General features: G+C 41.0%; 2 protein-coding genes across 2 annotated transcripts; one reads left to right on the top strand and one right to left on the bottom strand.

Moving 5' to 3' along the window:
- The first annotated feature begins 75,351 nt into the window (after positions 1-75,351).
- LOC119746279 (calcitonin gene-related peptide type 1 receptor-like) lies at positions 75,352-91,692 on the top strand. Its single transcript, XM_038223124.1, has 13 exons — positions 75,352-75,424; positions 78,506-78,641; positions 79,111-79,224; positions 80,031-80,134; positions 81,168-81,256; positions 83,553-83,679; positions 84,780-84,933; positions 85,789-85,849; positions 86,132-86,195; positions 86,533-86,621; positions 87,379-87,514; positions 88,473-88,514; positions 90,284-91,692. The coding sequence occupies exons 2-13, from the start codon at positions 78,548-78,550 to the stop codon at positions 90,707-90,709; spliced, it is 1,500 nt and encodes a 499-aa protein (XP_038079052.1). The 5' UTR covers positions 75,352-75,424; positions 78,506-78,547; the 3' UTR covers positions 90,710-91,692.
- Positions 91,693-96,717: 5,025 nt separating this feature from the next.
- On the bottom strand, positions 96,718-141,684 carry LOC119745239 (corticotropin-releasing factor receptor 2-like). The gene is made up of 12 exons (XM_038221463.1): positions 141,679-141,684; positions 118,155-118,521; positions 112,753-112,854; positions 112,049-112,137; positions 111,631-111,743; positions 105,667-105,847; positions 102,968-103,124; positions 101,387-101,517; positions 100,516-100,601; positions 99,399-99,537; positions 99,095-99,136; positions 96,718-98,125 (listed from the first exon to the last, which is right to left on the bottom strand). The coding sequence occupies exons 1-12, from the start codon at positions 141,682-141,684 to the stop codon at positions 97,925-97,927; spliced, it is 1,614 nt and encodes a 537-aa protein (XP_038077391.1). The 3' UTR covers positions 96,718-97,924.
- Between the last annotated feature and the right edge of the window lie 2,495 nt (positions 141,685-144,179).

The following is a 144,179-nucleotide window of genomic DNA, read 5'->3' as shown; positions in this document are numbered from 1 at the left end:
CGTATATATCTGACAGTCCTCGATTTCATGTCAGCGAGCGGGAGGGGTGATCTTTATAGGCCGACCGATTTAAGCTTTTTACGGCGACCCGATTCCGTCCAACTACCACTACACCGGTGATTGGCGTGGGTAAGTGTCCCAACGTCAGTGAACCCATCACGGCAAAAAATGTTTACCGAAGTCTTGAGGGAGAGTCCTTGAGAGATCCCGATAGCTTTTCCCTCGCAAATATCGGCGAACCTCGTTTCCAAGTGGCGAACAAAGAGAGGAATCCCGCAACGACAACAAGTTGTGTTTTGATTCGGAATGCCGGAGTTTGCGGAGTTGTTTGGGGTTCAGAAAGGCGGGCAGACGTGATGTCTGGACCGATCCGCGGTCCACAAGTTTACCTCCTTCTGTTGGACTTTCAACTGAACAACTCTTGGCCGATTCTTGTTCTTTCAAACACAACCCGGCACTCCGACGCCTTTTAACATATGACGCTGTGTCTTACGTGAAAACAGATCGATTCGAAGTTCAAGTGCGTACAAACGTACCAGTTTAAGATATCAATTCAAGTTTTGATTTCAAACCTACTTTGTGTTTCAGTAGTCTGGGACTTATAACTTAGAATTAGCCCATACTTATCTGATTCTATACGATCATTAAAAAGTTTAAAATTATATCTGAGACAAGGGTCATGTATGGGATTAGGCAGGGTAAAAATTAAGTCCAGCCGTCGGCCTTTTCCGGACGGCTTCGGAGAGTATTTCTAAGCCAACAGAAACCTTTACTTACTATGCACTTTTGTCTGACAAAATCCGTGCGGCCTTTTTGTTACATTGATATAAATTGGACTACAAACATACATAGTGTCTACAACGATAACAACAAACATTCGTTCATTATTTTTACAGAAGGAGAAGAATTGAAGCGCAAAGCACATAGTACTTTGACATTGTGGAAAGGCTTAATTCTATGCAAAACCATATTCCATGAGCGTGGGCGTAAACAGTAAGAGTAAATCAATGTGCGTGTTTTTAACAAAGACATATGGCGCCGTTGACATAAAGTGCGGTTAACGACAAATGAATAATGCGTATGCATAATTATTTATGCGCAGAATAAACAGCGCGGCTCTTTACAAAAGGACTCGTATTTGAGCGAAGTTTCGCCAGCTGATGTAGCCTAAGTAACATAATTCCTGATTGAACATTCATTAATGCGCATAACTACAAACATTTGCAATAAATGACGGAATTAATTATGGTTAATGCTTCATTGTTTGTTAAAGAATAGGCGAGGTTAATTAAACTCCTGTCGAAAAAGTGCATTTAAAGGTAATTTACACTGGCAAATTTCGATGTATCAACTTTTGAATTTTCTAGCTTCATTGTCATGCAGTGTGATGTCACCCTTGGTGACTGTCACTTGTCACTCTCGGATGTCACATGTGAATGGCGACACCAATCTGGGACCGTGACATAATTTGAATGGAAGTTTGCCACGCGTCATTTTGTATAAACTGTAACATTAAACCTGGGCGATTTGTCACTTAAAATCAGTGACAATTGTAGAGACAATTCATACGGCTGTGACAAACAACCAATTATGTCACCCGTATGGGCTGCAACAATCCGTCTCGAATTGGGACAACACTTGATGATAATGATGTGACTCAAGAACTGTTGAATTATCAGTGTCACGGTAGCATACCTAATTCGCTGTAGCTCAGACACGTAGCTGTTCTTTGCGACTCACGTTCGAATGTAGTGTCATTCAAACTACAAATTATACGATAATTACGTGCACTCGATGGCTACATGCTTTCGATGATGGCGAAAAGCCAGCTCGAGCACGAACACGCGCCCGCGCAGAATTGGGGAGCAAATTTCCTGGTCACGATTTGGCAGGTTGTTTTCTACTCGACTCACTTTGCCGTAAGTACCTAGCTTCATAGTCAGCAGATCAGGCAGAAAACGACAATTTTCTATCACTTTTCATCTCGTATGTTCCAAATTCAGAGAAGGATCGCTTTTACAAACGTGCAGTCGAGAATTCAGGAGACATACAAACAATGTTAAAGGGAAAATACAACATTTGCAAACATCAAAAAATAAAAGTACCAAATCATTTTGAAATACCTTGCTAGACTGTTAGTGAATGACAGTGTAAAGCATCCTGTAAAATCATGGCACCTGGTATACTGTCATTTTCAAGAAAAGTGGTATTTTTGTATTAATTTCCAACGCTGATCGGCCGATCAGCGTTGGAAAAAACTGGCTTTTTTCAAATACTGGCCCCAATTGACCATCGCACTTGTTTCAATCGATTACAAACCTATGAACGGGTACGAGCCAGCTAGACTGGTTTCCTGACCTTACAATTCCCCAATGTATGTAAACTGCTCTGTTTCTTCTTATATGGAGTCAGGGAACCAGACTACAGGAAAATGATTGTTTTTCTTGGTTTTTATAGCATTTTCGAACCCAAAACCTCAAAAAAGTCAGTGTAACTATATTTGCTATATATTTCCAACCCCCCAATTCCATCCATTTCTGAAAATTACAACAAAAGCAAATGATGTGTATTCCCTTTAAAGAGACGACAGATTACTAATTAGTCATTTGATGCGAGTAACATGATCTACTCGTTCTGTCGGCATTAGATGGATCCTGTGCAGTGGCTTTAAGCGAGCGTGTGGCAGCAGACGCAGTCCCGTGTTGAAAGGTCATGGAATGCGTAAATCCCGATGTAATTGTTTTGGGGAGAGAGTAGTTGGATCCGGCTTAGCTGGCCAATCAGGTGTAATTGGCGTCCAAGGTCAAATGAAACGACCCTTACAAAAGATGAAGTTAAGTGGAAAGAAGAAAGATTGGGAAAAGAAAGATACGCTGCTACTCAACTGGACGTAACAATTTCATCATGAGAAATCCGTCTCATGAAGCCGGAGGGTGACTGAATATTATCAAGGATATCAACACCAATTTTATGAATACAAGACGCTGAGGGAGATGATGTTTTATATTGTATTACCGATTGATGTTTGATAGGCCTTGGGTGACAGTGATAAGACCAAGTCCCTCTGAAAACTAGGACTAGGTCACGATGTCACGAGGCCAAGTGCAAGCCTGTTTCTATCAGATAAACTCTCAAAGAGTTTCTGCTAAGCATAAACAATGCTTAGAAAATGTGCTTAGCATGAATCATGCGAGAACCAGTCACAAACAGTAATCATATTGCATGACAGCGTGGCTGGTAACCCGTTTTTGCTTAGCAGATAATTGTTTGTGCTTAACACATTTCAGCGCATGCCACAGAAATTGACATCAGCTACTGACCTTTGCTTGGTTAACTGGGTCACCCTTGGGGCCAAATAGTGCAGTGAATCATTACAGTGAAACGCGAGGAAACAGGTGAAGTTCACAGCTCTAATTCCCCCTTGGGGGGTGACAGTGACCGAGCCAGACCGGTGGGGAAATGACGGAGGTGACGGTAACTGGCCCCGTGGCTGATGACTGGTGATCCCTACTCATACGTTTGGATCGATTGTATCGAGCTGCTATGATAGTGCAGACATTTTGTTAAGCAAAGAAAATATTTGCTTCGTGTAAACGGGTTACCATGCGGCAAAAAGATATGCATGTATATTGCTTGTGTGTGGTTCTTAGCTAATTTGTGCCTATGTAGTACATTAACATGCTTCGTAAGAGTTTCCCCTGCAATGGGATACAGCTATAATGTTGATGCCCATTTAGGGGCGGAGCCAGGTTCGGATCAAGAGGGAGGGGGAACTGCCAAGGGGGGGGGGGGGGTAGCAGGCTTTTGCCGTGTTTCTCTGCATGATTTTCTTATTTGTTTTGCGGCCGAAGATGTTTTTTAACCCCGTATCCCCTCCCCCTCCCCCATAAAACACACTCATGGTGGAGGGACAATAAGTGATTGTAAGTAAAGTAAGTAAAGCTAAGTAAACTTAGCTTGCCCAAGGAGTTTGAGTTAACATCAGAAAGGTTCGACCATAATTCGCAATACTACATTATCAGCTAAAAACTTTTTTGTTTAATATACTTTTTATCTCTTGATTTTCATCTTGCATGAGATCTATCATCCCGGAATTTAATTTGACTTCCATTTCTTGTGTTTCCATAGCTTTTCCCGTGTGTCTCACCATTTTTAATTTTAAACCCTTTGGGCAAACTCCAAACCCTCAGAAAAGATTTCCTTGAGTTGTTTCTAAACTACAAACATGACTCTCAAAAAACCTGAAATTTATTGGAAGAAATTGGGCTGATACTAATACAAACTGCACAATGGCACGACTGTTCCCAAAACGTGCTTATCCGGTAAAAAATGACCCTAAATATGCGTGAATCCGATACGAGAAAACAGGCACTTAATTATACCAAACTTATCATGCAGGCAGGACAAAGAACGCATTGCTTAGGACCTAAACGGAGGTTATCAGATTCTCATTTCAACAATAAAGGTTTTCGCAGGAAATATCGACCACAAAAGAAATAATTATCTCAAAAAGTAGGTTTTTTTACTGGTCAAAAGAGTATATCACAAGTCCTCACAATGTCCAACAATAGAAGGGATATCGAACTACATGTACTCCGTACCGGTTTATATTAAATTTTCTCAAGTTCGTGTTTTTTTTTCTTTTGATGGGGTTTCGCTTGCCGACGTGTGCTTGTTAAAAGGGTTGTAATTTGTTTTATAATTAGCTGTTTTTCTCAAAGGAGAACAGAGGCGTACAAGACTTCTAACTTTATTTTGGAGTATAAGATAGTTTAATGTCTCCCTTCTTAAATCACGCTATTTGGCGCCGACCGTTCGAGTTCGTGTTCGTGGGATGGCGAGGCAGGGCGCTCACATACTTCCAACCCATTCATCATGGCGATACGCCATAAAAGAAACCTTTTATGATTCATTTTTTGATAAATATCATTTTCATTAACGAGATGAGAGCTTTTGTTGAGTGCTGTGGGTAGGCCTTGTTTGATTACCGATGACAAATGCTCCATCAACACTGCTGGTTACCCCCCCCCCTCCTTTTTTTTTTAAATCATTGAGTGTGATATACAACGGAGTGCGGACCGAACTCCAACATTAAATTTGCTATACCTATCTTGTATACGTTCTACACTATTTGCTCTTCTTAAGAGGAAGGATAAAACGCATCCGTTATTCTGATGAACTTTTTTCCATGGAAAGATTAAGTCGTGGCTATTTATAGTTACTGATGTTAAATTTAAAATGTTATTTATAGTAAGGTTTCATTTATTATTCATGCTCATTTGTCACGTGTCGATGGGAAGCCAAATAGGCTTCGTTTTACACAGAAGTGTTTGTTGTTTGCGGCCAAGCAAAGACGATTTATTGCAATATTTTCCATTTTGAAACGTATGTCATTATGTCTCCGTAAGCCATTTGTCAAAGACAACTTCTGACATTAAAAAGGCGCAGACATATTCGTTTAAAGTCGGGAAATTGTTCTTGGCCTCATGTTGACTTTGTATTGTCAAACGTCTGGCATAAGCCCAGAAGACTCAAAACATTCAAATGCCGCTCCACAAAAAAAAATACAGTTATGAAAAGAATTTCCAAGCGTTTATAACGGCGAATAAGTGCTGGCGGGAATTTATAATGCTGAGCTAAAAATGATCACAATCGAAAATGGATTTCTATAGGAAGTCGGTCAGTTCCTCTCCACATACATTTCGCCCGCGGGTGTTTCTCTTTCAAATTCTGTCGCATTCTTTCCCTTTCTGACTTTTACAGAAGTTGGCTTTCCTCGGACAAATAATAAATTATAATGTAAACACACGGCAGGGCCAGGCAATGCATGCAAACCACGCGGACTGGTTTTCCACTTGAACTATGACCTTGAGGCGCATAAGGCGAAATAATAAAAACTAAAGTGGGCACGCGCAGTACCGGTACTGAACTTGAACTAGCATAGTTGGGCTCCGTTGGACTGTAATTAATTGGTGAATGGGAGATTCCACATGAGTGACTGTGGGTTTTTGTACTGGCTACATTTGACGTCCCTGCCGGTGCTTTTGCATGTTTGCTGCATCGAACCATTACGGAGAAGAATCTCTCATAAAAAGGATTTCTTTTTTCACCAACCTACAGATAGTGACGAGCAGTGTAGCGAGTGCCGTTTGTGTATCGGTACCGCGTGCAACACATTCGATACTGGACACTGCTGGGACTATTTGGCTGATCGGCTAGTTCGCTGCGGGTGAAATTGCAGATCGCACTACCGCGTGTCTGCAGGGTCGCGAGCGGCTGAAATACTTGGTGGATCAACTGAGTGAGTTCCCATCTGCGGACTAGAAGTTCAGAATCCATACCCAACCGGCTCCGGGATTTGAAAGATATCTTCGCGTATCAAGGTAGGTGTAATAGATGAATCCATCTTGGTAATGTGTCCTGTCACCGCATACGTCGATATAAATATGCAATACTTTGAGAACGTACTATTTTACAATTTTACTAAAACATACTTCAGAAAGAAATCGTATATACTCAACATTACTTCGGTGAGAAAACAATGTCTACGTGTTACCTTTTTTCCCGAGATGGATGTGGGAGTGATGTACGCTGTTTTTAATACACACTGCCATTTGAATAAGTTGAGTTCTATAAACAAGTAGGGGGACAACATTTTGTTATTAAACATCCATTCCTTTTCATCCTGTCATCGATCATGGTGCAAAGTTTGCAGGTGCTATCAGATGTGTTTACAATAACTCTATAGTATTTCTATAATCATATTACTATCCCTACAGCATATTGTTCATGCAGTTTATGCCATGCAAGCTGCTTTGAGGTTTATGAGATTTTTATTATAACACAAGTACTTAGGAATTAACTTGAAACGGCAAATCCGTTTTGAAGGACGCGATTCTGCCGTTAATTGTGTCACGCGATAGCGGGTAGTTTTAATTCAATATTTCAGTTTTAATTTGTTATTTCATTAATTTGGTGTAACAGCCCCTTTGTTGACGTGTTTTACTCTGTTTCAATTACATTACTCCCTAAAATAAAATTGTTTACAAACGCTCTCATGCACGAATACTGACGCAAAACAAAAATTTATGCTCCAGTAACACATTACATGATGACTGTACATCATTGTAATCCGTTCTGTTGCAAAAATGTCTAACTAAAATAATCTCGCTAAAATCTCATAACTTATTTCCTTAAAGCAACGAATCATAGAGTGTGGATCCCTTCCCAGCCTAATGTTAATCAATGTGGACTCAACCTGATGTGGGACGCACCCCCTTAATGTGGTCCCAACTTCCCCATTTTGTCCGCAAAAAACCAAAACCCCTCAACGAACGGCCGGTCGTTCGCACTCATTTTTTTTTTTATACGTTTAGAGTAAATCGTTCATCACCGATTTAGGTGCCGATATAGGCATTTAAAATCGGGCAGTTTATAAAAAAACTGAAGTGAAATGCAGTCATACGTGTGATTTTTTTAAAAGCAGAAATAGATATCAAACTTCGATCTCTTCAGTTGAGATATATATCAAGATTACAAAGTCAACCCTGGGAACTTGTGTAATGTTGTTACGTGTAGGTCTTGGCCTGACGCGCGCGTGCACAAAATAGTCTGGAAAACACATTGAGAGGAATTCCACAGCAACGCTAGAAATGCGCCAATGCAGCATCCCTCATTCCTCTAACATACCTGAGGAAATGTCATGATTTGGGGACGGACATTCCACCAAGAAGGTGATGCAACTAAAAGATTCTTTCCAGGTGCGCAGATAGTTTTAAGTTAACTTCGTGGAAAGTTCCATAGGCCGGGGTGTTCGTCAGAGGATAAGCTAATGTGACATGTAAATAAGCTGATGATACATCCCCACCGTTCGCCCAGACGCACATCCATCTTATGAATAGCGATAATACATCGTTGAAAAAATAGATGTGTATTTTGCTGCAGATTATTCGAGTGGAATAACATGTGTATCACGCAAAAACATCTCCTGTTTTCCCTGTACAGGGCGAGTCAAAAAATAAAGGAAACCCAAATACCCAACTAGCAGGACCATGTTTGTAATGAAGTTCTGCATGTAGCACTTTCAAAATCTAGGATATAAAGCCCAATTAATAAGCTTTCTTTTAGTACAAGATCATTGAAATCACTCATGTACTTTTCAAGTTAAGAGATTTTAAACACAAACACCGTTTTAAAGTTCTGTCCACGGATTGCAAAAAAGGTCAGTGTTTTTTTAGCAAGACGAAAACAATTCACGTACATCCCTATGTCAATTGTTCTCGTTTGGCTGAAAAAAAAACAACTTAACTTTTTTGTGATCCGTGGACAGAACTTTAAAACAATTGTATTGCATTCTCTTTGTTTTAATGCATTCTCATTGTTTGCAGAGAACACATGTCGTGCTTGAAAACAGGAAACCTGGTATTACAGAACTCTCATAACAGCGGATCTGTTGAAACTGAATAGGAAAATGAAACAATGTCTTTGCTTCCACAAAAAACTCCGACTTTTGTGATTTCTGCGTAGTTAATAACAGATAAATTATTTATATCGTGGCTTGGAAACACTAAACCAAAATTGTTTGTTGAAATATAATTTAGACATATAGTTCATGGATGCAGGTATACAAGAACAAATACGTATCGACGTTTCACACCATCTACACGTCCAGGTTGACAAATAACTCCCTAGTCTCATGGGAGGAATGCATGGATAAAAATCCTCATCCACATCAACAGAATGATAACGAAAAACGCGGAAGGATTTCCCCCTTAAATCGCTTGAAAGTCCTGCCCAAGGGAAACCATGCATGTCAATAAACTGGGAAACATTTCCAAATGAACTCCCGAGTCGAACAACAGCCTGAATCCGAATCGCCAAGAAAGAAAAAAAGACGGGCGATTGAAAACTGATCCCTTAGCTCAGAACGGATAGAGTGAAGGGAGAAAAAAAATGAAGACGATGTTCTGGTGATACCCTGCGGGATGTGATCGTGCAGAGCAACGCGTACATTGTATACTGTAAATACAAAAATCATTAAGACTCCTCTACATTGTTTGGCTACTTCGCATCCCATGTGACACCTGGAGATTGCGCTAAGTTCATATTTCTAGAGGAGTAAATATCAATATCCTTGTACCAAGAACGAGTTCTGCACATGAGGTTCACTTGTCATTGGGTTGGGTGCACTTTTAGAGGTCGAGTATTGGGTAGAGTTTTGCCGAGACTTCCGAAAGCGACAACCAGCAATCTTCTCGCCTTCGCCCAACTCGGTACTTCACATTTTTCGTGTTTGCAGAAAACACCTAAGAATGTTTTGATAACTCACTTCCTGTGCAGTATAGGCTTTATGCGCGAGTCGGCCATGTCAAATTGAAAGCGACGTGAAATCTTAATTTTTGGAACTTACGAATAGAAATGAAAGCATTGAAATAAACTTAACTACAACTTCATACCAGTATGCTCTGATGATGAATAATTTGAAATTTGTGATTAAACATACCGCAATGTTTTAAGCCACATTTAAAAAAAAATGAAGTGAGGCTTGGAACGCATAAATAGTCTGGCACCATCCAGTTCAGCAGTTTACAGTTTATAAAATACATTCAGGGAACACGATCAAAAATGACGTCCTCGTGAGTAAGGCCTATTACTCAGTAGGCATTTTAACCCGATTTGAAGAAAAAAACTTTGCTAACTTATCAAAACCTGGTTTGAAGAGATAAGGGAGATGTTTTCAATACATCTCAATTTAGTAACATGTTCTTCAATGGACTTATCTAATCGATACGACTGTACACGTTTTGTAAGCTTTTGATTGTTTTGTGTAACTTGGATTTAATGAAAAGTCTAACAAAAGACATGAAGTGCAAACAAGAATGACAAATTGAAAATCAATGCTTAATTGACAGAGTGGAACGTTACATAGATCCCCGTGTTGAGTCCATTACCGTGACACTGGTATGCCTACACGTCAAACCACTCAAAATACTTCAGCTATTTTGTTTTACTTTTTGCTGAACTCGGAAACATTAAAGAGAGTTCCCTTCCTGAAAGCACCAACCCGAGCGTGCGTTAAAGGAAGCCATTAGTTACGAGCGAGTTATAGAGACCGGAAGCGACCTTAATAGCGCAATTTGCGAAATGTTTTTAGTCTGCTCCATAAGTGGATCAAAACAAAAACAACTGTTACTTAAAGTTATACTGTCCGTGCTTTAGGGAGCGGCTCTTTAAAACCACTTCAAATGGAATTGCATTTCTGGAATTACCTCAATTGATTCCTTCAATCAGAAAAGTAAACAAAATTGGCCTATATACGGTTTGTAATGGGTAAAGTTTCAAATTATGAATCAAAAGCGTTCAACTCCTAAATTGTAAAATTAAATACATTTCAAAATTCGCGCGTTTTTATAATAAGGAACAACTCTCAACAACCATACCTTCTTGGAGGGTCGAGTAGAGTGCAAGACCGTATAGTTAGTATTTTGTTTTCACAGAACTTTTTGTGTGTTTTATTTGATAACACAAAACGTCAACCGTTCGTTTAACACTTAATTGCCGCATCGGAATGCAAGGGAAAACATTTCTTTTGAGAGTTGCTCGAGCAAAAGGTAATTGCCAAACCTTTGTCGTCCAAAACAAAATACAGGAAAATACCCAAACGGCAACATGAAACGAACTTTTTTCTGTGAATTTGCTTGTAAGAATAACAGTTGTGTTTATTCTTGGTCGCCAAATTGTAATACTTGGGGCACGTGACGCCATAATGTCGTCATTTTCTGGAGACGTGCTGGGGAAAGGGTTCGAAAAAGAAGCGGACAACCTTGCCCTTTGGTGGTATGACGTTTGATTGACGGAAACTTATTTGTTTTTATTTCTTCTGGTAGAGAAATCAAGGGTTCTTTGGAAGCCTGAAGAAATCTAGATATGTAGAAGACGGTGAAGACATTTTTGGTTTTAGAAGTTGGAGGAAAATCTTGGAATATAATATATTAAATACGGAATTTAACTATTAAATTAACGGAATCAGCCAGACTCGAAGTGAATTCCGCATGTCGGTCAAGAGGGAATCGAACCCGGGACACGTAGGGCGTATTCGAAACCCCGTCTCGTGTTAAATGAACACGTGACGGGGTGTCTAATGATGCAAAACCAACACGCGAATGCTGTTTGCGAACATGATGTTCTCTCCCCACTTATTGGGGAGTAGATGAAGAATGTCACGAACAAATATGGCGGACTCAGGCCTCTTACCACAACTTGCGCTAATCTTGTGGATAAAGTTGAAAGCAATCAACCACTGCAGGTTTGAATGACACGAAAATATAAGTTGTACGTTATCATAGAGTGGCTTAATCTTGGCCAATTTGTATAGCTGTTTCGGGATTAAAATTATTTTGCTTTACTGAATTCGGAGTTTTATACGGCGGCTGCCGCTTGATGTTTGGCTCAGCTGAGCTGCACACGCACTTGGGTGTTCTGGGCAACTAGAGGACAGTGTTCACGCGTCACTCGAGAGCAGGGTTTGGAATACACTGTGTGTACACCCATATGTGTTGGTTGAGGAACTTAATACCACTACGCCAACCTGACTCTTCATCAATTTGCACTCTGTAATAATCATTAAAATAGTAGTTTGCATGGCCCCAAACAACACTGACCGAACTGCATTCAATGACCTTTCCAGACATATTCCACGTATAGCATTTAGTGCGTCATGCAAACAGTATAGCCCCGACCAAACTCACCATGCGTTCACCGATATTTCCTTCGTTTTTGGTAGTTTGCCAAGACGATCCTTCTTTAATTATAGAACTAACGAAACTTCTATAAACTGAGTGAATCGCTCTTTTGAGTTGGTTTTTGTATATTACCACTGGAGGGTAAGAATCAATCAAAACAACAAAAAAGTGACTTCTATGCCCAAAGTGCAAGCTTTTATATTGTTACCGGTTCACGCTTTCATTTCCAAAAGCCAGTCCGTCCATCCTATATTTTTGTTACCCATTTCAATAGGTAGTTTGGTATTTTCACGACAGTGTAACAATGGGAAACAACCAAATAGAAATAAATTATGACTTTCATCCAATTTTGAGGTCCCAATTGGCAAGCTTTTTTTGTCCTGCAGACAAGTTTGCCCCGTCATTCTTCAAAATGCCAGTCTGCCAGTGCTGCATTTGCCGGGGGAAAACAAATGGTTGACTCAACGTTGTTGCTCCGAGCTAGAAGGTCAATCCCCGTTTGGAAAGCTCAAATCGGAAGGAACAAAACTGTTTCTAAAAAAAAAAGCCTCTCCTCCTAAAACCCCCTCAGCGGGTGAAATTGGGTCAAAGTCAACAATGCTGGCTGGGAATATGTGGACACGTCCCACCGCTAGAACTAAAAATAGGTTGCCCAAGAAAGAAAATGAAGTTTCCTCTTCCTCTAGTCTGTAAGGCTTCTGTAGTCGCTACAGGTGCAGTGCAAGGATCGGAACTTTGATTAGGGGCTGCTGAAAGATCTGTTTTGTATAAGTATAAGGAGAAAACAATATTTTTGGGGGGTGTGACATGAGTAGATATGAAACGAACGAAATTATTTTTGAGGCTTCGCAAGGGTGTCGCAACGTGCGACCCGCAAATATTAATCATCTTCTTCTTACAAATTGACCGAGATAATCTGTGAATATGCTAGTCGAATTGCCTGTTGCCCTGAGAATCCCACTAATTGTTGAAATTATTATTTAGTTCAATCAATCTTTTACCACGGCCGAGTATAGACATAGATGTTATGTAACACTTGCAGATAGACTATTTAACGAAATATTGCATCTTTAGGTAATTCACTGACTGATACAATGACAGTTGAACTTCCCTTATTTTGTTCTTTCAAATGCTACGGGCTATATCTGTAAAAGCGAACTCTTCCGGCTTCCAAATGTTGCAATGACTTTTCGACTGCCTGACAGATCTTGTTAAGCTTGGCCAATCTGCCCATTCTGTGTTTTAAAGTGAATCACGAAATGATGTCACATCTGCCTAGAACAAAACCGCCACAGAGCTCAACAAGATATGACAAGGCTAGGCGCACATTACATACCAAGGAGCAAACAGTCATCATGCATTTGCAGGAAAATAACGGTTATAAAAAAAATTCGAACTGGCAGATCTATTTCCATACTTGCAGGGGTAAACAAGTGAGGTTAGTGACTCCGCAACATATGGGGAAAAAAACACTGTGATGTAGGCGCAAGTTAACATTAATATTGCAGACATGAATAGGGAGACATGAATACTTCTACGAGAGTAGGTGCTTGTTGATGATTTTTTGACGTCTCAGTTCTTGACGATCCCAGAGGATCAGCGTTGTGTCCTCTCTGAACCTAACTCTGACTGACTGACACACTGACTGACTTTAAAGGGTCCATGCAATGTAATTTTTATGCAATCCTTGAAAATGCACCTTTGTGTCCCATTCAACCTTATTTTCAATATTCGTTTTGCCAATTTTAAGGGTATTTTGGTGCTTTTTTTGGTTTTCATGCTTATGCAAATTTCCATATTCTTGAGCACAAGTGTAATATCATTTCAGGCAGAAACCTCTATGTTACAGCTTTTTCAGCTCAGTTAAATACCAGAATTTCCAGATTTTTTGCTGTTGTAAATTTTCTTTTCTTTGATAATTCGTTGTTTTATCAGTATATGGCAGTGTGTGCATACCTATGTTCCCCAATACCTATGTTCCCCAACCCTATCCCTAACCCTAACCCTAACCCTAACCCTAACCCTAACCCTAACACTAAGGATTTTGGGGAACATAGGTATTGGGGAACATCGGGTAGACCCCCATGGCAGTAAGCCAATGAGCAAACTTTTATCACAAATGTTTTCAATGAGCAGATTTTTGGGTTCACATTATTTTGAACAGAAAACCCCTAAACTGAACAGCGTCTTCCTGAAATGACATCACAGCAACAGCGCCCTCAGCTGCCGGAAAAACATGGGAAATTTTTAATGTTTGAAAGTAGTGCACTTTTGAATATAATTAACCAAAAAGGGATTTCAAAAACTTTTCATACATTTAAGAGGAGTAGACAATTGCACAAACTGTTTTCCTAGGAAAATGCCTATGAATAGGCTGAATCCGGCCCATTGTGAACATAAGGTGCATGAAAAGACTTCCAGCGAATAGACATTCTGAATTGAATATAATTTTGTGCACTCGGACTCAGGCTGAACCGCGACAAGCTTTTCACTAAGCTTGCCATGTCTTGTTTTTACAATGTACAACAGGACAGTTGGATAATGTCATTACATAGTGGTATAACAATGTAAGTTATGTGCAAATGCTGTGCACATGTGGCCACAGGCGCACATATCAGCTGTAGAATTATAACTGTGAGCCGATTCCACCGAATGTTTTGCATAATTGAGCCCGCGTTAATGTGCTGTCGGCTTGTACGATTCACGAGCGGTGCGAATCGGTGAGATCGGGGGACGAGGCGGTATGTTCGACCCCCGTCGGCGGCTCCTGCAGGCTCGGTGGAGACACGGAAAGGGGTTGTTATTCCGTAATTCCTCCGGCGACTGCTTGCCTCCTCCCGGCGAGGCATGAGTTCTAATGTTTCATCGTCATCATCATCATCATCGTCATCATTTCTAGTCAACACGATCTGATCCTGCCTGGAACTGCAGAAGCGGAGATGCAATTATCGATAAAATATCGATAAGTGGGACATCAAAGACGCAGATGCAATCCGAGCGAAAATCGATCCGTATTCAATTACGTCAAAAGAACTCCAGTTGGTGCCATTTTTTCGTCTCTTTCTCTAGCTCTCTCTTCATTTGCGAGTTTCCGGTGACAAGATTCTCAACTGCAGGTCGATCGAGAGTGCATATTATGCATTACTGATAGCTTGGATTCAGTAAGAGACAGTGTGTTTTCGGGATCTTTTTCCACGGTAATTACGGTTTAGGAAAATCTGAAAATCAGGCGTTGTAAATGTGCGAATTTTTTGAATGATGATCAAGAGATCATAACGAGTTAAGGAGATGAAATATTTAACATCAGTGGCGGATATCTACGGCGAAGTTTAGGGGTCTAAATCCCCCTCTTGGGACCCAAAAATAGCGGGAAAATAGTGCAGAAAACACAGCAAATGCCTGCTAAACTCCCTCTTGGTAGTTAAACCCCTCTTGGCCAAACCTATAGATCCGCCCCGAACGCAATAGTTCCAAGATGGCTTAAGAATGAGAACATTCTCAATGATGCATTCCAGGAATGTAGCATTCATAGAATAACATGACTTGTACCACTAACACAGTTCCCGAGTTTTCATATTGAACGAGTGGTCCATTCATTATCACAGAAACCATACGGTAGTAATCGACTGCTGTAATTTCTGTAGTTTGGTAGCTGCTGCGACAGTGTACGGTTCCACTGTTTCAGTAACGGATAGCATAATGCTACATCATAAAGCTAGATTTTTGAAGATAAAAGGGATGATAAACTTTTGGATTTAACCTGGACATTTTATATTTTGGAGGCGGCTGTTTTGTGGTTATACGGAACTTATTATTTTTTTTACAAGGCACATTTTCCCAAGTCCAGCTCTTATTTCTCCCAATCTGCACAACGGATAAACAACGGGTAACGATAAACTCGTTATCGGCACTAATCCAGTGCGTTAGAAAGGTAAGTAATACGCTCAAAACGAAATATCTACCCACTAAAATCGACACTTCGGTATCGAGTATATAGCAAGAATCGATACACAAGACAGGACATTATTTAGATCGCGTATACCTGTACCAGCGCAAGACAATCGTGCATGCTCGCAGGGTAATTGCATGTTTGTCTGATACATTGGTGTATTACCCTTCAGCTTCAGATTTATGAGTTATGTTCCCGGCGGTCCAATTACCTTCCCGAGCAAGATACGGTAACATGCGTCTACATAAGCCACCATGTTATTTATATCTACTATGACGAGCGCGATGTGGCCTGTTTATCAGGCTTTATTAGGGATAATGCGAAATCCCTACCCATGCCGTAAAATGAGGTTTCATTTTATTGCTTCCATGGGCATTGGCGTGTACTCTTTATAATGACGAGACAGGAGGAGAAAAACAAATGTATATTTCTCCCATTATGTAGAGGACGTGCTGTCACGTGATTGCCAATTGATTTCGAAAGGAAAATGCTCAGTGCGCACTTGTGTTGCTGTTAATGTTGCTGCGGATTATTCAAGTGGTCCAGTGACGTCATCTGCACCTCATCTATAGATGTTATCATTAAGGAGGGGAACAATGAAATCACTTTAATTGAAAAGTTCGAATTAACGGCTTTATTTACACATTTTGTGCGCGGTAAGCCTGAATCTAGTTCATAAGATGTGAAAATAAAGGTACCACCGTGCCATTGTGCTTACCACATTTAATTATCTTAAGAGTATTTTGCTCATGAGATTTAGTATTATTTCAAATTCGTAATGCTTCTTCCAAGATCGCAAACTTTCCATCTCGGAATGAGCCCTTCGGTTTAAAAGCGAGGGTCACGGCGTACCTTTGCTCATTTGAATGATTCCTTGTACCTAATAGCGTAGCCCCCAATAGTAACGACGCCAAAAGAGGCTTGATTTTTGAAGCACATTCATTCGCCAGCCTGCAACCAATATGGAAGAATGGACGTTACGAAAGTCAAGGCAGTGCGCCAAATTGCTCTCAGCCGTCATCCTTTATGAGGCGGGAATATATAAGTTGAATCAAGCGAGGAGGGAAACCAGACTATACTGTCTGCGGCTTCGATTGCTCCGTATGGCATGTCTGCATGAGCTGGATGGATCCTCATATTGGTTTCATTTCACGAAGGTTTAAGCCGGGCATAATCAGGCCAAATCCGACATCGATGAATGACCATATTATAGCTGAAGCTTGTGTAACAAATATATAGGCTGACCTGGTAGGATTTTATTTCTGGGGACTATTTCTTGACCTATTTACATGGAATCTCCGAAAAGAAACAAAGTTCAGGCCGCCATGGCAGTACAAACTACTCGTTTTATATTATATCGCCCTCTGCAGCACCAAAGGGGTAGATTGAAAGGTGACACAGAATACGAGTCTACTTAGATTCACAAGTAATTAAGATTCGATACGATACCAAAAAGTCAAAAGCCTAGTTGATAAAATGGCATCAACTGTTATAACCGAAGAAATTACCGGCAAGATTTGGTATCTACCTATCTCGGTTTGCGTTGCCCAGCGCGTTGGTGTTTTCATTGGACCGTTCCGCTGGCAGCCACTGTATTGGAATACACGCACGTGCTGGTGATGATTTATCAGCGGAGTTTGACGTTCCGAAGCCGTTTTTATGATGGATGTCTTTGGTCATTGTTTAGTTAGAACGTTGTTAAACCAGGCTCGAACAACAAACAATAACAAGACGGTTCGAGTGGAAGGCCAGCGATATCGGGGCGATTGAAAAATGCCACTGCGGACAGGGGCGTCCTGAAAAGGATGGCGCGCAAAACGGGAAAATAAATGACAAGGTTAATTGTGACTTACAAGATAAAGTGTGTGAAGGGTTCTGACACTTAACGCTCTATGGGGAGGGATGAATTTGTGATAAATCGATAGCAGAGCCTGGGACGTGTGGGGAGAAAAATCAACAGGACTTGTAATAGCTCGTTAAACTGTTTGCAGACCATGCATCATGGCGGGTTTGCGCGGGCTTGGATGTGCGCATGCGTAATAGCCGTCCAGGAAAAGATCGTACAGAGTTCATGCTTTGCGCACCCTTACGTCAAGTAGCCCGACCGCGACGAACATCAACTCGTCCAGTGTGCTGAAACGGATTATTAACCAGCTGGATTTGAAATTTTCGCCGTATTTTCATTACATCATAGGCGCGGCCACGTGTTAAAATCTGCAGGCGGGCCTGAACTTGTTAAATGCAATAATACATTTGCTTTTAAACCATTCAACCAGCTTTAAAAGTTAATAGAACAGATTTAGGTATTGGCTCTGTGCGCCAACAAGAGAGGGCGCTAATTTGCCACCTTCGAGAGCATGGATCATAGACATATAATAATGGAAAGGATAAGATGCGGTCGCGTACTGGTTCGCGCGCGTGTTGCACAAAGCAGGCCTACGCACGGACAGTGGGATACTTTTGAGACGTTGGTGGCAGCCATGTGTTTACGTCATGTTTAAGCTAAAGCGTGCCATGCTCAATATGACGCAAACGATTGAAAAAGGACGGATGTGTTTGCTGCCACCAACGTATCAAAAGTCCCCCATTCTTTTCTGAATGTGCACAAAGCAATAGCGTCTTCGCGTGAGCGTCATGAGTCGTCGGCCAATGCGTTTAAATGTCTCTCCCATGTGGTCTCGCCAACTCTCCAATTCGTACCAATGAGGGGGTACTTGTGCACGAAGCCAATAATATTTGACTGGTTCTTAGCAACTTTGCTTTCTGCTTAGCAGCGTCACGAGACCCCCGAAATCCCTCAGAAGCGCAAACGAGGTGCTTACCAAAACGATGAGGATGAGGTTGAGCTTATTCTTGTAATCGAAAGAAGAAAAAAAAACGTGCCCTTCGCTTTGATACTGTTGTAGTCTAGCGGTCAGTGATCTGTTTTGGCTGCAATTATGAATGGGTCTTGATAAGACAAAATCCTTGCTTTAAAGACTACTCAAGGTCTCATTCCGATAACCTCTCGCCACGATTGATGTTCCCGCTACGCCGAAAAGAAGCCCACCTGTCTAGACAATTATGTAGATGAGTCAAATTGAGGGCTCTCCTTAAAAAGAAAAAGAGTAATACGGCGCGTTTGTCACTGTTCACGAGCGCAAGGCCATAGCGCGGTAAGCAAAAGTTTGTTCTGCAACCAACTATGGTCATTTAGCGTTATACGCATGCGTTAATCACGTGATCAAAATAACTTGATTTATTTCTTCTTCTTTTGTTTCACAAAACAGGAATTATTTCAGTTCTGTAATCTTGTTTTGTCAAGTCTTACTTTTCATTGCAATAATTATATTCATGTCTTTTGAGGATTTTTGGAAAGAGGAAAGTGTGAAGACCTTTCCGTTTAACAACTGACGCATGCGCATTGTGGTCACTGACTATACTGGGTTGTAGGAAAAAAGTAACAGCGCGCGGGAAAACATCAGAGGCCAGGCGAGTGGGGAATTATTGGCAGAGCACGTGTCGTAAGGATCCTTGAGGTCGCCGATTGCATGGAAGTGGGGGATAATGAGTTCGAGCCGATCGATGCTTGGGTGACGCCGAATGTGTTAAGGCCAAGGAATGGAGTCCCAATGGCTGCGATCTCTAGCTCTCAACTCTAGATTGGACGGTGCGGGCACAGACAGTGGCTTTATCGAGGTACCAAGTTATAGCACTTTGATTTTTAACACCACCGTAAGATCAGCCATGTGAATCCGTTAATGCTTCTCTAAAAAGCTTTTATTTCATTTTATGGACCGAAACAGGTGCAAACGAACAAGCAATCCTCCAAGTATGGTTTATTTAAATTGCTTCAGACATCTGAAATTGAAAAAAAAAACTATCGTCGCACATCATCATTTATTAATTTAAAGGGTGGATTGTAATTGAATCTTTTGAAACTGGGGAGAAAGAAAACGGTTCGATAGTCAGAATCTGCCTATCACAAGTCTTCAAAACCTTGAAAAAAATTGCTTGAAAAATATATTCAATAATAACAAAATCGAAGTTGATTTGGAAATAAAAATGGAATGGGCAATTTTCGTCCGTGACTCTGCCGTGTATAGTGTTACCTCGGATCGATAGACGGTGCGGTGTGGCATTGTCTTTGACGTTTGTATGCGCGGGTTGAAGTGCCGCCGACGCCTTGGCATGATCTCATAGTAGACGGTTTTGGCCACGATGCCGATATTTTCACCGATATACGCACAGTTTTTGCATCTTCGTGACGGAAATCGTACGAACAGCACCATTTTTGCTGATCCAAGAGGGCCTAGTGTACCTCAATGACTCGCGGACTGACTGTAGCTTTCTTAGCCGGGCAGTGCTATTGTATAGGTTTACCCGTTACGCCCATGAATGGGTTGAATCCTGCCCATTGTGTAGACCAGACGCATGAAATGACTATACCATTGAATAGCCATTCCGAATCGATTGGGGAAAAAAATGGTACACTACCAGCTCAACTTGCCTTGCATGTTTCAACTAGTCATCTTCTATCACTCTACCTACAGAGAGATACATCATTTTATTTCGCCACATGGATACAATTTTGTAAATCAGCAGGAGTATAGACGATCCTAATCTTGCTGACAGCAGGATGTCTCAAAAAGGGAAAATTGCCAAAATGGTTACTGTATCAAAACATCCGTCGCAAACATCTGGTTTCGCATTTCTTGGGTAAGCTTTGACAATAGTAATGAAAGGGTAGGAATGTTAGCGATGTTGCCACACACAAAGTGAAAATACTTTTAAAGCCAGTACTGCAGTGATACATTGAGTATAGAGTATAATTCTCTACCAGGAGAACATATGAAGTATTAGTGTTTATGTACTTTGTAGTCTATATGGAAAAATAGTCGGGCCCCAAACTTTCTAGCTGTGTTAGATTGTATGTCGTGTGGTTAGGATGCCTGACATTAGCAACCTATAATGGCCATTTCTCAAACTTGTCCTTTGTCTCCGGTATTGCCAGAATCAGTGATAAGCCTTTGGTTTTCGAAGCAAATGGGAATACCTTGGTTTCATGATATGATGATCCCTTTGAAGGAGATGGCACAAATTGAGTCACTATATACTTAATGGGGAGAATGAATTTAGCCTTGCATTTAGCGAGGACATAGAATAGATTTATACCAATAGGCCCTATAGGAAGATACATCTTGAAACGCCATTATCATAGCAAGAGAAGATATGTAAACACACGTACTCGTATTATAACTAGCAATACCAGATTAATATAAAGTTCAATGGTTTAATATTTGTGTACTTAAAAAGTCATCATCGCTTTGGCATTTTGATTACAGATGATCACTCTGGAATCAACGGACCAGCTTGTAAACTAATATACCCGACCCAATGTGACCTATGGTGATCTTTGGGTACACTATTAAGTTGCACTTATCTGAGTTGCTTGTTCCTAATCGAATTGAGGTATACCGGTATGATATTAGAAAAAGTTAAGTTATGGATTAGTTTTTTGGGGGGCAACTCTTTTGTGCTGAAATAGTTGCAAAACTGAGGTTTCTGCCCGGAATGACATCAAAGTTTTGCTCATGAATATGGAAATTCGCATTAGCATAAACACAAAAAAGCACCAAAATACCCTTGAAAATTGCAAAACGAAAATTGAAAATAAGCCTAAATGGGACACAAAGGTGCATTTGAAAGAATTACATAAACAAATTACGTTACATGGCCCTTTAACGTACGGCAGCCAACTTCCATAATCGATGTACGAGAAGCACTCATTCATATTACCAGATTTTTAGCGCGGACGTATTAGACCGAATGCATGTACCCGCGGCATGACTCGCCTTGGAATTCGAACTATCCCGATGTCCCTGGGCCTCAAAACAGTAATCTCTGCAACGATTATGACGTCGGGGGTTTATGCTCGCTTCATTCGCGCGCTATTTTTGAGCGCGCCACGCGCGCGCCCAGGGACCCCACGCGGCGTAGACGGGTTTTCATAAATGGTGAAGCGGCGGGGTGTGGGGCCTTCGGAAAACAACTGCCGGTAAAGAAAATGTGATTGATGAAGAGGTAGAAAGTTGAAACTGATGGTGGGTGGGTTATTGAATCGGTTTGCGGTTGAAGAAATTAGATACTTGCTTCGTCCTTGTCGTGTACTCCAACCGCGCTTGTTCGTTAACATTAAGTTTTTACTGTTCTGGCGCCTGCCTGGAGTTGCCTTCCCGGATAATGACACTTATGCTAATTCAGAAAACGGATTCTGATCTGTGAACGTTTAGTTAGTATGGAAATTGTTTCCATGTCCCTGTGGTGAATAGCCTATTATACATCAGCAAACTACTATATTGGATAACATCTCATGGGAACATGAAATGTCCAGAATTACCAATTTTGGTTTCAATTGTTTATTTATGGGACATACCCAGCGAGATGCAGATAATTATATCAGTATCTGAAATCAATATTGTTTAGTTATGCAATAAAAACACTATATCACTATTAGCTTTACAAACAGTATTAGCCACATGATGCTTGACGTGTTGTGACAGCCATTATCTGTGTTTTCTTCCAGCTTGCATCTGGAAAACGTATTAAGATTGAAAGTTAATTTTGAAGTCGCGAGAGTTCACTGACTTCCTCGAACTCCTGCAAAAATGTCCAACTTTGGTTTGTTTACTTCGGGTTGGCGGAGAGCTGTTGTTTTATTTAGACTCGAACTCCCGCTGCCGTTACGCGCTACATTCTTGGCGTTGGATCGCTTTTGGCGCGCATTTTTTTTTTGCTTTGGCGCGCATTTTTTTTTTGCCCGCGCTCCTGTTGGCCAGATGCCGCAGAGTGAGTGATGCGCTTGGCCGCCAGTGTCAGGTTCTCGCGAGAAAGGTGTCAAACCGCAAGTGAAGTCTCACGGGATTTCGCCAGACTGACCATCTGCCTAGAGATATATACGATTCCTCCTAATCGTTTTTGAGTTTGGCTGTTTTCAAACGGCACTGCCGAATGTCACACCAATAGTGATGCTATACTTAATGATCTACTAAGATTTCTTGTTTGTTGACAGAAACTAAAAATCAGGAATTCTACGGGTCGCTCAAGTGGAATTATGTGAAGAGAATCCAAGCCATGATATTGATGACATTCCGGCTGTGAAAGATACTGTGATAGGTATTCTTAGGCGCCCAAAATACGAGCATTTGGTAAGATGTTCTGATGCGACAGTAATGTGTAACAGCTTGTTTGCAGAGAGCTCGTTTCTGCCTGATGAACGCGCGCTTTGCGTACGTGACATTTCGTCGGTAGACCGTCAACACTCAGGCAAAGATGCAAGTTTCCTATCATTCAGAAGAAAAAAAATGAGACACAAATGATACCTAAAATGTTGATAATGTGTACTTATTCAATATTTTGTTCGTTACTTGTTTGTTTGCTACAGTGCCTTTTGACAGAATTGTTTTCTAGCTTGCAGTTTAGTGTTTCATTGGTCATTCGCAACGGAATGGTGACAGAGCATTAAATGAATTTTTTGATTTGATTTTCATGTCTCCCTAATGTCACAGCCCCCCTTTAGAGGCATAATGTTGTTTCGCAATTAAGTTAAATGTGTTGCTTGTGGTCTAATTAGTAAACTTACCGATATTCGTGGACAAAGGACAAGGGAATACTGGGTTAGGGCACATTTAAGTTTGAAACAATTTGTGCACAAGTCTATGGGGATGTCTCCCAAATGTCCAATCCAGGGTATTTACTTGAGCAAAATACTTGACTATTTTATCTTCATAATATTTTAGGAATTTTGAATGTCGAAATTTTGTTAGTTTAACTTATAATTTACGTCTAATTCTCCAAAAGATGCGCGCATAGGATAAGCACGATATTGAGTATCTAGATACTTGAGGGGTGTCGCGTTACGCGAATACACTGTGTCAGGGATATTCGATATCCAATAATCATGCGATGGGCCTTTCTCGGGGTAACTCTATCCGGTTCAGTGGATTCCGAATATGGTCAAAAAAAGCTGGAAATGGCCGAATAATGAATGTGGATTTTAGGTGGTGTATATCGGGTATCGACACCTTTTCTCGCGTTAAAGGTTTCAGCTGCAAACACTTCAAATTCGTGAACTTTAATAACTAAATGAAACTGATATTTTTTTACAGTTTTATGAGCCTTCATTTTTTAATGTTTCCATCGACCATCAAATACAAATATAAACGGAGAATTTTAGATTTTCGAAGGGGTATCCAGTTTGGTACCCAGACGTGTGCATTCGACACTCGGAGTATCAGGGCAAAGCACCTGTCCGTGATAAATAGTTGACAGATCTCGTGAACTTAAATCCAATTTGCATGCGCACCAAAAAGTTGAAGTCGACGAAAAGGGTAAACAATTGTTTTGTTTCACATATTTATACTTTAACGGGAGATTTGCCCCTCACGTGAGTAGGGGGGGGGGGTGTCGTGCCCATTAAATGCCTTCCTCGTAATAACAGTCATTTTCCGAATGTTTGTTTATCGCCTATCCTCAATAATGATCCCCGTGATAATTTTTATTTGGTAATTTTTTTTTACATAAACAAGTAATGAAAGACAGTACCTTATTCCCTGGACGTTTCTTGTAAATTTCTTTGCTGATTACCGCTATTGAGATATCACTGTTTCGTACATTTGGTATAATTGTTATGGCCAATTTACCTGCACATCCAATGACATAAAGTTAATTTGTGCCCCATCAGTGACATCTTGTGTTGCTTGTAAAATCTATAAGCAGCACTATCTCAAGTTCGTAGTAATTTACATTCGATCGATATACTGTTCAGTTTACATGTTGATTGCCGGTAGTTAACTGTACCAATGTACTTTTGCATGCTTGAAATACGTCAATAGCTCATTAACCTGAATGTTGCCAAGCATAAAACGCGTCTTACGATCCCCTGAATATTCTACCAGACGTATGCACAGGTAACATTTACTTCAAGTCGGGAGACGTTTCAAGGTGTTGAAAGCCGACGGGAAAGATGTGTTTGTCGTTAGGCATACCTACTGCTGCCAGTTTGGTATAAACATCGTCGATCATTGTGGATCATCTGGAGGGAGATCAACAGAACAGCTTACTGTCCTAAAACGGATGCATTAGAAGGTGATTACGGGATTGGTCGGATGTGGCTATAAGTCCCGCCCACCTTTAGTTACTGTACATATTCTCAAAGTGCTTGTAATCGGGTTTGATATGATATGCGCTACCGTGGTCACCTGACCAAAGGTCGTGATCTTATTGGTCAATGCGCACTGTTTAATTGATTGACAGGCAGGAAGAGTCCAATGACTTCTGCTGATTCTGGATAATGCAGTTTCATTTGGCTGCAGTTAAAAAGGAAAAACTCAAATCTTTTACTCTTAAAAAAATTTAACGACATTAGAGTATTTTTTTAAATGAGATAAGAAAATAGATGCTGGATGTAGTGGAACATTTTCTTCACTAAAGATTCATCAAATGCTGGTGACAGTATTTAAACAGTCGGAATATCATTTTGGTATCTACATATACAATCAGATATATGTAAAGGTTTCCCGATTTTAACATTAAAAAGCACTTTAAAATTTGGCCAAGAAGGGAAATTTCCCGAAATATCACTTCATCAACTAAGTCCAGCTATATTATCGCGATAACCGATGTCCATCACCACGCCAGTTGAACACATGCATCAAAAGCCCTTAAGGTAAGCCTGTCTACACATAGCTACCTGCTATCAATTCCTTTTTAAGAAATGAAATCCCTCTTCGATCTCGGATTCTATTTTTAATATTTTACTGACGCAGCTCGGTGTTTTTAAGTTTCCTTCAGATGCTGGAAACACCAGTTAGAACGCATGCCTTACAGGGCGAACCTGATCCGTAGAACGTATATAGGCTCGATGTTGACCCTGCGGCCATCGTGCGTGAGATCTCCCCCTGGAAGATTTGTTTTAAAGAGGGGAGTCTGGCGTTTAACCAGACCTTCTGTTATGGCATGGGTTGTGGATTCATATATTACGTTACCGTCTTTTCAGTTTACTCTTAAGTAAAGCGATACATTCACCGTGTTTGATAAGCAAACTTATGCTTTTATAAAAAATCTGTCGGTTTCGGGTCCGTGTGATATAAATGGAGTGTGGTGTATCTTGGCTTTGTAGATTTCATGATGTGCAAGTCCTCAAAAGGATACAGTGAATTTCAGCATGCTATAATATAATGTTATAATATTTTCAAGCCTTGAAGGGTTAAAATAATGCGGACGTGAAAGAGATAAATAGTCGAGTAACAGCAAAAAAAAAAGTTAATTTAGCTTTAGTTTGAGCGTGCTCTAAGATTGACGCCTGTGCAAAGTGACGCAGATCATTCCAAACAATGTGTGGAATGAATACCAATCATATCAAAAATGGAAGATTCAAGACTGTTAATGTTGAGTAAATTAAATTATGTTGTTTTTTACTGGTTTTTCTTGAACTTGTGTTAAACGTATACCCCTCACACTGTGAAAGTTGTAACTTGCAATGTCCTAGTCTGACGTGTCTTATTAACGTCACAGTTCACTGCACGGGTCTAAGCATTCCACCAGACGTGAGTCCTAATTTTTTTCTTTATGAAGAAAAAAAATCATAAATGTCAAGGTGTTGTTATTGATGTTCTCTTGCTGTCCCCGATTGACCAAACGATATTCAATAACCGTAGAATTCCAATCTCGCCTCGCCAGTTGCCGTGCTCCAAGGAGTTGACGGCCATTCAATGAACAATCCCAAACACAATCCAAAACACAAGACGGTGAAGGAACTTCAATTTCAATCGCAATTTGCTTCACATCACAAGCAAGTTTCATTTCACAATTGTGCTTTACAAAATAGTTACAAGACAACGAAATTCTCAAGAAAACGCTTTTGAAAACACTGAAAGACACGTGCATTTTCTGTTTTGTTTGACAAAGAAATATTGCAACATTCAGTACTCAAGTTGCCTCTTTAATAGATATACATCTCGAAAAACAGTTCAGGACTGAGCTCCTTGGAGTTAGAACCATACATGAAACAGCCGTCACAATGTGATCCTCCTCACCAAGCCTACGTTCCACTCATCCCTAGCCGGTATCCCGCTCAAACACCACAGCTCGTCCCGAATCGAGGTCCGTAAATTTATGACGAGCGACAGTTGGCGGGTCGCGGGACGCAAAAGCGAAAAGCTCTCCCTGCTTCGTGGCAATCCGGCACGATCCACTTTTACCCCCTTGTACATCTTTTGTGGACGACACCAAATCGCATATCCAGCGGCCAAACCAACACTGCATGTACGCGGCATCACATGTCACAGTGCTCGGCTAGAGCAAAAGTGATTTATGAGCGATATGTATGTTTAAGCTTGGCAGTTTGATGGGCGTAGGGACCTAAGCGACTTCTTATATTGGGAAGGAGGGCAACATTGTTTCGGTCGATGATGATGAGGCGAGATACTCAGGATAGCGATCGGTATAGCAATCGAGATAGCTTGGCGTGCGGTGCGGGACTGAGCCTGGCGAAACATATTGTTATCTAGTTTGGTGAGTAATTTGTGCATGCAAATCTTGATACCCAAAGTTTGGTTCGATGTCAGATAATTTGTTAATGTTAATTGGAATTTGAGGTTTCCAGTGTCGCTAGAAGACTTTGGTTTGGCTGTGATTGACAATTATCTATTTGATGTTTTAGGTTTTTTTTCCTGCTCTTCGTGTGGAAAGAGTGCATTTTCACCAGGCAATTTACTGGCTTTTCACCAAGTGGAAATATTGTTCTTAAGTCAGACAGAACCAAAATGAATGCCAACCTCTTTGAACTTGACGAACCGAGAGGAGTTCGTGATACCACTAAAGACATGCTTCGATTGATCTTGACAAGTTTGGCATCAAGAAAAAATTTCAACCATATTGCGAAGAAGCATCCTTGTCCCTGAAAACAGGTCTACCATAAGGGCCAAGGAATGTCGGACGTAAAGGTCAAGGTTCGCAGTTTCACCGTCGCGGTTAACTTGTCTTGTAATACCGTAACCATACTGCAATAAAGCTACCAAAGACAGGGTTTTCTTTGCGTAAAAACTGTGATCGTATTTATTTTTGCACTCTTCGTCAAATAATTTGCAGATCGATTCAAAACACAGGAGGTGGTTTATATAGGGCGTGCGATCTCCGAGGTCGCGGGTTCCAATCCCGTTCTTCTGAAGTTTCTTTGTTCTCTTTCAAAATCAATAAATAAATGTATAGTTTACCTTCTGGTTTACTTGATCGACTTAATTCAGTAGATGTTTTGTCTAAAATACATGTCTGCAAGTAAATAGTCAAGCTGCAGAGGGAAACATAAAATATAGGTATCCTGTAATGCCAGAGCAAGCACGGACCGTTCATAGACAGACCAAAGCATGTGGATACAGCACACTGTGTATAAACAAAATGGTATAACAAATGATCAGAAAAGAAAATGTGACAACCATCAAAGAATACCAGGGGTAAACAGACCAGGGACCGAACGACAGTAATAAAGATGATAATGAACTTGGAAGACGAGACATTTCAGAGTAACGAGAATGACAAGTGCGGTTGGCCTGAGAACGTTATGCTACATGTGTGTTGACAGGCACGGCATATCGCGTGTCGTCCGCGAGGATATAAGAGATGAAATATCGGCCAAGTTGAAACATCCAGCGAGTCAAGGTCTTGCTCCCAAACCCCGCATCACCAGTCGTCTTCGATTTAGCTTTGTTGGCCTACTTCCACGTGCACGTAATGTAATCTCCATTAGCCCAACTCGGCAGCTGCTCGCATCTTCGTTTAATAAGGCTCAGGTGTTATCCCTAAATATCGTCCACGGAGCCTGCGCAGTGAGGACAACATGGCCTTTAACTTCACAACGCGCGTGCGCAGTAGTGCGGTTGGGGTCAGTGCGCATGCGCGGTTGTGCGCGCCCAGGTTGACACCAATTTGCTTCGGTGCATTGTCCTAGGGGTCCAATGCATCCTGCGTCCTTTGGAATGTTTGACCCACGCCCCCTCTCCGGATGGGTCGGATGCACGTATTTATAAGAAGGTCATTGGAGGAACTCAGAATGAAATAGGGACGGATACAGGAAATTCTGGAGTGTTTTTTTCCAGTATCAAGCTAGTCCTAATGACAAACTGGGGTAAAGGGAAGCTGGAGCAGATTGCACCGTAGAGGGCGCTTCAGTGAGTGCCACTGTCGAAAGAGTGGGGAACAATTGTCATAACATTCAAAATCGTCCACAACATTAGTCTATTAAGATTACTGTCTATATCTAGTGTCCATAGACCATCTGTACTATCATAGGGACTTCAATCTATGAGAACCATAGGGACAATGGTCTATTTTGACTGGGAAATTATACAGTCCAATTTAGCGACTATATATAGTACTTAGGGACTAGGCACCAATCCAAGTACTACAGCACATAAGTACTGCAGGGACTATAGGGTCTAAAGGGACTACAGCCTTTAAGGACCCATAAACTTAATAGGGACTATAGCATGAGCAGGCAAATTATCCTCATATCAGAAGGCCGAAGCTCATTTCACCTCGTATCGAATCCAATCTAGGAAGACAATAAACGCCACGTGCGATACAGGTGCGGCACCTCCTGCTGGTCGATGGGAAAAACGGAAGTAATTTGGAGAAGGCACTGCTACGGCCGCGAAGCACCTGCACCCAGAGAAAAAAAATGTCATGAATTTCAAAAATCATGAATCGATTTTATCTTTCATTTCCTTGAAGACAACATACTCGTGGTACAGTGTTTTAACCGCTGCAGCAAGACATGTTTGGAATGATTTTGAAAGAGTCATTTTTAAAAAACTAATTTCAAAGCGTGGTAGTTCTACCGGAAATTCTACCGGACCTCTCTTTAATAGTTTTAATATGGGCATGATTGTTTTCTTTTGAATAGTCATTGAGCAACCTCAGCATAAATTTAGACCAAAAGGTCAATCTCGTGTGGACAAGCATTAATGTCTAGCATTAATGTCAACATTAACGACCAGAAAACTACCATTTTTGTTTTTAATGTCGGGTTGGCTTAGTGGTACGTTCCTCGTCTCTCCATCTCTGTGACCCAGGTTTGACTCCCGCCCAAGTCCACATGCAACTTTGGTTTTTATTTCCCTGTTCCAATCATCTCTGGGGTTTTTTCTTGAAGATATTTCGGGGAGTTCCTCCCACCTCTTAAACTGGTTAGTCCTTCGTCGTTTTCCATCCCTCTATAAATTTTTCAGGCTTCCGAGCTTACAGAGTTCGTGCACTTTTAGCCATCCCTTAATTTCCTGAGTAGATGAAAGCAGAACACGTTTATTAGAAAAGAATCGCGTCTGACTCGGGTAGCTCTATAGCTCAATGGTTTTAACACTCAGACCACCAACTGCACTCTGGTAAAAGTCTATAACGAGAACACAGCCTCGTTAATCCGATAACACCAGACTGATCAGGCTGTGCACGCGCCCCAAAATCCTCCGGGCTGCTGTTTTAACTGAAGTCACACTGAAACCACATCGGTAACCAAACAACATACCGTGCCTGCGACCACGAAACACATTCTGCATTTCGAACATACCTCGCCATTATAACTCATGCTTGAGATGTGTGTACATATTTCATAGTTTATTTCCCGCCAATAGCATTAGGGCCGCGCGTATGCGTCAAGCGACGGACTCGGTTTTTTTTTTGCCCTCTGGCCAGATTAAGTGTCTTTAGTGGTCTTTATTTACCGAGCGCGGCCCCGGGGCCAGACTAATGATCTGAATATGAAATCGTCGGAGTGATACGGTGAATCGTATATATTGGCGTTAGACCTCGTGTATATACGTCAATGTGGCGAGGCGCTTTCTTGATTAAAAAGAATTAATCTGATTACATTTGGTCTCCCGCGTGAGATACCTGTGTACAGATACGAAATAGGGCAAGCGACCGTAAACTAGATGCGGGGCAAAGATTTGTTACTTAGTCAAACATACATTCATTCGTGTGTAATTTCCCCCCAGAATTTATTGTCATAGTGTCAACACATTTATATGGATACATCAAAACAGCAGAATGAATTGAATTAATTAATATCAAACAAAATGTTTGTATAGATATCTGGCAACATATTTCGGTCCTTGCAGATGACAAGTAAGGATCTCTAATTTTTGCAGACTTATTTTTTTTTAATTCCACAACTGGAATGCACCACTTAATCTCGAAGGGGAACATTAAAAACTGTGAACGTTTACATTTATAGTTCACATTAATAGCAATAGAAGAAAAGGTTTGCGAAGAACATTAGACATCATGAGTTGCCTTTAACTTTAATCGATTAGGCTTACATTCGTTCTTATACACACGCAACGTCAAGCAATAATGTAAACGTAAGCCTGAACATTAGCAAGAACGTAGAACATAAAAGTGCAAGATGATTATGCGTGTCTTGCACTTTTCTCTGGAATGTTTTGGTAACCCAAAACAGAAATACTGATGTCTTCAGACGGTAATATTACTCTTCCGCTCGTGTGTCTGTTTCCGACGAATAATTGCCTACGTTGCTAAGTTCCAGCCCTAAACAGCAAATGACACTGAAACGGACACTGTATTTGAACAGTTGGATTTGGCAGGAATCCGGTCGTACACACAATTTGCACAGGAAAACCAGATTTCTTGCGCCGCGACCGGCTAAAACTGCGAAATTCAATCCGTCTGCAAATAGACAAAATGTCACCCCAACACCCAAGCCCATCAGATGGACCGGGTGTGGGCGCGGGTCCGCCGGGGGACTTCTCTCCGTGGAGTGTTTAACCAGGAAACGCACCTTTTGCTGCTTGTGAGAAATAAGCTCGTTATTTTTGTGGGGTAGTATTGGCGGGAGATCGACGCTCAAAATTAAATGTCAACATATTCGCGGTTTGGGCGCGAATTAAGTGGAATTAGCTTCCGCGCGCGGTGTGGCGTTCGTTGGTTCCCCAGGCTCCAGTTGTGAAGTGCACAGTTAGTGCGAGTACCAAGTAAAGTTTGTGTAGACAAGTACAGGGATTTTTTTGAAAGCTTTGAATTTTGAATAATTATTTAAAATGAACGAATTCGTCAGACGTATTGCATGAAATTGAAACCACTCAAGCAAATAGTAGAGGTATATTTTTGCAATTGACCGAACGGGTTGGCCTTAGGTAAACATGATACAGCCGCTTCCAAATGTGGCTAGTACTAACGGCTTTTGTTTTTTGACATGGAAAATCTATACATTAAATATCCGTAGCGTTTAATTTAAATTGGAATCAGTTCAACAAGATAAACATGTGGGGCCGACCTTTTACATTTTCGCGTTTTTTTCAACACAACACGCTCGTAACTGAATCATCTATGACTGATGACGATGCTTCAATTTGAATTCTTGTGACCAAAGTCCACGGAAAGAGCCTCGAGATTTGGACATTGATGCATCGAGAATAGCTGTTGTCATGGAAAGCATAAAGGTAATAGCTATATAAACTTTAGGTTACTGTCGTAAAGAAAAACGTTATTGCAAATGAGCAGGTGGGGAAACAGGAAACAGCCGCTGGTTTGTCTAGGGAAAATAGTTGTCATAGTAACATAAGTTGCGAGTCACGAATCAGACGCATTTCGAGGTTTGAGACCGTCCGTTAAAGTATCGGAAGAAAAAAATCGAAGGGAAAGTTAGGCCGCAATATTAAACTCACCGTACAAAATTCTCCGGCGCAAAACTGGCTATAATGTTGTAAAAAAGAAAACGTACCTTTAGAATTTGTTCAAGAAATTTAATGAGTGTCGTTTACAGGACTGTAGTCAAGAATTAGCCAACAGTCTCGGTCCCCTGCTAATAGCCAAGTCGATGCGTTATTTTTGGTCTCGTAAATATCCAGAGAAATACCACTCTAATACAAGTGACGACAAACTACCTTTAACATGAACATCCATCGATCAGCTACGATAATCCATCGAGAACCCTGTCCAAAGGACGGGTGAGCGAGTGACATGACTAAGCCTTCATGCTGAGAGACACATGGGTAATCGTGCGCTGCGCCCGTGGAGTTGTTTGTATCTAAAACGGTCCTTCCCGTCCTGTGCTATACGCACACATCAAAAATGACCATCCATCAACTTGATTCTTCCACCATCGTGTGACAGCTCCGATGCAAGTGACTGAATCTATGAAGCAAACGTTTGGTAACCACGACTTTTATGTGGTTGTTAAATCTTGCGGACATATTACAAAAGTGCACTGTCTCAGCCGAACGGCTGCCGTGAAAAATGCACTATTTAGAATAATACCACTACCTCTGATAGTTGATGAACTACCTGGCTATATGGGCACGCGTTTGTACCGTGCAACGCAAGAGCGTGGCGCATTACCGAGTAAGTAAAGTGGAAGGTTTACTTAAGAAGGGTTGATTGCTAGCTTTATCTTGCTCCGTCATTTGAGCCCTCGGTGTGTCAGATCGACCAGGGCTCCAAAAATAAATTTGTTCACCATAGCGGACTGAGTCTTGGTGTTGGCACCTCGTGAGCGACAACCGGGCCCAGCGCGTTAATGGCAGCACTTAGTGAGAACTTGGGTTCTCGACTACACGACTATGTGTGTAATGTTATACTATGGCCGATCAATCACGTGTGGCTGGCTGATTCAATGTCTCGTTTTCTCCCTACTGTCGAATATTTCTGTCGATGTGGAAATGCTTTAGACCGCTCCCTTGAGCGATTGGGCGTTAGCTCGAAAGGGCTAGAATCTTCGGATACTTTTTATTAAATCAAGGCAGGAAAGATATTGCATACGATATGTACTTACTCACGTGAACATTCATATTTATTAAAGTTGAGGCTTTGCAAAATATTGGCCACGACGTTTAAAAAGTGCTTGCCTTGGGTCGGAATATATCGCAGCATTTACAAGAAAATGCTTCGGGTCTCCATACTGCAAAAGATCAATGTCTTATACCCTAATGCCGAATATACACGCATGGTAATACGCATGCATGTACGCGTCCACACCATATAGGCTACATCCTATTACAATCAAAAACACATTAATACTTTGACGTTTCATCTTGACCCAGATCCATGCCTGCAAGCAAGCCTGTGCCGTGGTGTTCATATGACAGCGTCCCAGACGTAGCCATCGAACGGTTTACTTGCACGCTGCCGGGCTTAGATTCAACCATCGGTATGCAAATTAAAAGCAGCCCGTAGCAGGTGGTTCGTAAAAAGTTCTCGAGTTGACATGAATCTTGAGCATGATAATGATCCCTGGATATCTCCTTTACTTCTATCAACCTGCACAGAAGCAGCCGGCCCAAGCGATTTGCTTTTCCCACCACCGTAACAACTCGGCGAAACATTAAGAGGCGAACCGCTTCAAGGCTGAACTATCACGTTTCATACTTGGCGCAAAATGACGTATGGGAACCGCCACTCGTGGTGAAATATAACGATAGTTGGTACGATCTACCAGGGCGAAATGTGTTTGTGCCGGTAAGGATACAGCCCCAGTGGCTATGTTGCTTTTTTCTCCAGACAAGGTTTTCTTTCTCTCCGATGCAAAAGAGGATTCATAGGAGATCCTACGGGAATACATTTTTCGTGAGTCTCAGCGGAATTTGAGTTCCGTCACGCGCGCGTTCGGCGAACAGACTCGCGAACCCGGCGCGGCGGGCAATCATGCACGCTGAACTACCTACGCAGCTCGCGTGAAGCATTTGGCAAAAATGCGCAGACCGCTCGATCGCCGACGGGCCTTGTGACTCCCCTTAAAATACAATTACTCGACTGTCAGCCTGGACTGCGGAGCTCTACTCAAAAGGACTGACAGAGACTTCATTAAATTAGACGCAGGACGAGCCCCGACTAGCAGGTTGACCGGGGCTAATGTGTGTCTAACTCTTCGGAAATTGGCGGGAATGAAATTCGCAACATGCCGGTGAAAATTAAATGGTTTGGCCGTGGCGCTTTCTGAAAATCTCCGTCTGGCTGATTTCTTGCTCTAATTTCCGGTGATTACAAAAGGACCCCATGAATGACTTCATGGTGACGACAGACAGGAAGCAATAACCACAGACATCAGTTCTGATGAGTAACAACAAGGTGGCCGTGATGGAACACCATATCGGCAGCCCTCGGGGCAAAACCGGGATCAACCAAAACAACTCTCCAATAATATCGGTCGGTGTCAAAACCATAATTTCGATATAGCACCGTCGAGGCCTTGGGCCATTTTCCAAAAAAAAAACCTTTGAAAAGGTGAAGGTGAGTTGGGAAAGTGCGTATCACACTGAACGATTTGAGATCGGCTCTTTGGCAAGTAGGCATCGTTTTACGATGTGTTCATAACCTTGTTCTTGTCTTGAGATCTTGAACGGTGTTGTAGTGGAGTACATCAGAAGTCCGGTCACAGGTGAATCACATATCAAAGCAGCAGTTCTGTCTCACGTAATAAGGGCCGAACAATAACGAAGGAACCAATTTGTCAACGTTTACAGGGTGAGTAGAAAAAAAAAACGAAACCCAAATGGCAGGACCAATATTTGAATGAAGTTTTGTCTGTAGCACTTTCAGAATCTAGGATATTGACGCCCAGTCATTAAGCTTTCTTTTAGTACAAGAATCATTCAAATGTACTTTTCAAGTTACAAAAGTTTGAACACAAACACCGTTTTAAACTTCTGTCCACGGATCACAAAAAAGTGTTCTTTCAGCAAAACGAAAACAATTCACATGCATCCCTATGAGAATTGTTTTCGTTTTGGTGAAAGAACTCTTCTTTTTTTGTAATCCGCGGACAGAACTTTAAAATGGTGTTTGTGTTCAAAATTCCGTAACTTGAAAAATACATAAGTAGGCCTAAATTGTATGATTTTTTGTACTAAAAGAAAGCTCATTAATTGGGTTTTCATATCCTAGAATTTGGAAGTGCTACAGGCAAAACTTCATTCACAAATTGGTCCTGCCTTTTGGGTTTCGTGGTTTTTTTACTCACCCTGTATTTGAGCAGCTTGTGGTGAATTGGCGCAACGATACTGATCTTAAGTAAACAATAAACAACCAAAGTGATGATCAATAACAATTGAACCCCTTTGTTATAGGTTCATATGAATTGACTTTAACATGACTTGGGACTACATGAAGTTGTAAGTTTTCAATGTCTTGTGATAGACTTGTGAAGACTTATGAGAAGCTGTGATGGACTTGACTATACGCAACACTTATCTTAACGAAACAGTTAACAATCATGAACAGGCACCACTAGAAACAGCATTAACATAGGGGTGTTTTATCTTTACATGCGCAGGAGTGGTGCTACCAACAGAGCTTCAGAAAAGCAATTTGTGAAATCGCGACATCTGATCCGAACCAGGAGACCATCTGAACCTCAAGAAGTATCCAGGGCGAAGGCCTCAATAAGACGCTCCTGAAAAACTGTGACAACGGCAAAACCCAACACTTGAGAGATCTGCCTTCTCGTAATTGGAAAAGGAAAAGTTTTCTGGATTCGCTGTGACTTCCCTATGGCGAGGTGAGTCCATTGCCTTTGTGAAATCTTGCAATTGAATCTGGTTTTGATTGTGATCGATGCCGTAGCACGATGCGAGGGACTCGGGCTAGAATTTTAAGAGCACTGAGTTTCACCATCCTTTTCCATCACAAGCATAACAGTTGGGATCACTACGGGCGATCCAGGTTTAATCTATTGTAATGTGATGTTTGACGAACGGTTTTGGTGGAAGTGACAGCGAAACCGAGCCAAATCGTTTTTATAATGTTGGATGAGTAGTGCTAGAATCCTGACAAGAAAGTAACGCCAAACCAGTACCGAACTTTTCTTGTTAGGACTAATGCCAATGTAATGGTTTTCAATTCTCTAGCTTCAGTATTCTCTAGACCTAATGCATTGTAGTTATCTAAGAGGGTGATGTTTGTTGTTTTAATCTAGTTACGATGAATGCACAAAAAAGGTTCCATCATGCATGTTCATGCAATTTAAAACCATTCCTCTCTAAATCCACCGTAACGCGTATACGTTCTATAGGATATTTTATCACAGTGAAAAACACTTTATGTCCATCGCAATGGCACAGACTTTCAATGTGATTGCCTCAGTGTCGTACTTATTCCTCCCCTTCCGGACATTGACTTCATCTCACCATGTTCACCACACCATTCGTGGCATTATACCAGTATTTTCTCTCATTAATGGAAAGAGACCGATTCCCAATGTGCCTCCAATGAATGTGATTTGGGCCAATGTTCAAACGAAGTCCAATCGTCTTCAAAGGAATTTCAAGTCACGTGAGGGGAGTCTTTAGCGCGGGGATTAATTCCTGAGCGGGTTTGAGCGGACGACTCATCAACCTTAATCGGATTAAAACCAACTTTATAGTGGTTTAAATTCCAGTAAACAAAATCGGCCTAAAATGCTGTCTAGAAGGGGAAAACACTGACGTCATTAAAAGATGTCAAATGTTTCCCAGAGTCCAAAGTGCCTTCGCTGGCAGGTGAGTTCATGACACAGTTAAAGCGAATCGGGTCTTGAAACAAAGGAAACGATTTTATTGTTACACAAGACACAGTTAACTACATAAGGTAGAGAAATTGAGCAATAGAATTGTGGAAACATCCTTCAACAGAAATGAAGAATTATGCTCAGATATTTTGGATCAGGTTTTATGATTACGAACGTAATCGAAAACCAGTATGCCTATATATATATATTCCAGCGCTTAAACTGATTGGCAGCTCAATTTGTACGTGTACATAATGACGTCACGTCCGTAACTATTAACATCTTAAGTATTTAATGAGGTCAATTTGTCATAAAATACCTCCGTTTCACCAGATGGATCGTACGAAGTATAATTACCAAAACTTGGGTTGGTCTTCAGTAAAGAATGTTAGTCCCGTCCGCAATTCGTCGTTTTAATCGTCATGTGGGTTCCGTTGACATATTCTCCTTTAGCTCTTTTCAAAATTTCATACCCGAAATGCCATATCAACCGTCATCAGATGCCTAAGAATCTTAACCCTCGTCTTGGCTGGTTCGCGGAGCCTCGCAGTTAAATCCCAACGGATACCGTATCGCCACCGGTCTCCATGTACAAATTTAGAGCGCGCGCAAAACATCTCCCGCCAAAAAAAAAAAAAATCCCCGCGCCCGCGCGCCTGTCAGCAAAAACATATCATGTATCGGGGATGCATTAAGGACTCCGCGCACCTGATTTCGAGTTTGCAAGAAACCGAATACCGATACCCGCATTACGACTCTGTTAAACAGTACTTTGTTGTCGATCCAGCTAATTATATCGGCCGTTATTCGGTTATAGGTGTGGCTTTTTTCTTCACCTCGGATAAATCGCTTGGTTAAGAATCGAGGTGTCGGTGTCAATCCCTCTCCATCTGTCCAATTTCGGTTTGTTAATTGAACGATTCCCGATTTTGACACTCGCTGTGTTTGTTGTTGCGAAGAGTTATTTTTATTGCTAAAATACGTGTCTCAGTTACCTTTCAGAAGAAGGCCTTGACTTAAATATCATATGGTAAAGTGAATGATGAGGTTCATTTGGCGCCTTACTCATAATTGCTTATACGAGCCACATACATCTGCACTTTTATATTATCAGCCATGTTCAACATAAGCATTGATGTGTAGTAAACAGAAAAGGCGATTGGAAATGTCAGTGTTGTTCGAAACGATCGTTTCTTGCGGGCTGTTAACTTGAAAACCCTGGGAGAAAGTGCATGTTGACGTCACGACGAGCATGCGCATCCCTCGGGAGTTTCCTCACATTCGAGGCAAAGCGCATGCCCGGCAACGTTCACGAGTTCTCATTGGTTCGTCACGGACCTATGCTAATTGTCCGATTTTTTAATTGGATGGTTGGGGACAAAAAACGGTTCGCCAAATACCAACGCAATTTCAGTTTTTGATAGCAGCTACATCTGTATACTGTGGACAAGTTACGTTGAAGCAATTTGTCATATCTAAAACTAAAATCACCATGCGTAATGTTTTATATATTTACAGCATTGCTCACAAGATGGAGGTATTTCGAACGTACATTTTGCATATTTGGAATAATGAATTATACTTTCAAGCGGTTATTTTAATTCTAACCAAACGAACACGCCTCTTTAAATGTCATATTCTACAGGTCTATGAATGGACCTCCTCTATAAAACCGGAAACGGAAATCCTTAGACAATTTTATAGTTACTTTGATATTTACCAGGGTTGCTATTTATAACTTTATTGCTTTGAGCTTGATGTAAGGATGACTTAACTTCCTGCATCCTATCTCATCCTCAGTCATCCAACCCATCGTAAAGTCTCAAGACTTTTCTTGTGACTACAACCTATGAGTCAGATATCAATTTTCCTAAAGTGGAAGTTTTCTTCCCGGAGGCTGCGGATGGTTATGATTTATTTTAGTTTTTTTTTTATTTGGCCTGCCATACCGGAAGTGCCCTTTCGATTGACCCAGCCTGTATGACGGCCGTGACGTGACCGAGCAAATGTCGCCATCGAAATTTAAAGGGGGGCAATGATCGAACGATTTTACAAATTATTCCCAATAAAAAGACACCCCCACAAGAAATATTAGAGGTTTCAAGAAGTTGAAGACCGAAAAGTTGTTACGTGGTACCTCTTCAAAAATAGCTGTGGGTAAACTAAAAAACTATCTTTCGGCAGGTGCAGTTGAAATAGTTGGTCACAACACTTTGTAAATTCGATGCTATAGAGCTTGTTTGAATAATATATACCAAGCTAAGAAGGTTACATTTAGTGAGGATTAAAAGAGTATTCCGAAAGACTGGATTGTTACCCCCGATCGACGAGCCCATATTCATGACAGAAATTCATCTTAAAAACCGCAAAAAAAAGATTGGCTGCTCTTCGTTACATTCCCTCTTTACCTTCATTCGGGATATGGATGAATACATTTTGCAATATCTGTCTGGACTGGTTTTTATTGGTTGCGAGGGAGTGATGATTGATTAGGGGTTAAAAAGAGATTACACGCATAGCTGTCAGAGAGGACGGGTCATCAAACAATTTTTCCCCTTCAATTTGGCACATGTGTGGTGATTTGTACTATTGACTGTCTGTCTGACTGAGTCACTGACTGACTGACTCCCCGACTGACTGAGTCGCTTACACAGTCGTGTTTTACTATACTCTCGAGGACAATGCTTTGTCTTTTCCTTTGTCCCTGTAATATAACACTCTCCCATAGACTAAGCACACAAACGCACGACCGAGGACCGATTTCAACACAAGATGAACTCTCGAGGACAACAAAGAATCTGTTGTTCTCCCTTTGTCTGTCTGATGTCCTCGGGGTGTATATAGTTCACGTACACTGACTCTTACTTGTGAGCCGGGCAGTACTCTCGTATAGGATACCCTGTAACGCCACTGACTGAGCTATATCCGGTCTGTTGTGTAGACCAGAATATGTATGAAAGACTTCCAACGAACAACCATTCTGAATCGATTGAGTAGAATTTTGTACGCTCTTGGACACGATTAAGTAGGATTGCCTTGTGTTGTTGTGAATGTAGTATGTTTTTTAACAGGACTGCAGACGATTAATTTCCTGCAGGTAATTTAAACAGCCTAAAACCACAAGTCGTTTGCTGATTTCCGTAAATTAATCAGCACTAATGGGTAAACATGGCGACGATTACTCGGAGTGCCGCTTACAATTTCTGATTGGAAATGCGCCAGGCGCCCCTCTGGTCGAATCCGATACGAAACATAAACCGGCGATGGGATTAGTAGTATGCTAGGAGTAAAGGGTAACCCTGTAGTCCGATAACATAACGGAGGGGGGGGGGGGATTAGATGACGATGAGACGGCGGTCTGTGAGGAGGAATCCGGTAGACGTCGGTTTTCATCACAGAGATTGGATGGTTGTTATAAACCTGAGACTGGGCCTAGACCAGGAGCGGTGTTGGGTTCGTTCGAGTGGAGCAAAACCGGTCACTTCCTTGCCAAGTGGTCAAATGGCACGAAAGCGGATGTCCCGTATAGTGTATGGCCGGGAGGGGGACACGGAGATATAGGGGTCAATTTAGGGGGGTTGAACTTTGGGATGCACGGATCGTACGAGGGAGATTCTAAAATGGCATTGATTTGTTTTGTACATCAGGTGCGTAGACACCTGCGGGTAAAAATATTTAAAAAAGCGTGTTGTAAAGAAACGGAATATGACTGAAAAAATATGTACTATATTAACATTTCCGTCTTCGATCTGGATGTTTGCAGAGGTATAAGCGAAAATTAATGCTGAAAGATTACCTTGCAATACTTCTAATTGGTTAATATTAAACGGCACATGCAATGTAATGTTTTAATGCAATGATTCTTTTAAAATGCACCTTTGTGTCCCATTAAACCTTAACTTCAATTGTCGTTTTGCAATTTGCAAGGGTATTTTGGTGCCTTTTTGGTTTTTATGCTAATGCAAATTTCCATATTCATGAGTCAGAAACCTCAATGTTACAGCTATTTCGGCATCAAAAGTTGCCAAAATTTTGGATGTTTTGCTATCGTTAATTATCCTTTCTTTGGCGATTCATTGGTGTGTCAGTTCATGGCAGTAAGCCAATGAGCAAACTTTTCTCAAAAATGTTTTCAATGAGCAAGTTTTTGGGTTCACAATTTGATCAGGAAAAAACCCAATAAACTGAGCAGTGTGTTCCTGAAATGACATCACAGCAACATCGCCCTCAATTGTCCAGGGGAAAAAACTGGAAAATATTTTTAATAATACTTAAAGAAGTGCACTTTTCAAATAAAATTAACAAGATGTCAAATTGTTTTCATACATTTTAAGCGGAGTAGAAGTTGCAAAAAATGTGATCCTAAGAAAAATTCTTGTCGTGGACCCTTTACAGCCGAAAGGTGGTTCATAATTATTTGCCGGTACACTTCAGTGGAGACAGTAATATTGCCATACGGAAAATACACCTTGAGTGTTACATTTGTATTGATGCCAAGACAGCGTTCGGTGTTTATGCAAGGAAATGCATTAAAAAAATCACCACTCTATGTAATCTCCGCAAATATATATTTTTTACGTAGGTCGAACGACGGCTTAAATGTGAACACACTTCAGTGGAGATACAGTGATACAGACATATGGAAAACCTGCTCCGAGTTTTATTTGTGGATAGAGCTTGAGTTTCTCCTCTTGTCAGCATCTATCGATCATTTCTCAATTTTAATGTTATGGTCGACCATGCATTACTTTTCTGTGCATTATCTCGTTATCGTGAGTGGAAACCCAAATGGAACCTCTTCTTCCATGAATACAAATTGACGTTTACAAGAAAATGAACTTTTTGGTCTGTGGTTTTGAAGAATTTTACTAGAGGGAGCGCTTGACCTGTTTAGGTGTAGCTTGTACAAACCCCGACTGCCTTCTTTCAAGAAGTTAAAACGAGTTAGATAATTAAGTCAACGAAGTGTTCGTTAAAGAGGCTCGTTGTGGACCGAGTGGGTTGGCTTAAGTAATGCAATTGAATGTAAGCACTGAAATAAATGAACCTTAAATAAGAAGCTAAGATGCCGAAAAACTAGGCCATTCGCTGGATAACATCATTTCCATTACATCATGGGCAGTATAAGCTACAACAAAATTGTGTTAACCTAGTAAACTTGATCCCAATTCCTCGATTCTCAATCACCAGTATCGAGTCTGGTATTCGATGATAAATGGGGCTTCACGTGCCGCAAACCGACATAATGTCAAAACCATATTGGTAAAACATGTTCTGCGATTCCGAAAGATTGATAAATCCGATCGTTATACGGGCCATCTGTGGACGAACATTTTTGAGACGACATGTGCACGGTGAACTTGTCCTATGGGAGACGAAACGAACGCCAAGGAAGATGAGCTTCTTTTTCTTTTCTTTTTAATTGTAAGTCTCGAGGAGCTAGCAGGAATAACAGAAAAAACTAATATCTGTGTGGAAAATATCTACAAATAAACAAACAAACAATTAGAAAAGGTGATTGTTTATATTTCTCTCTGTGTTACATTTCTTGGTTTACGAATACAAAAAAATGACAGATGGTCGCTCTCTAACTAAAACCAATTACAAAGTAATAAATATAGAAGTGATATAAAATTTATATAATATTCCGATAACTGATGAATAATTTAGTATGGTAATAAGGAATATATAGGTATTTAGGTCATCAAGTCCATCGAAAATCAAATATTTAAGTAGTCATTACCTTGCTCGAATGCCATTACCTGTTTGCTTTGAAATATCAATTGATACAGCTTCCCGCTCTTGATAGCTTAACATTTGCCTTTCCTACGATAACTCTTTTGTAATGTTCGTTTGTGGTGGTTTTAATGTAAACCCACTGCCACTCCACACACCTCTCAGCGACCCCTTTCAACAAGACAGTCTCTTTTTAATCAGGAAATATCGCACGATAGACCATTGCGGCCGCCTCAGAGCAATATCTGATAGTTGATGAAGGAGTTACCAAAAACCGGTCTAGTTTCTACACTCACATGAGTTCAGCGTGTGGGCTTTTAAACGCTATGTTTTCATTCCTTGCAGGCAGGGACAGTCTTGTTTGCGCGCAGACATTTTTCTAAGTTCGGGGATAGTTTGGGAATCTTTTAGTCCTGTTCGGATTATGGTTCCTCTTTTTAGAAGGGAAGAAAACACCCTACTAGAATTTCAGCCCGGGACTAATAGACACCAGACAGATGATGGATGTGGCTTGTGCCTTAAGCCCTACGGACAGGTGTGATGCGTCTTCATAATATCTGCCGGCTACTCTCTCCCCCGTATACCTATCATAAAACACATTGCGATGTGAAGACATCATATCAGTTTGTAAAAATAGAGCGGGGTTAACAAGCTAGGGTACGGCCCGCGTGCCACAGGAGTCGCGCGGGCCTGATCTAGAGTTCGGCTCCCGTGTGCGACCTGTGCACGACATGAAAAAAAGGTAAGACGTTATTAAAATCCCTTGAAGGCTTTGGTAGCATATAGCAATTTTGTTTCTTTTACTGTGAGCTGAGATGGTCTTTGGAATGTATTATGAGCCCTGTCGTCAGGGGTAATAGTGATTTATGGCGATCACTCGGAAGCTTGGGTAGCATACCTTTTCTTCTATCACTGCATGGGGTTGGGATGGTCTTTGGAATTTTTTTCCGGGCCCCAATGAGCTAGGGTAATAACGTTGCAGCACCTTCAGCAACGACACTGGTGGCTATTTGTGCTTCATACATATTGGCGAGTGTTGTTTGTCCAAGAATAGAAAGTGACGATCAAAGGGTTCAACTTGATCACGAATTCCAATTTATCACAAAATATATACCAGTGAAAAGAACAATGAGAGAACATTGATTCTTTTCCCAGAATTAACGGAATAAATTAAATTTATTCCGTTAATTTTTGTGTGAACTTCACACTTTTGAAGGAAGTGGAATTGCGTATATCCGTTGTGTATTATTTTGTGTGTGTGCCAATATCGGTTTTTTCCCCGAGAAAATTCGTTTCTTGAAAGTGTCTGGGTTTCAGCAGGGGGAAAACCGATAAAATTGTAATAACGGATAGCTCACAAACAGCTATGCGTTTTAATTATTGACAAAATTGATTACAGAACTGACTCAATATCCGGAGAACTTAAGCTGTAAGTGATAATCTTCGTGCAAGGATACAAGATGTTTTTCCCATGCTAAATTTAACGTCATCCGTACAAGTCCATCCGAGAAACGCCTCAAGAAATCAATTTCTCTTGAGATCGATAATATCCGTATTTCAAGAAATCGTGTTTTTCAATAACATTTTCAAAAGTTCCCTTCCGACTGCTCTGCATAATTTGTAGAAATCATTGAATCGGCTGTGCGGTTATCGGCAAAAAAAATTATCCGTGCTATAACATATTTATCGATCTCTTTGTTAAAACATTTTAAAAAGGTAAGCGAAATACTTCAGTATAAAAGCTTTGCGAATCTTCTTTGGGGATCTACTATTAAAGTCAAGGGTGTGATAATACGAAAATGGCTCTTTCAAAATTGAAGATTTTAACCGCATATCTACAGGAAAGCACGTTGTGTTTTGTATTCAGCGGCGTACATGAAGACCTTAGCCTCACGTTATAAATTCTCAACACCACCCTCCCCCACCCTCGGAAAAAAATCATTAAAACATTGTAAGTTATTCAGGGCGCAATGTCTGGCTGGCACCGGCGGTTTCCGTAACCGCTTAGGTTAACCGCCGCGATTCGGGGCCGATTTCCGGTTTGCCGGCAGAGGGCGTGTGCTGGCATACATTCACGGAACGGGCCATCGATATGGCGCTGTCGGGCAAGCGGAGTTCGTCTCACGCCTGCAGGAATAGAGCTGTCGAAGGTGAAGTCGGGGTCTTTAGACTGGTTTTTTTTTTTTTTGGCCTGGGGTATTTTTCAAGGCGTGGTTTATTTTAATTTTATTTCTTTCTGGTAATGAAACCAAGGATTCCTCAAAAGTGCCCTATAGGCACTAAAGCTCGAAAGCCTGAAGAAACCTGCAGACAGAAGACAATGAGAAGAGGTGGGAGGAAATCCCCATAAGAATATTCTGGGGAAAATCCACGGAATCAGGTGGGACTGAAAACCCAATGCACATGTGGTCCGGACAGGAATCGAACCCGGGCCATAGCGTCGGAAGGCGAGGACAGTAACCGCTACGCCAACCTGACTCTATAAGGAAGTCTGAATATGGGTCGAGATTCCAAAAGTGCAGACACTTAGGCCTAGCTGATACGAAGAAAATGGTTATAATTCTCTATGATAAAGTGTCCTCAAACTACTTGCTCGATGGGAATGTCCAAAAGAAGCACATACAAATTCCTAAGCGTTACATGGGAGACACCAACAAACCTTAAAAACAAAACACTGTCATTGTACTTGACTTTACTCAAATAGCACTGCTTTCTTGCATTACCCTTGATCACTGAGCCTGCAGTGAGTTTAACAAGGGTAGGCCAACCTGGGAAAGCTGGTCCCAGGAACACAAAACTCTGTTCTATTGATTAACAATGGCTTTTCTTTCAAAGTCTTTTCATCTAATCCACACAATGAGCCGCATTTAATCCATTCTTTTACATTACGGGGTGATCCTATACAATAGCACTGCTCGGCTCATAAGTGGCAATCAGTCAGTGACACAGGTACACTGGGGACACTAGGCTGGCGCTCTGGGAAGAGCAAAGTTATCTAATTGCTCTGGGTGTAAAAATTCATCTTCCTATACGCTGCCCTGTTATGAAGTTAAGTTCTGCGCTTCAAGAACAGACCAAATCAAAGTGACTCACGAGCGGATATGAAATTACATTCCGGAGCCAAGGTCCAAGGAACATCTCGCGCGCAAACCCATGGTCAGGGACGAGCTATTGCCGAACTCGTTACCTGATTAGGCTGTCGCATAAACGTGTTAACGGATAACCGATCTGCTGATTAGAGACGTGACAATCACTCGGGCGTCTCTTCCAAGGCTCCTCGGCCCATTCAGCCTTGTACGTGCCCTCCATTCACAACAAGCCAAGTCTTTGAAAAACTCCCGCTAGCCGATGTGTTCTAGACACACGAGGGGACTGCTTATAAACACTTACAAACACACCCATCCAACCTGAACTCAGATGCCTACATCAACTCTATAAAATCTCTCGTCGTATCGTATGCGTTTAAATTGCTCAACCAAACGTGAGACTTGATTTATTTATGTCGAGATGTGCTTGTACCTCGAGATCTTTTTTCCGCAACTGCTCGGAGGCGCGTGACGCACTCGCGCTGTTGTTGTTGTGGGTTTTTTTGCGGGAAACTTTGGATGTCGCGTTGATAAATACAGTGTATAGGCAGGGCCTTGACAAGAGAGTGTGGTTTGGGAGGTGATTCTGGTGGAGCGTGGGTTCTTTTTTCCCGGATCGCTTGCGGCTTGTTATTGTTTTCTTTTGCCCGGTACTATGTTGTATAGAGCGTGCTTAGGTCTACCTGTACGCATATCCGTAGGTTTGCTTGCTGTAATATTGCTGTGTGACGTTCGTTGTAAATTGCATTCTATGTCTAACTGTTGTTTGAATGTGCGAAATGGTGTTTAGCAATTTGAACGTGTTTCTTTACCTTTGATGGATGGAGCACCTTTCCCTCCATTTATCGCAAATTTCATTCGTTGTTAATTATTGCCAGGAAACAAATTAGATTCCTAGTAAGGAGCAGTAAGCCTATGATGTCACAGTTTTGAAAATGGAACCGTGGTACTGGTGTGGAATAAACACTAAAAGTGTCATTTTCACCTCCCATTTATTAAGCCCCGCCTACTATGCAAACACTGCCGTACGCATGCTCCAACTCACTGCGTCATACGTTAAGTGCACGTTTTTCTTGGGCGTTTGGTTCACAATCCGGTTAATTCGGAAGTGACTGCGTCACACACGCGCACACACCACTGATTACTATCGCCAATGGGTTAACACATCACTTTGTACTACTTTCGGCTCCAATGGTTCCACTGCTACATTGTGTGTAGTGGGCGTGGTGTAAGTTGAAATTGCGTCACACTGACGAACCAGATCAGGCGAATGATTGGTCTAAACATCAAGGGCGGGGCTTGGATCGGTCTTCTGGTGTCGGCAAAGGGATTCAGTTAGGTATGAATAAGCTAATGATAAGAGCCAGAGTAAAAAAGAAAAACTAGAGTTTGATTTGGTTAGATACACGATTTACCGTTCGTGTCAATTTCTGAGATATCGGCTTTGGTGGCAAATAGGAGAACCTACTAAGAATTAGATCACTCAATGTGGCCCGTCTGTCCAGATACCCAAAATGGACCTAGCGGATGGAGTCTTCTTTTTGGACAGGTGTTTATGGCACTACGACGTCATACACCTGCTTGCAAACAGTGTAGAATCGTCACCGGTGATTCCGGTGGAAGCTTTTTACGTACAAGTGGTGTCTCCATTTTTCTACCACCTGCATAAATTGATCCAGTTCGGTCCAGCGAGGCAGTTTAATCAAACTTGAATCTTTGCTTGAAAGGAGGGGGGGGGGGTTGAAATCGATGTCGCATGAGAGAATTGAGAAGAAAGAATCTATCTTTTTTTCGGGGGGGGGGGAGAAAATAGAACTACATCTCTCATTAGTGCGATGAACAGGAAAACCCATTCTATTTGGCGACTCTGGTTTCAAGGCGCGCCATTCAAGTTGGAGTCCCAATCGCTGAGGACATAAAGAAATTCCAGTGTTAGCGGTCCGGGAAAGCCAACGCCTGAATTGATTAGGACAAAGTGCATTCCGGAGGAAATCTATCCTCGGAGAATCCAAGAAGAAAGACGACGTGGAAAAAAGTTGAAGAAAAGCCCCAACTCCTTTTCAATTTGCGAGCGATAGCGTTACGCGATACGACGATGGTTTGTCCGTGTGCGCATGTAGGCACGCGGGCGTTTTTTTCTGGACTCCAGAGGTCCGGTTATGATGGGACGAAAAGAAAGGGTCTAGTAAGGACGAAGAAAATTGAAAAAGGAGATTTTTGGATTTTGGAACCTGAACTCCGGGCGAAGAAGGCCTGAAACTAGACTGGATAGTCCAGTGTAAGACCGAGTGGAAGAAAACCCTCCCTCCAAAAAAAAACAAAAATGAAATAAAAAAAATTTGAGTAATTGCTTTTAGTAAATAGACAAGTTTGATCAATGTACCAGACTCGGATTGTACTCTGGCGACATGAGTCCATTTCCTTTCTATAATATCTATACTTCAAAATTCATTCCCATCTTTTGCAAAATTAATGTTCTGCCTTCGATCAGAAAGGACAACACACTACGTCTCCAGTCGGGCAGCGAATTCCTTCAAAACTCATTGCTTTCATGCCGCATGTGATTCGATTATTTCCCGAAAATACATAGTCGAAGTCGGATTATTATTTGTCCTGGCAAACCAAAGTAAAGGGAGGAATATCCAATACTTCCCCGTCATGCAAGCAACAAAAGTAGTGGTTGTGCTCAACCTACATGTACCTCTCAAATTCTGAAAATTCCTCCGATACCTGGTGAATTTGGGAGGATCAGCAAGGGTTTGAGTTTAGTTCAGAGTTGGATGCGCTATTAGTGTCCGTCTTCAGGCGAGAAAACAAAGACACACGGTTTACATGTGCCATGAGCAATAGCATCTCTACACACTCTTGTCAATCATTGCTATAAGGAACCATTAACATACTATGAAACTCCGACATAATATGATTCTATCGATCCTTGTAGGCATCATGCGATCAATGATGGCCACAATGTTTGTTTTTGTAGGCAGCATGCGCAGAAAAATGCAGGACCCGAAGTAAATCATTGTGTTCTTGAAAGACTGCGTGTATTTATGCAGCTGAAGCTATACGGTGTGACAGAAATCCCAATGCTCAATTTCATTTAAAAAAAAAAAGGATCTTTGAAGATAATTGGCATCAAAACAAAAAACACATAATCTTGCAGTGCAATATTAAAATGTCATAAAAGAATCATATACTATCAGGCCGTGACCCCAGAAGTCATAAACGAATTATAAAGTTTTGACCTTAAATGTCATTCAGAATGATATGACATGCAGTTGTGACCTCAAAATTCGGGAGCTACCTAGCTCGCTAAAGCTGTATTGGGTGAATCCAATAATGTATGCAATGGATATGACCTCAAAGGTCAAGAGAGGATGTGGTGATGACCCCAAAGGTCAAGAGCGGATGTGATGATGACCTCAAAGGTCAAGAAAGGATGTGGTAATAACCTCAGAGGTCAAGAGAGAATGTGGTGATGACCTAAAAGGTCAAGAGAGGATGTGGTAATGACCTCAAAGGTCAAGAGAGGATGTGGTGATGACCTCAAAGGTCAAGAGAGGATGTGGAGATGACCTCAGAGGTCATCTAGGTTTTCACGGGCCACGGCAGACATACCGGTGCTCGTGCGCTATGATGACCTTTGAATCATTTTAAGTACGTATCACATCAAGATTCGAGAGAGTTACACAATTTTCCTGTTCGAGAGGTCATGTTGATGGATGGATTTACTTATATATCCGTGCAATAATTAACAAGTTTTCGTGTTTTTTCGTGAAAACAGAATCACCACTGTCATTAGCTGAGCCAAAACTTGGAGAGTGAATCATTGAAGACGGACCATCAATCCTGAGGAATCAACCGCCAGGTAAATCAGGTATTTTAACATTTTCACTTATCTTGAATTTCACTTGAAGGAACATTACGTCTTGGAATGCGCCCAATTGGGCTACAAAACGCGTTTTAAACAACATGATGTTAATCGGAAAGAGCATTTAAAAGTAGAATATAAACATCACACAACCATCCTATAAAAAAGGGCTTTGTTTGTGTTTTTCTTGCGATAACGAATTTCGGAGGTCAAAATGTGAATCCTGCCGCTCATGTTCCACTGTGCAGTGCATTGCTGTTTGCAGACGTGCGAGAAACAACATTTGTGTATTGGTTCTGTATGTACTATGTCACACAAACGACTAGTACCGTACATTGAGTGGACACGGCTGGAAATACGTACGCGTATGCTACAAAGTGTTCGCCGCATCAGAAGTAGGCTAACCAACCGGGTTTGTTTCCTCTTTTTTCGGGGAACGGTATAGACATTAGGTTTGTTTCCTTTAAACCAGACCTTTGAAATAGTATAAGTAAACATTCCAAAACATAAAAATTGTCGGGGATTTCAGGCTGTAATGTCCCTTTAAAAGTCCACAGCAATGATTTTCCGGTATTTCTGTTGTTCGATATGTCAGTATTTAGTTTGCGCGGTTGATTTTTGCACGACTGTCCCTAATGGAGTGTCACTAATGGAATCTGAAGTAAAGAAAGAAACTACATACCGTCGCAGCCGGCCTCGACCGTGTGTTTAGTGTTTTCAAAAGTCTGACTTTAAATGCTAAGCTAAACAGATTGGTTGACCTAGAAATAACACTCGTGTTAATTTTGGGGCACCGCTCTCGCGCGAGAGGAAATAAAGGAAAGTTGGCGCCAAAGGCGGATTTTCAAAGCGCGGGAGTGTGGCGAGGCAGGGGTTGTGTATCAAAATGCGAAGGAATAAAACAGCGATCATTTAATATAAGATTGCCTTGGGGTTAAACTGTGGTCATGGGTAAATATAGGGCAGTTCGCCATGGGCGTCATAACGAGTCACTCTTCCATCATAGTAATACATTAATGTCTCATAGTAATGTATTAAAGGGATATAACCTCCTGCAATGGGCCCAATGGGGCTACGGAACGCGTTTTAAACGAAATTATGTTAATTGGAAAGAGCATTTGAAAGTAGGACAACGTCCACACAATTATCCTTTATAAACTGGGCGTTTTTTGTGTTATTCTTGCGAGAACGAATTTCGGGGGTCAAAATGTTGACACTCAAGCATCGATCTGTTGGGTACTAGTCGTGAATCCTGACGCACATGTTCCACCCGTGCATTACATTCTGCGGACGTGCAAGAAACACCGTTTGTGTATTGGTGCTATGTGTATTATGTGCCACCCACACAACGTGTACCGTACATTTAATTGGAAACGGCTGGAAATACGTATGCGTATGCAAAACAAAATCTGCTCGTATTTTTTGTCTTTTCTCAGGAAAAGTGCGCCATTAGGTTGGTTTCTTTTCAACCAGACCTTTGAAGTAGGATAAGTTAACAATCTAAAACATACAATTTTCGGGGATTTCAGGCCGTTAGGTTCCGTTAGGCCAAAAAAAAAGTCTCCGGTTTCTGGTATGGAGCTTGTCCAAAATGTGGTGCGGCGACGCGTTTTTTTTTTTTTTTTTACGTGACTTTTTTGCTTCAAATGTCGGCTGATGACTGCAAATGGTGCCCGACTAAACTTAGTGCAAATATATGGGAGTCCAGAGAGGCCACATAAAGCTTATTTTCGATCATAACCCCATCTAAAAACACGTTAAAATTGTGCAGCAACAGGATTCCAGTCAAACCAGTGAGTTTGGCGGTTTAGAGACATCATCTTTCATTGAAAAAAAAAACTTTTTCATTTTGCCGACGCGCATGGCTACGGCGACGCGCGCGCATACCAGAGACCGGAGACTTTTTTTTTCGGCCTTAATGTCCAATTTTTTAAATGTTTATTTAATACTTGTGATATTATGTACATTGCATTATAGGGGGACACCGGTTGTTCAACGCTGGTCAATCTAACATTGTTTTTCAGATTAAGTTTGTTTCTATTGTCATTCCAAAGCATGTTAAATGTCACTGGGTTATAAAATGTTTGGGTCATTAAAGTTAGGTGGTACTCACTGTTTAAATGATCTGTGGGTTAACATCTAAATAACGAACATTCAATTATCATCAAATTACATGTCTGAACATTCAGTATTCAAAAGCGAAATGTAAACTTGCGCGTGTTTTTGTGAAATCTGCCGTGAACAAAATCAGCGACGGGATAAGAAGTTTTAGCATGGCATCGCATTACACCCGGAGAGCACTACAGCGTTGAAGAGTTCATCACTTATCGGGGTACGATAGCAAGTCAGCAACCAGGCAGTGACAGCGAACCGTGAAGGGCTGCCGTGTGTAGTGACTTAACGCCGCTGCCGCCCCTCCCACAAAATCGATCACTCTTTCTTCCTTTTAAACCAAGCCACGCGTGGGTCGGTGATGTCAAAAACCTCGGCGATGACTAAAAAATCCTCCTGCTTTATAGACCCGCTCCCGCCAGTACCTTAAGCAGCCTCCACTCCGCGTCTTCCATTATCCAAAGCCTGAACAAATATCTCGGAGACGTTGTATACCGATGTTTCTGCGCACAGACGGAGGGCGTCTGTCTTATCGGGCGTCATTTATTTCTGATGTACGGGGGGTAAGTGGGTTAGTTTGTGAAGTGAGTAATGCTGATTGCTGCTGGGTTTTCTAGGTGATTATCCAATGTAGGGGGTCGTACGGACGCGGTTTCATCGAATGGGAAAAAGTCAGAGGTGCAGTTTGCGACTGAGGCGAGGTGAGGTATCTACGCCATCAGAGTGCAGCAGTCACATTGGACTGTGCTATCACGTTCGCTAACGTCCTAATGACATCATTTTATCAAGGATATCTCGCTGGAGCATCAGCTGGGTCTCTCTCCCTCTCGAGTCATCAATCAGTAAGACGCTACCTCTTCCCGTGACTACCCAACAGATTACCGCGTTCCAAACGAGGAGTAGCCGTGATTTTCGGACAGTTCTCTCCGCGACCATCTTTCAGGAACGTTTCAATAAGCGTCACCTTGCACGCGAGGCGGGACATTTATTTTCTAATCAACGACGAGTGAGAAGTACAAGTGATACTGGTTTCAGTCTCTTCTTCTGCGAGGGAAAGGGGGACTTTAAACTTTCTTGGAATCGAGTGTTCCTCGGTGTACCAACGAGACTTCACGACTTGGTCGTGAGTAATTGGTGAGATGACGCGCTCCTCCGAGTGATGCGGGCTACTGTATTACCCTATTGACTGGTGAAAAAATAGCTACTGTCTTTGTAAATACGATCCTAATGAGCTCAACGATTCATCGGACGAACCTGATTTGTGTAATCTCTTAATTTGGAGAGACTCTCCTTAAAGTGCGCAGAGACGGCCAACTGGATATAAACAAGTACTGAAGCGATTTGCGGAACCACCTGATTACTCCAAACGGCCCTATTCAGACCTTCTCGAGGAACGAATCTCGCAACTGTCGAGACAACACTTCAAACTTAGTAGGCGGGTAATTTACTTGAACAAGACTTCACACAAGACTTTTTAAGACTTCTTCAAACTTGGTTGACTGAAAGACTATCGAATAGAAGGAGGGAGGCACATGTAATAAACGGTAAATCGAAACATTTATGTGGCCTGGCAATTCAGTTCATTTGGACGGTCTTACAATACCTGTTTGAGAAAGACTCTGCAAATATCTAGAAGGGGAACAATGATGGGCAGAAGGGGCGATCAAGCGGTGAGAGGCTTTGAAGAGAGGTCAGCTAAGGGCTTCAGTGTCCCGACCCCAAGGTAAGTGTTTACCAATTCCTGAAGCCCTTTCCAGCGGGGGAAGTTATCGATGTTTCACTCGGCATTCGGGAAGCTATAAAAATTCAGAGGGGTGCACCCAAAGTCCTGCCTCTGCCGGTGTTTTGATCTCCGCGCCATTTGTTAAAAGGGGGTAAGGAAAAGTAAGATGTCCTGAAAGGTTAAACATCCCGGCTCGATAGGACAGGTCTGGTTGCTGCATAATAGTAATGGCCAAAAATGTTCGATCGAATCTCTTTTAGAGAGGCTTCAATCCGACGAAGCGAAGATGAGTCCTTTTTTTTTTTTGACTGTCTTCTTGTTGGACGACGTACGGCAATTACATGGGGAGGTACACACGTCAGGTGTTGGGTAAGTGGCTCCGCGGTACGTGTCTTGCGGGCCCAAGCGAATGATGCCGTCGAATCGTGATCAGCTATCGCCGATGAGTGTTCTTTAAAGACCTCGTCCTTGGTGCACAGACACACGCATTTCCATTGGGGACTGTAGCTCCTGAGTCATCATTTTACACGATATAATCTTTCATTTCAATTCAAGTCAGCTCTTTACATCTCACATTCAGCCTTGCGAGATTCAATCAATTTTTTTTCAAATTACAGTATTTTTTCCCTCATCATCCTCATGTTTTGGGAATGTGATGTTTTTCATGTGATGGAAAACTGTCAATAATAGCCATGCACGTTACATAACTGTATCAACTACAGTTTTCGAAAATGTATTTTTGAATGATATTTATGATTTTTGTATGTGGTTCTTTATTATTAATTTCACCATGTTCAGTTAAACTTTCCGAAACACATTAATAGTTAGACATACACGAAGATTTTCCGTGGAAAGAAAAGCATCTGTTTTTCAGGCTTTATTTCTCCAGTGAAAACATGCTGTCAAAATGCAAATACGTAAAAAACACTGAAAAAGGAAGATATATTTCTTGTTCTACAATTGAAAAAATATTCATGTTTCCAGGTCGGCCACTTGAGAAAGTGCCGAGTTTCACCGTAGGGAATGTTTGTACAGCGCGCCACCCACTCAGTTGAGATCTGTTGGCGGGGCTCCACTCTGTAGTTTATCTCGCACTTTTTAAGACGTTTTTCTCTAAAGGTACCGGTGTGTCATCCCCGTAAAAAAAATCATGAAAAGAAGAGTGACATTTACTTGACTCAAACGCCACATTTCTGTACAGATGGGGGAAACGAGTAAGTTGGATTATACTTAGACTTTCCCCCTCCATTTTAGGAAGATTGGAATCAAACCAATCTTCCCAAATCGTGCGTGCAGTGATGCAAATCCAGAGTCCAAATTCATAGAGCTACTCAAAGTAGATAATGTTGCTAGGCACATAAAAGTAACGGGGAAAATGCCACGTGATGTCAGTGCTTGTTATTAGTTCTCCCCACTTTTAATGCATCGCTAAAAAATATGCTAAGCAGTATTGAAATGAGATCGGGCAAGGAATGAGTGTTGAGCTTGGACCACACCGACCGAGCTACTTTTGATCTCTCATTCATTAATACCTAAGACAGTTTACCCATTCTTATTGGTACAGAGCCCGTCACGTGGCCGGTCTTAAGCGGATGATAAAGACCGGTTGGCTGGTCTTAAACACGTTTCCAGTGTCACATGAAATGTTGACTCGTATGAATCCAGTGCCTTTTACCGTTTTATGGGTTGAACTTTCACAATCCTCACGTAGGCTTTCGCAGTACTACTAGTGAGTTATTATTTCATTGTCCTAAATTCATTACGCACCGCCACAGCTGCATTTTGCGCCACATCGCGAAGTATGCGCGATGTGCGCCAGTTTCCATAAAAGGAGTTGTTTATGACTTACTCGCGAGCTGGACACTCCATTATATAGCTAGAGGGGGTTTCGAAAAATAAGAAGTGAAATTGTTGAACAAAATCGTAGGAAATTTTTAATATTCGACTTGTTTTGACTTTTGGACCAAAACGTTTTGATTTTTCCGGTTCGGGTAATTATTTGCATCTAGACTCCAAACGGTCTTAAACAGAGTGTTTAAATCCTCCCAAGCACACATTTATGCCCTTATTAATTTTAATGATCCTTTCTTGGGCGGTGCTGATTCCCATCGTAAACAGCTGAGTGTATTGGCTGCACTGGAGTCAAGTATTTTGAGCGCGAAGTAAAGAAACAGAGACATAAATGCACCACTGCGAGATTACTAACGGGTAAACGGATACCTTCGATTGACTAAAGACGGAAACATTAAGTCACATTTCATTACATGCGTCGCCTGCAGGACACGTTTTATCCCTACGGATTGTGTAGCAAGGAAGACTATCGGTCGAGCAGAGTTGCCCAACGGAGACTTTTGATGATTGATGTTTGTATTACTATAAATGAAAACAGGAGTGAAGCCTAGTGTATTTTGATACAGAGAGATATAATAGGGGAAATAAATAGAATACATATGTATTTTGATGAGTTTTTGATCGTGCTTTTATGACGCTATTGAACGAATGTTCGTGCACCGTGTACTTCCAGGGGAAAGGTTCACATTGAAGACAAATACAATTGTATACGCTTTGGGGGTTTTTTAAGAAAGAGAAAGGCTTTGAAAACTCAAATACAGCCAGAATTTTGAGCTAGTTATTTTGTTATTCGAAAGTTCACGACAATAGCAACGAGTACAGCTTATTTTCCCGGCAGACTTTACAACATCATTGCACATAATGCACTGATGCTTCGCTAATATGTCCATAATCTTCGTCAGAATATAGTGCGTTCACTATTCTGTGAAAGAAGTATACGTAATGATATATACACGTTGTTATAGTGACAGTGATGATAGACAAACAGCCAAGTGTCAATACTTGACTCTGGCGTATAACGAGTAAGAGAGACGGACGGTCGTAATGAGGAGGATTATGAGGAGTATTTTCCGGTGATGTGGTCTCTGGGTCATCAATCAGACAGTTACAAGTAGGGCAGGAGGATCTCTAGAGAAGATGGCTCTCGAGGTGTAAAGTACGTCCTTTTTTAACGTCTTGGTGATTGCTATCTTGAAGGTCTCTTGGGGATTTTGTCTGCGGCGTTTGAGTTGGAACGCCTCGGCGATAATTGCTCGGGATGGTCTGATCACGACGAGCCGGAAGATTAATATCGGTCCTGTCTTAGATGCTTTCTAGGGATCGAAGGCCTTTTTAATTCTCAAGAAAGAACACGCTACTCAGGCAAATTTACATTAAAAATGTTGAATGTGGTATGCATTAGCTGATATAAGATGACCTGACTTCGGACACGTTTTGTTAGACACGGTAATTCGATCCAAATGAATGCTGTATACGGGATTCATGATTAAGTCGTATCCGATTTTCAGCAGCAATGTGGCTTTTAACAATAAGTGTCATGTCGACCTCTCTCGTGTATTTTCAATGCATGTTAATTTCAAAGGTCCTATCAACAAGTCTTGATCATTAGTGCGTCGATCACACAATTTGAGCAAAAAGACAATTCAGAGGATTTGTCCTGGTTTTTCGTATACAATCTAACTGGCTTACTTGTTTTCGGGGTCAGAGCGAGCAGAGAAACCTGACACTTTTTCCTAATACCAAATAGTTGTCAGATTCATGACAAGAACAGCCAAACAACTCTCAGCATAAATCACATTAGGCAATTAGTTAATAGGGTTTATCGCTACAAAAAGGGTAACATTATCATCATTAATTGAATTATTTGCGTGGTCACAGAGTTACTCCACTCTCCGTTGTGACAGTATCAGTGATAGTGCAACAGATTCAGTGACACCTTCGCCGTAACTCAAGTTGTCGATTTTTTTCTTAACCAGCACTCCATTTTAACAAACAAACATTGTAACCGAATCGTGTGTGCATTTCTCATCACACCCTGGATACTAGGATCATGCGTCGAAGCTTGTTGATTCTGGGTCATTTGATCCGTTGTACAAGCATTCCATTACAATCATTTATAGACGACTGCATAATACTCTGTACTTTTAAAAGAAAAAAAGAACGAATGTTGCGATGTTGGATGTTAGAAGCACAGGCCTTTACGTCGAGGCTTTACGTCATGGCTTTAGCCGTTTGATTGGAAAGTGTTAAAAGTAGCGATTGACATTTTGATATCGTTGACGACCTGTGATATACACGTAGGATCATCATGACTTGTGCGTGGAAGAAGGGCGGTGAGCTTACGCCTTTAAGCCCAGTTCCTACTTCATGCGAATGCGAAGCAAATGTGAGGTCTTGAAACATTCGCGGGCAATTCGCCCGAGTTGAAATATGTTCAACGAATTCGCAACGCGAATACTCCGCATGACGGCACAAATTCGGGTTCGCTTTCGCTTTCGCGCCGAGTATGAACCGGGCTTTACGCGCGAACGCGAAATCACCAGAATGTTTCCAGCAAAAGGGCTTATGCAAAAAACTGCCTATATTCTCATGAAATATTTAACACTTTCAACGGAAATTAACACAAGTTGTTATTATGATTCACATTGTACGTGTGACAAATTACGTGTGGGGGATCATTGGAGCCTTACAATGCAATTTTCTTGAAGCGATTTTTCGCGTCAGAACGTTTGTGTTTCCTTCTTCCGGGCACCCGACGCATTGCTATGAACCTTACGAGTTCTATTTGCTCTAATGTGTCATCATCATTCTTTTCCGTATGCTCGGGAAGAGCGTAGCGTCTCGACAACGCAGTTTCCAGTCCAGCCGGTTCTGGGCCAGTCTCCAACCGGCTGACAGATTCAGCCCCAGTGCTCTGAGGTCTTCCTCCAAGTTGTCTGTTGTCCTGACTCTAAAAAAAAAAGATTCTTTTGTCTAAAGGAAGACTTTTATGATAGACATGATGTTTGAGTAAAGCAAACAAACTTCGTGTATGCTGCTGACAACATTTTTTTACAAAAACGGAGGCATTGGGGTCGGTACCAAGTACCAACACCAGTGTAGCAACTCCTCCGACACCAATACGATGGGGTGTTGAAATAGCGTTACACTGAAGCTTCATTTTGTTTTCTTTTGGTGTCCAGTGGCACCAGATTTTTCGTAGTGTATGGTATTTGGTAGGGATTGCGTTGCCAACGAAATGCATTTTTCACGGCATGTAGACAGTAAAACCAACTTTCAGAGAGTAGGCTGATGCACTTGTTTTGTACAATGACACGACTTTTTAAACGTGATAGTCGTACTGTCCACAATTGTTTTCAATTTCGAGCTAGATAAAGCGTTGAAGGGTACACTTGTTTCGGGGACATAAAGTAAGTTCAATAACACTCTGGTAGATATAGCATTGCAATCTCTTAACGCCTAGCCCATGGCCGTAGCGCAGTTTTCTTATCAATCAAGAAACCGACCATCGCTAAGTTCGAACACAGCGTCTAGAGAGAGAAAAAAACCAGTCACTCACGGGCGATCTGATGGATTATCATCTGATGTCTTGTGTCTCATTTGGGTCAGGCTTCACAGCCTGGAGCACCCCAGGCGAATATCTGGACCGTGCAAAAGAAAAGAAAAACCCAGGAACCAAAAAAACAACAACACGGGTCGAACAAATCCATATTCAGGAGTGGGCCAAAGCGTCTAATGCAGACGAGATTCTTAAGTAAACGGGTAAGCGATATGGCATCCCCACAATGCCTTCTAAGACTCCAATCTCTTTCTTAAGACTTGCGGGGAGTAGATGTATAGGTAATGCGATGACCCTTTCCTTGCTTTCTCAGAACATGAGGGAGAGATTTTCACCGTGCCTTCAGGCTATATATCGTCGTCTTAAGACGTTTTGTTTGGCCAGGGCTGGGATGATGAACCGGCGTTCCGATCGTATTTACTTTGGGAGGGAGATTGCATTGAACGGGTGCGCGCCCGTGAGCCTCGCGCGCAACTGTTTGTGTGTGTGCGTCTTTCCAGCTCGATGAACTATGCTAACATTCTTTCCGCGTCGTTTCTGAATCGATGTCTAATCAGGCCAGACCAGGGCCGTGTAAAGCGGGATTAATCGGTCTTAAACGACATCAACGACTCTTGCTCCGATGATGTCAAGCCAAGGAAGCGTTCCTCTGACAAAGTGTATACGCAAATTGAGAGGGAGATTGCATTGAACGGGTGCGCGCCCGTGAGCCTCGCGCGCAACTGTTTGTGTGTGTGCGTCTTTCCAGCTCGATGAACTATGCTAACATTCTTTCCGCGTCGTTTCTGAATCGATGTCTAATCAGGCCAGACCAGGGCCGTGTAAAGCGGGATTAATCGGTCTTAAACGACATCAACGACTCTTGCTCCGATGATGTCAAGCCAAGGAAGCGTTCCTCTGACAAAGTGTATACGCAAATTGAGTTAAAAATACAAATACAATTTGAAATGCATGTACAATCAAATGTTCGGATGATTCTGTAAACCAGTGGAGATTTCGTATCCGAAACGAAACAATTCTGAAGATGTCAAAGAACTAGACCTCGAAATAACCTCGACCTATGTAATTCTATTTACTGATGTCGCTGAATGCCGTAATTACATTTCTGTGAGGTTTTTTTTCTTTCAAAATGTCGTGCACTTTTAACCTTTAGCAAGAAGGTACACTGGTGGCTTTAAGGCTGCAACGAACAAAGAAGGATGATAACCACTGATTGGACTCCATTTCTACAAATTGGCGTAACGAGGCCGGAAAAACAAATCAGTCGGGATGACAATTAGGTCAACTTCATTAGCCTCCATATCGCAAATTAGGGCAAACCCGGGTGGATCTCTTAAAGATTTCTGCTTAAAAAACATAAATCTTGGTCGGAAAGAAGACACCTGAATGTCTTTCTCTTCTCTGCTTACTACTCGATCGTTAGACCACTTTATCTGAGTGCTTCTTCCGGTATTAAATGCAATAAAAGAAAAAGAGAAAAGAAAGAAATTCCTTCTATTACTGGCCCGCCAGGCGGTGTATATTTCAGGTATAGAGTCAAAGAAATCATCGGAAACGGGGAATATGTTTTTGTCCTGGAATATTCTACATGATTTCTAGGCTATGGCTCCTTTCGACGCATGCGCTGGAAAACGTCCAAAGGGACCATTTCACTTGTTCAAACGAAACGCCGACGAATCCAAGTAAGAAACAGTTTCTAAACGACTGTCTGTCAAATCAGACTATCGGAATTAATTATCCAAAGACTACACAGGCTTCTACTGTATGCGATTACAACAAAATGGTCTGATAACTACTTTTTTTGTATAATTCAGAACTGACGTGTCTATACATGTACAAGTTTGTATAAACAAATAAATTATGTATTTGTATCTATACAAACATGTGTGTTTCTATTGAGGGAATCCAAAAACAAATCTTTGACGATTTTTTCCCCATTGTATTAGACTCACCCCCCTTTTATATCAACCCTCCCCCTGTTTCTTGAAAGCTATAGATCTGCCCCTGATCATCTACAAAAGCAACTTCAAGCAAGATAGCAAAACATCAAAATTAAACAAAACACTACAAGTAAAGTACAGTCAAGCAGTTAATAGTTGACTACATAACGGCCTCAGCTACACATTGACAGAAAAAAAATCTGACTTTCTGACCGATTTATCATTACGGCGTCTTGGCGGTTGCCACTAGAAACAAAGTTCTGCCCCCCAAAAAAGGAAGAAAAGGTTTTAGGAAATCAAAACTTTTGCCCTGAGAGCACAAGAAAACCTCTGCACTGATCGAACAACTCCAAAATGTTCACACATAACCCCGAGGTCTCAGACTCAATTCAGATTAATCCGGCTGATCGACTCGAGATTAACAAAAGGGTCTTTACTTTCCCTACGCCAGTCCGCGCCGCTGGCCTGCAGGTCTTATGTTTCAGACCAGAGAGCAATTTGCAAAATTAGGGATCGATACCGAATACATGTGAAAGGAAACACGGTGTGAGAAGTCAAGGAATCGAATAGAGTCCCCGTCCGGCGCGTTGTGGTTGTACACACCACGGGGCAATTTACTTGCACTCGATGATTAAGAAAGAAGGTTTCGGATCAGGAAGACGGGCCTGTGTAAAGAGTGTGGGGTAGGATTTTCATCGATGATGCGCGTTGAGACTCCGTGGCGCTCCGTGAGAGGCGAGGGTATCTAGGGGAGACTTTTCCCCCGTCCAGCGAAGATCAACTCCCGGTAAGCTCTTCCCCGTATCGTGCTTTTGCTTCGGACTTGGGGGCAAACTAGCGGAGATTATGTTATCTGGTCAATGTCCCATTTCGATCTCGCTTAAAGTCGATACCCAAAGGTAAGGGCTTAGAGTTCAGCGAGGTAGATTTTTTTTGGGGGGGGGGGTCTTCTCAATTCATTCTTAGCCCTAGGAAAAAACTTCAATGTGATATTTGTGTGTGTGACACTGATATGTGCATTTATCTTTTAACCAAACAGTGCATCGTGCTGTTTGCGACGACGTGACCGATGACTTTTGCTGAAATGTTACAGAGTTCAGTGTCTTACCTTTCATGTGAAATATGGTAACATTGCTTAAATATTACTCTGAAGCAAATGCGATACAAATCATGTTTTCAGCAAGCAATTGTTGGATCACTTTGAGGCATCCTATGGGGAATGACGCAGCTTTCACAGTTTTCTCCTTACACAACTAAGAATGCATTAGCATTAAGGGGTAAATTTAAAATAAAGTGTATTTGTGAAGTGCCGTGGCCTCGTGGTCTGGGGCACTGAGCTCATGGTCTGCGAGTAATTCTGCAGGTTGTGGGTTTGAGTCCAGCCTGGGGTTGTGGTGCGAGTGACACTTTGTCACTAATTGCTTCTCTCCACCCAGGAGTAGATGGGTACCTATTAGGGCAGAGTTTGTTTAATTGTGACTGATTTTAGGTGTTTTGCCTCGAAATGGCAGCATTGAGCTTTATACTCCCTAGGGAGCTGACGTTGTCTTTGGTATGTTTCATTCGCCCAATGATGTAGCGCCTTGAGCACCAATATATAGTAAATACGTGCGATTTGTACATACACATTATTACTATTTGTGAATAACTAATAGATCATCATATTAGTAAGAAAACAGTGGATGGGTTGTTGCTCCCGAAAGTCCTCGTTAAACACTTGTTAAGTGAGTCCTCGGTTTTAATTTTTCGAGTAAGGAACAGGCGATATCGGATGCAAAACAATGCCACAGAATCAACACCGTTTTAGCCTGAACGGATCCATTAAAAACGTTTTTGTTATAACGCACAGATCACTATATTGGTGAGAATAAATGGATGGGGTGCTGCCCCCGAAGGTCCTCGTTTAGCACTTGTTAAGTGAAGTCCTCGGTTTAAATATTGGCGGAAGAGTAACCAATGACACAGAATCAACACCTTATTGGTCTGAAAGGTAGATTAATGTTATTTGTAATAACAAAGAAATCCTGGGTGGGGTGTTGCTCTCGAAAGTCCTCGTTTAGTACGTGTTGAGTGAAGTCCTCGGTTTAAATATTCGCGGAAGGATCAAGTTTTATTTGTCAAAACCAAAGGCTCAGAATCAACACCGTATATCAGCCTGCGAATTTTGCAGAGGCTACGCTTAAAGGATCAACATCTCGGTCCGCGTAGGGAAATCTTGTTCTTAAGCTGTGAGGAAATCGCAAAATCCTGGGAATAATTCTCAGGAAATGGAGTGAGAAAGAAAATTGCGAATGTGCCTGAGAGGAGAATCATGCAAAGTGGCTATCGCGTGGGCTGATTGACAATGGAAAACGGGGGGAAGGAATCTGCAGGGAGATATGCGACCGAATTCAGTCGAGGTAAGGTTTGGAGAAGAAGAAAAAAAAGGATTGGGACGTACTTTTTTTGCTATTTTACAGCAATGTTATCATGGAATGGTCCAGTAACACTTAAAACTGTGTGTAGGCAGATCCTGAATTATTCATTCAACCCGCGCAGTTTTCCTTTTCGAACGAAATAGGCCTAAGATTTCACCTGTAAACCTGAAATCGTACCTAAAAATTGTATCCAACATTCAGTGTTGTGGACATTTGGAGCGAAATGAGCATGACAACGAGTTAACTAGTTTTAATAAAAATTGTGGCCTGATTTTCCAAAATGAGGAATAATGGCAATTTGTAATGTGTTCTTTTGGTGTATGTGGAAATAATATCGGCGAAAAAAAGTTGTTAATAAGTTCTACAATTTCTACTGTGCACAATTTGTTTAAGGGCCTTCAATACAATAGTATACTTCTGTCGAGTTAGGACTCATTTTGAGCAGGCGAGTCACAAATTTTGCTGATTTTTCACCGAAATGCTTCGCTCGAACGCAACCGAAGGAGACAACAATGTATATTCGATCGTTGATTTTAAAAATTCACGACGGTTTGAAGCTTCCGATGCAGGGAGACTGTTTAATCCAAATTGTTTGATCTGAGGCTCTGTCGATTATTCCAATCCGACGACTTCCGATCGGGAACGTGAGGCGGAATACATTAACGCGTCGATCGCTTCAATCACTCCATGTAGGCCTGTACTGTACCACGTTCGAGGGAAGCATGTTGTACGATTACAATGCCAAATGAATATTCATAGCCATTCCCCAAAATCGTTTCGAACAATTTTTGTTTTCACTGACAAAAAGTAGCGGAGGAAAAAACAACAGCATTTTCAATTTTAAACCTACTACAAACATTACATTTGTTTTCGATGTTGTTAGGGTCAAGTGCCGCACTTTTAGTGGACGCCAAAAACAGCTGTTAAATTTTAATATAAAAGTCATGAAATTTTAATCAGATGCCTTTAAAGATGTATAATGGCCTACCTTGAAACTTGCCTCGAACATGACGTCACAGTTTAGGGGCGTGTCAAAGCTGGGGTTCATTGAACTTTTGCTTGTCGGTCATTCAGGACATATCTGGAGAACAAAGAAAAAAAATTAACTAAGAAAAACTGCCTGCCTTTTGATTAGCACTTAAAATTGCTAAGAAATAATGCAGTTCTTTGAAACTAGGCCTTGTATTTGAGACTCAGCTGCTTGTGTAATTATGTTTGCATCCCTGATATTGTCTTACAAGTTATCTCTCCTGGCGGTTTTGCATAATAGATGGGTCTATTAGCGGCCTACGTAAAGCCAGCTGCAGACAAGGTAAACGCACCACGCGTGTCCTCGCGAGATTCTATCTGACCCTAGAAAGTCTGGTGCACGTCTCTCACGCGGCCTGCGTTAATGTTTGAAGACGTCTTGCACTGCACTCGTGGGGCGCTTTTGGGAATAAGTCGCGACGTTTGCGCGGTTTTTTATTTTCTTGGCGGGATAACAACATTGATTGACTGTTGACAGAGGAAACAATCACACTCGCTCAAGGGCGAAATCATGTCAACGTTTTTGCTTCAAGGAATCTTTGAATTAGGGTCTGTAGTGATCGTTGAAGCTTTCTGATCGTACATCACACGAAATGTAAAGATTAGTTACTCCACGGGTTCCTCTCATTTTTGGCTAAAAATTGCGCCCCCCAAAAAACAAAATCTTTCTTCTTTTAGGTAAAACTTTCGAATGTGCTAAAAATACCTCTTAAACCTTAAGTCTGTATGCTTAAACTGACTTTCTATTGCTAGAAATATTAAGCTACAGAAAAAAAACCCTGATGTTCAGATTTACCAGACCGTGTTGTTGATATTCGTCAATGATAATAACATGATATTGCGAAGAAAATCTTCAAATTGGTTTGTATCAATTTTGCATTGATTTTTTGATTGGAGGGTGGAGATCCGAAATTTGAGCTTCTCCAACGAGTTTTTTCTTCAAGGAAAAGTAGACCCGAATTCAAACGGGACACCCACGTGGAATGGCAAAATGTAGATATCTTGAAACGTAACGCTTGCAATATCTGGCGCGCGGTATCAAGTTTTCGTCTTTTGTTTAAGTCTGTGTATATTGTATCGTTCTGTTGTTTGAAAGGGAGATTTTAAATATGTATGAGTTGAAAAATGTGGTTCTTCAATGGGTAAAGATCGGCGAGCTGTTGATTCAAGGAGAAGCTGTTTTTAGCATGATTAGAAAAGATAATTGTTTTAAGACAGACAAGCTCAGTTCGGATAACAAAGGGATTGATTTCTGCGAGTAGAAAAAAAAAGGTGAATTTGTGTATGGGGACCGGTAATAAAACTTACAGAACTCAACCCATCTAAACCCAACGGCATGTTTTGTTGGAATCTGTCAGGATGGGTACAGTACCCCTAAACTGACAGTCTTTTACATTGGGTTGGCACACCTCCAGAATCAAAGTCAGAAATATGTGTCTGCAGTTTGCCATATGGTGTTGGAATTTGCCAGGATGGGTATGGTTCCTAGTAAATCATGTTAAGGAGTTAGGGTAAGGAGACACTTTCTGGTAAATAATTTTATTATTTTGATCATATGGGAGACACTGGTCATCAAGGAGACATTTCAGTGCCTCTCTAATGCCTTAACTGCCATTTTAATGGAGTGTTGTAGTACTCGAACTCGGTACTCGTACTCGAGTACTACTCGAGTACTTTTTTGAGCACTAGTACTGGTACTTGTACTCGTACTCGAATGTCAAAGTACTTGTACTCGAAATGACGGTACTCGTACTCGGGCAGCAAAGTACTCGTACTCGACGTGTCGAAATTGTACTCGATCATCAAAGTACTTGTACTCGAATAGCAGTACTCGGAAAAAAATGGTATAGCTTGACAATACCACGGCCTTATTTGATTACCGATACTTTCAGATGGAAATGGTTGATTGGCTTGCAGAGAAGTCCAAGTTTCCTGATTTTTCTCTGTGCGCGTCCGGACAAACACATTTAACAGCTAGCCGTGAGTGGGTCTGTGTATCGGTCTGACTGGGCCTGGGCCAATTACGCACAATGAACAATTTGCGGTATGGCCGTATTCGGCAATAGAAGTACTCGTACTCGTACTCGTACTCGGAATACAAGTACTCGTACTCGTACTTGTACTCGGAAGTAAAGGTACTCGTACTCGGAGACCTGAACTTGTACTCGGAGACCTGAACTTGTACTCGGAAGTACAAGTACTCGTACTCGGTAACATAAGTACTCTGCAGTACTTAGGTTACTCGGAAAAAAGTACTCGACTACAACACTGTTTTAATGTCGCTAAACGCTTTAAACGATTTTAAAAGGTCGAGAATTGTATTATAACAAGTTTGGGGAGGGAGCACTTACAAAATGGTTACGAGGGGGTTTCGTTTGTGCATACGTAAATGAGAATGTCTCCCGAAGGTACCAAAAGCATGCAGTGAAATCGACAACCATGCATCCTGAATTCGATTTTGGACCTCGGTTTGTACGTCCGAATTCGATCCAGACTTTGAATGCCTGCCATTTAGGGTTTCCATTCTTCGGCTACATTGCACACAGGCACTGACTTATTAGCCCACCGACCTATCATGGGGATCACTTCAGGCACTGATTTTAATCAGTCTAGGACCAAGCAAATTATTCAGTTGTGCTTCAAGAGGTCCAAGCAGTCACATGAACTGAATTTCAATTGACTTCCGGCATTGAACATTCTCTTCATTAAATTGCTGGAGCACGCCGCGGGGCCTTCGCAATGTTTCAAAGTAATTGTTTTATATTTATCTACAAAGAAAATGTGAATCCTCAAGTGCATGATGACTTTCTTCAAATACTTGAAGGTTGATAATATGGTCCTTGGTCGAATTTGCTCCTGTAATATAAAGAGCCAGCATCGAATCGGTAAAACGATTGTGGGTCGTTTCTAGAAATATACTTAACAAGCATCAATTCTATGCACGTCTCATCTAAAAGAACATCGAGCTATTCTCCTGAAATTATGCACTGACTTCACAATGCGAATCTCAAGGGCAGCCCTTTTACCAAAGTGGCATGAAAAGTGGGAAGCGATTTCAAACTCAAAGGAGTAAGTGAATGAATATCAAATACGGGATTAAAGTAATATGTAAACTAAGGTTTATGCCCTTTGTAAAGGTGTGGCTACTTGTACGCAAAATGCCTTTGGTGTGCTCATGTTTTAAATGCAAAGACGTCGGCGAGATATCTCAAAGATATCTTGGCTGAAAGAAACAGTTGATTGCGTGATGGATGGCCCGTCTTACCTCGATACTTTGAGCTACAAATCGGTAATGGTGTTGTCGTCGCAATTTCCTTCTAGGGAGGCACTGCACTCGATAACACTAAGGCCGCTTGACTTAAAACCTTGTTAAGTGTTGGTGAGGTTGTTTGTTTTTGTGTGTGTGCCTACTTTGATGAATGTTGGATGGCGAAGACTAACATGCTGGCACGCGGGAAGACTAAACTCCATCGGTTGCAATCTTAGAGATTAGCGGAGCGTAACTGAACGCATTCAGGCTTGTCATTGAGAGACGTGTCTCCTTTGGCGAGAAGTTAGTTTCAACGGAGAAACAAAAATAACCGTCATGGTGTTTTTTTCACGAGATAGTTTCGCTTATTTGAGATGATTTTTGCGGACGTGGTGGAAATCATGGAATGATACTGTTTTCACACCCGTTATAGATCTTGGGAGACATTGGTAACCCCGAAGTCAGCTCAAACGAGATCTCGGTATGTTATCAGAATGGCAAACACAGTGGCAGACCGAAAGTCATGAACGCAAATTCATGAATAGCATTAACTAACCAGAAATTCGTCACGACTCATGCGTGAGATATTCTTCAAAATAAGCCCCAATAAATAAAACAGTGACAACTATACTACAGTATGCATGCAGAATGTGTCGATGTGTTGTACGCTCTGACGCTATTGAACGCAAGACTCGCCGATTCTTAAACATAAAAAACCTTAATGATTCATACTTCACTGTATGTACCATATTTTTAGAAAATTATGATCATAATAAAGCAATGATCGAAGGGCCTTCAATTTGCTAGTCCTGTAGTTCCATCAACATTTAAACCACACACCAGTCATATCTTGATGCGACCTGGATGTTTTCGAGGTCGGATGTGAGCCACAATTTCTCCATTCTCAACAATCGCGGGAAAAGAAATGGTCAAAAAAAACCAGAAAAAAACCAGAACCAATTCGCGCGAGAAAATCAAATTGCGCGAACAGCTGGGAGTTGACCGGCACAGCGTAACCGGACAAATTGGCGCAAAACGGGCAGAAGGGGAATTGTACAAGCGCATTATGTCTATCGCCCCTGGCGCTATAGACACGGATATAGTCAAAGGGAACAACGACAAAATGTGAGTACAGGTACCAAGAACCCGTTGAAATAGCCAGATCACTCCAGGCCGCGGACTGTAGGGGAAGGTTGACTGACAAAAAGCGGTTCAACACCCGTCCCCGATTTTTTTTTTCTGAGGCAGAGGAGGTTTTTATTCATGCCTGATTATCGATCTTCAGCTGACATTTCTCGGGACAGTACGTCCTTGCATATCCGAATAGGAAGAAACATGAGACATGTATGGATATAACCAGACAACAATGAATAGTCATGAATTTGGCGGGAAACGGAGGGAATAAAAATTGCCCTAAATGTATGTCGTCATAAAGAAGTCACTGATAACGCTAATCCATACGCCTCCTCTTTTTTTCATTCCCCTCTATAATGACATTTAATTTGTCTCAAATTAATTCTAGAAAGCATTAAGACTCAACCAAGGTACAAGCTTGTTTAGAATTAAGTGATGTCAAAGAGTGTTTTTATGTAATATTCAGAAAGACTAGTACGCTGACATTAAACAAGCTTCTATGTATACTAGGTAAAGTAATTTCCTAAGCCGGAAGCAATTTGACTGTTTACAAAAAGCTATTATATTTTTATGTTAATTAACCCGCTAAAGACAAATTATACTTCGGGAAATAGAATTGATTCGTGCAGGGTAACAGCAGCTACAGAAATCCGATACAATTCTCATGTTTCACGCCAATTATGAGACGCGTCATTCATTTCATCCACGTTGGCGCTGAAAGGACACAGTAATGCCTCACAACCTTCAGTCTCCGCGACAGGCCACCGGGATCTGGTCGTTGAACCGTCGAACTAATGGATATTTTATCGAGTCGAAATGGAAAAGGGCTTTCATCTTGTTTCAAAACAGGAGTTGAAAAAAAAACACACGAGTGTGTTGGTTATTAGACATGCAACTCATGCGAAGCCAGGTTGCAGTTCAACTCATGCGAGCACACGGAGGGTTCTATGCGTTTTCATTCACCTTATCTAAAACAATCACACCTAATTCGAATTCTCTCATTTTATGACCTTTTCTCAATAAAGAAACCTATTTTAGAAGAATCATCTCAGTCTGTGAAACCCTCTAGATATTTTTACCTGATACTATAACCCGACATCAATTGCTTTCATTCGGTGATGCCGTACTTGCATCGCTTGATTTCTCTTATCTTGTTGTTGTTTTTTCCCGCGCGCGCGCTTTTTTCCCCCGCCATCAACAACGTCCCATCAGATTTCAAGCTCGAATGCGCGCTAACATACCGTGTATACTCGCGGGGTTTTGCCATTACGTGATCTGTCCATTCATGTTTAGAACTGCACGTCCATAAGGGTATGCCTGTGTCGGTAGGAACACTGTCATATAATGCTCTTTTTTAGTAGGATAACTCGGCGGATAGCCAAAATCGCCGCAGGGTTGATTTTTAATTTTCATTCTCGTTGATATTCGCCGCTCGCGAGCAAAAGGTTCCTTGATACCGCGTGACCTCTATAGTTAATTAATTGTTCAAGGATTGTTCAGTATAAAGACATCTCCTGTGAATTGCTAGCTTTCAAGTTACGTGCAATTACGTACATTGCGTCTTAACGAATTAATTGAACTTGTCACTTCCTGCCCTTTTTTTTCTAATTAGGTGATTGAAAATGAAGTGAAATGGGGAAAACATTATAGTCTCACCGTACCAGGGTATGCAGTTCCATAGGAACGTAGAACTTTCATCAAAGTCAAAAAGAAATAGTATTTTTTCCTTGACGCCATTTAAGTTAAATATATATATATTTTCTACATCTCTCTCGTTTTCTTTCAGAAGAAAAAAAAAATGACAAACAAATTATTTGAAACCAAATTGATGGAGCAAAATTCGTTACAATATAATTAATGCATCTTCTCCAGTCATAGTGCGCATGCCCTGCAAGATGCATTTGTTTGCTGCCACCAAGCGTTTAAAATGTTCAATCTACGACTTGCTATGGGTGTGTGCGTTCGCTAAACTCACCCGGGTCGACACGGGTCAGCCCCGTGCTGTTCGATAGCTCTGACGTCATTCTCGGGGCTCACCCTGGTCAACCACCACAGACCCTGCTACTGCTCGTGGAGCAGAGTCAGTGGTAGAAATACGTCACATGCATGCGTTGTTCATTCCAAGAAACGGACAAATATGGAGGCTGGACAGCAGACATCTCAAGTTGACGTAAAAATTGACTTTTTTTTTAAGTCTAACGGTTATCATTTATTGAGTTCATTGCAACTTCTGAGGCTATTATAACACAGACCAACTTTTTTGAGTTTTGCAATAAATGCAGTAAATCTCAAACTTAGACCCAATCCGAAACGGGCATTTTGTCAGTGGCTACGGCCGCGCGGCTACGGGCGTTACGTGAGGATTGTGATGGCCCGTGGTTGAGCGTTCGATTAGCCCGGCTGTCGTGGCTAACCCGTCTGCCTTTACCCGAGTCGATCCGGGTGAGCTACTCGAACGCACCCAGTAACTGAAAGTAAAAGGGCAACGAACGGCACTTGTGCGCGGACCATCACAAAAATAGAAAAACCAAATTGATTCTTAACTGTATTTCGATGGGGAAAAAAAACCTCTCCCAGACGACATAACAATTTAGCCAAATTTGTCATTCTACGGCCATTGGCTTTCCGGAAATTCAGACACACAGAATTCCCCAAGCTCCATCGGGATAAAATCCCGCCCACGGGCGAGGGTGAATGCTCCGTTGCCCGCCACCATTTACATACACACGACCAATAAAAATTGAAATTCGCGGCCAGAAAAAAATACCTAAAGAATTAAAAAAAACATTCTCCCTGGGAGAACAAATATTATTGACTTAGTGAGTACTGAATTCAATGTAGGTCCAATATTAAATACGCCTGAAGTTATTCCTAAAAGCATATTATCTTCCACCAATAATGCTTACAAAATACTGTTATTTTTAGATATTTATATTTAGGGTAAAGCTTTTCGCTGCCGGTATGGCATATTTATATTTGCCTGCTCCGGTACAAACTTCTTGTTAAAGGGAATGTACAACATCTGCTTTTGCTGCAATTTTCAGAAATAAATGAATTTGGAAGATTAGTATGGCATAGCAAATATTGTTAAACTGACTTGCTTCACGTTTTGGGTTCGGAGATGCAGGAAAATCCACGAAAACCAACCATGTTCTTGTAGTCTGGTTCCCTGACCCTACTTAAGATGAAACGGAATAATTGATAGACTTTGGGGAATTGTAAGGTCAGAGAATCAGTCTATCAGGCTTGTACCCCTTCACAGGTGCGTAATCAATTGCAAAGGAAATGCGAAATAACTAAATATGAAAAATTAGGAGCACTTTTTGAAGGGAAACAAAAACAAGTTTTCTCCAACGCTGGTCGGCCGACCAGCGTTGGAAAATACAAGTTTTCTTGAAAATGTCAGCACACCAGGAGCCACAATTTTGCAGGATGCTTTTGACTGTCAGTCCAGTAAGATAGTTTATGATAATTTGATCACTTTGGTTTTTATGTTTGCAAATGTTATATCTTCCCTTCAAGCAGTTAGAAATAAGGCAAACGATAATTTAGAAAGAGCGCAGAGAGCACGTGGAAATGTCAGGTTGTTCATCAAGGCGTGTATACACGCCCCAGTTTTATGCGCCGTTAAATATTTACACAACGTCCCGTGTGTGTGACAGCGTGCTTGCCGACATGTCTTTGCAGTGAAACATGTAAAAAATAGTTCACTAATCATTAGAAATGAACAGGGCGAGTCAAAAACAACCCCCCAAAACAAAGAAATATATTTCATATAAAAAAACAATGTAGCACCAAAATTAATGAACTACTTTTACGTGAGAACATTATTTCAATTGCTCTACACGTTAAAACTGTATCACTATTTAAACGAAGTAACCCTAAACTAAGTTTCGTCCAAAAAACAAAAAGTAATTTATTGTTTGTTCTGACTGTTTGTAACAACCAAGAAAATGACACAGAATACTTTTTGCAACAGCTGTAGTGCACAATATCTTTATTACCTCTCCTGCATTGGCTAACAACAGGATTTATGCAATCCTCTTTTTTTTAAAGACGGGCTTTTGAAAGAACTTAAATTGGCTTACCAGTCATAATTATTTTTGGTGCTACTTGTTTTTGTTTTTAAATATGAAATATATTTGTTCGGGTTTGGGTTCCGCTTTTTTGTTGACTCACCCTGTATGTTAATAATTACTCGTGAATGTAGACGTCATGAGTGGTAAATACAAAATATTTTATTAGTAACGAGTCATCATCATCATTAGGCGATAATGATGATGATGAACACGAGTTATCAACCGTAAAACGTTTAGACGTAAGCGTTTACAGGTATTACTTTGGGTAGTTATTGTTCAGGTGTGTTTTTTTTAAGGAAAATTTGTTTCAATCGCATAAAGTCCGTTTGGCGCCTGCGAGATTATGCGAGAAATTGACGTCACCGTGATCTGACAGCCTTTACTGCAGAAACATTTTGATGGAGTTGTTATTCCGCCGGTCCATTTAGTTCAGAGGTCTCTATTTACTGATTGTGCTCCAGTGATAAGCCGAGACCGGTTAATAATGAAAAAAATATATCATTAGGTCCGCGATCCAAAGTGCATACAAACAGAGCGCGTAAAGCCTACGGGTTTCAAAACAGAGCCGCGAGGGGGTGTGCTCATGCAGCGTGCACGGTCACGTTTTACTGATATTATCTGGCCGATGATCTTATAAAGCCGGCAAGTGCAGGAACTAGACTTTGACCTTTGACTTTTTGTGACTCAGTTTTGTGGTGTTGGTGTATACACGTAAATTGGCTTTAAACTTTGGTCGAAGTTTTGTAACCGCTTTTGTATACACGATGTATTGTTGTGGTGGCGTTGACGGTCGGTTTGAAGTTCATGTGCAGTTTGTTCTTTCGTTAGTGCATAAACCTCAAAACTTTGATTAAGTTGGTTAGAACATGGATTCCTTTACTCTTAAACTCCGTGTTTTCTCAGTCTACCAAACCTTTTAGATTATCTTGGTATGACTTTGGAGTTTTAACGTGCCAAAGTTGGAACTGACGTAAGTATACATCTTTCGTTTATTCGGTTCACAATTCAACATCAAAGGCTAGCTCCACTGTCAAAGAACTTGGATGAAGTGTACGGCTGTTTCCGGGGTTCAACCATAAACCACGTCAGAACCCGTCATATGACAGTAATGGTATAGCACTTTGCGCAAGGAAGCTTCACTGTTTACCATTAGAATTCAATTGGGTGTTATGCTATTCGGTAAAGCATAACAGCAAATTGAATTATATTGGTATAATATTATACATGTGCAAGCGTATTCATACCTATTTAATCTCGCAGCACTATGTCACTGAATCATGTATTGTACCAGAAGGTTTTTCCATAGAACAGGTCAGACATGGATGAGACCAATACAGAAAGAATATGTGACCTGCCATAGCACAATGAGGAATAACCCCCAACCTTGACTTTTCACGTTATGTACCTCATGTTAAAGCGGAAATCCTTAGCTTTCCAATGATACCAAATTTGTTTCTGTACCTTTTTTCCCCAAAGATATGACGCAGGACCTTCAACAGTGTCCTTCCAAGTTTCGCTAACTTCCTTTCGAAAAAAAAACGGCTTTGAAAAAAAAAGACACGCATTGCGCCACCAACGGCAGTGAAAAAACGTTCTTCAGTTTTTCCACTTTGGGTATTTTTTCCCGACAAAAATGCATAGTGTGAATCTTGGATACCTTGGCTACTCAAAAATACAAAACAATCAATAAGGAATTTGACATGATTTGTCTATGATATCCGACTTCAGGCATCAATTACTCAAAAATAGGTTTTGCCTCATTTTGCCTCAGTAGGTCACATATTCTCAAGAGAATGAATCATGATAAAGTGGTCACGACACCATTCACTCATAATGTTTTCGTCTAGTTTTCCCCTCGGCAAGCACACCTTTTTAGTAACGTCATCAAAAATGCGCGCTGTTGGCACGTAGGCAGTATCTTATAGGCAAGACGCAATGTTATCAACTTGGACGGTTTCAATATATATTCTGGAAGAAATGCTCCAGCCTGCTTCTGAGGAGTTTTATGAGGACACTCAAGGAACATCGAGTGATCTCAAGACGTGACATGAGCTCAAGAAGTTTCTGAATCTCCTTGTCGGGGCAGAAAACACCCGGTTCACGTAACTACGACACCGACCAAAATCTGCTTACAAATAAGTGTCACGTAGCCCATTCTATAAGGTAGATCTTTGCGAAAGGGGAGTGCGGTGCGAGATTGAAATGATCAGATAACCCATTTTTTTACCTTGTAACCAATACACCTCAGGTAGAATTTCTAGACTTTTAAATGTCAGTGTTGGTTGTTTTGATCTGCTGACATTTCCTGTTTTTGTATTTTTTTTTTATCCAACATTGTACAGGTCCCAAACAAGAAAGCCGAGAGCCTCTTCGCCCAAACGTGCTTGCTTGGTCTTCGTCTGTTTTCTTTTACTGCAAGTAAGTTCCATGATTTGTCATTAAATCCTTCAATAAATTGTCAAAGAGAGCACAAAGTTCTACGCAACTGATTCTGAAAGAGAAGTCACTGGAACTTAGTTTTCATGCATGTGGGCTATACACAATGGCGGGATTTAGCCCATTCATTGGCGTTATGGGGTAAACCTATACGATAGCACTGCCCAGCTCACAACTGACAGTCAGTGAGTCAGTCAGCTAGTCAACTATTATGAGGACACCAAGCTGGCCCTCTGGGGCTAGCAAATATTCCTGCCACAACTTTATCATCCATGACATAAATTACAGCTCGTGAACCTCGTAGTAATTAACCCTAACCCTGCTCAGTCCAACAGGATCCAACTATGTTACATACCCGCTGGCTCCTGTTGGATTGAAGAATAAACCCCTTGTATCTATTCCTGTTGAAATCTGTTGGATTCTGCAGGCAACTCAAAACATTCAGAGTCGGATTCTGTTGGGTACTGGTAAATAATGCCAAGTTGGACTCTGTTGGATCCAGAGGAAACAGACAAATACGGCACAGTTGGATTCTGTTGGATTGAGCACGTCAGGGGGTCATTTTACATGTTCAGGTACCAACAACTTGACACGCTGGATTGAGTGGGACTGTGTTAGATTGAGTAGGAAACTCATATAACCGCACTCTGTTGGATTTCGCAAGGTAGTCCTGGGGAACTATTTGGGGTTGAGATATCAAAAACCATGAGAAAAAAAAGTTAACTGGTTTCTTCATTCAGTCAAAATCGAATCCGAATTTTACCTAGCGATACGAAACCCTCTGTAATCTCATTAACGGAGAATTCTACCACATTGGAAAACGAAATCAGCCAAAAACGAACTGATATTTACAACATCCGAGTTTGCCAACCACCGTAATTTGGAGTCACTTCCGTACAGAAATGTATCGGTTACCAAATTTTCTCCGACGAAGGAGACAGGAGTGGTTATCCGTGTCGCTCTCAAAACTCAACAGTTTGACCTTACAGCAATACCCTCGCTAGACTTTTAAACCCAAGCACGATCCCAACCACTTAGGTCTGTTATTCCTAGGGCAACTCTTCGCCCGTGTACGATAAAAAAAAAACTCTAAAAAGAAGGACACTATCATAATAAATGGGTAATTTTTAGTAATCGCCGACGGCCATTGGGTGCATTAAGAAAATATACACGTCGCCAGAGCGCGAACGAGTTTAAGACTTTGTGGCCACGAGGGTTTATGCGTACGCGCGGAAATTCCTACAAAATTGGCTGATGCTTGTGACAGTGCCAGAAAGAAGACCCATCCTTACGCGAGGTTATCATATCAACCAATCATATACATAAATGAGTTCGGGGGGAAATGGCGTGCATGGAACAGCCGTAGGCGAAAAGGTGTTTTCTTTCTTAATTTCATCTTTTCCAAATTTTGATTAAAATATATGTCGACGTTTAAGGTAAGTGCGCGCGAATTAAGTTAACACGTCCGAATCTGAAAATTGAGAGTTGGTCCACTAACCTCCGAAGTAACGTTGATATTCTTGCTCTGTAATTTGAGCTATGTCAAAAATGCGAAAGTAAAGGAAATATATCAGATTTTAAAAAAAATATTGTAAGCAACGCGTTTAGACAAGGACGTTTATTGCCACTTGAGTTTTTATTTTTAATCATGCTCTGTGTTTTTCTTCCACGTGAGAGTTGTGTCTTAAGCGGATCTAATCAACAGAGAGGATTAGGATTGCTGTTTCGAAATTGCGATTAAACTCATCTTTAAGAAGCTTAACAGCTTGGCTTGGATACGTGAACCTTTAATGTAATGTCATTCTGATTCTTCCGTGGAAAGTTTGTGTTTCTCAAAGTCAGAACGACACCCAGGAGTATTCAGTGAGATGTGAAATGGTGACCCGACCTAACAAAATGAGTCATAAGTCACCCGAACTACTTTAGAGGAAAAGGCTTTTTACAAATCGTGCACAATAGCAATCAGTGGCAAAAAGTCAGCATTTTTACTCACATATTAGCACATGTTAGTACATGTATATCAAAATAAGTGATGCATCAAATTGAAATGCAGAGCCTACCCTTTCTACAGGGTAAAAGACATTTTTTTTTTAAATGAAAAAGTAATCTAAGGACTCATTTAGTGCGATACATTCGCAATTAATGTTACCAGACCATGCCCGTCAAACGGTCTCATGAGCATTTTCATGACAACAAATCAAACAAACCAGACCATTCTCTTGTTGATGTTTTGATTTTTTTTATCACCACCGGTAGAAACAAGCAATTTGTCACCCACGGAGATATATAGGATAAATCTAGGTATAAATCTTGGAGTTAAAATTCGCGGCTCTGAGTATATGTATGGGATCGCAAACTCGCTATTAAAAACCGGACCGTGTTCCGGCCATACGGCTCGCCCAGTCACGACCGCGTATTTTTTCTAATCATCGCTCGCCTCAGCCCCTTGCCGTCGCATCCCGGGGTAAAAAAAAGAAATCGTTCGGCTAGGCCATTGATTGGAACTGTGCTCGATGTTTGCTGAATAAACTATGAGTAGTTGGGCTTGTATATAAATATTAGGACCATCGTTCATCTTATGTTTTATCGGGAGTGTGCTTTGATGTTTTTATGAGTTCCCGTGTGGAGAGAGTTTCTAGTCATGGAGGTTTTTATGAGTGGACTTAGCTTGCAACTTTCCCGGAAGTTGACAAGTGTTTGGAGAAAAATCGATAGAAACTCCGTGGGGGAGATCAAGGCTTCCGTGCCTGGTCATCATTAGATTATTTTGTTAATAAATTAATCGAGAAAAATTGTTCATTGTTCGATTACGTGATTGATTGGTCAAGTGATTGATTGACTGATGATTGATTAATCAAACGGCAGTTTTATCGATTGCCGACGAATGTAAGTGTTTAATTGATCGATCGATTTTGTGATTGATCGATCGAGTAACAGACCGAGTTATTGATAAGAGATTTATCAAATGATCGATTAATTGATATGACACAGTAAACGATTGATCGATTAATTAATGGATTGATTGGCTGATTGATGGATCGATAATTGATTGATTGATGGCAGGTAGCCGCGGTTCGAGCCCAGGAAGAGGAATCGGCCAACAGAATGGACGGGCAGACGGAGGAACAGTTAGCCCAGCACACCTCGGTGTACGAGACGTGTTACCAGCGAATGAGGACAGAACAACCGCCTAATGATGGTACGGGGCGCCAGTGAAAACCAATCAAGTTCACACAGAGGGTTAACACAACATCGCCCAGATAATCAATTACATAAGCAAAGTCGAAATCTATCGATGGCAAACCTTTATTTATGATGTGATGAATTTTCCGTGTCGAGGGAAACACACCCGAAGAGGTGAACGTGACATAATGCACCCTTTCTTTTTAAAATGTGATCACACCCCCACTACAAGTCAACGTACGATTTCTATTCCGCATAAAGCTAAGTGCCCCAAGAGGTGTAAATGAAAACTTTGATTACTGTTTATGGAACAGTGTACTGTCCAATATGGGGATCAAATCCCCAAAAATGATGTGGCAGCGGCTGAACTGCTATGGCAGTAACTTTCAGTGGGTCCTGTACCAAGAGCCTGTACTGGTTTCATATGCAACAATGCAGTTGTCCAGTCTAGACTCTCATTGGTTGATAATTGTTCTCATTGACAGGCCACGCCTACTGTAACATGACCTTTGACACCTGGGACTGCTGGAACTACACCCGCGCGTCGGAGACGCTAGTGCAGCCCTGCCCGGAATGGATACCCGATTCCGATCCGGCAAGTGAGTAGAAACCAAGATCCGATAAATACAGAACATTGATAAGCACATACATTTTCTAGGTACTGAAATTTACAAAGTAATAATACATGTAATAATGATAATAATAATAATAATATAATGGGTATTTATAAAGCGCACGTTTTCACCATTATTGGTGCTCAAGGCGCTACAGCATTATCGCCCCTGCTCATTCGGCCAATGAAACATTCCACATACCATCTCAGCTCCATGGGGAGTATACATTTCGATGCTGCCATTTCGGCGCAAAGCAGCTTAAATCAACCACAAACGGTTACCATTCAAAAGTCCATGTGATATATAACTGTACCTTTGACTGGTCCTCACTTTTTTTTTTCTTTTCTTTTTTTACATAAACACATACATTTACTATTAAGTGATATTTCCTGCTTCGTGACTAGATTATGAAATTGGGCCCAGATTCGAATGTGGCCCATGTGCTGACTCATAAGTTTTTGATCAAGGCAATGACGTTTTAAGAGTCGTGAATGTCATTTAAATATTTAGGAACATTCAGGAGTGCATATGAAGACACATAAGAAATAACCTTTTACGGTGTATCGACAAAGGCTGTGAAGCCGAGCTGCATGGGTTGAGCTCATGTCAAAGACTCAAACATTAATGTGCTTTCATTATCAACACAGGGGTTGACTAATTTGTCTAATGCACTGTCTTGCATATCAGAGCCGTCAAAATGAAAAGCAACGGTCACTGGTCAAAAGACATTGATGCCTCTAGTTATGACTTCTACTTGGGGTAACCCCCCCCCCCCTCCCCTTTTCCCGCAGAGACGGCGAGCAAGATTTGCATGTCGGACGGTACGTGGTTTCGACATCCGGAAACTAACGAAACCTGGACGAATTACACTCAGTGCATGTACCATGTCGAATTGGTAAGTCCACCCCCCCCCAAAAAAAAAAGAGAGAAAAGAATGAAATTAGTTTTGGAACGATTCCTTATGGTGGAAGTGCATTCTTGGAATATTCTTCCTTTCTGCCACTTGTGACACAAACTGTGATACTTCATTAGTTACCTTACTTTTGACGTTGACACTGACACTCTAATTCCCATTAATTGTAGACATATCGAATCTGTTAAATTTGTCCATCATCGGGCTCGTTCCAATGCTGCCCATCATTCTCTTTTTCACAGATTCCCTAGATTATGGGATGAACTACCGGCCTGCATTAAAGATACAATTATCCATAGTTTATCCTCCTTTACAAATTCTCTCAGAAATCATTTATTAGTCCCTGGCCAGGAGGTCCCCTTGACCAAAACAGTTTAAATTTCTAGTTGCCTTGCCCATTCAAATACCTTGCTGCTTGTTTTTTTTTCTCAATTTTATAGTGCCTTTTGCATTATAATTCACTCGAATCTCTCTTACCGAATCTGTATTTTTTAATGCCCATTTGTGCTTTTAAAGTTTTAACTGCTTGTATAGTTCTATATTCTTATACTGTAAGCCATGTTTTAATAATGTCCATTTGTAATGTCCTTTTGTATTGTCTCTTCTTAAATTGTGGCATCAGGAGATTAACTCGATAGTAATTTAGTTTACTTTTTTAAAATCCATCAGGGGTGCTACTTTTTTTTCTTCTCTTTTTCTTGTTCTCTCTCCTAACTGTATGTGCCTGTTTTTGTTTTCTTTACTGTTCTTATTGTCTGTTCTTGAATTTTTACCTGTGAAATTAATAAATGAAATGAAATGAAAAATACTTTAATACCATTTTAATCCGTCAAATCGTTTCCTTTAAGTTTAAAGAAACGACCCTTTTAAATATTTCCTTGGTTTAAATTTCATGAATTGTTTCCAAAACTGCTGAAAATATAAGGAAACCAACTTCTTCCTCGAGCCTTATTAACGTAATTTCTACTTTTAAAATCGTTTAAAATTTATATTTTCTTTATTTTTGTATTTGCAGGAAAGCAACATTCACTTTATCTATTACCTAGGCTATGGCTTGTCTGTCTTCTCGCTCTGCGTCGCGAGCTTCATCTTCTTCTACTTCAGGTACTTAAAAGTAATGTAATGAGTAACATTAAGGACACTTATTATGCATTGGTATGACGTCATTAATTTGAATATTCTGTAAGCCAATGGAATGAGGCTAAGGTCCACAGGAAAGCCTGAAATATCAAATAAATATTACGAATTCAAAGACTCGTATTACAAGTATATATTTTGCAATATTTTCAGGGCATGAAACTACATTGTATCAGAATTGCTAAACTGGCTTGAAGTACTCCAAAAAGCTTTTAAAACCAATCATCTTCAGCCTAATTTGAGGGTAATAGGTACAAATGTGCTCTTTAATGGCGTCACTTCACTTAGTTAAAAATCCATAGAATATTCTTAAGAGAAAAAAATGAAGGTTAGTATATCATCAATATGAACTAAACCATGTGTGGAGAGGTCGCATTTCAAATACTGAATGTAGATTAGTATGTACGTTTATATTGACTTAGGGTACCCCATATTCAATTTATACGTGGTGCGAATGTATGCAGACCAAATTATTTCGTGGCGACTAAAATTGGTACATACATTACTCTGGGACCTACACGCGCGTGAACTAATTAAAACTGCGGCCTTCGGGTGTGATCTTGTCTCGAAATATACCACGAGAACACGAGGGGCGAATCATTTAAAATGACGGGGGAGGGCAGACACCAAAGCGATGTTTTTTTCGTAGCTGGCCTCGTTAGGCGCTTGTATTGGATAGTGGATGAAGGAGACACCAAAATGTTTCTATAGAGGCTGCAGTGGTTTTCCAAGCAGACTAGTTTAATAAATTGCAGGAAAATCCTACATTAATATAAAATCAAATTTCCATACGAAAATAACCTTTCATGCAGCGATTATAAAACTGACCTTTTCACACACACACACACACAGCAGACACACACAAAGACTTTTCATGTAAACCATCACTATAGATATTCTATCCAAAAGACAAACCCAGCAATGGCATGGATCATGTATAAACTCGATTTATGTTTGTGGACAAACACATGGCTGTTTCGGCAAGTTGTTGTATTATTATGTCATGTTATAGACTGATAGGACATAGATTTGTATAAAGTTGCATAGTGACCAGTACCAATAGTTCCGTAGATATAAGCTTCCAAAAAAAAATCACCTTTAATGTGACGTCACATTTCATGTGATGACGTCATGATGACATCACTACAATTTGCATCTATAACACATCCCGGTCTAGGTACATACCAACTGTCAACCAAATCGGACATTTAGTTCTGTCCATATAAACCTTCAAAATATGCACCTTTAATTGTGAAAGATCGCTACCCTTTTGCTTCCGTTCGTCGTCGTAACTTGTTTTCCTTTTTCAATAATTACCAGGTAAAGATACCATTACATTCATAAACGATAACTGGTATACTGCACCTGCGCCCACTCAATTACACAGTACATGAACCTAGGAACCATACACCCAGATACCTAAATAATTTACGGCGGGTTGCATGAACGAACATTAAGCCTTAGCACATTATCGTTGCCGACATTAATGCCTTAAATATGCCAACGTTCTAACACTATTTGAAGAAGGTATTAAAATGTACTACATATTGCAGTCACGGGTCGCCATTAGTCACGTTTATAATGACAGGTGTTTATTTAAGCTCGTTCCTGATTATTATTTATGAATCTTTAACTATGCTGTTTATTTAAGGGATGGCTGTTTGGTTTGGGATGAAAAGCGTTACACGTAAATCTTTCGACGCCAAAATGTACAAACTCGTTAAAACGTGTGGTTGGGTTGTTGAGAAATTATTTGAATTTTCAACCTCTTAACCAAGTACGCATACAAACATATCATTCAAAAAGCAAGTTAATTATACAATAGTCACATATATTTCTTTCCCTCCCTTTAGGGGGCCATATTAATCATGGAGTGAAAAATATGAATTATGATCTTGCTTGGTATGGTTCTCAATAGCACAGAAATAATTGTAATGTTCGTAGTTTCAACTACATTTTAACCTTACTCACTAGAACGGCTATAGCCACGCCCCTAATAAGACAACTTTAATGCTGATTGGATACATTTCAAATATCTTGTAAACCGATGTGGTTGAATGTGGTTTAATGTAAAGAGGTCACGTGACTCTTACGTCATTTGTACGGGGACTTTATTTATGGCCATTGTTTTCTTATTCTGTCCTTTGTTTGCTCGCTGAGCCGTGCCAACAAAAATTCAGATCAAGATGCAAGTCCCGCCCCTTTGGCCCCTCCCCTCATCACCATTGGCTGCAATTGTTCTTACTTCTTCCCCTCCCTTCAGGAGCCTAGGGTGTCCCCGAGTGACCATACACAAGAATCTCTTCATCTCCTTCATTCTGTGCGGGATCGTGTGGATTCAGTGGTTTGCTCTGGTCACGCAGAACCCGGACCTCATCGCAGACAACCCCGTAAGTAGATCGACAGGGGGCGCTATTCGGTTTGGCCGAACACAAAAAAGTGACAAACGGTGAATGACCATATTACCCAAATCAAGTACGTAGGTTTGGCCGTTTCCGGGTTGAATAACCGCGGACGATTGAACATTTTCATTTCATCTTGATAAATCCATAAATACCCGAACTGGTTCGGCATAACTGTCCATTACTTTTTGGGAGCCAAAGGAAATGTTCGTTATAGCGGTGTTCGTTATAACGCTTTCCTATTGTGGCCGCCCTAATGCCTATCTCGAAGAAGGCTCACGGCTTGTGTAATTATAACAATCAGTAAGCATTTCACTAGCTGTTACTTTGCCGTCATTGAAGACGTGTGTATTACTTTAATTACATCATTTCTTGTTACACAGTCAGCAAGCTTCCCTTTTAGTATAGGTCTCATGTTATAGCACCTGATTTCTGTGCCATAGTATACTTAAAAATACATATTTATTTTTATGTTCTGTAAGACATGTCATACAGTTTGAGGTGCGCGGAGCTAAAAAAAAAAAAAATAAGTCAAGCAATGTTCAAGTTGTAAAACTAAAACTTTCCCAAAGTTGAATTCAATAAACTACGCTAATGTTAATCCTGCCCTGGAATGCAGGGTATGGTATAGCAGAGGGTGACTGCTCTGTGTTCCGACACCCCTATGTTCCCACACCCCTATGTTCCGACAACCGAAGTGTTACTCCCGGTTAGGGTTAGGGTTAGGGTTAGTGGATAGGGTTAGGGTTAGGGATAAGAATATGAGCAGTTGGCACATAGGTGTGTCGGAACATAGGTGTGTCGGAACATAGGTGGGTCGGAACATAGGTGGGTCGGAACATAGGTGGGTCGGAACATAGGTGGGTCGGAACATAGGTGGGTCGGAACATAGGTGGGTCGGAACATAGGTGGGTCGGAACATAGGTGGGTCGGAACATAGGTGGGTCGGAACATAGGTGGGTCGGAACAAAGGTGGGTCGGAACATAGGTGGGTCCGAACATAGGTGTGTAACGTAGCAGAGTGCTATGTGAGACTTAATAAGATCTGAATGTAATAATTAATCTCTCGCTGTTGGTTTTTCTTCCAGCCATTTTGTAAAGTCCTACTGGTGCTCGGTCAGTACTTTAACACCTGCAACTATTTCTGGATGCTCAGCGAGGGTCTGTACCTCCACACGGTGATTGTGGTGGCAGTGTTCTCAGAAAACCACCGACTGCACTGGTACTACATCATAGGATGGGGTGTGTATTAGTTAATGGTTACTGACTTTGGTCTTTTGAAAACAACAAGTGCCAGTGCACAATAAGCTCTGGCTGTCTTGCGTGAAAGTCTTGCATGAAATATATGATGTTTGAAACAGACCTATATGAACAGCGACCTCTATAGTCACATTGGCGTGTAGCTTGGGAGTTCCCCTTTCATATGCAACAACATACTTTAGATAGCGATCTGTTATAAATACCACGTGACTATAACATTAATGCACATATCTTGCCTCCATTTACAAACTTTTAATATAAATCGTTTCGAATTGTTACAATTTTTGTTAAGCATTTAATTGATTCTGTTTGCTTTTTTTAAATTAAAATTTGGTAGTTATCTTTTGTTGGAAACTTATGTGGCCTTATTTTGGTCAATTTTCCTGGGACAGACAGACAGACAGACCGACCGACCGACCGACCACCAAGTGACACTAGAAGCTCCTGCCAGATCTTAAAATTCACATGCGGTTCTCGTTCGTATTTTGTTTTTCTTCCGCAGTGTCCGTGCAATTATGACATTCAGGAATTGTCTTGTTGTCGTTTTGGAGGATCAAATTGAATTGTTCAGATTAAATTTTAAAAAAATAGTTTCCTATATACAAACTTTATATTTGCATAAGTCGTATTCGCCATGTACAGGTTTAGGTGTGATGTGGACATTATGGAGGGACAAAAATCGATTTCAGACAATTTGTTTGTCAAAAGATGTCGCACTAAGAATATTTGGTCGAATATTTTTATTAAAGTGTCCTCAATATCGTACAACGACTAAGAGTTTTTATAGCCTCAATTATTTTGTAGTTTTAATCAATTTTTTTTAAATTTCTTGCACAGGTCTTCCAGTGATTCCCGTTGCTATGTACACCGGCCTAATGGTGCACTTCAACACAGGATTGTAAGTACAAGAATCAGCTAAAAGTATCACTCTATTTTATCAGTCGATTACTAAAAGCTTAAGAAAGGTTCCAAACTTTTCTTCTTTGAATAAAAAAAGACCCCTAAGTACAGGTCTTCCAAAGATAGGATTCACAAGGTCAATAACCCTTTCGCCGTTTGAGGGCGCTGTGACAAGTTTGAGGGCGCCTTGAGGGCGCTGTAATGCTTATTAGCTACACTCTCTGCCCCTATAAAAATAATAAAAACTTCAACATTTACAAAAACTGTTTTCACCCCACAGGTGTTGGCTGCAAGCGAGTTCGTACGAGTGGTGCGTCGCTAGCTTTATAATTTTAGTCCTCGTTGTAAGTACTCGAGATTTCCCCATGTTTGTACTATTAAAAATAAAAGTTTTTATTTACAGGTTTTGAGACAGGAATTATCTGCTAACCAGATTAATTTTTTAATATAAAAAAAATTGTCGATGTTTTATTTTTAAGGTTTGTGTGACTTTGGTCTTTGGTTTTCATAAAAAACAAAATCTTGAATGTAGTAAGTCGAGACTAACCGAGATTTCCATTTTACTGCAGCATATTTTGTGAAATTCCATGTCAGGACGTAAATTTAAAAAGGCAGAAGCTTAATAGTTTAGATACAAATTCTGTTCCATTGTTACTTTTCATTCTGATCATTTCACTCTAGATAAACCTGGTGTTACTGTTGAACATCGTGCGAGTGTTGGTCACCAAACTACGGGCAACGCCCGCGTCAGGTTCGGGGAGTACTTACACGTAAGTAGTCCATATAACTTCTTAACAAATTTCGACAACAATTCAGTTTTCGCAGGGTAGACTGGTTTCCGCCCTGTATCAGGCTCAATAATGCACTGAGGAACCGGGAACCAGTCTACTCGCAGGTGAATCTGTTTGGTTGTGTAAAACGAGCCCCCCCCCCCCCAAGAAAAAATCCTTCTTGTCGGAGGGCCAGACGCATATCAAAGGAAAAGTACATGTAGTACTTTCTTTTAAACTTTGTCAGGAGAATTGTGTCGATTTACTGCAAAACTGAAAGAAGGCCTTATTCTTTTTTTAAAAAACCTGAAATAATTGGAAGGTTTTTTTAAGTTCTGGCTTGAGCTTCTACATGTCACTTGGTGGTCGGTCGGTCGGTCTATCTGTCTGTCTGTCCCCGAAAATTGACCAAAAGTATGGGGCTCAATACGTCACATTTTTCGTCGTCGCAATTTTAAGATCTGGTAGGGATCATTTTGATCGATTTCATGCAAGACTTTCATGCATGACTTCTTGCAACACGGCCAGAACTTATTGTACACACAGTCGTGAATTTCTATACGCCCGAGGACAATGCTTTGTTTTTCTCTTTGTCCCTGTAATATAACACTCTACCATAGACTAAGCACATAACCGTACGATCGGGGACCGTTTTCAACAAAAGACCCAACGCTCGAGGACTGAAATGATTTTTGTCTCCATTTGTGTAAGCTGTACATGTTCACTTTTGTTTTTTTTGTCTTATCCCTGTCTCTAGGAGAGCGGTCCGAGCCACCCTCATCCTTCTTCCACTTCTTGGATTGCATTACCTCATCTTTCCCGTTAGGCCTGCCAACGGTTCGGTAGCCGAGGCCTTCTATGAATACTTCATGGCAATCTTGTTGTCATTTCAGGTGAATATCACACCACATATCAATGGTTCTCATATTTTTTTTTTAATTCCGCAAACTGGTTTTGGAGAGAGAGAGAAAACAACGAACTCACGCGCGAGTTTAAAACGCAAGGCGATCGAATGGTGAGGTTGTATTTGTGGATTATAACCACTACAGTTGCGTTTTGTACCTACGGTGTTCGCTAGAGGGCGCCACACAGACATTTTGAATGACGTTTTGTATGTTTCTTTTGTATGATCGCAAAAAGAAAAGATTGTAAAAACATAAACGCAGACTTGAATGACTCGTGACTCGGGACTCGACCAAAATTACCACAAATCACTTATTTTTTCAAAAATATATTTGCAAATTAGTTTGAAGACAATCCTCTCCTGAGCAAGTGATACAGTCAGTGCGGTGCAGGCGAAACGCATACTACTGTACACAAACAGCGCGTGCGGCTGACTTGTTTCCGATTATTGATTTGCGAAATCAATGTATCAAAACATAATACCCCAGCATCTACACTTGATATTGCGAAAATGCAAACTGATAGTGTTTGGCTAGATTGTCCTTTCCATACACGGGTGCTTTGCCTTAATTGACATGTTACACATGTATTTCCAGTTCATTAAATTAGAGAAAAGCTGTGTGAACTAAAAATAGAAACATTTAAACTGTGAGGTTTTAGCAGTACCTCAAAATGTATTTTATTAGAGGTGACTCGTGATTCGGACTCGGACTCGACCTTTGTGACTTGCGACTCAGATTCGGACAAGACCTGCATGACTCGGACTCGGGAGAGGTGATTCGGACTCGGACTCGATATTTGGTGACCTGAACACAACTATGCATAAACGTCAAGCAACAGCCGTCTGTTTTTGCTCTCAAACTCGCGTGGCTACAGCGCCCTCAAGAATAACGCCTATTGATATTGATTACAATTTCGTTTTCGTGGTTTGTATTTCTTTGTTTCCAGGGCTTCTTTGTCGCCTGCATATTCTGTTTCTTCAACGGTGAGGTAATGACAAAGATTCGTAGACGCTTGAATAATATTACACTGAGGCAAACCTCTTGCTCTTCGGCCGGCCGCCCGCGTCAGACCAAAGTTAGTCGCTGATTGGGTAACTGCTCGTCACGTGGTCGGTGTCAGTCGTTTGACGTCACAGCATTTCGTTGTGTGTGTGTATTAAACAGCCAAACCCACTCTAAGCACATTAAATTTCTCCTGCACTGGTTCACTTGCACTATTTTCTGTTTGAACTGTTCCCATGTGAGAATGTTTCACTTTTTTTCTCTCTTTTTTTCACCCCTTGCTTTGGAAACTTTTGTTACTTTTGCATGCAAGCACATCATCTTTAACGGTGTTTCTAATACACTTATTAACTCGATTAATTTTTTAAAATATTTCAAATAGAGATCGTATTGAGCAAAACATTCGAATTTATTTTCTTTTTGCATGCATTCATGCACCATTCAACTGGGAGAGCGGTCATTCACAAGGTAGTAGTTTTGGTTAATTTCAACATTAAAACACAGCCTTTCAATTAAAAATCTGAGAACAAACTCTTCAATTAATATACATGTATTTTGACAGAGAAAATGTCAAGGAATATTTTTTCTAAAAACTTGGCAAATTGGTAAAGATATTTTTTTTTCACACAAAAACGTGTAATTGAAAAGAATTGTCTCACAAAGACACTTGCTTCCGCTCTATATGTGCATGATGCAACGGGCAGCAAGTTTCGCTTCTTTTTCCTTTACATTTTGGCCGATGAATTTTATTCACAATTACTGTTGGTGAGCGGAATGGCACTGCAGGTGTACGTGTATGAAAGAATACAATTCCAGTCGATTGACAAAACATTCTCGCATGCGGACTGAATTGCTGAACATTCTGACACTTCGATTCTTTTCTGCAACAAATCTTTTTTGGTGCTTTTAAACACCAGCAACACAAACGACTGGCACTATGATATCATATGAGGGCGTCCTTCCCCTAAAGCGGCGCGAATTCTTTTTTTTCCCTGCGAAGCGCGCGTTTACCCACACAAACTGCAAGGACACATGTTTCAAACGACACAACTTACAAAGCGGCCATTTTGAGAAAGTAAGCGTAAATAGTTTTAATATACATTTTTCATGGGTGTTTTTCCCCCATTATTTAATTAAGGAAAACTTATTTATATATGAAAACGAAAACGAAGTTTAATACTTAACACTACGCAAAATATTAACAGGTTTTTCAGCCAATGTGTACTTTAAACTCCTGAGTGCATTTTACGGTAGTGCTGTTGGGCAATTGTTTGCGAATTCCTAAAACTTGATCTTGATCAATTTTGAAATGAAAAGTAGCCATTGAAAGATTAGTATTTGCTGTATGCACGAAGCATTCCTGAAGCAAACTAATACTGCCGCTTGAATAGTTATTCCAAAACGCCACACCACAAAAAGGATTGGCCGTTATGGCAAGTCTAGTTTCCATTTTGGCCGCATAGCAAAACCATAGTCTTGTGGCACTTGTGTGCACCAGTATCCATGTTTACGTTTTATTTACATTTTACATCATAATCATCACATTACAATCAAGTCATGATATGAGAAATAGGTACAACATGGCACAAAGAACTTAGAATCACAACAAAAAAACCGTTTTGTTTCTCATGACTATAAGAAAATATAATATGATTTCATTTATTTCTTTCTGGAAATATAACTGTTTTACTGATTGATATTTTCCCATGAATTTAAGTCTATTTGCTGAGTGTTTGAGATCTCCCCTTTTCACAGGTAAAAATGCAAATTCGACGCAAATGGTACTCATATCGCTGGGGGCACAGAGGGAGTGTGTTCGGCGGTCGGTACGGCAACATGAACACGACAATAACCGAGACAGTGTCGACCATGTCCCCCAACGACAGACGGAGTATGGACAAAGGGCAGAACAGCCCGCTGCTGAACAAAGCGCCCCCTGCCGCCCAGAATAGCCTGGGGAACGGTAAGACGGTGCGCTCTTCCGGGGGTCGAGAGATCGTAACCGACGTGGACGATACGAAGGACCAAGGGGAGCTTGACTCAAGCCCCAGCCCCCGGGAGACTTACAGCCTTGAGAACAATAGCAGTTGGGACTGCAACGCGAACCCAGAACAAGATGTCTGCCCGAGCATACTGATCGAAGACCACGACGAACAATCGTCCAAGACGACGGAGGTCTGACGAGAAGACGCGAGACTTTAAAAATATATAATTGTATAGAAAAACGGCAGCTATACGACTTGGAACTGTAAATATTTTGAGTGGTGCGAAAAAAAGATCTCTTATGGCGTTGTTGTATAAATGTACTTCTTCGCTTCTCTGGAATGATCAAATATGGAGAAATGCTGCATCGTTGTCATGGATACCATTAAGACAAACTGCTAGTCGGAACTTCCAAACAATTTCGAAACATGGCTACCGGGTTTCTCTGCATTATGAAGTTAAAAACCCAAAACCTTGTCTCGTCCAAAAAAAACGAACTGTGATCGTGAGTTGACAGAACAGAAAGCGACTGAAACCGAGGCAAGTTTGAAACAACGTGCAGTCAGAAGAATCCAAACTTTCGTGAAGTAATATCTCAGTGGATGTCTATAGACCCGTATTTAGTGGAAGAAAAAAAATGTATAGTGGATGACTTTTTCTGGCCTTGAAAAGAGGCTATTGTGTATCATTCTCTATAGCTGCATTGTAGCATACAGGAAAAAGTATTTTCAATTGAATAATATAATATTGCCTTATTAATATTATAGATGTTACCAATGCAGAATGATTTAAGTCTATTATGACAGTGTTTTTGGGAACTGTTCTAAGTTCACGAGACAATTTCACGAAACAATGTGAGGTAAAACATTAATCAAACCTCAAGCAATAGGTTGCAGGTAAAATAGATCGATACAATGTAGGAGGTTGCTTTTGGAGCACGGGTAACCCCAGACTGGGACATTGCGTGCAAAAAAACATGCAAAAGAAAATCAGGCCAACTTTACTTACTCTTTAGCTGGCAAAATTCTCCAAAATTTTCATGAGGCAAAGACAAGGTCCTCAGTATTTCACCAGCAAAGTTTGAGGTCTCAGTTCAATTTTGGAAGGAGACTTTTCTTTAACAATGTGCACCTGAGAGTGATGCCAAGTGATTTCAATTTGAAGCCTAAGACTAGACTGGTACATGTCAACTTTTTGAGCAGATTGACCCTTCAGTAGTCTGGTAGCATGACTTTGGAAATGTGTAGAAATGGAGACTGGGTACCAGACACAGTTGGCTGATGCAGTATTAAAAGAGAATGGACTGGTTGTTTTATGTGCCAGTCTATTTTCTTGTAGTGCATGTCTTCACTATCTTAACTTTTGGGACTCTCATACACAGTATTGAGAGTCCCAAATTTTCGGACTAGTGTCACCCTGGAAAGAATGTTGCATCCTGACGCTACTTTTGAAACAGAAAAAAAAAGACATTTTGGGGGGCTTACATTGTACCTCAGAGTATACTTTCATGTGAGAACTGTAAGGAATATGTTGACAAAGTTTTTAAAAGAGATTTGTAGGCGAATGTGTGGTCAACTTAGTGAATGTTTACATGTCACTACAATCATGTTGAAGCCCTCAACCGACGCGTGACATGTTCATATTCACTAAGTTGGCCACACATTCGCCTACAAATCTCTCTTAAAAACTTCATCAAAATATTCCTTACAGTTCTCATATGAAACGGTATACTCTCTGAGGTACGAGATAAGCAAACGAAAATGTCTTTTTTCTGTTTCGAAAGTAGCGTCAGGTTGCAACATTTTTACCGTAACGCTCTTTACAACTTTGTGAATTTCCAGAACCTTTGGTTATATTTCATATCTCGTTTGCATCACACGTAAATTATTTAAAGAAGTACAGTTTTATTCTGTACGGTAGGCCTACTTAGTGCTTTTCGTGTACATGTTACATAGAGAAAGCCGAGCTAAGTTATATATTAGAAATCAATGTGAAGAAAAACGAACTCACCAATTTTGGCCAATGTAGGAGGAGTATCCTTGGAAAAATATCAGCTCAGTATAGAAGCAGTATATCCAGAACTCGGTCAGAAAGTTCTACGTGTTGCTATAGCATATCCTCAACCAGTGTACTGAGTGAGAGATGCAGTTGCAGTGCTCGCATTGTTTCCAGGAATGTCTGCCATTGAACGTTCCGCCGATGCAATGTAACAAAAATCTTTGGATGCTTGCCATTTTTCTCATGCAGTATCGGGCCTGTACGACACGTTGTTCACAATGCTCAACTCTCACTCAAGCGTCATGTCCCGTGGAAAAGATTTGCCATGCCTTATAGAAGGCTTACCGTTTGACGAAAGTATTCACACACTGTACATTGTTGAACACATGTGTGAAGTTGTTGAAATGGTTTTCGATGCGGAAAATGGTTAACTTAACTGACCAAAAGTACCATATTCACCACTTTTGGCGCGCGACACAAAAACCCGCTTGGTACCAGTTGCTTTGCGGACAGCAGTAGGCCGGTTACCAGTGATCCCGTGGTAATAACGTGACCTATGACCGCGGGTGTTTACAAGTAGGCTCGTTCATCTTTTTAAATCCATACCTAACCGAAACTCAACTTATGCATCCTTATTCTTGTTTTCGACAATCAACGAAAATAATGTAGAAGTCGAATTGATTTCCCCATTTTTAAAAATAGAAATAATGGATAATATTTAATGTGTAAATAATGCATTTATTTTATATTTCGAGTAAACGTAGTTTCCTTGATCACAACTGTGTTGATTTTAAAAATTCCAAATCAATTATGCTAATTATGTGGTGCTTTTGATATAGAGTTGAGTTGGGACAGCAATTGTAGGGTTAAATTATATGCGAATTATATACTGGATACCAATAAAAATTGAAAGATACATTCAAGTTACCACAATGAACTGCTGATAGCGTTGATAGAACATTTGTGATGCGTATATGAACTCGGTAGGTATAGGATACCTTTCAACACTATTGCAACCAAAAAAGTATACGAATGGATTCTATTATTATTTTTTTTTTTTACTGAACATAGAGCAGTTGAACAGATAGATATTACAGTGGATATAAAGACGTTTAATTTGTTTCACTGTTGTGTTAATCTTTGTAAAAAAAAAAAGGTAAATCGCTTGTGGTGTACGGAACTCTTTTGATGTAAACAAGACTTAAGGTAATTTAAATGTACAGAAAATACTCGTTTAAAATTAACACTTTTGTAAATCTTGTAAAGACTTTTAAGTTTCAAAGTTCCGATTAACGCCTTTCACGATCCTTTTCTTCCTCTTGGGTTTAGTAAATTTCTAATCATGCATGGCAGTCTTTTTATTCTTTTTAATATCGGAGGGTTACTTAAATTAAAGTGATTTTTAGAGGCAAATCAAATTTAGTTAACTATACTACAAATCTCGGTCAGCGTGCTTCACTTTAGATAAAACAATAGTAAATAAGCACGCTTTAGAAAGGTGTACGATTTTTTAAATTTCTTTTTAATCTCTTCGTCAAGACATTTTTTTATATTTTGGTGTGCATTTGTATGTGTATTGTGTCTTGCGAAAGCTTGCGTCTTTACAATTTCCTTAACTCGATGAAGTGATCGAGACGTAGAAATGTATCTCAATGAATTGGATAAAAGAAGAAACTCAGAATTGTTTTGGGTGTAAATTTCAGTTTTGTAGATTAACCAAATTATCACGTGCATGTTAACAATACCAGTCGTTCATTATATGGATTATTCATTAAACATGCGTACCTAGTGATTTTTACAATCATGCGAAGTCCTTTGTGTGGTTCATTTTCGGTGTTGTTCATATGCGCATGAAAGGACTTAAAAGACATCATTAGGGTGCAAGTGCGCCCCCTAGCGGCAGCTGCGGGAATCAGGTGGGAGTGTTTGTTTTGGAGAAGTACCTGAGACAAATTCGTAGTCGATAGAGTTTAAAAATGTGCACACGTCATCACTCCTAGTGTATCACGACGTGTTAAGGAAACTCTATAGGATTGTTTTTTTTTTTGCCTTCGGCTAGCTATCCAAACTTACCAAAAGTTGCCACTTTCATTAAAGATCTCCCGACAGTGAAGAAGAACAAGACAACGCTCTAACAAACCTTTTCAGGCAATTCAGTGTAGACAAACTGAAGTAAATATCAACTTTTATTTCTCCAACGCTTTTAACAAATACATGTGACGCATGTCATCACAATTAGGTATTTACAGAACAAAAATAACACTGTTTGGCGTGTTACTACATGTATACGTGCTTAATAAAAGTCTGCTCACAAGCAATTTGGTATGGCAGTTTGGCTGATGACTAGCTTTTGCCGAGTAAATATTTTGTTGTGCCAAATTAACGAAATAGAGTTCCTTGCAGCTACGTGACATTTTCCCCTGGCTGATGGGCGCCAATAGATGGAGAAAACTGACAAGCGGACTCAAAACAAATAAAAAAAAACATCAAATATTCTTTCAGGAAACATTTGAATTGGGTGCCGGTGATCCGTAGCCCACATTTAGTAGTAGGCCTTCAGAACCATTTGTGATCCAGCACAAAATGATCCGGGAATTGAGCTGTAAAATTCAATGAATAAAGAACCCTAAAATCTAAAAAAAAAAAAAAATACCAACGAAACTTTATACGTCAACCCAAACTTGCTAACGTGAAATAACCAATTTTGTTTTACCACAAGTGGACAGAATTCTAAATTACTGCTGGTATATAATTCCTCAGCAACTGCAGATTTGGTCCTTTCAACAATTAATTTAAATACAGATTTGTTTTTCCCGCTCAAACATTATAATATAATTATTTTGATTTAATTCGAAGAATGTGTGGGCATTACTCCTTCCAGCGTGGATTCAAAACCCCAGTACGAGTCTGGTGCCTCTTTAAGTTCCAATTCTTATACTCCCGCTCCACAGAGCGTGTAAGTCTCCAGACTCGACGTTCTCGTCCCGGTGAACGTCTGGGTGCTAGACTAACACGTCTATAATGCTGTGTTGGCAGCAAAGGCTTCCATCCTTTTAAATTTTTCTCTTTCACAAAAATCCACATTTCTCTTTCAGCTCCGGATGACTTTCATCTGCCTTTCTCATCATCTTTCTCACCTTCCTTTCCATCAGTCCCAACACTTCAACTCACAGTTTGAACTAAGGCAAACCTTTCTTTCTCCTGAATTAAGGTTTTAGATTCAATGTCTGGCCAGATTTGAGAAACGCGGAAGCTAATTATCATATAAATAAAATAAAGAATAACAAAATGGACCCAGTACATATACAATTCCTTTTAAATTTAACATTGGGACACCAGACCCCATTGTCAAAACTCAGTCAAATCAGGTTTGGCAATCAGATGAGGTTGTATGCATGCGCACGGACTTGAAGGAAACAACTTAGCAAACCAACTTCAAGTATGACATTTTGGCCTGCCTTTCTCAAACCCCAGTGAACATACAGGGTGGTGCAAAAAGAAGGAAACCCACTTTTGACAGGAATTGTCACGTACTTGATGAGCATATGTCAAAAATGTAATCTAATAAATTTAAAATATTGGTCGTTAAACATTAGTGACGACAAATCGATTGCAAATGCATAGTTTGTCTCTGAGTTGTAGTAGTTTAAAACTGTCATGTGCCAAACTTGTTTGTCCACGGCATGGACGGCTTTATTCCATCCGCTTGACTGAGCTCCGGAGCTTGATTTGAAGACAAAAAAACACTACACTAGACTTACACGTTGACAGCAGTGATTTCGTTGACTGGTATTCAAATAAGCATAAAATAAACACACTATTTTTGACATTCTTTTGAAGATATTTTTTCACATCGTATGGTTGAAGAGATATACATCACTACATTATAAAAAAAAAAACCGGTTCAAACAAGTTAAGTAAGTAGGTTAATATTGCTGTCAAAAGAGGTTTTCCTTCTTTTTGCACCACCTGTATTAATACTCGCATTCTTATACTATTGCTACATTGCAAAAACTCTAGTGTTAAATTTACACCATTGGTATCTATATAGGAACATCTGGTGTTAAATTTTACTGGTGTTGTCCTATATAGATACCGAATGGTGTTAAATTAATACTACAGTTTTTGCAGTGTACCACACCTTTTCCAACATCCTTTCTCTCCGAGTCTTACTCGCCCCTTTTCACATATTTTCTTTCACTTTTTTCTTATTCAGCCAATGAAGGTACCCCTGTCATATCTTTGTACATCTCTTCGTGTACTTCAAATCAGACAATACAAACTATACAGCACTGAAGTTGATAGGTTATGATATCATTTACATAATTTACACAATAGACGCGCGCCGTATGTACTTCTATGTACAGATTGAATTACCTTAATTGTGCCTGTTGATAATGTACATATGTTTAGAATATTTTCATAGTGTGCTCTTCGTGTTTTTACAATAAATCGTGACAAATGAAGTAAAAGAAATCAATGAATAAATGTCTTTAAATATAAGTTAAATGCGTATAAATGTTTACATTATGAACACTTGTTCTTGGACAGTACTTGCCATTCGAGACACGATAATAAAACTGACTCAATTTTAAATGTCTCGATAAAATACCACTAATCAATCCCTTCGTTTCAAGATAAAAATATAAATTGGAATCAGCCAGTTGTGAGTGGTTGAACAAAGGTTCAATAAACGGTCACGTGTACAAGGAAATCATGTACTTTCGTATCGCGAGAGGGCGCTATTTTGTCTCACCCGGCTCACAAAGATCGATTTAGTATGCTTTTAGTTTTCAAGATAAGCTTTCAATTAATTTACATATAAAACACAAAATGGTGTGTATTTTGATCTTATTTATATTGTGAATAAACCTATTTAATTGAAGAGGCACACATGCCGCATGCAATGGCTAGGCCTGATATCTTCTTTGAAATGTGCAATTTACACACGAGCGACTCGTTAATTTCTCCAAGGAAAAACACTGGGAAAAGGTTTTACAAGTTAAGGTAAGGCTCGATCGTATGCACAGACTTCGAGGCTTTTCACAACAATGCCCACACCAAGCCTATCACAAACAATTAAGGTGTAGGCCTATATAACTTCAATAAAAGTTTCAAACAAGCAATAGGGCCTAACATTTTCAATTTTGAGATAGGAGTAACAAGCAATGAATTAAGTGCCCCAAAAGACCAGATTTAGGCCTACAGATCGTGGGAATAATTGTGTCTGTTACTCCGTCTGTGCAACATGTCTCTGCAACCATGTTTCAGAGCTTCTATAGTGATAGTCATAACAGCTGCCTTGGAATGTGCGAGTAGGCTTACACGGTAGCCATGTTGAAGGGCGCCCTCTGCGAAGGGCGCCCTCAGCGAAGGACGCCCCAGCGGCGAGCTCCATACTTTAAAAGGGCGCCCTCAGCGCTCGACGCTCTCCGTGAAGGGCTTCATCTCTTGGGACAGCTGGTCGATGGACGTGGAGCCCTGGACGTTCTTGCGGAAGGTCACGACCTCAGACGTCGCCATGACGCAGGAGCCGTTGGTGTGGGTCCGCCGGCGACTGGAGCTGCCGAACTTGTACCGGCTCTTCGCGATCCGCCGCCGGATGGCCATCTGAACCTGAAAGGGTACATCAAAAAATGAAAACTCCTAAACCTCAATTTCTATAGCTGCGGATAACAGTCCAACAAATCGTCATGTCTCTCCGTTAGTTAGTAACAAACGTTGACATTGTCTGTTGCTGCTTCAAATTCTGACTGATTTCAACCAAACTTTGTCAAAAGCATCCGAGCCCCAACATATCACATGACCAAACTGGGGTCAAAGGTCATCATTGGGTCAAGGTCAAAATAACGTCATATTACAAATAAGCTCAAATGACAAAAGTAGCGCTGTCAACATGTTGGCCTTGGTCAAACATTGGAAACTGTCCATGGTGACCTCTTCGTCTGACCTATAGTTATGGGGTCAAAGGTTAAAATAGGTTACATGGCACAATTAATCACGTGACTCACAAATGAAAACAATTTCGTTGGCCCCCAGCTTCCGAGATCATGTCACGCTTGTTCTCCGCTGCAAAGTGACTTGGGACCTTTTTCATGATGAGCTGGGAACTTGGTTCTATGCAAGCTGGTGCATGGTTGAATCCATTTTTGACAATGATATCCTCAACCACAGTATTATACAAAGACAGAGTTCCCACTGACAAACTGCTCCCAGCTCAGAGACCATTGTTGAGTGGAAGGCTTGTTACCTCATTGTTGGTTAGTTTGGGTAAAAATTGACCAACTATCGGGAGGAATTTGCCCAAGTGTGTAGGCAGTTGCATGGTATGTTGACCAACATTGGACAAAATATGAACCCAACTTTTGCATTAATTTTGCCCAACTTTATTTACAGTGTTGAATGTGGACTCCGTGCTTTATAAACAATTGTGAAAATAACCGGCCAAGTGTATTCGAGGCACCTAGATAGAAAGGTGTCGATTCATGGTGACATTAGTGAAATATTTTGTTTATCAAACAAATCCACTTGGTAAGAAAATCCCGATAAGTTTGATATTGATAATAAACAGGAAAGAAAACTCACCTCCTGGTTCATGAAGCAATAAATAACAGCAACGAATACGCCCTGCAGAAAAGAAATCGTCAAAAATATGGTCAAAATGATAAGAAAGTGTTTATTGGGAAGTGTTCAAGATATTTAGCTGGTTGTCAGGGGTTTAAAACCTAACGGGTACTGTGAAAGCTTGATGAATGAAAACGACACCACGTTGACTCGTGAAAGAATTTGGTTTATTTTACTGAATACTTCATCTGCCTGTCTTCCCAAACAACTGCGCATGTGCGACAGGTCAAAGGTCAGATTGCAGGTTGCCAAAAGACCAAGTTACCTGTCCAGACTGCAGCACGGCATTCACGGTGTGGTACATCTTCTCGGAAACACCGCCCTCACTCGGCACTTCCCATATGTAAATTAGATAGGTCAGGCCGAGCAACGGAAAGAGCACAGCCACCGCTTTGACAGATTTCCTGAAAAATTAGAAAAAAAGTGAAAAAGTATAACAATTTGATAATTTGCTTTTTGTTTTAAAATTTAAACGATTCCTGATGGCGAAAAACAGCCAGAAACCTTTTATCCCCCACTAGTTTCTTTCACCAGTATTTAATTCGTTTAATGTATTTTTTCTCCATTCCATAGATATTCGAAAAAGGCCTTCTGTTGTAGCTCACTCCGAGCTAATCAAAACTAATATTGGTCATTTTTTCCCTCTGAATTCCAAAATCTGGATTAGGGAGAGATGAAGGATCGTTAGTAACAAAACATTTGTATTTCTAAAATAGTTGTGCACTAGCCCTACCTAGCGCAAAGAAATTCAGGTGCAACACGATATTTTTTTCGGATGTAGCTGAGGTCACATTGTCCGCTGTTCGTCAATTTGGGGCATTTGTTGGACACTGGATCTTAAAACGCCCTCTGGCGGTGGGAATGAAACCGCATCAGGTTTTCAATAAACACGGAGGATTGGAGAACATAGATCGAATGGGCTCAGCACGGCGATGTATTCACGTTTCATGTTTATGCTCGAACTTAGCCCGTTAATACAATCTCAAAATCCAAGCCGACTTTCAAATTTAGCAAGAATTCCGCAAACTTTCAATGGCGGGAAAATTGTGGCAGGAAACGAAAAGCACGGCATGTTGTCGTGATGATGCAGTAAGCACGATTGTGGCAACATTATTCCCGCCAAAATGTCTCACGCGGGAAATGCTTCATGTTCAAGTCGCACTGCAGCATGCACGAATCAAGATTGGTTTTTGGAAAATTCCGTAGGGACATTACTAGCTCAGGACTCTCTTCCTGAAACGCCCAGGATATTGAGAGGCCCCAACAATGTTAAGGGAGAAAATAAAGGCGGGTATAGCGGGGAGGGAAGAAAAGGGACAGAAATGTGAGCGAGGGTGGCGAGGTGTGCACGAGGGGGAAATCGATGCTTAGGCTCGGGTTACCTCATCTGCGCTGTCTCGACCGTGACACTAGCTCGGAGTTTGGTGACCAGGATTCTGATGATATTGATCAAGAAGAAAGAATTCACCTGTGTTTGGAGATAGAAAGAGAGACCGTCAGAATGAAAAGACCTTGGTGTTGAGGAAGAAAAGAAGAAAACTGAATTGACTGGGACACGGGATCGGTGAGTAATTAATTGAATGATGCCGCTACGGCTTGCTTAAACACTGGAGTGGGTTCAAGATCCAAGCTAGCCTGGTTCTTCTGGCGAGCATGCTCCGGCTCTAGCCTTAAACACTCGCAAAAAAGATGTAGACCATGGCACAGGCTAAGAAAATGTCACGTATAGGGTGAGCGGTTGACCAAGTGCCCATATCTACCGAGACATAGATGGGGTAACTATTGAACGGGTTGCACTGGCAGATAACATGAATATCTGTAATTGTCGGGACTGATGGAGGCGGACGAACCTGGCATTTTGAGTTGGGAAGCGAAACCATATACCGTACCGGTCAGTACTTTTTTTTTTAAAGGTAGAGTATGAGCTTTAGCTCAGTGAATGCTGTATATTCCAAGAAAACAATATTCTAGGATCTCGATTTCAATTCAAAAGTTGCAGAGTCATGTTTGGAATTGCGCCCGAAATCAGCGTCCGGGACACGTTCTCATTCAGCCGATTGCTTTAAAAGAAATCTAAACGTTACTAATATAAAGCCATGGTCGATTGACAAAAACAAAATCTCACAGGAGATCTATAAAATTAGGACATATTTCCATGTTTTCTCATGGACACAGAAGAAATCCCAGCAACAATTCTGCATTCTGCGGATTTTGGAGAAGGGGAAAAATGAAGTGGAGTTCTATTTTACGAACCAAGATGGCGACGATCATGGGTACGCGTATCAGCCATATGTAGGGTAGAGTGTGGTAGTCATCCCAACAGGGACTGGGGTCGAAGATTACCATCAGAACCACCCAGCCGTTGGTAAAGAACAATGGTGAGCCTATGAAAGAAAGTAAAGACAATGAAACATGTAATAATTACTAAGAAATCAGAACAAGTTAAAGGGCCTTTGCAATGTATTTTTGTTTAAATGCAATTCTAGAAAATGTACCCTTGTGTACCATTTACCCCTATTTTCAATTTTCTTTTTGCCATTTTCAAGGGTATTTTGGTACCTTTTTGGTTTCATGCTGATGACAATTTCCATCTTCATGAGCAAAAGTGTGATGTCATTTCAGGCAGAAACATCTGATTTTACAGATTTTTTTTCAGCATCAAAAGTTGCCAGAATTTTGGATATTTCGCTGTCGTAGATTTTCTTTTTTTCTTTGGTGATTCGTTGTTGTGTCAGTACATGGCAGTAAGCCAATGAGCAAACTTTTCTCACAGATGTTTTCAATAAGCAAATTTTTGGGTTCACAATTTGAACGGAATAAATGCTTAAAGAAGTGCACTTTTCAATAAAATTAACCAAAAAGGGATGTCAAATGTTTCCATACATTTAAGAATAGTAGTAAGTTGCACAAAATGTGAATAAATATTATTGAACCAGAAGTAATCTTTGGTTTCATTACCAAAAAATAAATACTACTACTTATAATAAAAATCGAATATATATATCCATCAAGATTTCAGAGGTTTTCTCCAACAGGCTCTGAGACGTTATAATTGTTATATCGAGGTTCTCGTAATTGTGGTACAACCCTCAGCAAGGCTAAGCTTTGAACACTTGGTGGCGTATTTTGAGCACGTATAGCTGCCATTTCCTTGCCATCAATAACAAGTCAGATACAACCTCGAATGCCCAATTCGATCCCACGACGACTTTACAGACAGAGAGAGAAAAAAAAAGTGCGCTTGCCCTCAGCCATACACACAGGTAGGCCTACACCGTGGGACTGTCAGGATAGCTAATGACCATCGGCAGTTTGAGGGTTTAAAATTCAATTAATGGATAACTTAACTGTCCACCGGGGGAAAATGAAGCTGTAAATGATGTGATTATTCAAGACGACAGAACGCTCGCAGGTATTGGTTAACCCGGGGCATCATCAATAATTGCTATTGTCCATTAACTGTGCTGACAGAGGGCGCTGTCAAAAATACCCCAAAAGCTATTCAAATAATTATTCGATAGTGTCCAGCAATAAGGAAAATTCATTGATCGTTTATAGGCGTTTTGTTTTTCAGTGCAATTCACTGCGACGCAAATATGAACGGAGTAGATCTGTTTTTGATGTGTCTTTCAACGTGATGGGACTCATTAGCGTATTACTGATATTAATTCCCTCAAAGGTGTGTTCCCAGTCGTTGAAGGTAACACAAACAGTAACGCTCACAGCCGTTTGTGGTAACACATAAAAAGGCGTTCACAGCCTAAGGCGCCTGACACCATTATGCGGCATTAACTGTTCTTAAACGTTTCGTAAACGTTCGTTAACGTTTCTCACCCCATCCAATGAAGAAGTACAACTTGAAGTTGGACTCGTTGCTGAAGACGGCAACGGCGATGCGAGTGGTCAGAAACAGTCCCTCCACGAACATCCAGAAGATGTTGGCCATTGAGAAATACTCCAGGAGGACCTTGAGCAGACGACACAGGGCAACCTGCCAAAAAAATATTGGCGGGAAAAAAGGCAATCCCTCAATGTTAATTGTGTGTTAGTTAAAAAAAAAAGTCAAGCCAGAGAGCATCGCTTAGAACATGTGCTAGCTAAGCAAAAGTCAACAGGGAACCAGCCATAACAGTGTTTGCCAAATTGCGTTTATCGCTGTTAACCTGTTTTCACTAAGCATACATTTTCCGTGCTAAGCAGCAACACTTGAGCCAAGTCGGTGATGCAATTTTGTTAAGAAACGTAACTTATTTTAAAAATTTAACAGAGAAGAAAGGGAAATGATTAAAACTGTAATCATTACCAACAGCTTGCAGAAACCTTCGTAATTTTGTAAAAATCGTTCATACCAAAATGCCATACATCAAAATGGTGTTTTCATCTCAATTCAATCGATTATTCCTCCGAAGTTATATGAATCATTCACTTTGTCAAAATGGTTAGAAATGATAAAGTGGCTACGATAACAGCATTTAAGGCCGTCTGAAGAGGAGAATCGATACCGTGGAAGTGATTTAAGCATATCGGTTTACACTGCGTCGGTACCTGATCGGCCTTCGCTGTGATCAGACATTTTAGTAATTAAGTGGGATTGTTTTTCTTCCGACCAAGGTGTTGTTTTTCTACCCGATACGGCCCGTTCAACACGATCGATATTCCTAGCCTGGGATGATAAAACATGACTGACTTAAACATTTTTTTCACTGTCAATTCCAACGCTACTGACGAAATACTGTTTTCTGCACTAGAACTTAACCCGGCAACATTTAATTAATTTGTTTCCAGGCAAGGAAATTTGGAATTTGACAGAGATGAAAAAGATGAAAATGTTCAATAAGACCTGTCAATATTTTATCACCTCGGTTTTTTTAAGCTTAGGATGGTGTATGATGACATTTTCCGCGTTCAGCCAGCCTTTATTCTTTCAAATGAATTTCAGAGCGAGGCAGACAAGAAGGTATTGCCCGGTAACAATTATCAGAGTCGAGGAATTATACAGTGTGAAGTCAGGCAACCATACGGTCAAATGATATGGTCGAAGTATTAAGTCCAACTGGACATGATGTCAGGGCACTGTACCCAACAGATCACCAGCCATTAGCAGCGTAACAGCACGGAACCATTTTTACCGACTCTAGGGACCAGGTCACGGTCCGTTTAGCGTGGGCGCTCGTGCGGCGTGACTAGCACTGCCATACCGCGGTCGCCAGTGTACGTGCCGTGCCCGTAAAGACGATAAGGACGAACGATTTATTTGGACTTGAGACGAGGCACCGTCTTAATAGCTAATTGGTCGTTGGTACAACATGCCGAGGCGGGACCAGGGAGCTATTTATAACTGTGGGATAGCTCTGTAGGTTTTTCTAGCGGTGCCGCGTCTTCAATTGAAACAACAGTATAGTGGTTGTTACCCTTTAAAGATAGACAATGTAAAGCACTGGGCCTTCACATTCAACATATAAATCTTTGGTAAAACCAAAAATATTAAAAAGGGGTTTTGAGATGGCTTTCTGCAAGTACTTTAAAAAAACAAAAAAACAAAAAACGGCGTGGATTAAAGGGACATTTCGGCACCATGAAATCCCCGAAAATTTGTTGTTTTGGCTTGTTGACTTATCCTATTTCAAAGGGCTGGTTGAAAGGAAACTAACCTAACTTATTACCATTCCCGAGAAAAGACAAAATAAAACCCCAGGTTGATTTACTTCTGACGCGGCGGGCATTTTGTGGCACACGCATACGTTTTTCCAGCCGTGTCCATTCAATGTACAGTACTCGTTTTGGGGCGTGTGACACATAATACATACAGCACCAATACACAAATAACGTTTGTAGCACGTCCGCAAAATGCAATGCACTGGTGGAACATGTGCGGCAGGATTCACGACTAGCACCCAACAGCTCCATTTTTGAGAATCAAAATGTTGACCCCTGAATTTCGTTTTTGCAAGAATAACACAAAAGCGCCCAGTTCTTAAAGAGTGGTTGTGTGATGTTTATCTCCTACTTTTAAATGCTCTTTCCAATGAACATGTTTGGTTTTAAACGCGTTTTGCATCCCAATTGGGCGCACTACAGGACGTAATGCCCCTTTAACGTTAACATGTGGAAATTGTACCTGATCAGTTTTGACTAAGTTTTCCGGAGAAAAAGGGTCTCGAATTATTTTCCGGGCACTGGAAATTCGAAATGCGCGGGGGTCATGAGACGCTTGGTGGCGTTTTTCATAACATAAGCTTGTAAACGCGCACTTGACTTGAAATTACATTGTAATTGAAGGGATTGCTTCGCAATTTTATTTTTCTTTGTATAACTACATTCTCTTTCTAAAAAAGAAACCTAAAGTGAAAACAATTCACCACATAGGTTTCTTCTATATTTTGAATAGGAACGAAGATAGACGATTTTGCCTATCAAAATAATTACAGTCAAATAAAGTCAAACTGTGCCTAACTTAGTTTCACTTCTAAACACAGCTATCTGAGGCCAACACAGTTTTTCTCAGAGAAAAGTAGTTCCCCTATGGGACTCACCGCGTGTTCCGAGGTGTCCTTTGTCTTGGGGTAGGGCTCACCACTCTCGCCCACGTAATATTCATCCATGGAGTTAGGTCCGGTCAGTAAGGGCTGCAGCATGACGATCATGCAGATGTACTTCAGTATGAAGGACACGGCCAGGTTCTTGTGGATGTTGATACGCGTGCACTGTAGGGACCTGCCGTCGAAAAACAACAACAAGAGCCACTGTATCAAAATAATCCGGTGTCATATGAAATTTTGACTCGTATACCCTAAAAACAGATTGGTTGAAATAACCAATATATTGGTCAAATTCAACCAATGTGGTTGGTAGATATTGTGTCCAACCAATATATTGGTTAAAATAACCAATCTGAAACGTTTTGCTTTTCAACCAATCTATATTGGTCAGAATACTAACCAACATGTCTTGGTTGTATTAAAACTGGTCTCTTTTACCTTATAGATACTAACCCTCATGTGTGACCGTTCAATGGCCTAATTATATCTTCACTAAGGCATGCGCAAAACAACCAATGGGTTTGAATTTCATAATGTCCAAATGGGTGCGATGTTATGACGCGACTTCGGGGTAAAAAGGTTCATTGATGCAGTAACCATTTACAATAGTTGTAGTAATGTATACGTACATGTATATATTTCTAATAAGAGAAAAGCAACATGTAAACTTACGTCAATTACCTTTTGAGTCTTGTCTATTTGGACCCCAATATATCTTCACAACACTTTAAAAAAATACCCGGGTCAGATTGGCCTGGAATCCTGTTTCTATTATAGCCTCAACTAGGTTCCAGGTCAAAATGAAAATTTGTCGGGTCAAAATGACCGTTTTCGGTGTAATTTTAACCCGGCAAAGTGTTATTTTTGACCCGGAAAAGAGTTGAGCTAAGTAGAACAATCTGACCGGGGCCAATCTGAACCGGATGTTTGTAAAGCATATAGAGCGCCCCAATTCGCTCAAAATGTGCCCCAAATGTCACTTAGCCTATTTATGCACTCAACCAAATCAGCTGAGCACCAGTATACAGACAATTATACTGCAGAGCACTTTGGCTGGTAACCTGGGTTTTTTTTGCTAAGCAAATATGCTGTGTGAAGTGAACTGAGCAAATTCTTTTATAAATCGAAAAAGAACTTTTCAATTGACGTCTTCATTATAAAAACAGGCCAATAGATTTACAAATAATTATTTCAACCCTATGATGAATTGAGTAGATTTCATAGCATGACTAAAAAAATATGAGGAAAAGTGAATGTTTAACTCTGAGGCTTTTGCGCTATCTGTAACAAATCGATACGAAAGTGGAACAGATCCATTAAAAATAGTACAGTATGTCACGTGCAGGAGGCCACCTGGTAGCACGGACACCTGTTTAAGGCAGAAGTGTGTGTGGAGCTGATAATGTGATAAACCGAGGAGTATGTAGACTTAAGTGCATGTCTACATGCATGACACATGGATGTGCCTTCTCGGGAGAGGTTTTGACTTCGTTCAACAGGCACGAAGATGCGAATATCGTCCGCAAGGCTTGAAATGCGACTAATTATCATAATTTGGACAGCACTGCACTGTATATAATAACAAGGCCCGTGCACAAAACTATGCAATAAGTGCTAAAATGTGAAAAATGGAAGGACAATTAAACGTCGTATCAGTCGTGGGCACACAACTATAGCGATCTTCTCTGGTTTGTGAGCATTCAAGGATAGTGAATTTTTTCAATTGCGTTGCGCGCCATAAGCGTGAGTGGGGCGTGGCTTTGACATGATCACGACGATCGCGTCCTTTCAAAGCAAGGAAAGGTGCGCATGTGCAGTGGAAGGACTTCTCAACCCTGAACAGGTACACCACAAATAAATTCTCGTGCTTATCGGTGAGAAAGATGTCTTTCCCCCGAAATGCGTCATCATCCTGCAACGACCTCAGAAAGGAGAGAACATGCTTAAATATCAAGGCGGCTTAGGCAACTTTCACACCTCTAATGCGGGTATAATCTTACAAGCATTAGCTCGCGCGACTCTTTTCTGTCAGGACACACGAACAATTTTACGGGAGAAAACGAAAGGCAACCGACATGTGTTATCTATTAGATGCCATGCTTCATTGCTCAGGCTCAAGCATAATAGCGAGGTTTGCATCCACCAGGCGAAGAAAAAGTCAATAAAGGCCCAGTGAAGACACCGCTGGGACTTGCGGAGAACTCCTAAAGCACATATCGATGGCTGCCAGACGATAATTTGATCCAGTCTGAGCTAACAAGCCCAAATGATTATTGTAATTCACTCCAAGCGGCTCGCGGAAAGATAACAATGAGCTTCATGTTGTACATTTGTATTAAAGATTAATTTAAATAAAATGTTTTAAAGATCAGTTATTGCAATTCATTTTGTATTTTGTTTATTCGTTTAATATAGGCTATGCATGTATACCAACGGTAAGTTTCAGTTATCAAATAAGTAAAAATTGAAGGTTCTAAAAAAAGGCGTTAGTAATTTTTGTGGTTAAAGTTGTCGGAGTCCTAGCAGATAGTTTTGTTTTTAAAGGAACGTTAATCGACCTTTCCATACTGCAAAATCCACATAAAACCTGTTGTTGATTTGCATGCTACCACGCATAATGGTGGTCCTTAACAAGCAGAACACCAATTAAGGTACCATTACGCCAGTGGGAGCAATTCCGTTTCAAGAAAAGGCTTCTAGGGTTGTCAGTAATTCAATTTTCAGCAGGCAAGTAATCAGGTTGGATCGGCGATTTCTTATTCAGCGTTCTTCTGCCTTCAGGAATTCTTCTCCTTCCGCCCGAAGGCTGAACTATTTGGTAAAAGGCAACTTACTGCCGCCTGAAAGCATGCGATCCGTTTGCTTTCAAATGGCAAGAGTGAGATTGAGTTTGTATGCAAATGAGGGGCATGAAAAAAGCCAAGTTTGGACGAAATGTGAAAAAAAAATCGAGGAAAAAAAGTTAAGTACTTGTAAATGAACGTCCTGGAAAACACACACGAGACTTTCAAGAAAGATTAAACGGTACAACTATTTAATAAGATAATGTAGACATAGACATTCTTCAAATATCAATGACCAAGTTCGATCAAGAAGTATGTTAACCAAAGTTGAAATATTCATCGAACCCAAGCTATTCAGACGAAAAGTGTAGCCCTACAGCCGACTCTAATATAATGTCTAGTCTAGCTTATGTCTAGTCGCTAGTTTTTAATGGTCGCGCGTGTCACAATGTACAGCAGGGACCCATGGAGCGAACGATTACGAGGGAGCATTTGCATCGTATTTCAAGTTTCCAACCACCTTAGCGCCAAAAGTGATACCTTTGAGAGACGTGGAATTAGGTAGACATTTCCTAATGCCTTAGCTCCTAATATTTAGAGGTAAAATGTTAATGTGGCAAATAGGCTAGATCGATTGCTCGTGGTCCAATTAGTAAAAATAACGAAATTCGTGTTAAAAAAATGAGACTTGAGGCCTCAAGGAATGGTTTCGTTGCTCCGTGTGTCTATACTCCTTCTCCACATACTGGCAAGTATGTATCGGGGTACACAAACACAAAGTGTGACAGCGTAGCGTGTCAGATTATTGAACATCAAACGGCCGTCTTCAAAGAGAAATATTGCAACCATTCCAAAGCATGACTGATGATGATGGTATGTGACGACAAACACCCAGGCTTGGAGACAGACTAACTTATAGCAAACCCCGACAGGATTGCGAAAGTGTGGGAGGGGAAAACGTGCCTTAGGCCGGGCTGTTAGCCTTTGAAATGAGCCGTCGGTAAGAACATCCAGATCAAAAATTAACCGAGCATGTGATTAGCAACGCCATATGTCGGGGAAAAAAACGGGAACGTGACAACAGTTTTGTAAAAACAAGTTTGCCGCCCCCTGGGCAGTGATTGCTCCCATGTAACAAAGGCGCCAAATTATGGCGGGATATTATCTCGTTATAATCTCATTAAAAATTTCAGTTTATTAGATATAAGCGCATGCCATCTTTACAAATACAGCTTGAACTCTTTGGCCGATAATTTTGCTCTACCCGAAAGGCCGGTCTTTTGACTGTTGAGGTATTTTGACTTAGTCACTGACGGACTGCGTCACAAAGTAACTGACTGACTGACTCCCCGAGTCACTGACTGACTACGTAATAATGCTCATCTTTGCGGCTTTCCGGTCCGGCCCGACTAGGCTTGCCTAGTTTTTTCCCAGAAGGCTTTTTAAGTAAGTATCAAATTGCCTACATCACAACTCCCATAATGCTTTGATTGCTATAGCGTGCAGACTTTTTAATTAGACAGCGGTCTACACGAATGATATGATCCATGCTAGTTGTCACTCTGCGTGCACGCGGCACCGTATAGGGACGATTTGGTGTCTCCTTCATCCAATCTTTTTGCTATCGGGGGCATGAAATTGGGACGGCACGGTGGCCCACATAAGGTGTTGTCTCACGGTCCGGGGATATTGATTTCCGCACTGTTCGTCACACAACGGGGTATCGTTCTAATGAGGAAAATCTCTTTATTGATAATAGGTATGCTCCCGAGATGGAGTTGTGTAGCGTGATATCAGTACTCTAGATATCAATACTCTAGTTATAACATTGGATGAACTGCGCAGAGGCTGAAATGCCTCGTTATTAACAGAGTTGTCCGAAGCCTTCGCTTGCAAATTTTTTTCATGGTATCTGACAACAAATATATGTGTCGAAACACCTAAAAATGTCTTTTCCCCCATTACTTTTTAAAAGAATTGCTTGAAACATTTCCGTTTCAAAACACAACGACCACCAGGAATTTTGCTTTAAAGATATAGCGAGACAGTTGGGAAATACTTTTTAACAAGGGAAATTATTTGTCCCAGAGTATAGAGAAATTGTGTTTGCGACATAGCAGCGTTGCCGCAAAAGCCAATTAATTAAAATAGGCTATGTTATTAGTGTGGCGTGTGTGTGAACGGGTTGTGCCGTTTCCCGCGGCGCAAAAATTCTCTTGGCGCCAAAACCGTCCGGAAAAGCCCGCCACAATAACAGCGAGCTTCACCGCGTGCTTCACCGCGAACAAACAAGCAGATAAATAGATGTCCTACGTGTCTGTATTTCTCCCGAGCATTCTCGACAGAAATAAGTTCAAGTCTTTTGTCACTCTCCTTAAAAAAAAGACGACACCTAATTCCACTGCGCGACATCTTCAGAGATTTCTGAGGGGTGATTAACGGTTCTATTGTAGCTCAACCTGCAAAACAGGCCAGTTCATGAATGGACGTAGGTGCAACGACACAATAATTTCTCCTAGGACAACTCTGTTAGGTTTGATTTTTTTTAAGTTACAAGCTGGGTGGTAAAAACCATACGACACTTGTATGCAAACAGATTGCAGAACACTAAGCAGTCTGGCTCGGGTTCCCCCACTTTATTCGACTTCGAAAAGAGGAGACTGGAACCAGTTCTACAAGAGGCTGGTTCCCATTATGATTAAACATTACGATCCATTGCATACCACGCTTCAAAAAGTCCTGGGTCAGATTAAGCCGGAGTCTGAATCCAGACCTGCTCAGTCCTTTTCCGGGTCAAAAATTACCTTCTTGGGGTCAAAAGATATATTTTATAGGTCATTTTGACTCAGAGAATTAGTGTCAGTTTTGACCCGGGAAAGGACTGAGCAAATTTGGATTTAGATTCGGGGTCAATTTGACCCAGGAGGTTTTAGAGTGCAGAAAAGTGTTGAAGAACACGCGGAGTCAACTATAAATAAACGCGCCAATACGGAGCAAATTGTAATGCTGGACTGTAGTCTAGTCGACTATACAAGCCAGGGGGTCATTTTCAAAGTCTGACAAGACCACAGAGCTAAACTAAAGTGCTCTTTGGATACATCAACAAAATTAGATGGCCAAACAATCTCGGTCTTAATCAATAAGCAAGACCTTTTTTCTAAGGCAAATGACTTACTTGAAGTAGCAGAAGATGAAGAGCGTGATGACAAGGAAGATGAGGGACAGGACGCAGCCAAACAGCCAGACATAGGGCATGGCCTGATTGGTGAACAGAGGGACTGGAATGGTCTGGGGGAAAAGTGGAACGCGATGAAAAAGAGTACTTGCAATCAAAACAGTCATGACAATGTTAAAATATCGTTTTGACTGCTGATCTATGCCTGATTAAAAAAAAAAAACCAGTTTCAAACAAGTAGACTAAGAGGACTGTTATTTGAAACGTCTTCTTTTTGGAGCCCTGTTTCTAGATACTTCAATGACGTCGAATAGCAAAACTTTGGAAAGTATGTTAATTTCTACAAAACTGGGATTAATGTTCTGGATAATGAAGACGAACAGAAGTCCTTTTCACTTGCTGACAGTCTTAGACTTACTGGAGGACTGTAAGTCCTGAGACATTCACCATAGTCCGTCCACTTGGCCCACTTGCCCGTCTCCGTGCACAGTCTGTGGGCTCTGACAGCTGGTAAAATTGGAACAAAACAAGTTAATTATTACATCTGAGGTATTTGTTGTTGCTTCTTCGTCTTCTTTCGTATGGCGTACACAGCCTACAATTGAAGGCCAAGTGTATTTGTTGCCGAGAAGTGTTCATATTGTGCCGATTCATTGCAAACGTTGAGCTATGTTTTCGCATATGGCAGTTACTTGTTGAAAAGATGTATGTCAAGGGTAAGCCCTGTAAAAACAAACAAACAAACAAACACCCCAACAAACAACCAAACAAACACCCCATTAAACAAGCAAACAAACAATCCAGAAAAAAAACCCAAGAAATTTCGATTCAAAGAATTCGAATTCGAAGTTTTTTAAAACAAAAACTAATCGATTATTTAAGCTCTTTTTGCAAGAAGTAGGTAAGTTAATATCGACATAACGTAACGGGAGTTTATTGGCGCCTACAATTTCCTGATGTCGTATTTAGGTAAAAAAAAAAGGTTTAATGACACTATCCGATTTTAGATAATGATTTGTTCTTTACTATAGCCATGCTTTTAAATTTCCCACAAATTAAGACAACAAATTGTGACAAAATATATTTTTTTTGCAGATCGGGGTCGAAAGATTGGTGACTTACAAGAGGAGTTGAAAAAGGGGCAAGGAATGCTCGCGTTGTGCCCTACGGTCGTCGGCGGCCAACACAGAATACCATCGTGCGAGACGTTACAGAACTTGGCACCTGCAAACAATAAATGACCGATAAGAAAATTACGACAAATAAAGACACATTTGTTAAAAGATTGTAAACTTATTTTTAAGTAATATGTTTTCAGGTTTAGAGGTGACGAATCCTTAAAACAATACGTGATGCACATGTTTCGTTCAATGACTTTGTAATTATTTTCTATATACTTGCACGGAACGGCCATCATTTAATATAACATTCGCCAACATTGTTCGTTTGAGACAAGTTAGAAAAACATTTCTGGGTACAAAGGTACCATTACACACAACCCTTATGTTTCCAGTTTGGGTTATACATATCTATAGACATTGCGATACAAAAGTGACGGCATGCTTAAAATCGAGACCATTGTTTAAATGGCGGCTGTATTTTCAAATCGAGGCTTACCCTTTTATGGTACCCCTTCATGCTATAGTTCACTTTCTGTGTACACACTGTGCCGAAGAGAGCCCTAAAACGCACCTGAAATCGTAAACCATCTGGTCTAAAACATGTGAATTTGGTAAAGTTGATGTAAATGACGAATAAGAAAGAACATGTCTTACTCGGATCATTATTGCCGCTGCTTCCACGTTAGTAATGTCTCTGTAAAATTTTAACGTTTGCAATCTTTCTTTTATCCTGACAATTATTCTACATCATAGAAACATGACCGCAAGGGGAACACGAATTTAACACGCGGTACGTGCTTCACATCGACAAGTTTAACAGAATAAACACGTCGGACTTGGCTCATCCCGTGTCAATTTAGATTGATGGCCGCGGAACATGCCTTCACTAGTTCCACCTCACCCATTCAATAATGTTCAAATGAAATGAATTGGTATGATTTGATTTTCATTTGTTAATCATTAGTGGGGAGGATTAGGTGGAGCGCTGTGGTCGAATGGTTACGGCGTTCGACTCACATGCCGTGGTACGTGGGTTCGAACCCTGATAAGGAACATGTTGTTTGTGTCTTTGGGCAAGACACTTTACTACAATTGCCTCTCTCCACCCAGGGGTATAAATGGATACCTGTGAAGGTAGAGACCAGAATGCGCTGATCTTGAGCTGCTGCAAAAAAATGGTCTCATGGCCTGATGAACGATAATTGTAAAGCGCTTTGAGACCGTTGGTATAAAGCGCTATTATATAAGCACATTAGTATTATTAGGACACGACTCTTGTCTGTTTACTGGCAGCACTAGGAATTCCTCTGTATATTAGGCCTTACGAGTTGCAGGTGTCTCAGATGTTGTAAATTGTTATTTTTATTCAGTATCAATAAAAACACAAAAGGTTTCCTCGTGCCTATCCCAGCAATATAAATTCATTGGCCATCTGACCCCGCCTTAACGCTTATAAAGTAAAATCAAGCCTGTCTCGAGCCAATATTGCCCAGCAGGCCGGCGTTTATTTCCGGATTCAGCGGATGGAGAGAGGCAAGTGAGGATAAAGTGGCCTGCCAAAGGACACAATATATGGCCAGCAGCTAGATTCGAACCCCTGACCCTCTGATCAAGGGTCACAAACACTAGCCACACTCCTGCATAAGGTCTATTTTCAAAAAAAAAATTAAGCTGTCGAGACTCGATGACGTAGAATTCACGTCAGATTCGCTGCCTTTGTTTTGAGGAGGTTCCCCGTGAGTTTATAATTATTTCCATCACCATGGCCGAATGGAGGGATTATATGCGATAAACAATCGCCGCCTGTCCGCGATTCGTCAAGTGGAAGGTCGGCCTGGAAGCTAGCAGATTCCTCAGCGATGTAAACATGCAGCGCGCGTGTAGTTATTACACACCCTGCCATAATGGATGATGGCAATTGGGCCGCAGTATAACGGTTCGGGCAAGCTCGTCTTAAAGGTCTCTTTGGAGATGGAAAAAAGGGGCTAATATCGTACAGATTTACACAGTCTGCTCAGCTGTCATCCATCTCATTTTTACCCCTACCAACTCAACCATCCGACTCACCCGACCGATACTCGCTTATGAACTTGTTAAGTTCTTATTTCGATGAGCTGTCAATTTCCAGTGCCTAGCTACAGCCCTTTAATGCTGTCTTATTTGGGAGGTAACCGTGGAACGGAGGATGACGCGATCTTATTTATAAAGCTGGACCTAGTTTCATCTGTACTTTGGCAACTTAACTCCACTCAGTCACTGATGTAACTAGTTTTTTTTGGGGGATACATTCCGATGAATCCAGGGTCCATACGAGTAGAGAGATCTAAGGAATCAATTAGTGTTAACACTAATAACTTAGGAAGAGAGATTTTCTAAAAATTAAAGTGAATCCAAATAATGCCAATGGAGCTCAGATATTCCACATTAGGTATAACCGTGAAGAAAATCAATATGGGACAAATATTTAATGCGAAATTGCATCTAACTTTAACATAATTTCATTTGGTAAAATGTTTATGATTATGCCGGTCATAAAGGGTTTTTTTATGGCGAACACCACGTAACATCTCGTTAATTCGTCATAAATGCATTTAATCCATCAATCATCCAACGACGGCAACACTCTCTTTAGTTATTTGCATATCATTAATGCCAATTGTGACACCCTACACTACTTTGGAGAGTGTTCGAGTGCTTCACAAAGGCAGTTCTTCTGTCCAATAATCACTATGCTGGGCATATGGAAGGCCAAGTTTCACACTTACACATGGAGATTTTGTTTTATTACATTTCGTATTCGGACCCTGAGCAAAGGGCGACAATGCGTATATTTTCCTCTTGCTGTTTGAGCTCGCTACTCGACAAGATCCTCTCCGGCCTGGGGGACATGCATGCTGTTTGTCGTGGCTTCGATGTGGCTAATAAGGAGGTGTCGCGCCGAGGCCTGAACAACAAGATGCCCGCCTCATGCGCGGCCCAAACCCGCCCCGGCCCGGGAAAACGAGACCTCTTTTACCTTGTCACGAACGACCACTGGCGCTCGCGGCTTGAATAAACCACGCGACGCGCAGAATGCGACCATTGCGCACGTTCGTCATTCAAACAAACAGCGCGGGATTTGCATTTTGGCGCCCAAAGTACTAGCAGGTACAAAATGTAACCAAGTACGGAGCCTGAGGCGTAGTAACCTACGCACGCTCGTGACTGTCAAACGAGCGCAGCAACTGGTATGGGAGCCTGACTATTCACGCAATGGGCGTGAGACCATTCAGTGCGCCTTTCCCCTTGACAAACAATTTTGTCCTGGGGGTGTTAACAAGTAGAGGTTTCTGATCAATCAATTAACGATACGAGCATCACTGACCTCGTTGTGACCTCATTTGGACAAATTACTGTCTGCAGGATCTATCTCAAGGGTAAGCCTCCTCCTTTGATGTTCAGCCTTCAAGGCGTGTGTGATAACACCCGCGTGATTAGAAAACCGCGAAATCGGATCCAATTTACGCCAATAAGTGGAACAGCTAAATTGAATTATATCATCCATTATTCATAAAAGGCAAGCATCGGTTGATCATTTACATGCCTCCGTGGTTTCGGTTTTCAATCAATAATTAGATTGGCTAGTTGCTATTTTTCTTCAAACACAAAATGTTAGCAGCAGCAAAGGAAACACAAAAGCAACGCGACTTCGACACTTTTCAGTACAAACCGAGACTTTTTTTAAAATCAAGATCAACATTTTATCGTTGACTATTTAAAAATAGTTCGAGAGTAAAACGATATGTTTTTTTAAATATAGGTTATAAATAACACGGGGCTTGACGGACTTTAGTTGATTTCCCTCGTTTCTGTTTGTTTGTTTGTTGGTTGGTTGGTTGGGGTGTTTGTTGGTTTGTTTGGGTTCTTTTTCGGAGGTAGAGGTGAAAGGGGAATTCAAACCAAAAATAAAACCACCCCACCACAATTATTACGAATATCAATTTTAAGGCCTCAGGCAAAAGATATCCTTCAAAAGCTCAGAAATACATAGAAATCGAGACGAGATATCCACGGCATCGCGTTTCAAAAACAGTCTGCTACTTTTCGCTCACTGCGCATCTTTACAATCCCAACAAGATTCTTTTCTCTGTCTATATTAAAAGAAAACAGTGACAAATATTTTGACAAATATTAGCAACAACAGCTATATGACTCTTGTATTATATGAGCCTGGTAGTCCATGTATATATTGTCGAATATATTGTATATTTTGTTTTCATGTGGCGGTATAACATAAATATAAGTAAGGAAATTTTATTGCAAAACAGGATGGTGGGAAAATATACGGGACGACACAGGACACCCGACATCCGGACGAAAATATTGAAATGATCGGTCTGGTATTGTCGGCACACAAAAACGCTCCTCTTTTTGTTCAGGAGTACAAAGGCAGGAACATTCGGAAACTAGCATTATTCGCGTCTCTTTGTGGGGAAGAGACTGGGCACGCGGAGCGCCGGCACGTTTAAAACGAGCCGCTTACTCCCACAGGATTGACTCTGGTGACGTGAATGCTTCTATTTTTCCAGTCTGTTTTCTTTTTCTTCTTTTTTTTTTTGATTAAGAAGGTTTTGTCAGTTTAGACGGGAACTGGACACAAAACTGAAACTTAGAAATATTATGGCTTCCGGGAATCGCGCACATGTCGAAATTGACAAATTTAATATTTATTTTTTCGGTAGCAATAAATGTAACTAGATATTTTGTTGACACGAAATGAAAACAAATTTCGTTGTCAATGTAGGTGCTGAAGAACAGGGAAGTATAAAATCGGAAAATAGTGCCCATCTTGGGGGTCGATGTTATTTCCTCAGTAAGATCATCAATATATAATCACAAAAGGTGAAACTGTGTAATTTCAAAACAGATTTTTCTCATAAACAGAAAAGGACGTTTGAGATGTTGGTATTTATAAAATGCCACCTGAGGCTATCACGAAATTGGCAAAATTAAGAAATTGGAACGGCGAGACAAATTTACGAAACCGCAACAGGAAAAAAATCCATGGACAGGCTCAAACAAGTTCGACCTTTTGAAAATTTAAAGTCTTAACTTGGAAATTCAATCAGAGCAAACCGAAACAAAAACCGCACTGCGTCGTCTCGATACTCTATTTAAGTCGGGAAAAAATCTTCAACTTTCTCCCCAAACAAACTTGATCTTTGCTGTCTCACCAAGAAAAATAATCGTATACCATTCTTATTTCTACCAACGCATTATCTTGAACACCTTTCTCCGTCATGATTCTGCTTTCGTATCAGTTTCAAGCATGTTTTTTTCTGATGGAAATAGAAATGAAGTCAAATCAGTTTATAAATTACCTCTCTAAAAAAAAAGGGAAAAGGAAGGAAACATTAATCTTGCCTGTTTGTCGAAGCTCCGAGGTGAGTTCCCGGTACGTGAAGTCACACAGGTAGTTCTCCAAGCTAAAATTAGCCATGTTGAAGAAGTTGAATAAGGAACCGTCCCCACCGCCGGCCTGCCAGCTGGCCGGCCTCGTGCCGTCCTCCCAGGTCGTGCCTTGCAGCTCCGTCAGCGCCTCCTCCGTGCCGTATAGTACTGTGGCGAACTCCGTGTACTCCGTGGTCACTGCGGGGGATGCGGTGGCAGCATCCTGCGGCGGCAGTGGTACGGCCTGATTGTGAAAGGTGACGAAGAAGATGATGATGTGAGAAAACCAGAGTGAAAATGAGGACACCGTGATGTGGCGGATGGGATGTCGACAGCTTGTCTTACAGACACATTAAATCCGAGCCGTGAGGAGCGCTCCGACGTGTCAGCCGAGAAAAGCCAATTTGGGTCCCCATATGTCGCCCGTTCCGTTCGCTTTAAACGAGATCAAGTTGACTTAAGCTAAGGATGATCGGGAACTTTCTGGCCTGGCCGTGATCAATAAGTTCAGCGCCTTTCCGAGGTGTGTGGGTATATATACTCAGACAACCACTTGTGGCTGTAATAAACATGGGGGAAAGACGTAGATGGGACGAGCCAGTGGGGGAAAGGGTGAAAGCCCCCGTCTTGTTCAAATTTAAAGAACTCTCTCGAGCGAAATTCTTGAGCTGACTTGGCACCGACTGGGAGACTAAATTACACTCGGCCAGATGATGAAAAAACGTGGCATGTGTTAGTACACCGTCTAGAGACGCTGCAGAAGGTCGATCTCAAGTGCAAGATCTTTGCATATCAAACATATGTCCAAAAAAAAAGGTTGGGGAAAAAACTGCGATGCGAGAAAAGAGCCCGTTGCGTTTATGTGATCTTATTTTTTTCCCTTCCATGTTCAGCTCAGGGAGTGAGCTGTGTTGTCGCCAACAAGTGCGCGGATGCACTTGGCAAGTTGGAGTGGGCCCTTGGAAAATATATACTGAGTAAATTTGAGGGCAACAAGATGCAGGATATATACTCGGGGATGCTATAAACAGAACAGAGATGGGAATATATCAATCGCCGACCGGGAACGTTGGAGGGCTTCAGGCTCTGGGGACAAGGAGATGGCGGATATACATACTCGCGCCCGGGCAAATTCAATGGTGCGCAGCCAGGCATAATGGCGTTAGGCCCTCGCCGCGGGGACCCTGGGGACGTGTTTTGATGGGAATGCTGCCCGGGCGTTTTTTTGGCAATACATGTAATTGTGGGAGAAAGTGCGAATGCATGCAGTACTCTCTCCACCTGCTTTATTAGCTTTTTACGGCATGCACAACATCGTCATGTTCGAGCCGGAGCCGAGTCGCATTCGTTAAACACATAAAAGACGCTATATGGCGTTATTATAATGTTCCTCATGTTCGTTCCCTGATTGGCAATTAATCTGTAGGGAACCAGGGACGCTAAGGCTGGTATACTGTGAGTGGAAATGCTGTTAGTATTCACCAATAAGAAATTCTGTCATAGCTTTGTAGTTCAATTAAATATTGTCATTGGGCTTAAGGAAAATAAGTCAAGGCATATTATCAAACAAAACCAAAAAAAAAACAACTGTGACCACAGGTGTATTAATTCTACCTGTGCAGGAAAAGTTACGTCCATGAATCTATGAAGGTTAGTATAGTTATAAAGTCTTACATAATTAATGAATGGTACACTATGAGACACTTTCTAATCATTATTGTTTAATATTGGGGAGACATCGATCATTAGGGAGGCATGAAGAGATATATTTTAGTGACTCCGTAAGTTTTACCACCATTTCTAGAACAGTATAATAGGAAAGTTGGAGGGGGATTTACAAATGGGGCTGAGGGAAAGTAGGCCTATCTGGCAACATATTTGTACACCTAGTCTAACATTTTACAAAACTATAAACCAAACATAAACTGATGCGGGATTGGGCTTGTATGTTCGGGCTTTCGATTTAGGACATGAATATGGGTTTAAGACTGAACTGGCTGATCCAACGTTAACTTGAACTCGGTCGCATATCAGATCAGAAATGGAATCATTGAAATAAGTAATCGTATACTTTTTCACAATTGTATAAAAAAAAACACCAGACATCAGAATGAGTCTTCCCAGGTGAATCGAGAGCTCTGGAAATTCCGAGGATTTATTCTGCGATTTTGATGCGAGAGAATTGCATCACTCATGTGAGTACGCCCCCTCGTTAAATCATTTTGACATTACAAGATGATATTCTCTGGATATGCCAAGGATTTATTCTGCTATGTTGATGCGAAATAATTGCATCACTCATTGTGACTACGCCCCCTCATTGAATCATTTTGGCATTACAAGTTCATCATTAGAAATGTTAAAGGGAATATACATCATTTGCTTTTGCTGTAATATTCAGAAATGGATGGAATTGGGGGGTTGGAAATATATAGCAAATATAGTTACACTGACATTTTTTAGGTTTTGGGTTCGAAAATGCTATAAAAACCAAGAAAAACGATCATTTTCCTGTAGTCTGGTTCCCTGACTCCATATAAGAAGAAACAGAGCAGTTTACATACATTGGGGAATTGTAAGGTAAGGGAACCAGTCTAGCTGGCTCGTACCCGTTCATATGTTTGTAATCGATTGCAAACAAGTGCGATGGTCAATTGGGACCAGTATTTAAAAAAAAAAGCCAGTTGTTTCCAACGCTGATCGGCCGATCAGCGTTGGAAATTGATACAGAAATACCACATTTCTTGAAAATGACAGTATACCAGGTGCCATGATTTTACAGGATGCTTTACACTGTCATTCACTAACAGTCCAGCAAGGTATTTCAAAATGATTTGGTAGTTTTATTTTTTGATATTTGCAAATGTTGTGCTTTCCCTTTAACTTGTCCGAAGCTATGGTCTAGATCCAATGGAAATCTGATACAGCCATTATACGTTATTACATTATCCTGCTAGTACAATGAAACTTTGCAGATTAAAAGGGCATGTCTATGAAGATTATCTTTTTTACAAGATGCCTGGTGATGCTTATTGTTACGGGAAATGTTACCTCATTAAAGGAGACATGCCAATAGGGTTGTGCATGAAGTTTTCCCAACTTTAATGACCCGTAACCCCAATTTTCCCTTATCTTTCCCTCACGACTGTTGGTATATTTAAGTTTTGAAGCACGAGCAACTGATCTAGGCTATTTGCGACACTAAAATGTGCCTCCAAACAGGACCTGTGACATTAGGGAGACATTAATTATGTCTCCTTAATCTATACCTTGTCTCCAAAGGGTATATGTCGCAAAAAAATGTCTCCTTAAAAAAACATTAACAGGAATTTTATGTTTTACTTTTTGAAAATAACTTACTCTACATTTTTTTTAAATAAATTTTTGCCAAGAGTTAAAAAAATAATCAGAACCAAAATGGTGAAATCAATTTAAAACAATTTATCACCATTCGGTGAGCTTTTGCACTAGGCAAAGGCTCTTAATGCATACTTTACAGAATGAAAAGGTTTCAATGCACATGTACTTGAGTCAAACTGTAGGAGCTTGTGTGTGTTTTCCACAGAAAATCATAGTCTACAGGGGATACGTCATTGCGATAAACACAACTCGAGTGATTTTGTGGGAGTTTTTTTACCGATTAGAATTACGAAATGTCACAGAAGGTAGAATGTAACAGCATGGCCTAATACTCCTTGGTAAATGGACAAACCACCTGCTGGCCCGGGAACCAATTAGGAAATCTGAGCGCGAATGTGCCGTGAATGCCGCGCGTGCACTTTCGCGTGGATTCAGAGGTTATATAATTGCCATATTTGGCGGATGTGAGCGTAGTCAACTCAGCGCAGTGTATTACGGACTTCATAGAAGCGAACAATCGGAGGTAAGTTACATGATACGGCGATTGGCCAGAGAGAGAAAAAGCAGCTTCTTAACAAGTCATTCAATACTCCTGGCTGACCTTTTACGAACGTCTGAGCATGGAGGGATGCCGCTGAAACAGCGGAAACCCGACGAAGACGAACTAGCTGATATTATTGTAGCTAGACGTCTTGAGGGACTCAAGTCTCAACACAAAACCTTGCAGTTGATGATGAAGCAGTCTTTCATCTGAGACGGTATTACGAAGCTATAAGCTTTGGTACGTTTGCAAGCTTACCATTAAGTGAACAGTGAATACAATTTTCGCTAAACCACAGTCTTATGGGACTAACATAAAAACTGCGATTGATGAGGCTGTCCTTTTTTCCTAAGATGTTTTTATGAAACTCTGACGTTTGGTACGAAGGGTACCATTAATTTTGTACAAGGTCAAAAGTAAAAGTGCTGCTTTTCGTTAACTGCAGCCTAAAACAAAGCATTGAGGGAAACTGACGATAGGTTTATTTCTGATTACAATTAGATCAAACAAAGAGCAGGGCTTGAACCTGAGACCATCGGAACACCATACGAGTGCCCTACCAACTGAGCTATCCAGCCATATAATTGGTAGTTCCCAATTTGTCAATGTCCAGGAAATAGTTTTAATCAGGGATCATTCAGAAAAGATCGGCAGCCTATATGTAGCGCTAAAACGGCACGAATAATATGTAATAACACAAAGTATAACGCAATAATACTATCACACAGAAATAGAAGTATGAATTACGAAATAGCAGTATGCAAACAGCCGTCGGATCCGGATGCGTGCGATCATACTATAATAGGGGATGAAGGGATTTTCAATTAATGAGATTTACTGCAAGTGGATTGAACTCCTCCGTGAGATAATATCGTATAATCCCTTTCCAGAGAACCGATTGTTATCGGATGGAAATTGCCTTTGACGACCCCAAAAAAGAAAGTGTCGAGGAAGGTGAGGAGGACTGAATCATTCTCGACGCGCCAAAATGGATTTTGTAGGCTGCCCTAGAATTGACCGGGCGACAAGCGTGACTGGCAAATCCGGGGCCGATTAAGCGAGATTGCGACGATCGGGTGCAGGCCTCTGGCGACTATTCTGTAGACGTCTGGAGTCGGCACCGCGCGCCCCCTGTACTCTGTCTGTATTGACCTACGGGCGAGTAGGGAACACCACAAGACGTCTTTATCGATCTGAATTTGCTGAAAATCCATGGGTAGGTGAAGGATTCGTATACGCTCACTTTGAGGAGCTTCTTCTCAATAATAGCCTTTTGAAATTTTCTTCGGGGTAATTTTTATATGGCGATTTAAAAATCTATATATTTATGGAATTAATCCGCAAAGATTGGAGTATGCAAACAAAAATATATCAGATATGCAAACGCCGCTTTCAGGATTTTTTTAACAGTACTCATTCAATATAAGGTTTTGCACTTCACCGACGTATTAACACTGTATACTGAGTGTTTTACCTCCCGAGTGAAAGTTAACAAAAAATCACGCGGTTGGGACTCGAACCCACGACCTCCTGATTTCCAGTGCAGACGTCGAGTGATAAGACGTCTGCACTAGAAAGCAGGAGGTCGTGTGTTCAAGTCCAACCCAAGTGATTTTTCACATTTCAAACAATGCAGTCACATCAGTACGCGATTTCAATAAATTTGTTGAACCATGGAACCGAGGTCACAGTGTTTTTAGCGTGTGTTCTTTGCTAGCGCTTTTGTTCAAAATGGTACAATGGATATTTACATGAAGCTTTCACCAAATATGGCCAAAATACTAGCCTATAACATATCTCATTTGCACTTGTTTTGATAATTGCTACATGTTTTCAATGTTTTCGTTGACTCCAGATCACACTGGCTCACCCTGTATGAGCACAAAAGTTTAAGCGGGTCAGTGTAACAATATTTGCTATAAAATACTGAAACCCCCCCCCCCCCAAATCCATCCATTTCAGACAATTACAGCAAAAGCAAAAGTTGTATATTTCCTTTATTTTCAAAGCTTGGCACCAGATGGATTTTTCAAATGTTCGGTACACGGCTAGCAACACTCAAGCCAGACGTGGATATTATGGTCGGTTAACCGGGTTTGTTTTGGTCGATTAACCGACCCAGCACTACCGCGAATAACCGAAAACTTTGCGAAACACGGGAGAAAGAAACAGTGTTCGCTGCAGTAAAACGACAAAGCAAATGAATATGCATCTCTAAAATTCGAGTTGGGGCCTGACCACTGTGACTTGTTCGTCGAGCGCAACCCCCTGTTCCTCTTGAGAACTGAGAGAGAAGTGCGCCGAACGAAAACCCTGTAAGACAAAACCACCTTGATTAAATTCATCGCTGAACTTTCATCTCTTTCTTTTTTCAATTTGGCGCTTGGTTCGGGGGACGCCTCTGGCGTACGTAATCTAATACCCAGACGATCTTCAACTAGGGTTTTTTGTTCCTCCGCTCATTACTCTTGGACGAGGCTGATCCTTAGTAACAAACCTCCGGGCTCCAATTGCCACAGGTGTCGTCGAGTGCAATCAATCATAGCAACTCCTGTGTTTCATGTTAAAAGGTGATACATCACTCTGTTTTTGATTTGTTTCCTGCGCTTTTTTTCAGCTTTACGATTTTATTCTTAAAAGGTAAATGTTCTGTTCATCGCTTATTTTATACAGATTAATCGATCGTTTATTTGGAAGAGAAGAATTGGGGCACCGTATAAGTATGGAGCTATTAAAAGAAAGGAAGTGGCACTGCCAAGAGTTATTTACAAACCTCAATAACTGTTAAAAACATAAAATAATAATATAATAATAATTTTTCTTAAAAATCTTCAATTCACAGTAGAACTGCCTCGATCAATTTGAAACAAGTGCGAGTGCACAGTAAGCTCTGGCCGTGTTGCAAGAAGTCCTGCACGAAAGTCTTGCATGAAATCGATCAAAATGATCCATGCCAGAACTTTCAAATGCAACGCCCGAAAATGCAACGCCGATGGCACATAATTATGAAACACCATACTTTTGGTCAATTTTCAGGGACAGACAGACAGACAGCCCGACAGACAGACAGACTGACCACCAAGTGACATGTGGAAGCTCCTGCCAGAGCTTAAAAAGAAGAAGACATTGTGCATCTAGCCATATATAATGACACAGACTAAAGGACAGGGCTAGAGAACGAGGTAAAAGAAATGAGCTATATACGCTTCTACATTAAATCTTTGGAATTCACAGCAACAAACGTCGCATAGAAGAGCTATACAAATGTAATTTTGCTGTCTGGGTTTGTGAGGTAGTTTCGCAAACACGCCGACGGGAAACAACATTAGTTTCTCCTTGTAAAGCACTTCACGAACACGGAGGGAATAAAACAGCTCTCCAACTCCCGTCTCGAGCGAAATGTTCAAGCGGGAATTGAGGGCACGGTGTCCTCCGCAGAAAGAGGAACGAGAGACAGGTAGCGCCCGGGGAGAATTCGGGACGAATTTGATAGTCCGCGCAAGGAAATCTCTGGTTGTTGTGGCTACTGTTAGTGATGTTTGTTATTTTGGTTTTTTTCGCGCCCGAAGATGTTTGACCTTAACTTTTCTACAGAGACGTAAAAAATCAATAATCAGATTTTCTGTGCTGTTCTAGTAACAACGCACATGAAAGAAATACGCATGTGCACGTTAGGCCTCCCTCTCTCGTCATTGCGCATGTGCAAAAACTGCGCGCGTGCGTATTTACGACAGACACTAGTGTTAACTCTGGGTTCGCAGTAGTCTCGAATCCAGCAACAACCAAAGCTCTGTTTCTTAAAATTAAAAAAAAAATTAAAAATTAATTTGTATTTTTTTTTTTTAAAGCCCAGCTTTTCAGTCTTTGAGTTCATGGGTCCGTAGTTTGTATGTTCATTTCTGAGTTCAATTTAAATGATTCTTACTTTCCACTAAGCAGCAACGTGGATATAATGTTCAGTTCACAAACTATTTGAAAGAGGTCAAGTGAACGTGACATTTTCAAAAAGAAGAGAACCGGTAACTTTGCAACGAGCATTTATAAGTACCATTAGTATGGTTGCCTCAATTCCGTTCAGACATCGTTTTCGCTCAGTCCAATGCAGCAAAAAAAATTCAAGACCAGTGGAGAGGTTTTGAACTTTAAATCTGTTCACGTTTTTTTTTAAGTGGGAGAGTAGACATGGGTTAAAGAACACAAATCAAACTCGTTCAGACACGAATACCGTGGCTATAGCACACAACTTCAGCAACAGTTCTATAACTCACTATAAAAAATATTCTCCTTCAGTTGAATATGCACCGTTTGATGTAAGACGTCAAAATGCCAGCGCATTAAGAACCGCGATCAAAATATAAGTTACATGCAAAAGGACAAAATATTTGGGATGCCCTTGCCTATACCAAGGCATACGTATATCAAAGACACAAAGACGTCAGATCCTAAACCGTGTCGCGCCCCCGCTCATCCAACTTCACCGTCTCGGTAAATCAGGTCTAAGCCCGCTCGTGCCACGAAAATGAACATGCCGATGAAAGATTGTTATGATGGGAGAAAAATAATTGACATCGAAAAAAAAAATAGGCCAATGATCATCCGAAACACTCCTTTTTAAGCTTCAGGCCGGATGCTTTTTTGGGGGGGTATTTTATACTGATAAATGCAGGATTTCCTTGAGAAGAGAAGTTAGGTTTCAAGATTGAGCATTTATTGGCCCAGTTTTCTCCCCGATTCGTAGAAGGTTTGGCATTAATCTAGGCTAACTTGTATTTCTTTATACCCCTCCTCGGCTTTTTTTTCCAAGGAAGACTTTCGCCCACGGCATCGCATTACCTCACTTTAGAAGGCTTATCATCTTCTGAGTCCCCGGCAATTTGGAGGCCATCGTTTTTCAAGAAGGATCCCCGAATTGCAATATATAGATCAAAGACGAGATTTTAGATTGAGAAAATTGAATGCGACGCGTGGATGAAAACAGCCGCGCGTGCTCTGGATATGCAAACATTGATTTGAAGTTGCTCTGACTCAGCTAGGCGCGGTTCGTTTTTAAGCTCTGGCAGGGCTTCAACATATCACTCGGTAGTCGGTGGGTCGGTCGGTCGGCCTGTCCACCGAAAATTGGCCAAAAATAATTGACCAAGCATAATTGACCAAATATAATAATTGACCAAACATGATAATTGACCAAACATAACTGACCAAAAAATTATTTGACCAAATGCCGTCGTCATAAAATACAATCTTGCCGACAGTTTCGGAACACCGATTTTGTTTCAATCGATGTGCATGCGCGTTTATTTTGCAAATGTCTGTCCCCAAAAATTGACTTTAATAAGCCCCTGAGTGCTCATAAAATATAACGACCAAATATAACTTTCAAAAATAAGGAAACAAAATGAATTAATACTTTGTAACAAGTCGTAAAGATGTTTCTGAATGTTTGTATGGAGGCAAAACATCTGCAGGAATATGATACAGTCACGTGGTATTTATCACAAATCGCTATAAATCTAGGTATAAATCTAAACTACGGTGTTCCACATGTGCCATTGTCATCACATTTTTGGGCATCGCATTTTTAAGCTCCGGCAGGGATCATTTTGATGGATTTCATGCAAGACTTTCATGCAAGACGGCCAGAGCTTATTAGCACTCGCAAGTGTTCTCTCATTGAACGTCTGTTGTTCACCACGTTCTGGGAAACCAAACAGGTTCGCATCTTGTTAAGTTAACAAGTCATTAATGGCGAGAGCTGCATTGTGACAATGGTTGATTACTGAAGGCGATTTCTTTCAACCGATAGGGTCGCGGTGCGAATCCCGTGTGTGCGAATTTGGTTGTCAACTATTGTACATACTTCCATGGCAAGTTAGGAATCGTGACTCATGATTGGACGGTCAGGGGTTCGAATCCAGAAATGTGTCCTTGGTCAAGTCAATTCAGTTCCCCTCCCTCTCTATACATCCAGGAGTATGAGTTGGCATTCCATCCAGGGGAGTAACCTGCGATGGGCCGGCATCCCATCTAGGGGGAATAGAAATAATTATTCTCCGCCATTTCATGTCAAGGAAACCGGAGATAAACGCCGCCTGATGGACCACTTAGGCTCGTGGTGGACTTCTCTCTACATCGCAATGTTAATCTCACGTATGCGGATGCAACGTATATATCGTATACACTTTCACTGCAAATTTCCGATCCATCCTTCAGTTTATTTATAAGACTTTTTGGTCAATGGCCTTTGATTAAAATATATGAGCGAAAAAAAACCTTCAAGTGTCAGAGCTGAGTGACTAACGCGTAAGGCTTCACGTTCCCCGACGGGATATATCCTCCCCCATCAATTACAATTATCGTGATGATTGTAGTGAAGGAGGACCAGAAATTGGAACAAATTGTTCCCCTCAATCCATCAAGGTTCGAGTAGATAACTAGGTCGGTCGGTGGACTGCGGCATGTCTTAATATTTATACCAATTATCAGCTGCCTCTGGATTAAACGGGAAATTAATGGCTCTGCACAGCCATCAACCGCTACGGTTCAGTTAAAAAAAAAAAAAAAAAAGTACAAGAAAAAAAAAAGAGTATACATAGTACGTAGCAAGCTAGTGCACGGAATGTAATTTACGGTCTAAATTAAATCAAAGCAAAACAAGATCTCCCTGGATAGATCCAGACAACCTGATGAACAATGGCAACCGACCAGCCTCGGTAATCGAATTAAAATAGGCGTAATTAGATCATAGCTTTGCCGGATCGATAAGACACGGTATACCGCGGACCGGGGAAGGGAAAATTCGCTCCCGGTGGCTCGGTGGTTTTATAAGGACAATCTCGGTCGCCGCTAAACATCTCAATTTCCCCTTCATCTATAGCCCCGTTTTTTTTCCGGCACGGCCGCATCTTTTTTTTTTTTTTGGTAGGAGGCTATAAAGTAGATTGGCTCCTGTCGCGCTTAATTTGCCTGGCAACTCGACTCTGTCCGTCGCAATTACCCAGCCGACTCCTCCGGTGGGTTTCTGTAGATTTATTGAGTCAATATGCTTTCATTTTTTCGGTCTTCCCCGTCTTTTTGGTTAAAGGGCACAATCGACTGAGGTTATGCGAGAATTTAAGAAGGCACAGGCGTCTTATGACGGACAAGCTCATCGAAATGATAAGCAGACGCAGGTAGCTGGAGATAACCTTGAGGGGCTCAACATTTCTAGGAATAATCAACTTCCCGAGTTGACTGTCAAGCACAAGCATCTACTCTAGTCTTCATGCCCCCTGGTCCCAGCCTTGCCTTAATAAGACACGGCCACTCAACCTCTGCACTTGCCAAAAGAGATAACTAAACAAGGCATGACAAAATCTTCTCAAATCTCCTAAATATTCCAAAGCAGACAAATCTGTCAAGTGTAGACCTGACTTTTTCAAGGCTCCTCTTGGCTTAACCCTTATCCCATACATTTGACAAGCCACTCAAAGTAACTCTGCAGGAATCGCTCACAGGACATGAAAGAAATTCTTCAAATCAAAGAATCTTTGATACCAAAGCAAGCCAAACTAACTGTCAAACAGATTAAAGTACTTGCTCTTAACTTCATGGAAGGCTTGGCCTTACCCCTTACCGCTGAACCTCTGCCCTCAACTGACAAAACTAATCACTAACAATTCATGGCATTAATGTCTTTTTTTAATAAAAAATCAAAGATATCAAAGCAAACTGCCAAACAAAAGTGCATATCCTAGTCTCAATGCTTCGTTTGACAACCCTTACCTTTCTCAAGTCCCAGCCTCTCAACCGCCGCACTTGACCAAACTAATCCCTATAACGAGCCGTGACCAACTCCAGGTCTGTGTACCGTGTCGCACTTTAACTGTTCCAAATGCGTTTATCGAGTTGTTTGACAACCACAACAACCACCGATCGTGCACGCGCAGTTCGTGAGCCACCTTAATTACTACCCTCTGATTTTACACGGACACGTACCTCCTCATTTTTATTCCTCCAAGCGCAATACTTTCAAGACAGTTTGCCGGTAAATGACCCTTATCGTAATCCGAAACCCAGCGGCTGCATTCACTGACATGACGCGCACAAGCACATCTTGTTACTGAAGAAAGAAAAAAAAGTGTAATTGTACTTCCAACGAAAAAAATAAAAATCGCCGGTTAGGAGGTTGTTCAGATAATATAAGAGAAGTGATACAGAAAATGTTGGCAGGATCGTTTGATGCTTGAGGTGGGTCGGTCGGGGAGATATTGAGAGGAGCGTTGTCAAAACATGCGCGTCTTTTGAGAACATCTCTGAGTCAACAAGAGAGAGAAATGGAGACAGACAGACAGACAGGAGCAAGGATGGAGAAGCGAAGATGCTGGGGTCGATGGCAGTTCAAGGAAAACTACTGATGCAATGATGAAAGGGATTTGCCTTCTTGATAGATGAGGGGATGGAAAGATGAAGAAGCGAAATGAGGACAGAGTACGTGGGGGATGAGGGAAAGGAGGGATTCAGTGTGTGCTTGAGGACGAATCCGATTACTTCTCAGAATTCCCGATGAGCACTGCTTGAACTTAGTTTCATCATATTTACTTCTCAGATGGTTGTCAACAGAGGTAAAGAGGTGAAAGGAGACATAATATAAGAAACTGAAGGAGGATACAATGGAGGGTAGAATGTGGGGGTAAAGGCGATGACGATGTCATAATAAGGAGCTTGAGTTGTTATGTATATGGCTGCAAAGTGATTCAGAAGACGGTGATCGTAATATTGTGGGTCAGGTGTAGTGGGGACATTAATTGGTGGCAAGTGGTGATCGCTCGACGAAAATCATAGTGATAATGGTGGTGAATGGTGAAGATGGTGTTGATGACGTTACTGGTGATCAGGGTGGTGAAAATGGCGACGATCGGGATGATGCTTGTCTTGAGGACAACAGGTAGTGACGAAGATGGAAAACAATTATGAAGTGACCTAGATAAGCTCCTCCACAACCTATTATGTAGCCTGACCAGATATGCATAGCTCAATCGATAGTGTGTGCCATGGAAGCCATCGTCAACAAACGCATGCGTTGGATGTGATGTAAAATTTGAGAACATCGTTATTAACAGCTGATTATAGAGACTCAAAAGGGTTACACTGCGCTACTCGGGTCCTTCGGTTCATTAATGATATACTTCAGAGATTTTTGCCACGGGCCAAATATCTCCATGTTTTGTATCTTTACTGCCGTGTGTTCTTCCTCCTTTTTTTAAGTCCACACTAACTTATTTTTGTTAGACACATTATGTGTGCGATAGTAGAAGTCTCTGACGTCAATGTGTGACGTCAGCAAGGGACTTTCCATCGAGGGGTCTCTGAGTAGCAAGCTGACAATGACAAAGGGTTAACTTTGTGGGTGGGTGGGTGGGGGCGCCCGGGGTGAAAGCATTTTACTTGTATGGGAACAATTTATTCAACAGGACTTGGCCAAAGCATGCAAAGTGGATAATGGGGTTTAAAGTGGATGTGTAATAGCGCATGTAGTGCTCAATGTTCAATAAAAAAATACAACTATCCATCTTTCAAGATAACATTTGTGTACCATTAGAACATTTCCAGTGCAGTTAGAAACGGACTAAACTTCTTCCAGTCATTGAATTAATGTTCATCTGAGGGGAAAGGTTACTATCGCTTGAATGTAGGATCATACCCACAAAGACGAATGCTTCTTCACCTTTACTGGAATCACAGAATAACTGTTTTGTTTAAATATATACACAAACTTTTACACAGACTTTGTACAACTTGTCATACCGCAGGCCTACATTATTTCCGTAGATATCACAATTTTTGACCGACTTAAAACTAACTGTGGGCGCTGTTCATAAACGTCGATGCAGGCATCTCTCTTTCTACCCCGGCCCACTAAAAAAACAGGTGTCTCTGCTCCACATTCAGTGCTCTCAAAACGTGTTTACGCACGGTCGTGACGGTTAACCCTACACAAATGACTTTCCTTATCTAAGGATAAGCATAAACGAGCATCAATTCCGTGAAATATGAAGTAGACACACAACGCAATGGACAGAGCAAAGATACCACATAAAAAAAATACGAGACATCTCACGACGTAAGCAGAGAGCAGCTCTTCCTCTGGGGAGTAGTTGGCAGAAAGCTTCTTATCTCAGAAGAAAACAAACTCCAATTTCTTTCACTCCGTGACACATATTTGTCTGCTACCTTGAATATAAAGCGTCTCAACCTCATTTTCCAATGTTCACCAGATAGTCAATTTGGGCACGCATCGGCGCCGCGTAACAATAAAATTCAAGCTACCTGGAATTGGACGTAAACCTATGCCCATTACACAAGATCGTATTTTGTGGAAGGCTTTATAAGACGCATGTGGCTTGGCTCTTGTAAGTGTCTCGTCAAGGAAGGTAGACCTTTATTGACGTCATTTCTGACCATGAGTCTTAGAAACGTAACAGCACTCAAAACAAACCCTCTAGATACTGGCACATGTAATAACAACCCGATTGCCACCACGATGACTGCCCATGAACTGTGTATTAACGTTTGACAATTAAAATCGGAGAAGCTTATGGCATGACACGCCTTATAATAAGCTCAAATTCAAAAAGACAACTCGTCACCAACTCGACTTTTCGGTCGGTATATGTTCCTGTACTCCAAAGAGAGTACTTGTTAACACTTAGCCTTACTCTCTAGTACAAAATAAATATCATTATTACAAGAAGATGTCGACTTTCACCCATGGTGCCCTGCAGCCAGAACAGGATTTGCGCCACCAACGACAACTTTGTGAGTCGTCCCATAGGCAAACGGGTTTACCCTTTTAAAAACTAGGGCACAACATACAACAGTCCCACTTCATGAAACATTAAGTAATCAACACCACAATGCACTGCAATTTCCAACCAGAAATGTTCCTCAGGAAATGCAGCGAATCCTGAGCGCAATCGTTTCTGCTTGACTTGGATCCCATTTCAACGATATTGATAGGCTAAAAATGCGATCTCCATGGAAGTATTAGTTTTAATCAGGAAGCACTTTGCAACAGCTTCTCATTTCTTGCAATATCAACTTTCCTTGGAAGTAGGCCTACATGCCGTTCAAACATCATTTGGTAGCCATCTTGGAACATGAGTGTTCTTTGATTTCTCCAAATTTGGGTTCAAATTCCGCTGAATAATGGAACGAATTGATCATTCTTGAGTCTCCCGTTTCGTTCCACCTACACGATGTAATCCACAGAGGGATTAGGGGGATTGGGTTTTCACCGATGAATAATTAACGAAGTGCATCATCAAACAACCTGCATATTGATTTTTTTTCTGCGGGGGAAAAAACCCTGAAATGTCCGTCACGGTCCTTTTGGCAGACTTGTATGACTCGTGACTCGGACTCGAGTCCGACTCGAGTCCCAATTTCCGTGACTCGGACTCGGACTTGATTCACGATGAAAAAATGACTCGGACTCGACCCTGCGGATTTGGACTTGGACTCGGACTCGACCTGCGTGACTCGGGACTCGGGTCCCATTTCCCGTGACTCGGACTTTGACTCGATTCATGATGACAAACGACTCTGACTCTGACTCGACCCTGCGGACTCGACCTGCATGACTCAAGACTCGACCAAATTACCACAAATCCCATTGTTTAACAATATTATTACAAATTATTTTGAAGACGATCTTCTCCTGAGCAAGTGACAATCCGTGCGGTGCAAACGAAAATATGCCTACACAGCACGCGATATGCGGCTGGCTTGTTTCCGATACACAATGTATTGATTCGGGAAGTCAATGTATCGAAACATGCCTCAAGGCTATATACACTTGATATTGCGTAAATGCAAGCTTGATATTGTTTGGTACCAGATTATCCTTTCCAGAAGCAGTGCCTATGTATTTCCAGTTCACTGAATTAGAGAAAAGCTGTGGAAAAAATTGTAACATTTACATTGTGAGGTTTCAGCAGAACCTCAACCATTTATTTCCAATATATATAAGAGGTGACTCGTGACTCGGACTTGAACTCGACCTTTGTGACTCGGACTCGACCTTAGTGACTCGGACCTGGACTCGACCTTCGTGACTCGTGATTCGGACTCGGACTTGACCTCCGTGACTCGTGACTCGGACTCGAGCTTCGTGACTTGTGACTCGGACTCGGACTCGAGCTTTGTGACTCGTACTCGGACTCGACCTTCGTGACTCGTGACTCGGACTCGATGTTTGGTGACTCAAATACACCGAGATAATTGAGTTTCCACATCAGATCGCGTGGCTAATTAGTATGACACAAGTGGGGACGAGCCGATTTTGCCGAAACAAGTCATTAACGCGTCTAGAAAGTTTACAGCTGCTCTGATTTTATCAAACGATAGTTATGAAGGTGAACCTTTCTTGCAAGTTTAAGTTTGTAGCTTGGCACAAAAAAAGTATGCGCTCCCTGCAGCATTGTCTCCATAATTTGACATCTAACGTTATTGTCTTCAAAAGCGGATCAATACTCCCGGTGACAGATCCGTTTACACGATCTCTATTTTAAAGGAAAATTGTACCAAAAAAATCGGACGAATTTGACTGCAGCGCCGTCGCATCCATGCTGTACCCGAAAATTCGAGGAGCAAAAGACTTTATTTTGTTTTGACTTCTTCAAAACATTTCCAAAATGGTAAGAAAATCCCGAAGCAAGAAAGGTAGGAAATAAACATTCAGCGAGAAGTGATACAATTACAAGGGTCTTCACGTTGGCTATATCAAAGCACCTTTGACAAACATCTCGAAATCCAACCAAGGACGGTTGAATTTTGTTCTGCTCCGTTTCGCTGGAAAAAAAGGCACACGGTTATTTTGTTGGGACTGATCTCATCTCTAAATCCCCGCTGGTTGTTTTCACAATGTTCTCCTGTATCATCACCAGAATGTTTTCATCATAGTTGACGTCCGCTCCGTAACCCTAGAACTCCGCTCGACAAAGAAAGGCAACATGACCTTTTTTGTTAGCGCTGAAACATCTTGCGTTTCTCTTGCGCTCCGTATATTGGGCAATCATTGTGATTTCATCTTGCATAGTTTTGACTCTATATTTTCCCGGATGTCACTGTTATTCCAATTCAGCTTCTTAAAATCCGCGGCCTTGTTATTGTTTTAACCGCATAGTCACGATCGTTCGTGTCTTTCGATTCAGGGTTCAAGTTTGGTTTTCGAAAGCGGTAGGTCGTTTGATTTGCTGAAGATAGTTATTCGCTTGTCACGACATTTTGTTGACAAGTTTAGAAGCTATACAGAAAGAAACTGGAACATCTTTTTTTTCTTTCTTTTTTTTACACATTTTTACAAAACAAAAAGGTAAAGACATGAAGATAACTTAGATTGTCGTACTTATAGATCTCTCGATTTTACAAGCAGTTTTTGAAGTGGCGATGACACTGCCGTAAAAGTGATATATATGCACAGCCTCTCAAAACAAGCCCCTAGCTCGGCTCTATTCAATTAAGCTTTCGTTTCGTTCAGTCGGTGGAAATAGTTTCCTTTTGTTCAATCAATTACAAGACTTCAAGAGGACCTGCGCGCGAACATGAGTCCTTGCCTTTTATGCGATTGCACGCGAGGTATGTACCTACGAGACACAAATGTCTTGACACAACTTCTTTACACAGCTTACATAACACAGCACAGAAATTGATTAAGGCATGGAACTTGGTCACAGTGTCCACAAAATGTTGTTTTGATCAACTGACAATTGTGCAGTGATGTGTGACTGGAATTAAATGAAACTCAAAGTGGTTTAGGCCAAGGATAAGGAGTATTTGCACAATCAAACATTTTTAAAATTGACTTCATGGTTTTGTAGTAATTTCTAAAAAAAAAAGTCAGACGGACACTTTTTGGGGACATACATGTATTGTCAAATATAATCCCATGCTACCTTGTGAAACCATTCGGAATGCGATCATTATATCAGCCATAATAGCAAACTACTAGCCTCATGTTTCAATTTGCACAATAAACATTTAATAAACCCATGCTGCCGCCGCCATTTTAGTCATGTTCCCTGTATCCATTAACAGTACCAAATGATAATGGTTTTTGCGCAAGAAGGAACCAGACTATTTTCTCTTCCAGCCTCGCTTTGGTTATGTTGATTTGAATGGGAACAAATCAAGATGGCCGCAACATGATTACGGTCTGCAGAGCGATGTTCTGAAGGTCGCAGGTTCGAATCCGGTTCTAATCGCCTGTTTTGTTGAACTGTGATGATTAATTCTGCTGAAAATTAATCTAGTCCACTAGTGAACTAGTTGTAACTTATTGTGTTGTCACATCGAAATCAAGATGCAGGTCAAACAGTGGTTAAGTGGTCAAGTCGCAGCCGCATTTCATGAACAAAGATCAACAAAGCAAGTTAAGTGCCGTCTCAAAGAAACGGCAGCTCACCATGAACTTTGGTATGACCACGGACCGCTGTTGCGCACACGTTGTAAATGAGTCTTGATGGCATCGCTGAATATACACCGCGATGCATTATGCTAACATTTTCCAGGCCTGTCGTCAGCACAAATATTGGTTTTTGAGAAGGAACAAAAAAAAGGATAGTGTCCTCAAGATTTCTTTCGCCCTCGTGGACTGATTCTCATCCTTGCGTCTGATTCATGAAAAAAGGCCCAGAGAATAAGATTCGGTTTCGAGTGCGGCGTCAAACCAGCAGGGACCTCAGTTCAAATATAAACAAACTCCCGCGAGATCGCGCGCGAATGTACTTGTTTAGAGCGCAGCACAGCCGTACCCCGTTGAACAAATCAATTTTGACAAAGAAGAAGAAGAAAAAGACGGTGTGCTACTCTTTTTTTTTACCATGGCTAAGAAAAACACAATCGCAGCTGTTAAGTCAGTCTAGGGCAACGAAGGACTTCCACAACATCTTCCGATGACCGAGTCGATGGGCTCTTGACGATGCGCCGAGATGTTTTCTTAAGATGGTTTATTGGTAGCTACGTACGCAAAGAGCTTCTTCGCTTTTCAATATGTGTACTTTGTACCGACGAGCCGTAGGGGAAATATTGCTTACGTCGTCCGATATAACCCAATTCTCCCGCTCGATTATTGCAACCTGCTGATTGAGCAAGGAGGGGGGGGACACACAAGTCAGACAAAAATCTCAATGCGCTGCATATCATTTCTCTATTCATCGACTACCTGGTGGGTTCGAGTTCCAATTCGACGTTTCGGGCCAATTGTACTGGTCGTCTGCACAGTAGGACTGGTTTCTTTGAATGACGATTGCTTCTGTTTTAGATATTGCTCGAAAGTGCTGATGCACGAGTTTAATTGTGAACCTTGGGAAAACAAATTCACGCGCCACCTGTGTTAGCAGTGATGATTTTAAAGGCACACACATTTTAAAAGTGTGTTTTCGAAAGTGGTATAGGGGAAAAATCGAAAGGGGACTTTACAGATAGACCGTGTAAATGAACAGTTTTAACTGAAAAGGATATAAAATCAAAACTCTTCCGTAGACGAAATAACATAAAACAGGTACAAAATATTCGAGGTTTTGAAATTCATTGATAACAGAACATGGAATGCGCAGTCGTGAGTTACAAAACAAAATTCAATCAACAAAACTTTTTTTTGTAATAACAATCCTCATGTCACTTATTTAAACTCGGTTATTGGGTTACATACATTTCAATACGATGCTGAATCATAACATTCTTAAAAATCAACAATTAAACCAAAAAGAATCGTAACGTTACTAACATTCTAAATACCATAAAGGACGTTCTTCATCGTGGCACAAAGTACGCAGATACCATCTGTCCTGCGGTTGACTTAAAACACGTACAATTTTGTAATTTGGTTTTCACTTGACAACAGAAAGAATGATAAATTTCCACTTCGTCAGTTTTTAATTAGCCCAACATCGACACAAACATCAGCCTCTAGTTTTTGTCTGTCTGTCTGTCTGGCCACATGGTATTCCACTTGAAACAAAAACCAATTAAATACTATGGAACGGCTTTAAAGAACGGCTATAAAGACAGTGCTAGTTATATATAGCCCTCCGGACGAAAAATGATCGTTTATGACAAAGGGAATAACCAGACCCAATTTTATAAAATACTGCCAAACAATGGAGATATTTGCTTCGGAAAAATACATGGTGGTTCCAAAAAAAAATCCACTTTTTTCAGAGGCAGATTTCTCAAAAGTGGGGAGACATGTTGAAATTGTTTTAAGATATTCCTAAACTACAAGATCTTAGTGGTATATGGTGAAAACGGCGTTGAAAATAAAGCTCAAGTTAAGAAATGAGCGGCCATAATTTACGGAAAAGTGGTCGAAAACAAGTTTGTCCACAGTCGTGTAGACCTAATTTACATTATTGCAGTTCTTTGTGCACGAATTGCCATTGTGTTGACCATGATCTCATAACATGTGGACAAACTGGCTTTTGACTTTCTTTCTATAAACCATCGCCATTTCCTAATTTAGGCTGTATTTTCAAAACCTTTTTCACCAAATACCCCGAAGATGCTGCACTTTAGGAATATCTCAAAGCAATTTTAACATGTCCCCTAATTCCGAGAAATCTGCGTCTGAAAAAAGTGTAAACTTTTTTTGGGGGGGGGGGAGAATCACCTGCAGTCTGCAGATCACTTGTCCTACATGATTACAACGAATACTGCATGCTTGCGACTATAGTTGTCATCTGTGTTTACAGCTGAAGCAACATTTGCAGCTTGCCATCTTCATGAAAGCGGACAAAGGGGTCTAATAATGAAACAGATAAACATTCGTCCTCCATGACTGTATTAAGCAAGTGTATTGTAACAAGCAAACAATCAATTAGTCGTGAACTATAGACACCTTTCAATGTTGCAAGACATTTTGCCTGATGAACTTTATATTTCTCTCAAATATTTTCAATGCTTAGGAATCTGGTCCTGCATAGCTTTTCATTATTACACAAAGATAATCCACCACCCAGACACAATGTCTGAACACGTCAAGCAATAGTGTTCAAATGCAAACAAATAACCGCGCGAAATATAGTCATAAAAAGGCTAACAAAACTAAGAAACAAACGTATCGTATAGATTGCAATCCAACATACAATACCTAGGCTTCTGTGCTGTAGACGGTGTGGAAAATTGAAACAGTTACTGTAGACGCCAGCTGATTACATAAATAAAGGCAATAAATGACTACCATTACGGCCATATGCTGTTTTCAGCCGTTCTAAAAAAAAAGAAGTAAATGATTAAATTTTATTGTGGAAAAACAATATTTATAGTTTCGTTATGTGCAGCGTATGCATATTTCTACAAATACATGCACGTAGCGATTAAAAATACGCGGCTTTGGAAAGAGTTGCCTAATAGAGTTGCAATTGGCCACTTTTTAAAAAACCTGAAAATTTAACCACTGTCTAGGTTTGAAATATTTGAATTTTTGACACTATTTCTTGACACTGGAGGGCGCCATAGCCCATTCCCGCCCTGCAACAATTTGTTCAGATGAAAGGAAGCAGTTGACGAATTTCAAACGGTTTAGACATACAATGAGAGCCACTCTGTATCTCCGGCCTTTCATGGCGAGGATTGGGGGAAAAAATCTCTCTTTGATCTTTGCACTAAGAGCCTCGCTTTGGATCCTATCAGATTGCAAGTACATCTATCTACATAGCACGAGAAATCACATTTGACTTTAAAAACCAATATTGGGTTTTGCAATTCAGCGACGTATTTTTTTTTGTAAACAAAAATACTCAGTATTTCCTGTGAGTGATTGCCAGTGAGAACAAAATCACTCGGCGGGACTCGAACCAACAATCTCCTGCTTTATACTAGCGCAGACATCTTACTACTCGACCACCGAGCTTGCGGGTGTCAGCTGGCCAGTTCGATCAGAAATAGCAAAGGATAGCGCAATGAAAATATTCATAAGGTGGATAGTTTCACATTCCATTTGTGACTATTTAGATGCCATCTTATGAATATTTTATTACCAAGTTCTTATCGATTTTCACCAATCAATTAGCAAGACAATACAAATGGCCGGAGATAGTCCAATACCTTTCGTGCACAAACTATAGTTTTAGTACAGCTTCGCCAAAATGCATCATTACATTTCGTTATCAATAATTTATGGACATGATTTCCATGAAATCCCTCGTCACAAACTGAACCCTGCAGACCATGCACAATGGAATTATAATAGAATAGCCCAAGTCAGTCCAATTCAAGACCACAAAAATCTCATTATTTGTGGTCCTGTTATTCTGAGAAACGATTATGAAGACAATCTGACCAGCTGACTAGAAATGACCATGGTCATTTTAGCCATTACCTCCAATCTACCAAACAAAATCTCAGCCATCCACGTTCCTCACTGGGACCTTGACACCGTGATGTGTGGGTTGACCACACCATTACCCGCACGTAACCCACGTTCGGACCGAAGTCTACAATGACACAAGTATCAATTATTGTTTCCACCTAACCCTGCGTCTGCCTATACTCAGTGACTCACGATTTTCTTGAGACACGATTTTTTTTAGTCGCTGATGTAGTCTCGGTCCAAGTCTGGATTTGAATTATATTCTTCTTGTACAGCCGGTCCGTCGCAAGCGAGGTCGCTATCAACAAGATGAATCGAATTCAGTCTTGGCAATATTGGCAGCGCTACCCAAGAACCGAGCTTGACTCGCTGTATTCAAGCTAATGCATGCGCGTGAGGTATGCTCGGAATTTCCTAGGCAGCATTGCCAATATTGCCAGGACTGGGTTCGATTCACCTTGCTGATAGAGACCTCCACCTCCGCCGCAACTTAACCACGTTTGCTACGGGACTGCTGCAAAAACAAGGGGAATTAAAAACCCAGTCTGGACCAAGACTATATACAGATGAGGCCATTGACTTAGTATCCTCGTTTTAACAAACCTACATCTAATAGTTCCATGTAGACACAATGTCCAATTAATAATTCATTCAAGATACATGAGACCAAAGACAAGTTCTTTTAGAAGTTAAAGCAGGACTGTTCTTATCAGAACAAAAACTACTTAGCGAAAGTTGATAATAAGCAGGACAAGTTCTTTTCAGAACTAAATATCTTCTAAGCAGTAGTTATTACCACATGGTGTTACCGCAAACAGAAACGATACCGATACTCCACCATGCAAAGCCTAAAATCTTATACATGTACTACTACCTAAACAATTTTAAATACATAAATGCCACACATTGCAGAATAGACCGTGCACATGCTCCCACTGATTATAGAGACTAAGGCTGCGTCCTAATCATTTGGCTACGGCTCGCAACAACGCATGTGCCTATGCACTGCAAAAACTGCAGTGTTAAATTTACACCATTGGTATCTATATAGGACCATCTGGTGTTAAATTTTACTGGTGTTGTCCTATATAGATACCGAATGGTGTTAAATTAACACTACAGTTTTTGCAGTGTGGGAAGTTGATTAAGCAGCTTCCATATGGGCATACGCGTTATCGCAAGCCCTAAGCTCTGACGTCATGTTACTAAATGATGCAGACCTAAAAGTTAAAGCGAAAATCATATCTTACCGTCATGTTGGTCCGTAAACACTCCAACCAGACGATAACTCCTGCTCCGCAGACAAGGCGCCAAATTTCTCGACGGCGAAATTAATTTCAAAAATTGTCACAACTCAAGACATAAGATCCAACGAAATGATTGAAAATCCGTGCACTGGACAGTGCAAGCACGTACTGTAGAATGCTGCAAAATACACAGAATGCACACGTGGGTGCGAATGTAAATTGCATCACCAGATGGAAGGAAGAAGTCCTCCGCTTGCATGCTGCGCGGTAAATGAGACTGAGCCGAGCGCGGGGTTTTTGTAGCGCGTGACGTGCGTTGCCAGGACACCGATCATAGTCACAGATGTACAAAAGGCTGACTATTTCTGTGCTTCCGTCAACAGCTTTTGCTTGCACTAATAACTGAAGTCCATACAACGCCACTTGGGCTTGTAATTGGCTACCTATTAGACCGGCTACATCAATCTCTTTGATAGCTCAATCGGGCTACAAGCAGCGGAGTAAAGTTCGCTCACGATCCGCTGCTAGGCCACACTGCTTCCTGTAAGTTTGTAATGTCTTTTAAAAAGTGGCCTTGTTCGCAAAATGACATAAAATCTGTGAGTTGTGATTGACTTCCAACAGACTTTCGCCGATGCTCCATGCTTTCACATAACGACAATAATATGATAAGACTGACGAGACTAACTTACAAAGGTTTGCACAGCCCAGGAACCACAGCGCCACCAACGGCAGGGACATGATGATATTTTCAATATTCCTATTAAAGATTTCTTTGTTAGTAAGTCACTATTATGTATCACAAAATCTTAAAAGGGTATTGTACATGAGCCCACGCGCACCCTATTCATTCCCACACAATACGAGGCAGAACACGCTGATCAAAAGGGGGCGCTGTCATGATATCTTACTTTTTAGAGTCAAAACAACAAGACTTGTCAATTTCCTGAAACGGACGACTTCCCTTCATCCGATTCCAGTCGTAATTTGGGTTTAATGCGCGGATTGTAAAAACAAGAGAATCCGGCGAACAAACACATCAAACTATTCCGGAGGGCAGTTTCAAGTTCGCGCGCGCGCCACTATAAACCAGATATTAACTCAAGAAAATAGCGATCCGCGCGCTCGCTCCTGCGGATCAAACTGTATGGCAAGCCGAGTGAAACAAATGAAATATAGATCGCAGCGGAGTAAAAGACCGGCGTCTTATTGACACAAGATTCCTCCGTGGTTCATCCGCGTGGACCTCCAAGGTTATCCCGGCTTCCGTCTCATTAGTTTTCACGCTCTAACCCGGATCTTTTATTAGACATCAAACCGGACCGAAGCTAACCAACCGAGCGAACACAGATCCGTTCCAATCTCTCTTCGTGCGCGCATCTATTATACGATTCCATTAAATGTTTACTTTCGCTCGATATGCCTTGTCAAATCAAGGAACCTTTCTTTAAGTTTTTTCCCTATTTTTTGGTTCATCTCCGGGCCGAATGATGAAAGATGTAGTTTCTTTACGATCGATTGCTCTCTGACGCGAGGAAAGATTGCTGTAATCCCAGAAGTCCATAACTGCCCTATTTTTTTCAACGCAGTCGTATAAGATTTTTTGTTTTATTTTATATTCCTTTTTTTTTTTTAAAGAGAATTTTTTTTTATGTATACTGAAATCTGAATGTCAGTTGGGCATACCAACTTGAAAAACATTACAAGTTGGATTTTAACATGTTGAGGAAAGACGTAGAGCAGAAAATTACGATGGAAATGATTTATTAAAGTTCTTCTGAAGTTCAATGCCTAAAATGCCGTCACATTTCCTGTAAAAAAAAGGCGTTTCGCGTCTTTTTGATGTAAGCAAAATCTGCGCCATATTGTTGTTATTTGGATAATAATTTAAGGCATGTATGAATTGGTATTCTATTTTTCTTTCTCATCATTCATAAATCATCAACTGTCTGAGAGTTTGGATCATAATTTCATTAGAAAATCTCCACCAGTACAAACAATTCTAAGAAAAGAAAAACAAAATGACGTCAACATATTAGGGCAGCGCTTGTGTTCCTGAGCATGCGTCCTTACGATGTGAGCAATAATCCAGATCTGGGACACTGTCGTGTCAACAAGGCCGACAGGTAAGCGGAAAACCCAAATCCCTCCTCGACCGTCATTTTTGACAAGCTTAAGGAGGCCTTAGCCATTTTTACATCTCAACGGGTCGATAACGGAGAAACCTCTAGTTTTTTCTCCTTCTTCTAATTCTTCTTTTTCTTTTACATCTGGCTTTGCGTGGCGCGTGCCGCGCGCGTGCTGTTGGAGCCGCGCGCTACACCGGCACGAAGCACACAAATTCTGCGGCACAGCACGGCTGTCATAACATTGCGGTTTTGCGATAACCTAGTGAGAAAAAAAAAAGCCATCAGCCTCAAAGCTTGGCTTTTCGGTTGAGGGTTTATGTTTTATAGAGGAGCTGCCGAGTCGGCTTAAGAGCCTGATCGAAATGTGTCCCAATT

Source organism: Patiria miniata, unplaced genomic scaffold (genome assembly GCF_015706575.1).
Source record: "Patiria miniata isolate m_02_andy unplaced genomic scaffold, ASM1570657v1 HiC_scaffold_7, whole genome shotgun sequence".
Classification (NCBI taxonomy): domain Eukaryota; kingdom Metazoa; phylum Echinodermata; class Asteroidea; order Valvatida; family Asterinidae; genus Patiria; species Patiria miniata.
The sequence above is the reverse complement of the archived record's forward strand: the minus strand, read 5'-3'. Positions and strand labels throughout refer to the sequence as shown.

Excerpts from the sequence above, each read along its gene's own strand:
- LOC119746279 (XM_038223124.1), top strand. The coding sequence starts at position 78,548 with ATGGACGGGCAGACGGAGGAACAGTTAGCCCAGCACACCTCGGTGTAC. Across the intron at positions 78,642-79,110 it reads AGAACAACCGCCTAATGATG|GCCACGCCTACTGTAACATG; the intron begins GTACGGGGCGCC and ends TCTCATTGACAG. Across the intron at positions 84,934-85,788 it reads GTACTACATCATAGGATGGG|GTCTTCCAGTGATTCCCGTT; the intron begins GTGTGTATTAGT and ends TTTCTTGCACAG.
- LOC119745239 (XM_038221463.1), bottom strand. Across the intron at positions 112,855-118,154 it reads CTCGGAGCTTCGACAAACAG|GTGCCAAGTTCTGTAACGTC; the intron begins GCAAGATTAATG and ends TATTGTTTGCAG. Across the intron at positions 99,538-100,515 it reads GTCGAGACAGCGCAGATGAG|GAAATCTGTCAAAGCGGTGG; the intron begins GTAACCCGAGCC and ends CTAATTTTTCAG.